This window comes from Eschscholzia californica, unplaced genomic scaffold (assembly GCF_041429995.1).
Source record: "Eschscholzia californica isolate CP2 unplaced genomic scaffold, dmEscCali1.0.p SCAF_3, whole genome shotgun sequence".
NCBI classification, from domain to species: domain Eukaryota; kingdom Viridiplantae; phylum Streptophyta; class Magnoliopsida; order Ranunculales; family Papaveraceae; genus Eschscholzia; species Eschscholzia californica.
This window is the reverse complement of record NW_028238420.1, coordinates 58,118,576-58,227,050: the sequence shown is the minus strand read 5'-3', so window position 1 is coordinate 58,227,050 and position 108,475 is coordinate 58,118,576. Positions and strand designations below refer to the sequence as shown.

Here is a 108,475-nt window from a genome sequence, read left to right as displayed (position 1 = left end):
ATTGAAGGTCCTGTCCTTCAAGCTGGTTCAAAAACCTATCAGATCTCTATGGAATCATTGCTTATTGGACATGACGATTGGGTATATTCAGTGGAGTGGAGACCACCCTCAAGTTCATGGCGTGATGATACCTATCAATCACAAAGAATCTTATCTGCATCTATTGACAAGAAAATGATCATCTGGGAACCTGAAAGGACTACTGGAATCTGGATGGATGTTGTTACTGTTGGTGAATCTCAGTGTGCTTTAGGGTTTTATGGGGGCCATTGGAGTCCATTTGGGGATTCAATTCTTGCTCATGGATATGGAGGATCCTTCCATCTATGGAAAAATGTTGGCGTAGACTTTGATGACTGGCTACCTCTAAATGTTCCATCTGGTCACTTTTCGACCGTCACAGATATTGCCTGGGCTCATTCTGGGGATTATCTGTTATCAGTTAGTCATGATCAGGTAATATATCTTCTCAGAGTACTACTTAATTAATGAAGTATAAAAAAAAATCTTGCAAGTCTCGTGTTTCTGCTGTGCGGAGAAAGTTTTATTATTCCATGAATTGATTTTCAGTACAAATTCAGAAACTAAATGGAGTCTTAAGTTCTGGATTCACAACAAAAGTCTTGTTAGGTGTGTTTCAAACTTTCAGTTCTCTGGGGCCTCTTTGTTCTTGGTACATGAGCCATTGTGAAATTAACCTGGACACGAGAAATAGTGATACAAACCCTGGCTTCACAAACTTGGTATTTTCTAATCGAGCTCGACCCATTTTAAATTTCAATTGCTACTCTTCTCAATGTTCACAGTTGATCCGGGATCTTTGTGGTGGGTATATCTGCCAGTCTAGTGTTAGCTGGTATATGCCAATCTGCTGATTTGGATGTTTAGCCTAAACCTTGATCTATAAGTGATTCCGAATAATATAATTAATGAGAGGAAAACATGAGAACTAAGGTATGCTTAGTTGTAAAAATGTGAAAATGTGGCTGTTTTCTTCAATATTCTTGAAACTCGTAAGAGGTTTATTTTGACCAGGTATGCGATGCAAAACTTCCATTCTCCTTCAGCTTGACGTACAACAACCATTAAGATCAACTTATGGAATTTGAGAAAGGAAATCAGTTCTAAAAACTTGTATCTTGATAATTTTCAAAAAAAAAAAAACTTGTATCTTGATAAGATGTTGTTATTTGTGCAGAAGCGCTAGACTGACCTCCCTGAAAATTGAACTCGAGAATAATTTTTATTTGAACGGAACTGGTAACAAGTGATGGATTTGTATTTGTTGCAGCTAATGGCTTATCAATAAACCTAAATATCAGAGTTGCAGGTTATTTAAAAAAAACAAAACTAAAACCAATGATATTTTCAAGAGTGAAGTTATAGATTTTGTAAAATTCTAAAACTCTGAAATAAATTAAATGGCCATGTTGGTTCCTGGTTTATTGTTCAACCCCAAAATAAGCTTGTATTTGCATCATAAAATTCTGTGTTTGATAAGTTTTATATGATATTAAGTTCCTGTTAGTTTCATTAAGCTGAAGGGACTCGCTAACTTTAGCATATTGAACTAGCGCAGACTACTCGAATTTTCGCACCGTGGAAAACGGAAACTGGTTCAAGCAGTTCTTATTCGTGGCATGAAATAGCTCGCCCTCAAGTTCATGGTCATGATATTAACTGTGTTACACTCATTCAAGGAAAGGGTAACCAACGTTTTATCAGTGGAGCGGACGAAAAAGTGGCTCGAGTTTTTGAGGCTCCTTTGTCATTTTTGAGAACACTGAATCATGCTGCTTTCCAAAAATCTAGTTTTACCAACGATGTTCAAGAAGAAGTTCAAGTTTTGGGTGCAAATATGTCCGCTCTTGGCCTCTCACAGAAACCCATTTATCTGCAGGGTGAGTATGAGTCATTATGCGTGTGTTTGTGTATTTTTATTTTTGATTGACGAACGAACTGGTTGACGTTACAGCTTGACTTTCTCATGTGTGAAAATCACATTTAGACCAAAACTGTGCAGGAAGTTCGTATTTTGTTCTATTTTTATTTTAATTCGGTGTTACTTGGAAGGCTCATTGCTTACTTAGTTCGGGGTACATAACTCTGTACACTGTTTTCTTTTGTGGTGTGCTTCGTGCATAATTCTATCATATGCTACTGTGGGTGTACTACACTTTGGACTCTTCCTACACAGTTATCTATTTAGTGATGCATATGCAATATATGCTCTTTCTGCGCCCAAATAATTCCCTCTTTATAAATTGTAAAATCCTAACCATTGTAAAATCTTGAGATAACAGCTACTAGTTAATCAAATATATTCTTAATAAAAACGGGTAAACAAACACTGAGGTTTTAGTATGCCAAATTACTCCAGATGTTGGCATTCTATCGACTCAGTCAACCCAGATCCCAGATCCCAGAATCCAGATCCTGTAAACGAGTTATTGAATTGCGTCAGTGGAGAAACAAAGTTCCATTCCTGTATTTATGTGTTGACAGTGCACAATAACGACAAAAGGCTGTGGATGTTAGTATGCCAAATTACTCAAGAGGTTGGCATTGTATCGACTCAGTCAACCAAGAATCCAGATCCCGTCAACGAGTTATTTAATTGCTTCAGTGGAGAAACAAAGTTCGATTCCTTTGTTTACGTGTTGACAGTGCACAATAACGAGAAAAGGAGCATGAAAAAAAATACATGTATTGCATGCATATTTCTTTTGTTTTTATAAAAGCTTGTTTAGGTATTTGACTCCCTCCTCTTTGCCTAAGGTCTTCTTCCTCTCATAAGCTGATGCAGCTTTCTCTTAACTCCATATTTACAACTCTTTGTGTAGTTTTGATTCTAGCAATACTTTTAATTCTCTTACCTGGATGCATATTACTATATTGGTAAAACTGGAAATGCATGAATTACTGATGCTGCAATTTCGTTTACAACGATTAAGTTTCTTTGATCTATTCATACATTTGCATCCATTGTCGTGTTCGGAAGATTGAGATTGATATAATGAATGTGACTTGTTTTTGCAGCTCGGAGTGAGGTGCCGGAGAAATCCGGTAATGGTGCTATTGACAGCCTAGAAAATTTTCCAGAAGCTCTTCCAACTGTTTTTACGGAACCTCCAATTGAAGATCGACTTTCATGGCATACACTGTGGCCGGAGTCACACAAGCTGTATGGTCATGGAAACGAACTATTTTCTTTATGCTCTGATCACGAGGGGAAAATTGTTGCTTCAGCATGTAAGGTATATGGTTCTGGTCCTTGTGTTCTTTCGCTTGTGTTTCCTCAATTTCTTGAGTAGCAAAAATTTCCTAGTAGAAGATCATATGGCATGCAAATTTTGTTACGTGAACTCCATGCAGCTAATATTTTTCTTTGGACAATTTGATTTTATTAAAAGTGAAAAGGATTTCAAAGAAATCAGGGTCCTATAAAAGGTGGCCCACATCGCTAAGTCAGTCTGCACAGAAAGCCAAAATTATATTGTTTTCATGAAAGCTTCCCAGTTCAAGTGAAGTCTAAAAATGAAAGATTCCTGGCCCAGTTCAGTTGTCTGCTCCATGTAGCTAATATAAATTACGGTTCTATAAGACGTCCAAAAATATTAAATATGCAAATGTGCTGATTTTCGCATCTTGTTATGTTAATCTTTGGTTAATAGCAGCTTAAATTTGATTTCAATTACATGTTTCTGCATTTATGCTGATCCCCTTCAAACTGAGATTCATTGATGGACTCGGCGGTGGTGGTGATGATACTTCTATTTCTTAGGTCCCTAGATCAAAACAACTTAAGTCAACTCAATTTTCTGCAAAAATTTGTGTCTACCAGTATCCATTATGAGGTCCATGGGCATGCGGCATGCCTTCAGCTAACACAGGGATGTGGTGTAGCATAATTTCAAAAAATGTATATTCCGTACTGAATTTATTGACGTGTCAGGTATTGTTGGATTATCAACCGATGAAAAATATGTCGATTGATTATCATCAAATACCCAGAGATAATCTCACTAGTTATGCATCGATCCGTTATGGTTCCTTAACATATTAGTTTTACAATGAGATTCCGTGTTCTTGTTCTTAGAGCAGAAACCTGAAAAGACTGAAAAAACAATGATCAATATATAACTTCTTCACTCCTTATATTACGCAGTCTCAATCCGCAGCTGTCGCCGATATATGGCTATGGCAAGTGGGGTCATGGAAGGCAGTTGGTCGCTTGCATTCTCATACCCTTACAGTGACACAGATGGAGTTCTCTCATGATGACTCTTTGCTTTTGTCTGTTTCGAGGGATCGTCAGTTCTCTGTCTTCTCCATTAAAAGAACAGGTATAACACTCTTAAACACTGATTTAGCGTGGGAGCCACCTCAAGGAACTGTTCCCATTTTGGTACAGGATACTTTTCATGTCCCATTCCTTTTGATTTCCATTTACTAGTTTTCAATTTATATGGTGGAGCTTGATTAAAGATCTCAGTGAACTACAAACCTCTGATCTTATTCTATGATATAACCAGATGGAGTGGACGAAGTCATCTGTGATCTTGTGGCGAAAGGGGAAGCACATAAGAGAATAATATGGACATGTTCATGGAATCCATGTGGTCATGAATTTGCGACAGGTTCAAGAGACAAGACTGTAAAGATATGGGGTGTTGTAGAAGTAGAGAAAGGTTCTTATTCGGTTAAGCACCTCTTGACTTTACCACAGTTCAAAAGTAGTGTAACTGCTCTATCTTGGTTGGGTTTGAATGATAATGGGGCGAGCGATGATGGGCTTCTCGCAGTTGGAATGGAGAGTGGACTCATCGAAATCTGGTCTCTTTCAAAGAAAGTAATGGACGCTGGTGCTTCTGTAGGTCCTTCTCAGTTCAGTGCTTCTCTTCTAGTGCAGCTCGATCCGTTCATCTGTCATGTTTCTATGGTGCACCGCTTGGCATGGAGAAGAAACAATTCTCAGGAGGAGAGAGACAATAATAATAGTTCCAGGAGGACAATACAGCTTGCTTCTTGTGGAGCTGATCATACCGTGAGAGTGTTTGAGATGGAGTACTGATTAATCTAGAATTATGTACGAGGTTTGCGATATTTGTCAGTATAATTTTGCCATAAAATTTAGGGCGCAAGTGTCTAAATTATGTTTGAAGGTAGCAACATTTTCTTAATTTTCTTGAGAAGTCTCACTTTTGTAACAGTGACCGTTCGAGTCAAACAAACGAAAATTGAGATTCGGTGTTTACTTCATCTCTAGATCTGATGCATTAACGAGTTATAGGTATTGTTTCTTCTGACATTTCTTGTATTTTGTTATATTTAACAGGGAAATATTGTTTGAAGTTTCTTGTGACTTGATGTTTTAAGATTCCGTTAGTTTTTTCAGCTTTAGATGTGGCTTGTTGATAGTGTGGTTGGTGGTAATATTGAATCGCTGTTAGTCGATTTGAAGGGCAATGAACACCTCTATGTCTAACGGTTCTTCAATGATTTATTTTTCTCAAATTCGGAGGTGTTAAAATGATAGACAATCGTTTGAATGTTGATGCCCATAATGTCCTAGAGACCTAGACTATCATTTTTGTATTTTCTACATATCTTATATATTTCCATACTTAGTAGACAAATAGTAGATTAGGAATACCCATTAAAATTAACTTGAATGATATGAAAAAAGAATTAAGTTTTGGGTTGAATTAGTGTAACGAATGGATCGACTAGCCAGGCTGACTAGCATTGGGTTGGACTTGATAAGTATCCCCCCAAAAAAAAGAAAGCCAGTAGTAGGTTGAATAGGGTTTCAATCAATGTGAAATGTGGTACATAACATCATAGCATATCATTTCACATTTTATATGTAGAAAGTATTGTTTTTTTTAACTATATACATGGTTAGTATGTTTTAAATAATGGATATTCTTGTGTAGGTACATGGAACCATGAAATCAAAAAGAAGATGATTGTTCCAAATCTTTAGTATACCTTGAGAATAATGTTAAATTATGATTATCTTTTTTGGTGGTCAAATTCAATCGTAGGAGATCATACTGTATTCTAATATTTATTATCAGATTTTTCGATATCAATGATATTTACTATTAGATTTCTATCCCAATATCATTGAAGTCTATAAATACAGGCCACCGATGGCAGAATGAAAAGTTCATTCTCATTTTTTTTCTCTCGGTCTTTTGTATCTAGACTATATGTTTCTTCAGCGACCCATATTTGTGTATTCGTGTTGGGTAAGTTGGTATCAGACTTGAGATCTTCACTAAAGCCTAAGACATGAGAGTAATCAAAGGCTTATTTTGACAAGATTCTCAGGTAACACAACACAGTTGAGGTCCTAGAAGATATATTATTTGGCAAATAAATTTTACGTTTTGCTGGGTGGTGGGTGGTTTGGTATTTCTTATACTAATTTTCACTTTCACAAATATCTTCGCATATCCTATGTTTATCATTTACACTAAGAAAAAGTGTCATTATTTAGTCTTTAGTCATCTCAATCACCATATTAGATTTTTTTATATTATAGAAAAAGTGTCATTATACATGCATTTTATTTCCAAAAAAAAATATATTCACTCTTCCATTTGGTCCCTTCCTCAACCATCTGTTTGATGTGACAACATATCAATGGAGCACGTACTCTCACTATTCTCTCTCCATTTGCTCCACGTTCAAATAATATGTTGCTACATCAGACTAAGGCCGAGGGAATCAAATTGAGGTATGAATAGAATTTTTCATATATAAATGAAGATTTCGTTACGTAAATTTAAGGTAATATATTCAATAGTATGAAATGTTTGACATTTCATCAACTTTTACGAGTCCCTCAGACATCTTCTCCATGAAATTGTTCGTCGTGTAGCAATAGAAGTAATGAACCTCTTTCTAGCATTGACCCTTTCTAAAGAAGAATAAATCTTCTTCCCTCTGTTTGGGTATTGGTAAAGTATGCTTCTCTTATGTCTTTATGTTGTTCTATTTTACGTCACACCCACAACGACATTGAGATTTGTATGTTAAAACCATTAAGCATACATTACCTATAGACAAATAGCGGGAAGGAGATTTAATCTTCTTTATAATGTTTCAATACTAAGAAGAGTTTTATCACTTCTGTTGCTACACGATGACCAATTTGGTTGGGAAAGAAAAAGAATGAGAACTTGGTACTAGTAATAGTAGATAATATGTCAAATATTTGATATTATTAAATAAATTGCCTACAAATTTTTAGGTAGCAAAATCTTCATTTATCGTTCATATTTATAATTTAAGAAGTGTAGTTGCATGATACCTTAGTTGTCTGTCAATTTAATCCTGAGTAAGTTGTACCCGAAGTTGATCGCTTCTTAGGCATGTCGATGTCGATCTCTTTTTGCTGCACAAAAAGGATTTGGATTGGTAGGAAGAGTAGATAAAGAATTTATAATGGTAAGACATCTAAGCGTGAATAGTAGTATATAATTTACTCAAATGTCAGCTACTTAAATCTTGTTGAGTTGGTTCTTTTTGTATTTCGATTCCACGAAGGTGATTGTGTTTGTGGCTTACCAATATAATTACTTGTTCTTCCTTTACCTGATGAACTACCTAACCTCTTCCTTTCAGGTTGGTCTAGCTCTTCCATGCACAATCTCCAGACTGTTGAAGATCCTGCTTTCAAACTTCAAATGCTATGGAAGTTGTGAAAGGGATGTCCGTTTCTGCGACTACATATTTTTGTTTCTTGCTTATACACAAACAGATTGGCGTAGCCTTTCAATCTCACTTCAGACCAACTGAATCATTATCTGTGAATGAGTAGGAAGATCAAATAATACAAAATCGAAACACATGTTTTATTATCGCAATTCCAAGATAATGTTTCCTCGTGTATTACGGGAGCTTACCAGCCGTTCCATATCATTGATGACTTCGCGATGGCATATAATGGAGTTGTTAAATCGATGTTAGTAGCTTCTTCAGTTACAAATTCATTACTCGTTCGTCGTAATATTCATAAGTCAAGAAATTCAATCTACTACTATCGTGGTATTTGATTTTCTTTCAATCGTATTTCAAAATAAGCATATGAATCTGAGATCTAGATTGACTCCAGGTCGAATTTTAGAATGTTGTTTTTCTTTGATTTGTGCCTCTCAATAGTCAGACTGATCAGAATCAGCCTAGTCAGATTCAAACAAGTCAAACTCAGTCAGCTTCCGAGGAGCCAAACTCAAGCAAGTCACTTCCGTACAAGTCAGACTCATGCTAGTCAGATTTAGACAGACCACTGGAGATGTGATATTAGTCTAATAGTTTGTTTTGAGAACCAAACCACCATACAAATGACCTAAAGCTTGTACAGTAGAAAACCATAAACTGCACCATACAAAAGCTGTTGTTTTATCATATTATACAATTGGGTAATGGAGTTTTGACATCAAATTACATTTTCATTAGAGCTGATGAATGCTTAAAAGAATGATTAGAAGAAATGACGACTAATGCTCTTCTATGTTACATTAAGAGTACAACAAACTTCACAAATCGTTTGGTTTTAGTACTTAATCTTTAGAAACTATATATCATATGAATATATCCAAATCCTACTTAAATCGTAATCGTCGTGTTACCATCTACATGTCCAGTTTCATTTACTTGTTTACACATGCAGTCTGGCATCGGAAATGTGTAGACAGAACTGCTTGGTTTCCTCATTTCGTAACCCTTTTGATCACTGTGACTAAGCATTTCGTGCATCTGTCGCTTGAAATTCTCCCACCTGGACAAAGATTTAGAGGTCAAACTTTTATTCTCTGTAATATGCTTTAGTATTGGCAAAAACAATTAGAATTCCATGAACACTAATTAGATAAGAGTTTTGTCAAACATCTTGGTGTGTGCACAGGGATTGACATTGACAACAAAAGAATGATTAATAAATGCGAAACTTATCCAGGAGAAAGAAACACAGGTCTGACTCGCCTGAAGTACTAATCAAGCGGTTGTTTTTTTCTGTGAGATTATTTTCATGGTCAAATATGAGATCTGATTCGAAGTATGAATTGACTCTGGTCAGATTTTATAATGTTTTGTTATTGATCATTATGTCTGACGCATCTGAATGGCTGATTAGGATTTCAATCAGACGACTTAAATTAGATGAGAAAAAACAAAACCACCTAAATTCGCTTTGTTGAGAATCAGCATCTGATGAAAGCCGCTTTTAACAGCTTTCTCTGAGTTCCCTAACTAGAATTTGCTTTTAAAAGACAGTTTCTTGTTAAACAAGTACTTCCTTGTTTTGCTTTATATTATTTTATTTTATTTTATTACTTCACTGAACAACAATCAAATGAATAATCATAAGAAATACCTGATATTTGGGCTATCAAATAATAAGGCTAGTTTCCTTTTATCAGGTCTGACTGTCTTTGCGTGCCCTCCATATAGGTAACGTCGATGACCCATTAGGAAATGCGGAAAGTTTCCTCCTTGAGTTGTGACAAAAACTTCACTATGAAGGCATACAGTGTAGTCCAGGGCAGCCAACCGCGATGAGTGACCCTACATAAAGAAACAAACAAAACCTAAACATCTTTCTGTCTTTCGATTGTCCTTGACTCCTCGCTCAAATGATTTCTACTTGTATCAAATATCAAGACCATATACATCATAGAGTTAAGCACTCTATTTTTTCATGTACCCTCAAATGCAATCGACGGGTACGACATAGATCAGTTGGCCTTTGAGAACACTAGGTAATATATGTTATTCAAATATTTTTTGGGTGCGCCACAATGCCATGTGTCCCGTCCAACGGTTCAATTATAATGTGACTCCGCTGCTTGAGGAATGGTACCTTAAATGGAGCAAGTTCCAATTGTGAGGCTAGAGTTTCCTTCGTTTCTAACAACGGAAACAACTGTCGCAGTGGTGCCATATATTTTTCTGCTCGATAAATTTTTCCAGCAGCAACATAAACTGAGGTAGTATTGTCGAAACCCATGCCTCTAAGCATCATTCCAACCTGCAAAAAGAAGTGACAGTTCAAGACACATCAAACATCACAAAGAACATTTCAGTACAAAGAGTTCAAGAAAAGCATCATCTTCACCACTTCAAATATCTAGCAAATTAGATATGAAACTGGACAGATTGAAAACAAACCTCCAATGGGGTTAATGGGCATTTCCCGTCCATACGAATTGCGCCTGGTTTTATTATTCGACCAGCTTTTCTAAATTTACCCCTCCAACCTTTTTCTCTTGCAATGTCCAATTCACGTTTTTCTTCCTTGCCACCATCATATGTACAGCAAGAAAAAGCTACCATATCCTTAATTGGGAAAAAATTAACCTTTAGAAACAGTATGAAACTCCAAAATCTTCCACAGGGGACACAAATGCACAATAAAATCAGAAATGTAAAGAGCCTGGTGTACCTCTTCAAATCGAAGATGAACGGAAACATACTTGCCACCACTCATGGAACTATTCCTAAGCATCCGATCAACCATACTTTCTGCAAGTGATCTTATAGGTTGTGAAAACCTTAATGCCTCATAATTGGTCAAGCATCTAAGGCTTTGAATATTTGATGGAACTGCGTGAGCCAGCCTATTGCCAAAGGGAGCTATTCTCACAGCCCTGCACCATGCAAGTAAAGAAAATCACAAACAGTTGGCCTAATCCGTGATTACAAGTCGGTTAGGATTTTAACCATGGGTAAAACACAAAAGTTGAAAAAAGAGAGACCAAAATATTTTACGAAACGGTATATTTTTTCATTGGACAAAGCAATACTTCTTGGATGATATAATTATGTTCTAAATCAGGGAAGTGTATGTTTCTGCAATGAAAAATCTTAAAGATGCACTATGATACCATAACAGGTCTGCAAAATTTATGGCAACACTCCAGTAAGAACGCCAAGTAGGCAAAACCATAGATATTAGAGGGGAAATGTTCTTTAGTCACATACCCCAATTGCAATAGCTTCGGAAGGACCTTCTGCAAATAATATTTTGGAGTTGACCAGGCTTTAACTCGTAAGTTCACTATATTGCTTATATTGTTATCAAAGCGCTGAAGCACATCTTCTGGAAGCTCTTTAATTACTTGAACATTATGCTTGAGAGCATAAATGAAGAAGTCCTCATCAAATATATCCCCGAACTTGCTGCCGACAAGAAGCAAAACTTTATCAACATTTGCAGTTGATGACAACAGGTATGCCTTAAAGAAGAATAATAGTTTATACTTTACACCAAGGTATAAAATTATAGTTTGTATATAATTTTGGATTTGCTTGGATCCAGAACGATTCTGTGTGGATATTTTTAGTTAATGTGTAAATAATTACAAATTCTTGGAAATGTTAGGAATGTGTTTTAAATGATATGAACACTAAGGAAATATCTGTTAGAAGTTAGGAAAGAATAAATATTAAATTGAAAGGCATGTTTCCAAGTTTCTAATAACAATCTTGGTACGTATAACTTATAAGTGAAAATTGAGATCGATTTCATAATAACTATTTGATCATAAAGTAAATAGTATTATGTCAACCCCTAAAAAATGAGTTGGAATCAACAACGTTCTAGTATTCATCGAGGTATATTAATATATTCCCTTTCATTAGATCGAAACATGTTAGCCAAAATTTTAGAGTTCTGTAGACTTTTTTTATTTCGGTTACTTCACCATCCATGTCTGAAAATTGTATCAGCTTAAACAAGCATAAAACGATTTTGGTCTTAAACTTACTATCTGCATCTATCGAAAAGAAAATATTTTCATCAAAATATGTAGATTTTTTACTTCCATGGTTTAAACTAGTGAGGATAACATGATGAAGTTGATACTACTAACTGAACATACAGGTGAAGGTAGAATCACATGAACCGGAAGTGTCAATCAACCAATACCCACCTGTTATCACGCCAAACGCTATTCAAATGAAACATTGGAATGACAAGAGTAGCATTCAGCAGCCCTGCCACAGCCACTGCATCACCTATCTGTATTAAAAACAAAATTAAGAAATATGTTTTCTTTCATAATAGTCACAATTCAATTTAAAAGGAGTTTCTACTTTCATGTACAATTCCAATACTAGTTTATAATTACGTGCTAGTATGACCAAGGTGCCAAAATCAGAAAGGAAAACATATTTCTTTATTTCCGTATATCCAATAAGTGTGCGCAAAAATGAAACATACTGATATTCGTTGTTGATTCAAACCACCATTTGCTTCAATTATAAGAAAACCATTAGAGCTTGACAAATCCGATAATCCTATACGCAAGGGGGAAAGAAATATATTAGCTGCGCAACTTTGTAAAACAAAGAGGAGACAATGACGAAATACTTGGAAGATCACTATTGAACCTAAATGAAAAATTTACGAATAAAACCCAAACTACCAAAATCATTTATCAGTCTACTGTGGCCATATGGAATGCTTAGTTATGTAGTACTGCACTCAAGCTCATTTGCAAAAAATGTATTACAGGCTGTTGCTTATGAAGTACGGTAGCAGAAGAATTTGTTTTTTGAAACTTCACCGTGGGGAAGTGGGAAGAGTACTAACACCCAAAAAGAGTTGAGGAAACTAGGAAAGACAACCTATTTCAATATCGTAAAATTGGTTGGATACGCTTAGTCAATTTCAGGTGGATAAACCCATAATAGTATGCATCAAATCAACAACAATAACCTATCTAAACATGTCATGTGAAGATCAAACCTGCTAAAGAAGTACTCCTATTAGCACAAGGAATCCAAGTTTGATGCAATTTTGGGTGCCAAGCTGTCATCAACTGCAACATTTGCAAGCTTTAATTTGTTTATGATTCATATGCGCGAAAAAACTTGTAAAAAAAAAAGAAAGTGCAACCATAACATTGTAAAGTGGGTGCATTGGACACAGAGATCCATAATTTATAAAAGATTCATTTAGGAAGATTTGGATCAAAGCTCACTTCCCATTCTCTTCAGATAATGAGGGGGGTAAAAATTGCATCTAGTTCATCAAGATCAAGAATAAGAAGTTCTTATACTCATATAAAGATCAATAATTGAGCATGAAAAATGTGAAGAAAGATTTATACCTCATTGGAGGTATGATTGCTGCTATCAATTTGCATAAAAGGCAAGAGCTTTTCGAAAACCTCTGGACTTCGATATCTTGAACCAGGCAAAGGATGTTTATCGAAAATGAACTTTGACCCAGGTAAATTAACATTGAAACTAATTGAATCCATATATAATAACATCCCAGAAATATAAAAAATTGGAGCAAAAAGTAAAACACCACGTCTTCTAAAAATAGCTGAAAGAAGAATATACACAATTCGTTCAACAAAATTCTCTAAATTTGGTTGTGAACTACTAATTCTATTACTACTTAGATAAAATGATCTCTTACTCCTTCCATGTTTAAATCTAGGTGAAACTGAAGGTGATGATGGAGGAGTTGTCAGAATTGTTCCTACTGATACTGATGATGCTGATGGAGAAGTAGATTTTCCATTACCGAGTCTACTAAACCCGTGCATTATTAATTTCTAGGGTTTCTTCTTCGTAACCAAACTACACGTATTTCTTTAACTAATAGTACTATCAGAACAAACCCTAGAAACTAAATTGATCATTTCTTGATGATCTTGCTGCTTCCACAAACAGAGTTATTGATAGAAGAATCAATACTACTTCCATTAATTAGAATGTCAAAATCAAACATCTGATACTAGAGAACTAATTAAAGAATCAAGAACTTCAAAATTGTAGTCTTAATTGGGGGAAGTAAAAGTGTTTTGACTGTGTTCTTTTTAGGAGAAAAAGTAGAGAAAGAGAGTATCTTTTTAGAGAGAGAAAGTCTCTGCCTGTGTTCTCTTTAGAGAGAGAAAGAGAGAGGGAATTGATTGGGAGCGTTGGGAAAATGGATTTTTGGAACTAAATTCTTGCCAGCTGGGTTTTCACTTATCAGTCAGTCCTTTTACTACTCCCATTACTACTACTACTTAAAAGTCAATTAGTTTGTACTTAAGGATGATATTTTACTTTCGTGTACCCCGGTTAAATGCCGTTCGATTAGATTAGGAAAAATTGGGAGTAAGTAAATCTAACGGTTGTGATGCTAGGTATGATGATGGGACAATGATACTCCAGAGGAGGATAATATGGATTTTTGTAACAACCCAGTATTTTCTGGAGGCACGTGCAACCGACAATTGTTCTATTCCTATTCGTCTCGTGGATCGGCCAATCCTAATTCTAGCATGGGATTCCTGGTAAAGTAATTTATAGGCACCACATATTTATAGTTATCTGAAGAGATTTTATAGGCGCGCCATATTCTTTTGTGGTTAAAAGGAAGAGGTGTGTAAATTTTAGTGAGAAAATATTTAGGAAGACATAAAGCTCAAAGAAGTACGAGAGAGGTTTTGAAGAGTTTCGAAGATATTTCAAAAGAAATTTTAGAAGAGTTTTGAAGATATCAATTGGGTACAGTATAATGTCGAAGTTTAATCGGATCGGCTTGGAAATTAACTCAAGGGAAAATCTATAGGCAGGAAGCGGTAAATGGTGTTGGTAATTTGACCTTTGAAGCTCTAATGGAGTTTTAAAGACACCTTGTAAATTCGTCTAAAATCTTCACTATTATGACAATGTTCCTTTAGAAATCTTCACTATTCTACAATACAATTCTTGTGGAAGTCAGGTAAATGTAAATATATTTGATCGTTGTTGTTCTATTGATATCCTGTATGAAGGAGCTTGTTTGTGATTCTCTTCTGTAATGACTTCTTTATATCCTACAACTGCTTTGCACTTCATTGCGTAATTGTGGACCACAACACCACGATCGCATGGTTAATTAGGTGTTGAATCACCGTAGTTGTTATCAAACAATTTCATTTCTAAGTAAATGGAAATGATGGTTCAACAAAAAAAAAAGTAAATGGAAATGATGAAACACAAAGCAAAAAATGTATCCGAGCATACTTAAAAACAATTTGACCTTTTTAAACGTTAGATCACCTAAAACTATAACCATCAATTTTGTTCCTAAACAAAAAAAAATAACCATCAATTTTGTCAGAATATCATCTACCTCCACCGCAAATATAAATGTACGAATTTTTACAATAATAACCTTTGTCTCAATGAATTTAAAGCTCAAAACCCCAAATGCCCTAATGACTTTATCAAAAAATAAAATAAAAATGGGGTGGAATCAAATTGAAGATAATATTTGAAACAAACATACATCCTAACCGCCAATTCTCCTAGTATTTAATCCTATCTTAAGCAGTGGCGTATTCAGGATTTACTTTCAGCGGGGTCTAAATTATTACTACGTCCAATCGTCCATCCGGAAATAATAAGTAAATTTATATTCAAACAAATGTAGAATCAAATAAAGTATATGCATAAATTAGAGAAAAAATAATCTACAATCTTGTCCTTGTGGTTTTATATCACATTCGAAGAAGTGAGAAATAATATAAAGTTGAATTAGTGGTGACTAGGGGTGGGGATCGGGCAGGTTCGGTCGGGCTCGGACTCTTGTTTCGCGAGCTCAGGCGGATCGGGCTAGAAAATAAAATGTCTGGTCGGACTATCGGGCAATTCGGGGCAGACAAAATTGAGTATATACGTGTCCTCGGTCCGGTTCTGCCCGAAAACTCGTTCGGACTCTTACGGGCTCGGCGGGACGGGTCACGACCTTTTTGACTAAAAAAATAAAAATAAAACTTAATTACAAAAAAAAATAAATTACACCAAATAATAAAAATTAATTATAAACAAAAATTATAAACAAAAATTACAAAAAAAAATACATCAAAACATTTACACCAAAAAAATACTGAAAAAGAAATTACATAAATAAACAGGAAACAAAAGTTAAATAAAAAAAAGGAAATTGTATTTCCCAAATCTTCAACCCCAATCAACTGCAAACAAAAAAATTGGTTAACACCAACACATAGATCTACTTCAGATAAGTTTTATCATCACCATGAGAAAGACTACACATCAAATCTGCATAAACTTGAGTGAAAATCAATCACCAAACTCTAAATAAAAATGAATTTAAAATATAAAAAACCTTAATTTTTTGTTGAATCTTCATCATCAAATAGTCCTGAAAACTTCTTCAAAAAATCCCAATTTATTGTTCAAACCCTAATGTCTTGTTGAAAGCCCATGGCAAGAATCTTTACCATCTCTGCGAGTAGAACCAAAAGATTCAAAATCCTCCAAAATCCACATCACATCAGATAACATATTCAAATACTCATCAAACAGATCCTAACTTGGTCGATTGACGAAACCGAGAAGATGTAGTGGTCGATTAATGAAGATTGAAGTCTTAGGATTTGACGGTTCGTAAAGAAAGAAATAATAACGGTGGTGGCGTGGTGGTATGGTGGTCTGGTGGAGTGGTGGCCGGCGGAGGACAGTGGAGGAAGATGGAACGGTGGAGGAAGTTTAGGATTTTTAATGGGTTTGAGAATTTATTGAGAAGATATAATGGGTTTAGGGTTAATTAGACGGGGGGGGGGGGGGGGGGGGGGTAGTTGTCGGGCGGGTAGCGGACTCTAATCGGGCGGGTGTAACGAGTCGGGACTCGGGTAAAGGGTCTTGCCCGAGTCCCGCCCACGCCCGCCCAAAATAATGGGTCGGGTATGACCGACTCGGGTTTCGAATTTCGGGTGCCAAACGGTCTGGGCTGATAGGGCCGAATCTCGGGTTCCCGAACCATTTTCCCACCCCTAGTGGTGACTAAATTGTTGAAGTCTCTCAATCTTGTTGGTAATTTTGTATTGAGAGAGAAAAAATAATTAAATTTAATAGAGATGCGGAATTTTTATGATTTTAATAATTTTTGTAAGCAGTTATGATTTATGGAATAATTTTATGTTGAAAAAAGAAACCATGGAACTGAGATGTTTTATTATGATACATTATTTTATGAAAGTTGAGGGAGGGGGGGGGGGGGGGGGGGGGGGGGTGGCTATAGTCCTAACATAAATCCGTCACTGATCTTAAGCCCTTAGCATTTGTTGGAAGTAATTTCAAAGAAAAAATTACAGAAATCTTCAGTTAGAGCGTTGTTTTATTTACTTCTTGAAATCTTATATTTAAGTTTGAGTAGGAGAGTTTAGATTTATGTGAAAATAATGACGAAATAAAATCAAATTCACTTACAAAGTTATACTTCTCAAACAGATATATATTTGCAAGTAGAAATCTATGCTAGCACACCTTGACTAGAAATTCTGGCTCCTCCCCTTATTTGATGTCATCTCACGTTATTTCTTCTCTCGATTTTGACAAGTGAGAGGTTGGTTGAGCGTTCCACCTTGAAATGATAGCCTACTGTCCAAATCTTGCGTTATAGCGACACACCGTTGAATAAGAAACGGTCAAGACAAACGTGTCACCTTTATATTTAAAACTGTGATATTGAAGTTTATGTTAACAATATTAACCTCTTGGCAACCATACTAGTCAAGTCGTACTAATCTTGAAATTTATGTCAACAATATCAACTATTTAGACAACCATGTTTTAGAATGAGAAGACATCTTTTTTTTTTTTTTTTGTTGAACTGAATGAGAAGACATCTTAATTCAAAAAACAAGATTATACCGTTGTAAGCCAGGCTGGCATGAAAAAGACGCGTTTTGTTTTGCAAAAAAAAAAGAAGGCGCGTTTTGTTTGGCGCGTGGGATAGGATAGGGAATCAGGCAGTGGGGAAACACTACACAAGAAGATATTCGATCGATCTGCCTGACCTGGGGTATCATTCTAGGGTTTTAGACACTTGCAATCTTCAATGTCATTATCTAGGGTTACTACGTACCCATAGACATCAATCAGTTCATCTAATTTTACTTCATCTTCTCCTCTTCTTTGTTTTCGTCCGATGAAATTTCGGTTCACGTTTTCTAGGGTTTGATTGTACGAATACTTCTATTAAGGAGAATTTATCATTATGTTGCTTTTCCTCCTACTCTTCAAGTTCTGATGGAGATTATCGGACAGGTAAGATCCATGAAACTTTCTTTATTTGTATATTCATATAAATTTTGTACGCTCATACATAAATCTTGATTTGTTCATATATAAAACTTGCTTATTCATATATAGATCTTGGTTGTTCTTGAGGATGACGAAATTTTTCTAAAGTTTTCATGTCCTCTTGTCTTCCATCATGTTCTTGTTGCATTTCCACAGTTATGATCTCTGACCTTCTTAGTGGATATATGTCTTTGTTGCCACTGGTTTGTTATTATCTCAATTAGTGTGCCCTAATGGGAAAGATCCCAAATCTATGATTTTACTGAAAGTCACAATAGAAGGCATTGATTAATACATAGTAGTCTATATGACATTGAAATTGTTTTTGCTTGTCTATACTCGATATTTGATTCTGTAATTCAATTTCCTAACACTCATAATAGAGTGTTCGAAGCAAACAACCACACGAGATGGAACAAATCGAGTAAGATAGTGGTCCTGTCGTATTTCCCTGACAAGGAATTGATGGGAATACTCGCAATCCTGAGTTGGTTATGTAAATTTACTTGATAGCATGAGCAAAATTCATTAGATGCTTTTCAACTCTAATTATAACCCAAAAGCAATATCTCAAAACTGACCCCAGTCGGCAATACCTACATATGCTTGCTAGCATGAACAAATTATTCGAAATTTGCATTTTGTAGCTGTTACTCTTGTCAAACTGATATATAATAATGATGTCATTTGCGTTTTCCAACTGTTGCTTTTATAAATGCTTTTTAGCTCTAATTAGAACACTAACACACGACTAAACCCAAGTTAGCTATATATACATACATATGCTTGCTAGTACGAGTACATAATAGAGTGTGGAAAGCAAAGAAAAAATAGAAAACACAAGATGGAACAAATCGAGAAGGATAGTGGTCCTTTCTATTCCCTTACATGGTACATCATAATTTTCTCAAGTACCAGACTGCAACGGTCTTGAAAGGGAAGTGATGGGACTAGATTTATTTCGATATCTAGTTGGTAATACACGACTGAACCCAAGTCGACAATATAAACATACATATGCTTGCTAGTATAAATACATAATAAAATGAGAAAAACAAGTAAAGAAAACACGAGATGGAACAAATCAAGAGGGATACTGGTCCTTTCATATTCACTTACGTGGTACATCATATTTTACTCGAGTACCAGACTGTGACGGTTTTGAAAGGGAAGTGATGGGACTAGATTTATTGTGATCTCTAGTTGGTAATACATGACCGAACCAAAGTCAGCGATATATATATGTATATATATATATACATATGCTTGTTAGTATGAATACATAATAAAGTGGGAAAAGCAAGAAAAGAAAACACGAGATGGTACAAATCGAGAAGGATACTGGTCCTTTCATATTCCCTTACATGGTACATCATAATTTACTCAAGTACCAGACTATGACGGTTTTGGAAGGGAAGTGATAGGACTGGATTTATTGCAATCTCTAGTTGGTAATATAAATTTATGCGAGCATGAACAAAAGGCAACATGAAAACATGACTGAACCCAAGTCGGCGGTATATACAGACATATGCTTGCTAGTTTGGATACATAATAAAGTCGGAAAAGCAAAAAAAAAAAAAGAGAACACAAGATGGAATAATTCGAGAAGGATGGTGGTCTTTTCATATTTCCTTGGTACATCATAATTTTCTCAAGTACCAGACTGTAACGGTCTTAAAAGGGAAGTGGTGAGACTGTAACTCATAATGCGGGGATGAATACATAATAGTGTGGAAATCAAACAAATACACAAGATGGAACAAATTGAGAAGGATAATATTCTTGCTTATTTCCTTACATGGTGGTACATCATAATTTGCTTAAGTACCAACATGTAACAAGGAAGTGACAGGAAGGATTACTCGCAATCTTGAGTTCGTTTTATAAATTTACTTGATAGCTTAAACGAAAGTTATTAGATGAAACTTTTAGAACCGAAAGTTCTATCTCAGATTTGAACCCAAGTCGGCGATACATACATATGCTTGCTAGCATGAACAAAGTATTCCAAGTTTGCATTTTGCAGTTGTTACTCTCATCGACCTGATATAGTAATTAATGATGCCATTTTACAACTGTTGCTTTTATAGATGCTCTTTAGCTCTACTTAGAACACTAAGACACGACCGAGCCCAAGTCGACGATATAGATATGCTTGCTAGTATGAATACATAATAGAGTGAGGAAAGCAAAAAAGAAAACACAAAATGGAACAAAGTAAAGGATAATGGCCCTTTCTTCCCTTACATGGTACATCATTATTTGCTTGAGTACCAAAATGTAACTGTCTTAAAAGTCAGTAGATGTTTCTTAGCTCTAATTAGTACTTGAAAGCATTGTGTCAAAACTGAAACTAAGTCGGAGATGCATACAGAATTAGATATAAATACTTACTTGCAAGAATTAACCAAGTATTCGAGTCCAATCCGGTTTGCATCTTGCAACGATTGTTACTATTAATCTGATGTCGTAAATAATGATGCCCACTTTCTTGAAACTCGAAATGAAGGTATTAATACATAATAGTCAATAGGGTGTTCAAATTTGCATAGCACAGTGACACTGTAACTGTTCCTGCATCTCTATACACAAGATGGAATTCTATAATGTTATGTTCATACATAACTGTTGGTTTGTTCATATATAAAACTTGCTTGTTCATACATAAGTCTTGGTTCTTCTTGAGGATGATTTTCACAGTTTAAATTTTTAAAGTTTTCATGTCTTCTCGTCTTCCATTATATTCTTGTAATCTTGTTACGTTTTCTTGGTCCTCTGACCTTCTTCATGGATATAATCTTTTGTTGCCATTGGTTTGTTATTATCCTATTATTATGTCCTGTTGGGATTCGGGAAAGATTCAAAATTTATAATTTTACTGAAACTTACAATGGAAGGCATTATTTAATACATAGTAGTCGATATGACACTGAAATTATTCTTGCTTGTCTATTCTCGAGATGGGATTCTATACTTCAATTTCCTGGCAAATCGAGAAGGATAGTTATCCTTCCTTATTCCCTTACATGGTACACCATAATTTGCTCAAGTATCAGACTGCTGTAACGGTCTTAAATGGGAAGTGATGGGACTGTAACTCATAACGAGGGCATAGATACATAATATAGTATTGAAAGCAAACAAAAACTCATATTTCCTTACATGGCAGTACATTATAATTTGCTCAAGTGTACCGGACTGCAATAAGGAAGTGGCAGGATTACTTGCAATCCTGAGTTGGTTATATTAAATTTACACGATAGCATGATCTGAAGTCATCAAACATTTTTCAGCTCTAATTAGAAACCAAAAGCAAAACCTTAAAACTTAACCCAAGTTGGCGATACATACATCTGCTTGCTTGCATGAACAAAGTTTTTGAAGTTTGCCTTTTGCATGCACCTGTTACTCTTATTGATCTGATATAGTAAATAATGAAGCCATTTTCATTTTGCAACTGTGGCAGGCTTTTATAGATCTTTTTAGCTCTAATTACAACCCTAAAACACGACTGAACTCAAGTCGACGATATATATATATATATATATATATATATACATATGCTTGCTAGTATGAATACATAATAGAGTGTTGAAAGCAAAAAAGAAAACACACGGTGGAACAAATCGAGAAGTATAATGGTCCTTTCGTCTTCCATTACATGGTACATAATAATCTGCTCAAGTACCAGATTGTAATGGTCTTTAAAGGGAAGTGATGGGGCTGGATTAATTGCAATCTCTAGTTTACAACTTTAATTGCGAGAATGAACAAAAGTCAGTAGATGTTTCTTAGCTCTAATTAAAACTCGAAGGCACTATCTCAAAACTAAACCCACGTCGGTGATATATACATACATATGTTTGCTAGCGTGAATCGAGTATTTCAATTCAATTCATTTTGCATTTTTCCGTTGTTCTTCGTATCAATCTGATATAGTAAATAATGATGTCATTTGCGTATTGCAGTTGTTGCTTTTATAGATGCTTTTTAGCTCTAACTAGAACCCAAAAGAACACTATCTCCACTCTCCAGACTTAACCCAAGTTGGGAATATATACATACAAATGCTTACCTGTATGAACTAAGTATTCGAGTTCAATCTAGTTTGCATTTGTTGCTCGTATCAATCTGATATAGTAAAGAAAAATATTATTTGCATTTTGCAGTTGTTGCTCTTGTTGATCTGATATAGTAAATAGTGATGTCAATTTGCAGTTTACAACTCTTTCTTTTCAGCTCTTATTAATACCTGAGAGCATTATCTTCAAACTGAACCCAAGTCAGCGATACATACATACACATATTTACATTACATGCATAGCATTAACCAAGTATTTGAGTTAAATCCATTTGCATTTTGCAACTTTTGCTTTAATTGAATTGATTTGATATCATAGATAATGGTGCACATTTTCCTGGTTTTGCCCTTAAATGTAAAACAAGATTCTCGTTTGACGCAAATTTTTCACTCAAACATACTCCATTCATGGCGGTCTTTGATTAATCTATCGAATGTGAGATTTTGGCAAAGAGAACTTTTCTCTTGTGTTAAGAAGAGCACCCTTGCAGGTATGGACATGATTAACTTCTCTTGACTTCTAGCCTTTATTGGCCCTGCAGCAGGGTTGATAATCAAACAGGGTAATATTGTCTTTTTAGTACAAACTTTGACGTGTGCATTTTGATGGTGTGGTTACTTTTCAGTACAAAATTAACAATGCATAAGATCAACCAACACACTACATATGCTTACTAGCATGAACAAAGTATTCGAGTTCAATCTAGTTTGCGTTTTTCAGTTATTGCTCTTATCAATCTGATTTAGTAAATAATAAATAATAGAAGTTTGTATTTTGCAACTATTGCTTTTATTGATGTTTTTCAACTCTTTTAGAACCCAAAAACGTATATCAAAACTGAGCCAAAGTCGATGATATATACATACATATGCTTGCTAGTATGTGCAAAGTATTCATGTTCATTCAAGTTACATTTCCATATTTGCTCTTATTGATCTGATATCGTAAATATTGATACTAGTGGTCATTCTGCAGTTGTTATTTTTTATAGATGTTTTTTCAGCTCTAATTAGAACCCGATAGCACTAGCTCTAAACTGAACCCAAGCCGACGATACATAGTTAATTACATATAAATACAAGGATTAACCAAGTATTTGAGTTCAATCCCGTTTTGTATTTTTCGACTGTTGCTCTTATTCAGCTGACAACATAATTTGTAAAAAAATGATGCCCACTCTCCTGAATTCGCAATTAAGCCATTAATACATATTAGTCCATGTGTTGTTCTAGTTAGCATAGCAAAGTGACTTGCTTGACTACACTCGAGATGGGGTTGTATAGTTCACTTCCCTTACCCTCACAATGAATGCATAATAGAGTGTGGAAAGAAAAAAAAAACAAGAGGGAACAAATCGTGATAGATGGTGGCCCTATCATATTCCCTTACATTGTGGTATATTATAATGTGCTAAAGTACCAGACCGTAACAAGGAAATGATGGGACTCTATTACTTGCAATTCCGAGTTGCTTATATAAATTATCTTGCGAGCATGAACACAAGTTATTAAATGATTTTCAGGTCTAATTAGAACCTGAGAGCATTATCTCGGAACTGAACCCAGGTGGCGATATGTACATACATATACTTGCTAGTATTAACAAACTATACGAGTTCAATCCAGTTTGCGTTTTGCAGCTATTGCTCTTATGTCTTATCTTTCTGATTTACGCATACTTATACTATCTAGCACGAATAAACTATACGAGTTCAATCTTGTTTGCATTTTGCAGCTATTGCTCTTATCATTCTGATATAGTAAACAATTTTGCCAGTTTGCATGTTGCGACTGTTCTTTTGTAGATGAATTTCAGTTATAATCAGAATCTGAAAGCTCTATCTCAAAATTGAACCAAGTCGGGGATATACATATTTGTATTTATATACATGTGTTTTTCAACATGAAGAAAGTATTGGAGTTCAATATTGTTTGCATTTTGCAACTGTCGCTTTTGTAAATGCTTTCCAGCTGTAATTAGAACCGACTAAGTCACGATACATACATAAATACATACATACACACATATATTATGTCTGCCAGCATTAACCAAGTATATATGTTAATTCCTGTTTTTCTTATTGACTTTTTTATCTTAATGATGCCCACTTTCTTGGGTTTTCCCTGAATGTATAGCAAGATTCTAGTTTTTCACTCTGTAACAGACTCGATTTGCCGGTCTTTGATTAATATATGAAAGGTGAGATTCCGCCAAAGAAGCAAAGACAACATAATCCTGTATTTCTGTATTCCGAAGAGTACCCATGAAGGTGTGAACATGATTTGCTTCTCTGATTCCACACAGGCTGGAAATCAACCATGATAATCTTTTCAGTACAAACTTCGATGGGTGCATTTCGATGGGGTGGTTTTGTTTTTAAAATTGTGAATGTATAAGATCAGCAACGCAACTGGGGTACTTGCGTTGACCTCAAAACGGGATTGTCACTTTGTGGGGTTGTCAAAAGACGAAATAGAAGTTGAAAGTTTTGATTTACATGTCCTGAAATTTCCACCTTGTCAAAAGACGGATCAAAATTGAAATGAATGAATTCTGCTTGCTCTGGAGTTAAATGGAGTGGTTATACCCTCCAAGTTAGGATGAATGTGCATGAAGTTTGTTCAGAAGAGGTTAGAAACACTAGTCTATCTCCCTTATTGTTGTGGATATATTAACAGAAAAAGTCCAGGTTTTCTTCAATTATGCCTCCCTTATTGCAGTGGATATATTAACAGAAAGAGCCTGAAATTTTCTCAGGAAGGGATCACTTATGCTCGCGATTTAATTATTAAGATCGGAATGACTGTTCTCTACTGAGTTTTTGTCAAGATCTTTGAGCTCAAATTAGATATTAGATTTTCTTCAATTTTGCCTCCCTTAGATATATTAACAATAAGAGCCTGAAATTTTCTCAGAAAGGGATTACTTGTGCTCGCAATTTAATTATTAAGATCGGAATGACTGTTTTCTACCGAGTTTATGTCAAGATCTTGAAGCTGACTATTGAGGACAGAAAGTAGCACGTTATTGAACTAAAACTTACTGAAAATATAAATTCTTGTTGAAAACTATTTTAACTGCAGGAGGTGCATTTGCCCTTCGGAGGGTGCATATGTTTGGCTAGTTTTTATTTGCTAGGTTAAAGAGTTGAGTTGGCGTTAAAATCTACCCACTGGTGATCGTCTGCTAGATCTTCCACTGGACAATGGTATTATATCTTAATAAAAACTTTTGAAGATAGCTGCTTATAATTAGATTTTACAAACTTTTCTTCATCTGTTTACCGATTTAGTGATAGAAAAGAGGGCGGAAAGTTAAAATAGGTCATCCCTGTCATCGAAAATGAGGTTTTTTTTTGCTAGGACGAAGATAACATCAAAAGATTACTAAGATGGCTGAAAATAACATACTGAACAACATACAAGTATTGCCACATGCGACAAAAGTTAATTCATTGTGGAAAATTTTGTGTATGGCCTCAACCCTCAGTGATCCTGTGATTTCCTTGCCTAAATGTGCTTTTGTTATTTTTACATATCGTAATGCTTGAACGCGTAGATAATTCTTACGTTTAGAATCACATAAATGATTATATATCACATAAATGATTATATATCACACTAGCTTAAATCTTATTGCTTTGTTTTATATTTTTATTTGTGTCTGCAATCAACACCTGATTTTGTTGTCATGTAATTATGCAAGTTTTGCGGTATCATATTTCGTTTGTAAAATGAGTTGCTGGTTTCTCGTCTTCAATCTGTGTTGCAAATTTCTGTGAAAGGGTTTGGTATTTCTATTGTTCTAACTCTATTGGGGTCAGTCTTGAACATGAGATTGACCATATATAAATAAACTCCCCTCTTTGTCCAGACAAATGATGTAATTCATATTTCACTCCTTGTAAACCCTTCTGAATGGCTCATTGTAACAAGTATGTATATAATGTTATTGTTAGAGACTTACTTTCATTTATAGTGTTTCCTTTCGGAGAAAACTAACCTTTTTTCTATAGTAATTTCCCCAGGAAATTTTTCGAAGAGCTACTTAAAGTCTTGAACACCCCTTTTGCTAGGAGCCTAGGACGGTAATCTCTCTCTCTCTCTCTCCCTCTCTCTCTCTCTCTCTATATATATATATATATATGTATATATACACACACACACACACTAGGGTATAGACCGTGTGCGTGGGGGACGGTTTTTTCTATAATCATGCGAGTGAATAAAGATTGAAATAAAAAGTGTTATTTTCCAAATAGCCCCAACTTTGTGAACTGTTTCTTGTCTAGTCTCTTATTTTATCAAAAATACTCAGATGACCCCCTTTAATTTTTTTTATGTTTAAAGGTTGCCGGCCGAAAAATTGGTCAGTCGGCGACCTTCGCCGGTGAAGACGATGAGGTGGCGAGAAGGTTAGGTGGCAGAGAGAGGTGATGAGATGGATGAGAGAGAAATGATGACTGGTTAACGGTGTTATAGAGAGAAAGGGGTTATCTGAGTATTTTTGATAAAGTAGAGGGCTAGGCAGGAAACCGATCACAAAGTTGAGGATTATTTGGGAAATAACCCAAATAAAAATATGTATGGACAAGGATACGATTAGAGGGGAAGAAGAGTTCCCTTAATGGAGAAATTCAAGGAAGTTGGTAGTCGCTCAGACTTCACAAATGTCAATAGGGAAGTTCTATAGGGCTCTCCCATTTTTGTTAAAAGGCCTCTCCATGAATTAATTGACTTAAAAAAACCCACTTTAAGGGTGTATATCACCCTCATTAACAATCTACATAACTCAATCCTAAATCCCTTCAAAATTCAAATCCTTTAACATTCTTCTTCCACTTTGGTGATCTTTCAAAAAACTAAACCTAGGGTTTGATAAGATGAGAGATGAGGGAGGAAGGGATGAAGATGAAAAGAGGGAGAGGGAAAGAGAACGAGAGAATGAGGTAGAGATGAAGATGAAAATAGCGGTAGTGACAGAGGTGATAGATTTTACAGAGAGAGAGAAGATAAACTGAAGAAGAAGATGAAACAAAGCTATTGGTGCTACTAATCCAATTTTCAGTGGGATCAGGCCGAATTATGCAATATTTACGGATGGAGCCCACCGTTAAATGTTGCATAATTTGGCCCGAGCTCACTGTAAAATGTTACATAATTCGGCTCGAGCTCATAAAAAATTGGTCCAGCAGCTACTGGTTACTGGCCCAATCTTTGGTCGGCTCTACTCGAATTATGCCACATTTACGGCTCGGTATTTGCCACCAATAGCTTTTCAGTCTGGTGCGACCGGAAATCTAACTTGGGGGTTTCTTCCTTTCTTGATTTTCACCCGCTTCCAGACGAAATGCTTCCAAATAAGGTCTGCAAATCTTCTTCCTTGTGTTGCTAACCAGTAGATTTAAGCATTTAATAGTTTCAAAAAATCGAAAAAAAAAAACTAAACCTGGGGCTATGAGGAAAGATGAAAGAGGAAGAGATAAAGATGAAAAGAGAGAACAAGAAAGAGAACGTAAGAGAATGAGGGAGAGATGAAGATGAAAATGACGGTAGTGATAGAGGTGATAGATTTTACAGAGGTTATGAGGAAGATGAAAGAGGGGTGGGCCTTTTGATCGGTGAAGGGATTTTTCTTGGTTTGAATAATTTTGACCTAAACGGCGTTAACTTTACTGTTAGGTTAAACTAGAGAAAGACAAAGTGCCTTTTTCTGGAAGGGTCCTTCTAGCGAAAACAGAAGATTGGGGGCGCTTTTAAAAGAGGGGCCCTTTTAATGGGGCCCCTGTAAAATCTCCCTAAAATATAGTACTACACCTTCAAATCCTTAGCGGCACAAGGGCCAATAGGAAGATACGTTGGGGTTGTTAAAGAGTTCATATTATATGTTTTACGTGAGAATAGCCATACATGGGAAAATGGTGATCCAGTAATGAATAATGTAATGTCTAGGTTTACTTCATTAATTCATTGTCAGTTGGTTTGGAATTTGGTGACAACAAACTTAACGTAACGTAATTTAGTAACCAAGATAATAACATCTGAGTTTTCTAAACTCATTGTGTTTGTTCCATCCAACTCAATCTTTAATATGAAAGCAAAGCTTCTTTCTACTTGATCTTGGTCTCATAGATCCCTAACAAAACCATGCCTCACAGCTTTGAGGCATTTAGGCTATAGGTCGGAAAAGTGATGAAATTTTGAAATTTGGTTAACCAAACCTATTTTGTTTTGTTTAACCATTTAGGCAAACATAATCAAAAGTAGGTGAATGATGGGGTTAAGGAAAATTGGATATAATGGTTATCATTGACGATGAATTTACTAATGTATAAGAACTTCAACAACATAAAGATTTATAAGTCTGAGCAAACTTGTTTGGTTGTCTATTCATAGTCCTACAAGAAGATAATTTCTTTCAAATTTTAAAATGTCCATACGTCGGTAGCTAGCCGCCATTAAATAAACATTTTGCTTTCCGAAAACAATTGTTTGCCCGACAATTTTAACTTCTTTCGCTCATGTTTCTCCTTTTTTATCAGTTTTATGCTGCCATTGTATTTCCTCTTTTTTAAATCTCTGTTTTCTTTAGATTTAATTAATTAGGTTTTTTAATACGAAAATAGTATGTGTTGAATATAGGATATATTCTCTCAATATATCATATATACATAATATAGAATATATTCTCTCAATATGGGATATATATTGAATATATTGATATATATGATATATGGGATATTGTTGAATATAGGATATATTCTCTCAATATAGCATATATACATAATATAGAATATATTCTCTTAATATGGGATATATATTGAATATATGATATATGGGATATACTAAATACGTTATATAATATATTCTATATATGTAACTATTGTAATTATATAAGGGGAAGAACATCTCCTATTGTATACACAAGAATTATTAAAAGAAAAGAGTTTATCTCAATCTATTATTAATTTGTATTAGTTTCTACTTGGTATCAGAGCAGGTTCGGTAATTGAACCTGGTTATTTCGAATTGAATTGAATTGAATTCCGTTGCGAATCTTGAAATTGAAAGCTCAATGGGTTCCAATGATGATGCAACAATGGTACTATCAAACCCTCACGTTGTTCATAACCACATAGATGCACCCTTTCCATTAGGTAATACCCTGAATGAGAATAATTACACCCTTTGGTCAAAGGTCATGAAGATGCGTATTAATGGTCGGAAGATGTGGGGGTATATTAGTGGCACTAAAGCGAAACCTGCAGAAGGAAGTGAAGAATATGAAAATTGGTACTCGGAGAATGATAAGGTGAAGGGATGGTTGTGTGACTCAATGTCCACAACACTAATGAACAGGTATGTTTGTTTGGAAACTGCGAAAGAAGTTTGGGACTCTCTTGAAGCTATGTATACAGACACATCTGATGAAACTCAAATCTTTGAGTTACATAGGAAGTGTTTCTCAACAAAACAAGCTGGTCGATCTATTGCGACCTATTATGATGAATTAGCAGCAATTTTTCAAGAAATTGACCAACGCAACAATGTGAAAGGAAAAAGTGCTGAGTCTATCGCCATCTTACAACAATATGTAGGACGTCTTAGAGTTCACATGTTCCTTTCTGGATTAGATAGTATGTATGATCAGGTGCGTGGTAAGATTCTTCGAAAAGACCCTCCACTTACTTTGGAACAGTCTTATCAGACAGTACGAAGGGTGTCAGTTCACAAACAGGTGATGGGAACCCAAACACTTGTAACTGAGTCTTCAGTTATGGCAGTCAACTATCAAAAGGGACAACCTCAAGGTTCCTGGAATTCTCACAAAGAGGCTAGACCCTTACGCCTTGATCTTGAGTGTACCCACTGTGGAGAGAAGGGGCACACAAAACAGAAGTGTTATGAAGTCATTGGGTATCCGGAATGGTGGGATTTTACAAAACGACCTAGGAAAAACATATCTGCGAAGAAGGATTATGCTATAATTCCTCCATCAGTGAATGTTGCCCAGTCAGGTATGAAAATTGAAGGTAGTGTTTTATCTGTAAATTCTTTGAATAATACTTGGTTAATTGATACTGGTGCATCGGATCACATGGTAAATGACACTAGCATATTATCATCCATTATACCTTCAACCCAAACCTCTATATACACAGCTAATGGTGGTTCCTCTCCTGTAATTGGGGAAGGTTCCACTGACATATCTGAAAATCTGACATTAAACTCTGTCCTCATTGTTCCCGTGCTAGAGTATAATATCCTATCAGTCAGTAGGATCACTGCTGCACTTGCATGTACTGTGACGTTTTGGCCTCAATTCTGTATTTTTCAGGACATAGTGACGCGGCAGGTTCTTGGTTGTGGTGTTAGAAAGGGCAATCTCTACTATTTGGACCTGTCTAGTAGTGGAGAGCAGAGGATTCATCAGGTGAATAAAGTTGGAGGAATTGAAGAAGCAAAAGCTAATGTTTGGTTATGGCATCGGCGATTGGGTCATCTCTCCTTCGGATATCTTCAGAAATTAAATTCATCGTTATTTTCGAAGTGTAGTGTTTCAGAATTTAAGTGTGATATTTGTGAACTTGCTAAAAGTCACCGTATTACATATTCTCCAAGTTTCAATAAAAGTTCAGAACCTTTTAGTATTATTCACTCTGATGTATGGGGTCCTGCACGTATTCCTACTTTGTCTGGAGCTCGTTACTTTGTGACTTTTATCGATGAGTGTACTCGTATGACGTGGGTATTGCTACTCACTCATAAAAGTGAAGTCTTTGAAGTATTTAAAGTATTTTTTCAGATGGTTTTGACCCAATTCCAAAGGAGGATACAAGTGTATCAATCTGATAACGGAGGAGAATTTACTAGTAATGACATGGCGAAGTTCCTGATAAATAATGGCATTCGACATCAAACTTCTAACGCTTATACCCCACAACAAAATGGGTTAGCTGAACGAATGAATAGACAACTGTTAGAAGTTGTTCGTGCGTCTCTTTTCGGAATGAATATGCCATTAAATTATTGGGGAGAGGCGTTAAAATCTGCTGCCTATGTGATAAACCGCACACCATCTAGGGTCATTGAATTTCAGACCCCTTTCAAAAAACTCCATGACCTTATCACCATCCCTGCAATGCCAAACCTAGAACCACGTGTTTTTGGGTGTGTTGTCTTTGTTCATATACCTAAACATCAACGAGGAAAATTAGATCATTGTGCTCGAAAGTGTGTGTTTCTTGGATATGCTGATTTTCAAAAGGGTTATCGTTGTTATGACCCTGAGGAGGGGAAAGTATATATCTCATTACACGTTTCGTTTCGAGAATTAGATGTATATTTTATGGGATCTTCCCTTCAGGGGGAGAAACAAAATGATAGTGAAGGAAAGTTCCCCATTATTGGGGATATATTTCAGGAACTAGAGGATTTGACAAGTAATTTCAATAGGCCTAGTAATCTAGGTGATGATGGAAAGGGGAGTGAAACAGAGCAGATTATAGGGGGGATCAAGGTAGTGAAGATGAATTTAATGAGAATGGAGAGGATCAGACAACAGGGGGAGATCAAGCTGAAGTAGTAGAAGTTGCCTGTGACTCCAACTTTCTAACACCATCTACCGAAGACATGCCTCCGAATGTCGAACCTCAGGTATTACTTGATCCTATCACTGTTAATGATGTTCAACCTAGACGTTCAGAAAGATCTACTAAAGGTATTCCAAAATTTACTTATGAACCAGATATTAATTCTAAAGCCAAATACCCAATTTCTGATTATGTGTCCACCAATAGGTTGTCTAAGTCATTTACATGCACCATGAATCAATTATCCTCTGTATCTATTCCTAGTAATTTGCAGGAAGCATTATCAGATCCACGATGGAAGAAAGCTATGAATGAAGAGATGAATGCATTACAGAAGAATTCCACTTGGGAACTTGTTGATAAACCCCACGGATATCGTATTGTTGGGTGTCGTTGGATCTTTACAGTAAAGACGAATCCAGATGGAAGTGTTGACAGGTACAAAGCCAGACTTGTTGCCAAAGGGTATACCCAGACGTATGGTGTGGATTATGAGGAGACCTTCGCCCCGGTGGCAAAGATAAACACTATTCGTGTACTCATTTCTCTTCCAGCCAATCAAGGTTGGCCATTACAACAGTTTGACGTGAAGAATGCATTTCTCAATGGAGACTTAGAAGAAGAAGTATACATGGAGTTACCACCTGGAGTCACGAATTCTGAAGTAGGAAAAGTATGCAAATTAAAGAAGGCATTGTACGGGTTAAAACAGTCACCACGAGCTTGGTTTGGACGGTTTACAAAGAGCATGAAGGCATTTGGATATAAACAAAGTAATTCTGATCATACTTTGTTTATAAAACAAAAGTTAGGCAAACTTACTGCTCTTATTGTTTATGTTGATGATATGGTTGTTACTGGAAATGACTCAGTGGAAATGGAGGCTCTGAAAAACTATTTGTCGCAGGAATTTGAGATGAAGGATTTGGGGCAGTTAAAATACTTCTTAGGCATTGAAGTTGCAAGATCAAGTCAAGGTATTTTCATGTCCCAACGAAAGTATATATTAGATCTTCTTGTTGAAACTGGGATGTTTGATTGCAAACCGGTAGATACACCGATTGAAGCAAATCATCACTTGGGAATATTTTCAAATCAAGTTCCATGTGACAAAGGAAGGTACGAACGCTTAGTGGGGAGACTAATTTACCTTTCTCATACTAGACCGGATATTGCATATTCCATTAGCGTCGTGAGTCAATTCATGCATAATCCAAGTGAAGAACATATGAAGGCAGTCTTTCGAATACTAAGGTACTTGAAGAAATCTCCGGGAAAAGGTCTCTTATTCCGGAAAGGTAGTGATATGGAAGTAATGGGATACACCGATGCAGATTGGGCAGGAGATATAACAGACAGGAGGTCAACCTCTGGATATTTTACGTTTGTATGTGGGAATATGGTAACATTTAGAGCTAAGAAGCAAAAAGTTGTTGCTAAATCAAGTGCAGAATCTGAGTTACGGGGTATGGCTCAAGGGGTGTGTGAATTACTATGGATACGAAATATATTGAAGGATCTTGGATTTAAGCTTGTGAAAGCAATGGATCTGCACTGTGACAATAAAGCGGCAATTATGATTGCACATAATCCAATTCAACATGACCGTATGAAACATGTTGAAGTGGATCGGTTCTTTATCAGAGAAAATATTGACAAAGGGTGCATATGTCTTCCATTCGTAAAATCAGAAGATCAACTTGCAGATATTCTTACAAAAGGAGTTTGCGGACGAATATTTAACAAAGCGATTGACAAGTTGGGCATGATTGACATCTATGCTCCATCTTGAGGGGGAGTGTTGAATATAGGATATATTCTCTCAATATATCATATATACATAATATAGAATATATTCTCTCAATATGGGATATATATTGAATATATTGATATATATGATATATGGGATATTGTTGAATATAGGATATATTCTCTCAATATAGCATATATACATAATATAGAATATATTCTCTTAATATGGGATATATATTGAATATATGATATATATGATATATGGGATATACTAAATACGTTATATAATATATTCTATATATGTAACTTTTGTAATTATATAAGGGGAAGAACATCTCCTATTGTATACACAAGAATTATTAAAAGAAAAGAGTTTATCTCAATCTATTATTAATTTGTATTAGTTTCTACTGTATTTTTATTCTTAATTGGTTATTGTATTTAACTTTTGATTTGATGTATTCAGTGATAAACTAGTCATATTAATAAGATGTTCTTTTTAGTTTTTTTTTTTTTTTTTTGATGAGAGAGATGTTCTTTTTAGTTGGTAACTCGACTGACTCCTCCAATTATATATAGACGAATTTTGTTAGACTATGCTCTTTCCTATAAATACCAACAAAAACTCTTCAAATACATAAATTTATTTCTTCATATTCATCAATGATAATGTCTTCTTCCATTACTTTAGGTATCTCCGGCAATGCCCACACGAATAAATCATTCAAAACGGCAAAAGGTCGAAGACTTAATTCGTTCGGAGACTCACTCTCATTCTCATCATATTCATCTATATCTTCACATTCGTCTTCGTTACGATCATATTTCTCTCCATCTCCCGATAACTCATCAACTCCTCCACGAAATTATGGAATTCCATTCTCATGGGAAGAATATCCTGGAATTCCGAAGAATCGTTCACAAAAACATAGGCGAGATTCATCTCTAACTAAACTTCCATCACCTCCCCCCTCAAAAAAAATCAATCCGAGAAAATTCATAGCAATTCAAAAGAAATTAGTTAGTAGCAAAAAAAACTTGGCACGAGATCCCTTCGTCAACGCATTAATGAAGTGTTCCAAGAATGTGGGTGGTAACGATAGTGATTATAAGGAAGGTATTGTCAATAATAACACGAAGAAGAAAGTTTCTAAATGGTGGTTAGGATTTATTGATTTATCTATTCCATGTAAATCTTGTCTGAGTTTTGGAATCAAAAGTTATGGTTCAGAGATCGCTTGTTGGAACAACAGCTAAATATGATCAATTGAATCGATGATTTGGATGGTAAAATATGCGATTACTTTAAGTTATAGTTTTATTAAGGTTATATATGTTGGATTATTTCATGCTCGACTCCATTCATTTTCCATATGAAATTGGGGCAATCTAAATTAAAGAATTGTAAGGTTGTGAGTTATTATATCATTAAGTAGAGATCTATGTAATTTAGGTATTGCGGGCACTTAAAAGGAGTTCCCATGGAAGTTCATTTTGTTATCAAGTAAATTAATCCATATTTTGGTCATAATATTAGACATAATAAGCAAAAAAAAATGTTGCCTTTTTGAAATAACAAAAAGTATAATGTATATTATGTATAATTGTGATACTTGTAAAATAAGGTGAAAGTTTAGAGTTATTTGTAAAGTACTAACGAAGTTAAAAAGGACTGAAAAGTTTGAATGGTGTCACACTGGACAATCTAAGACCATAAACAACGAGGTGTCTAACCGTCCAACACAGATGTCTGGTCCAGGCTTCAGACTGGAATCAGTTCGAGAGTATAATTGCTCTCTTGAACTGGGATGTCCGATGAAAGTGCGTCTACAGACTCTAGTCAATGGCTCAAACAGAACACGTACTAGCAATGTGGTGCGCCTTTAGAGGCACCCTTTTGTGTTTTAGATACAATATTTTATGTCACGTTTGAGGATAAAGGATGGTGACACAATGCATGACGAAATGCTAAACTAAGCAAACACCCACAAAAGAAAACAAGAAAATTATTGTTCCTTAACTTTGTAATTCAAGAAATCCCCCACCATAAAAAAAATAAAAATTTGTCAAGATAAAAACAAATGAAAAAGGAAGATAGTGAATGCTTTCAAGCACAATAACCTAACAATGCTACTTGGGCTCCACCTTCCCCCTTCCCTCTCTATATATCACACCAATAACATCTATCCCTTCTCATCCAAGACTTGTGCACTAAACCCAAGCACGTAAAAAAATCCCAATGAGTTGAAGAGAAAAAGTAGTAGTAATTAGATCAATCTAGAGAAAGAGTGTTCTTAATTATATGCTTGATTTGTATAAAGTAATAAATCCACTTGAACTTCAAGTCTATCAAGTTTGAGTAATAAATCCAGGCCACATCACCTGGTCGGGATTCAGCTCGGAGACTGGTCGGACATACCATCATTTTTGTTTTTAAAATATCAATGATACTTTACCTGACTGACCGCGACAGATTGAGTTGGCTAGCTAGCCAAGATGGGTCGAGTATCTAGAGAGAAAGTTACTCGCCCACCCTGACCAACCAACTTTTCCCCTCGCCCCTCGCTCGCTCAATCCGGTGGAGTAACACTGTTTCCAAAAATCAAGGGCACAACCTTGAGTTGTATAGTAACATTATAGACTACTCTAAAGGATGAACTAATTTCAGTAAATTCAAAATATTGGGACCTATTAAAACCCTTGAAGGAACCATGAAGAGGGTCCTAACCTATACTAGTAGTAGTTCTGCCATTTCTGGCAACAGATAGTGGAAAAACATATAGCATAAAAATGTGTTATATATGGATAAGAACTATGATTGATAGGGCAAACTTATGTCATCAAGATCATCTAATGAAAGAAAAACTTCATCTAAGCCAGATAGTTCTGTCCCACCATCATCATGATTGTCATCATTTTCACCATGAAAGCAGCTCCCTTGTGAACAACCACCATTTGATTGTTCAAACACTCTGCAAAGAACCCACTTACTCGTCGATTCCTGAAATGAAAACAGTTGAAGACATTAAATTCAATCTTGCATGAAATATACATACATACATACATATATATACACCTTATTAGTAAGGGGCTAGACCTAGTATACGCATATAGTAATCCAAGCTAGTAAAGACTACTTACTAGGGTTTCTGGGTTTAAACCTGATCTTCTTGTACTTCTACTGTTATTCATGCTGGAAGTAGAAGTAGAAGTAGTAGTAGTAGTAGTAGTAGTATAGCAATGGGAATCGAGTAAACGATATTCGTGCATAATCCAGTTAGTTTTGATGCCTTGAGCCATGTAGAAAACAAGATATTTTTTCACACCAATCAGTTTCTTAGTACCCTGTGCCTGTGGTATTAGTATTTGTTCTTCGTGTTCATCAACATCCATAGCCGTCCAATACCCACTACCCGAAACTCTATTCGAAGTCCTTCTACTGAAGAAATACCATTTATTACTTTCTCCTTCCAATGCCTTGCCTAACAAAATACATATATATTACAAATTTATCAACAAACCAATACATAAACACGTATTTTTTTTTAAACAGTAAGATTCGAACCCTGATATCCCCATGGAGAGACGCGTAAGTGTGTGTGTGTGTTTGTGCATATGTAAATGGGTATATATATGTATATATATATATATATATATATATATATATATATATATATATATATATATATATATATATATAGAGAGAGAGAGAGAGAGAGAGAGAGAGAGAGAGAGAGAGAGAGAGAGAGGGATTCATTTACCACAAAGATCCCAAGGGTCATAAGGAGAGAGAGTAAGATCAGGGATGATATCAGGTACACAAGGTAAGTGCGACTCCTTACGATAGAGGAAATGAAGGATAAGTTCTTTATCAGTTGGATTGAATCGAAAACCGGGAGGTAAGCTCACCACATTCTTGTTATTATCGTCGCTAGAGCTGCTCATGTTTATGCTTCTCTCTCCCAAGTTTAGTATGGAAGAAGAAGAATGAGTGTGGTATGGAAGGATGAATGACTTAGTATTTAGTGCATGTGTTTGTTATTATTTATACAAGGGAGGAGGGGGTTTGCAGAAGGTGGAAAGAAAGAGAGGAGGAGGAGGAGAAAGCATTTACATAAAATATCAGCCTCCCTTGTGTGCGCGCGTGCAAGAGAGAGAAAGAAAGAAAGAAATGGATAATAGAGGAAGAGAGGGGAGTTATGTGAGTCAATAAAAGGTGAGAATATGACTTATGGAAGACTTAAAGGAGTGTTTTGATCATAATTTCATTTGCCAATATATTGGAGGTAGCACCCATTTTATAAGTTCGGTAACTTTTCTATTTATATCTCATTTACTACCAAAATCCCATTTGAGAAAACTTAATTTAGCTATAAACTCAGGAGCTCGACGAGAGAAACGCACTGATAGGTAGATCTACTATATCATATGAGTGCCGATATTTTAGACCTTTCACCAAAAATTTCCAAAAGATGCTCCTTGCAAAAGATGTTGACTGCATTATTTACATAAAAGTGGGCCTCAGTGCACCGGGGGCCACCGAGCCAAGTGCTTGTGCACCACCGCCACAACCACACTCTTACACACGGTTCTGCATGAGACTCATCAAGCTTTGATTAGACTAAACTTTCGTCTAGCTAGACCTGCTTAGGCCCAGTGATATGATAGTCCCGCATCGCTTGGGAGAACATCCAGAGCCGGATTATAAGTGCATGCTTAAACTTAGTAAGTGTCGAGGTATTTATAGTAGCCTTGTGTAGTACAAAACTGAACTCAAGTGCCAGAAGCGGAGAATTGATAACTGCAACCTCTTGGGTTGTAATAGATGGTATTAGAACCGATGACACTCGCCATCAAGGTGAGTGATCGAAATTATGCCACGTCGTTAGGGAGAATACTCAGATCTAGGGGTATAGGTGTGTGCTCAAACTTGGAAAGTGTCGAGGCCTTTCAGGTGAGCTCGTGTAGCCTTCGCCGAAACCAAAAACCTATACATGCTGAGTCTGGGTTTGGATGTCAAAAGGTAGGATAATATTCATAATTGCTATGACTTGAAATGTTACAAGTGAGATGATAGGTCTAGTAGATCGGATGAAAGTGAACTTGATCAAAAGAAAAGACCAAAAACACTTGGAACTTCAAAGAAAAACAGGGTTGAAGACCACTCACTTCTATGGTAACCTGAACTCCCGAGGTTCATGGACAGGACTGCAAGATGTCGAAAGGGAAAATTTACATGCACTGCAAGTTTTTGTCATGTACACCATGGTGTGACCAAATATTCCTCTTGTTCATGTCTTATTGAGGTGTGAGTAACAAAAAAGTACGGCGACATAAAATTTCCTTGTTGAAAAGAAAAAGTCGACATAGTTCATAATGCTGTTGGGCCTACCACCTCCAATGGCAACGGAAGTCTTAAAAGGTGCCGAATATTCTCAAGTCCAAACCATTTTTAACTAAAAAGATAGGTTTTCAAGAAAAAGAGAAACTAAAAAGATTGGTTTCTCACACCATCGCGCTCTTGGAGCATGTTTGGTGTGAGGAAGTAGAATGCAATTACTAGAAATAACGAATATGTAATATGTATCGTAGGAATCACATTACCTTATTTTTAGTGTTTGGCTTGGCAATGAAGTAGGAATCCAATTCGAATTATATCACAACTTAGTATTTGGAACCTACTGGAATGAGAACCAAAGTTTTAGTACTACCCCCATTAAGCCTGATCAAAATTATACAAAAACAGAAAAAGTCAACTTTGGCATTATCGTAATGCCCTGTGCCCAAAATGCAGGCACCTGAGCCGTCCTGGCAGCTCACGCGCTAAACTAAAAATCGGCAAAGCCTCCTTTATCGATGGGCTGACGACACCTGTAAGAAAAACTGTCGTAAGTCATAACACTCATTTAAAAAACATTCTAACCATGTGGAACAGTGGAAGCTAACCAACTTAAAGTTAACAAAAGAACCGGGTGGGTCGATGATCAAACCACCACAAAGCTATAGAAGAGTCCAATAGAGTTTTATATAGTCCATACATACAGGAACTTACAACCATCTTGTCAACAGTGAGCATAAACAGGTGACTCACAGAAATTCTCTTATATAAGTCTAGATGCTACTTATATAGGATTACTTTCTGTACTCTTCAGTCAATAGTACAACTTAAGGTAGTATTAGGGATAATCCTAAAAAGGATTCAAAAGAACCAAAAATAGGTGGCATACTCCACAAGACAATGTTAAGAAGGATTCGGACACAAATACTTGCATCCATTTTCAGATAGCTTGGGATGTCTTACTGCTTACTATGTAAATTGTCTACACCGGATGTAAGGGTCGAGAGCTCTTTCACTACCAATTTTTTGTGTTTATGGTTGGATGGCTTACCCCAACCGTCTAGGTATCCATTTGGGGGCTCTTGTACATAATTTCTTTTAAGATATTCATTCAAAGATCCAAAAATAAATAATCAGATAGTTATGAGATACTACTAATCACTTAAATGGGCATTTAAAGTAAAATGTTGTGCAAATGTCTTGTGTATACTTGCCCGAAATCGTGTTAGGTCCATATAAAGTTACTCTAGAGCCTAGTTTAGTGCCATTTCTCTATAATTTAACAACGGTTGAACAGAAGTACAATACTTAAGGACAAAATAAAAGCAGGGTTTATCATAGTTTTAGCAGTAGTATTTGATCGAACACTTGCAAGTGGAAATATCGTGAACTTATAAATGGTCATATATTGGCCCGGGTGGCTGGACGAAAACTTGCAAGTGAATAAATTTAAAATTTCCAAAGAAAAAATACATGTAGAAATCGAGTTTCAGATACCTGGTAAAGGAAGATCTCATATTGTAGACCTTGGATCGTCTCAGTGTGAGCCCCACAGATAAAGTGGTCGCTGAAATTGTCCGTCCTACGTTTATGCTAGAAGCACAATATGAATAAAAGATATTTGGGTTCATTGTGGTTCTTCTTTGACAACTTTGAGACCCAAACATCTAATCTCTTTGTTTTTCTTTCAAATTTAACTGCGTTGCCCTCCAGAAGAGCACATCGGTCTGAAATGGTAATCTTCTTCTCTCTCATATTATTTACTTCGATTTCTTTCCATTATAAGGCCACATTTTCTTTTCTGGTGGATCATAAAATATGAACTGGCTCAATTCTGAACTCCGTTTCCAAATTTATCTTCACAACCCCAGATAGGATCACTGACTTCTTAGGGAAGATAGAAGGAGACAGAAAAAGCAAAGCTGCTGTCCATTTGGAATTTATCCCTCATCACCACCAGATACTTCACCACTTCTAGTATTCAACTCGTCCATTGAAGAAGAAGAAGCGTCACTTTCGTCATCAGCATCATCACCATCTTGCAGAGGCAACAACTGAAGACCTTCAACTTCTTCTCGGAAGCAACTATCAATACTGATGTCATTACCAGTTTTCTTGTAGAAACCTTTGCTTCTATTTCGAAAGCCTTCTTCCATCATGCTCGCATATCTTTCTCTGACTCCTACTAATGGGTGCTTGTACTGTAGTTCCTGACGGCTATAAGCTTCTCTAAGAATAACAGTCTGAGTGTTGCACTTTCGAGAAATGTAGAAAATGCCAGGATGGCGTTCAAACACCTTAGTGAACTTCTGGGGTAAACCTAATCGTTTACGGAGGTTGCTCACATTCTTACGTTCCGTCTTCTTCTGTAAGGTGAGGTTAAGAAGCTCGTGGAATACACCTACGATCCTCTTTTCTGCCACATCAGTACGAGGATCAAGATGAGATGCATCTTCGTATGGAGATGTGTAGGGAAGCTTCTGCCACTCTTCCAACCACTTCATACATTTCCTCTTCAAACCAAAACCTCTAGTGAACCCAATTGGAAACCCCAACCCATCTTCGGGGAGAAATCCTGCTTGACCTCCTGTTACTCCTTTATCTCTTTCATAAGTCGAGGCAATATTCTTCTGCAATGTTGAAATAGCTAGCTGAGGATCCCAGAATGAGAGTTTCAAGCCAATGCGATTATCAGGGAGGCAAATGAACGAAAATAGTTGTGGGTATCGAGGAATTAAAGAGTCTTGGTAGTCATATGGCAAACCCATGTCCCATTTCAACTGTTCAACAGTTTGCAGAGGTAAGGTCCTATCTTGGGTTAGCATCAATAGTTTTTGAAGCCGTCCGACAAGCTCCATCTCACTCTTCTGAAGGATGTTGACTTCCTCTTGACGGAGCTTGGATGCTTCATCAGTCAAGCAGAACCAGGGTGTACTATTGCCTCCTCTTTCAGTCATCTTAAATTCATGGAAGATGGTTGGGTATCTCCTGATAAAAGTGGAGAACTTCAGATCATCAGGAAGACCAAGTTGCCGACGATACTTAGAGAGATGGTAAATGGGGAGGCATTGATTAAGATGTGAAGATATGATGGAAACAAGCAGGCATGTTGGTTTAAGATCTGCCTCCCGTGCCACCACAGAATCCAGTGCCTTGTCCTTGACCCATTTAAGCTTTATATTCACAAGATAACGACATTGAAAAAGTTGCACCCCAGTGCTTCTTACTCTCATCACCAAGAAACGAAAGAATATCATCCCGATGATGTATTTTATGAAACAAGTTATAAATGAATCGGAATATTTATAGCACTTAAGATATAGTTTTTTGTACCAAGTTAAGCTAAATGAAACGCATGTCTCACCTCAACAGAAGGCAAACGAATACGAGGAACTAATTGTTGCCCTCAAACCGGGGAACCTGTTCATAGTAGTTGTCATGGGGGATGTGTTACCTGCCAAGTTGATGAGTTAGGTTACAACTTTCACTGAAAACAAAAGGTAGCAAAACTAGAAAGGAACAACTAATTTGGTGTTGACATACAAACTAAGTTGGTGTTTATTTTTTTTCTCATTATATGTGTTTGACTCGTCAGATCATGAATCGGAATCTTATGCTCAAATGGAACAAAAGTCAGTCATTCAGACAAGTCAAATATTACAAGTCTGACAAAAACACATTCTAAAATCTGAGTCGACTAAATTCAGAACTTGAGTCAGATTTTAGATGACTTAAGGTTGTGTTTGTTTTTCTTTTTGCCGCTCAATCTAAATCCGCTGAATCTGAATTGCCTAAACTGTATTGGCTGAATTCTTTTATAAATTTAATTTAATGTTTGTTTTTTTATCTGAATTATTATACTGTGAAATGAAATTTTTTAGTCCCTCTCTTATCTGTTCAATCTTCAACCTACCAATTTCCCCTCTCCCACACATTGAATCAAACAGATCTTGAGCAACCTTACATCTTTCAATGAGCAACCTTACATCTGTCAATGAGCAACCCTAAATCTCTCTAAAACAGTTGTTGAGCAACCGTAAATCTCTCAAAAAAACAAACTTTGCATACCCATCAACCAAAAGTGATCCAAGATACATCTTTGTGAAACATTTTGTCAAACAGTTCACGAGCAACGTCAAAAACTCCATTAATCAAGAATCAGTCAATTGATGAAATACAAATTTGAATTAAGAAGAAATTACCTATGTAGGAATGAAGTCGTTTTGCTTATTTCATCATCCAAAACTTCTTCGATTTCGCTTGAGATAGAAATAAAAAAAAAAACCCGGGTTTTCTACATAGTCACTGATGATGAACCAGTAATGAGAAAAACACAAACCCTCCCTAAATCATTCATATTCACGATCAAAGGCTGATGCCACAAGATACCTCTTCAATTTCTGACTCAAATGATGAAATGAATGTAACTTATTTCAACCTTTGATAACTCGAGCTTATCACATATATAATTTATCAAGTGCCAAATGTAACGAAAAAAAAACATATGAGTATTCAAATCTATAGGCTATAGTGGAGCAGAGTTTTGAAATTTATATCAAATTTGGACAACCGTATTCAAATCTATAGGCTATAGTGGAGCAGAGTTTTGAAATTTATATCAAATTTGGACAACCATGTGTTGACTATTCTTTCGAAGACTAAAAATATGAAAATAAAAATCTAAACTATGAATATAAAAATCTATAGGGGATGTACAAATACATTGGTACACAATTGGTCAAGGATCCAAAAAGGAATACCTTATTTTGAGTAAGATTCTTGACAAATTATAAATGAGTAGGAGGTCCAATGTGTCTATGGTGCATCCCAATCTAAAAAGTGCAATGGAAACTGTGTCGTATTTATTTATCACCCCAAATACCCTTATTTCAATTATATGCCACTCATCTTTCACTCTCTTAACAACTTTCCACTTTTTTTTTTTGGTTGAAAGTGTGTCGTAAAGAGAGATCCATTATCTCTCTGCTTCTCTCTTTCTAACTCACTCACACTCCAGATGAAGGAGATTTAAGGTTCATAGATCTGAAGTCCTTTGGATATAGGATTCACAAATACATAAATCTATGAGGGAGAAATAAGACAAGAGTACTTGCGTTCTAGTTTGTTTGGAGTTTGGATAGTACCTAGAACCAAGGGCGGAGCTATGCAGACCATCCCTGGCTGCAGCCAGGGATGGATTTTTGAATGGGTAAGCAAGATGCTTAAAACTTTAAGAACAGCCAAATGTAAGACAGATGCTCATAACTTTCATCTGGAATTGAATGGCTCAATTGGTTTGTTATCTTCTCTAAATTATGTACTAGTGTAAGGTCTGGAGTTTGAGTCTCCTAATGCTTATCTTTTTCGATCCTATTAATGTCATGTTTTCTGCTCGTTTTGGAGAGAGAGAGGGAGGCAAAGACTGAGTATTGCAACCATATTACATCTACACTATAGCGAACTAAAAAGACATGTATGTTTCAATTACATAAATGCCATTTACAATATTCTCCCATCCCAAATCTTGATCATAAAATGATGATATTCCAATTATTTTAACCCATAGACAAACAATGAGAGTAAACTAACACTAAAACTTAGTATCGAGTGTCGTTACCGAGGATGCAATATGGTCATTGATACCTCATTGACACTCCATGCTGCAGGTTTATTTATCGCATGTTCTTCACTCTCACTAGAAGAGGCAGTAGATACTTCCTTTCTTGTTTTGACAAAAAATGCAGGTTTTGCAGGCAATGCCAATGACAAAGAGTAGCTATTGAGCATCAGAACAACCGACCCCATTGTAGGCCTATCAGATATGTCTTCTTGAACACATAATAAACCAATGTGGATGCATCTCATCATTTCGTTCGTCGAACAATTATCCCTCAAAAATGGATCTAAAATTTCTAAAGTTGTTCCATTCTTCCAATGTCTCCATGCCTGCAAGAATTTCTCGACTAATTAATCATTTAACTTGGTTCGCCGTATCACAAGAAAGAGAGTAACTAGTGACAATGCTATTTGTACTTACGTAGCTTGGAAGATCTTGCGCAACTTCTGATTCATAAAAAGAACTATTCTTCTTCCCTGTAAGGATCTCTAGAACCAAAACACCAAAACTAAACACGTCTGATTTCAAAGAGAATTGTCCGTGCATTGCATACTCAGGAGACATATACCCACTAATCAAAACATCAAATGAAAATGAAGCTCTATGAGTACATGAAATTACTTCTATGAAAAAAAACAATCAGCTGATGACTCGAATACTTACTATGTTCCAACAATTCTATTTGTATTTGCTTGAGATTGATCTGCCACAAAGAGTCTAGCCATGCCAAAATCTGAAATTTTAGGGTTCATATCTAAATCTAGTAATATGTTGGCCGCTTTAAGATCTCGATGAATAATTGTAAGTCGAGAATCCTCATGAAGATAAAGAAGACCTCTTGCTATCCCTCCTATAATCTTGTACCGTCTCACCCAATCCAAGTATGTACGTTTAATTGGATCTACAATTGCATCCCGGTACCAACCAACATACCAAGTTAGCCGTTTATATATATATACTCAAACCGCATGTGATAGTTGTCAATATATGATCTAGTATAAAAGAATTTCAAAAGTAGATACGGAAAAGAGGAGCCAAACCGAATATGAATTGGTCGAGGCTAGCATTTGGCAAGAATTCATAGATGAGTGCTTTCTCTTCTCCATCAAAACAAAAACCTAGAAGCCTGACAAGGTTCCTGTGCTGAAGTTTAGCTAGTAAAGTGACTTCATTCTTAAATTCTTTTTCACCTTGACCAGAATTTGCAGAGAGACGCTTCACTGCTATTTCTTGCCCATCTAAAAGTTTACCCTAAAAATGACAAAAGATGTTAACTTTGAATGCCGCCACCACGGCACCACCAATCTAAAGTTGTACTAAATGTTACATCAACAAAGTTAATACCTTGTACACAGAACCAAACCCGCCCTCCCCAAGTTTATAAGCTTCGGAAAAATCGTCTGTAGCTGCCCTTATTATACTGAAATTGAATTGCAAGGATTCTGCACTTTGGATTTCATCGACATCTTCAAAAACATAACAACAAAAAAGATGTCAATGACGCAATGAAATGATTTCCAATTCGAAAAGTAAATCCTTAAGTACTAAGATATAAAATTGTGTAGTATCAAACGAGATGATATAGATAATTGAAATTCTATGGTGTAGCTACTGACCTTCGCGTTTCCTTTTCATCTTCTTTCTTTTGAGACAAAAGCACCAAAAGCCCATGATGGCTAGTAGTCCAACTACCGACGGAACGACTATGTAAACAACAAGTTTTGATGTATTTTTTCCACTTGCTGCAAGAATAAGAACCAATTTCCTTTACGAATATCGCGGTCCAATGGGTAGATATGTAGTACTAGTGAATTGTAATTTAAACAATAAGATATGTAGGACTTACCATCTGTTATTGTGGTGTTTGTCGTGGATACTGGCGGTGGTGCAGCAATAGATGGAGGTGGTGCTGAAGTAAGCTTAGCTTGGAAGAAAGGATACGACTCGTATCTAAAATTACAACTCGGACGAACAACTCTTCCACCTTGCTTTCCATCACAACAACTAGGTAATTGAGCGATCGCCCCACGGAGACACCTATCGCAATCACTCAATGATATATCTAATGTGCATTGTACTAGTCCATATGCCTTACTAAAGGGTGTAACATTTGTTTCTCTAGTAGCAAAGTAATTAGAAGAGGTACTAGATACAGCTTCCTTCACAAGACCATCAAACAAATCACCTAATATACGATTAAACTGATCCGGGTTGGTGACATTATTTTGATTCCAGAGATAAACCGCTGGTGCATCTTGCATTATAGAGAAATAATATTGATCCGAGTACCTTAACATACATTCATCATACAATATAATGGCTCTTTTCGAGTTTGGACATCTATTACTACTTTTAATATCTTCAACTGCTTTTGAAACACAATCTTTGCATACTTGTGAAGTAACATCACCTCTACACTGGAAAGACCCATAAACAGCATCGGAGTTACGGCCGCCAACCGTGTAATTGTAGTATCCATTTCGGATGACTGTATTGTTGCTAGATGAAGATAGAGAAGGGAGAAGAAGGTTGAGGTTAGCTGCAAAAGTACTATTTGCAGTGTAGTTACCTCCTAAACAGAAGCGATAATAATAAGTCGGCGAAGTTTGTGCACTAGTGCTGCATAGGCTATTGAATCCTATGATCAAAATGGTTAAAAGGAACAAAAACATATCTAAATGACCCATTTTCTCTTATTTCCTTTTCTATAATCAAGAACTCATTATGTCCATCTGTATGTGAAAGTATGAATCTAAATGTCGGGTTTTAAGAGTTTATATGAATTTGGACTCTTTATGCTAAGTCAATGATAGAGCATGTAGGGAGAATTATATGTATATTTGAGACACCAAGATTGAACAAATCAAAGTTTTTCTTTTTAAAAGAAAAGAACCCACTAGAAAAAATATTTTCATATTTCAATAATGTAACAGATTTTGACAGGAATAGATTGTTAGGGAAATGCGTGTTGACTGTTGACTTGTGTGGATGAAGGGGTTTACCGTTTACTTCTATAACTCAAAAGAAGGAAATATATTCAAATGTTTTTTTTTGTTTGAGAAATCGACTACGTTAGTCATTACAAGGCATTGATGCGTCATTAAGATGTGATAACCACGATAACCGCCTACGTGAAATCAATAACTAAGGAGGCCTAAAGCTGACAATAAAGAGCCTAAAACCCGACAACATCTATTTCATTTAGTGCCTAAATTACATGAGATAAATTTTAGTGATAAACTGCTTCCATCGAGACTCGATCTGAAGACCTCATGGGCTTAAGAGGGATGTCCTACCACTACACCAAAGGGTGGTGGACAATATATTCAAATGTTATCTCTATTGTCCCCAACCTAGTCCACAACCAAAAAAGTAGAAATCTCGGTGCCACTTAAAGCACCCGACCTTTGTGCTATTAGTAGGTGGTTTATAGTTTGATTAGGGTCAATGAACAGTGACCCGAACATTTTATAAGTACCTAGATTTTAAGCGTATTTTTTATCTTTTCTTTCGAAAGTTTAGAAAATAATCAACAAATGTTCTTCCCACTCAATTTTCTGTGGAAAAAAAAAATCTCTAATGAGTATATAAACATTACCTAACCCATTTCCAATGGAACATCATTTTAAAAATTTACCTGCCAACTATACCCTTTTAGACGATCCGTCTTTATTCCGACGTCACAATGGGTTAGTTCTCTACGTCATTTTCGCTCATTCAGATATTAGTTTTTCTGTCTCGGTCATTTATGCAGCATCCTCGCTCCATTCATATGGATGAAAACACTCAGGTCCTTCGTTACTTGGGAACTGTCGATTCTGGGATTCCTTTTACTAAATTCCTGACCCTTTCCCGTTTCAGTAGCTTAGATTGAGTGATGTAGACGCATCGGAATTAAAATAAGAACAATAAAATAAACGAAGAACTGTAAAGAAAACGATAAATAAACTAAAACTTAATTAACTTCAATGGTTTTTCTCTTCAATGTGAATATCAAAATAGACTAGACCTCCTTTTATAGGATAATAGACTTTCCTAGATAGACTCAAACTAGGATTCCTAAATATTAAAGATACTTAACACATAGAAACTCCTGAATAATAGAAATACCAACATAAGGTAATTTCTAATCCTAAACTAATTAGGACCACTAACGTGGCCGACTAGGGCAAGGGCGCGTGGGTTTGCGGCCTTGACCCGTATGCGCCTGCATCAGCTCCCCTTTCCCCAGAAGGTTCGTCCCGAACCGTTTCGATGAAGGAAACAATGTGAGCCACCCGTATACTCTGAATTCCGCCATGGCGATCCATAATTCCCACTTCGAACGAAATTTGCAGACAATCGGTAGAAGACAATGATGGACTAACAAACCCAATATAATCCGGACCCCTTGACACGACGAGATTCGTAAAATCCACAGTAGTGAAGAAACATCCAACAAATTGTGACATCGGCCGTCATCTTTTAGTGGGATGAAGAAGATTGCACATACCAAAATATCCTCTTTGAAAAATCGGACCTCCAAAATCATCCTCCAATATATCACGATTTCGTGTTCACCGGAAGCTAAAAAGTGAACTGGTGGTGAGATACTTTTCTTTTTCTTCACATTACTCTTTTCTGTTAATGTAGCAAGTATCCCATTGATTTTTCTAAGGAGCATTTTCTCGAACACGTTAGAGACACCAATTAATATTCCCATGTTTGGCCTCCCGTGTGGTAAGGTGAAGCTCCATCCACCTCCTTTCATTAATTCCCTGTTTCTCAAGTAAAGACTTTCATGTGATGAAGCCATTGAAGATGATGATGATTCTCTGCCAATTACTTTGTATGTAGGCATCTTTGTAATAGTTTCAGTTGATTTTTCCCTCCTCTCCACTGAATTTAAAATTGACTTCTTAGTAATATACTGTGATGAAGAAATTGTTGATGGAGAAGATAACAATACATAACTATCATTGGCATCAGTGTTAGTAATGAGATCTTTGAGCAGGAAACGTTTCGTCTTCATCCAGTAATCTTCAGACGACGATGATGTTGATAGATTGCTTTCATGATGAATTTGATTGAATTTAAACTGTCTACCAGAGAAGATTTCAGTAGGGTAAATATGAAATACAAAAGCTAATTCAAAGTCAACATCGCAAGTGGGATGATTTCCAGTCTTTGTGTTATGATCACTCGATGAAGGATCATAACGAAATTCTTCATTATCTGCTAACGTCTCAAGCCAAATTAGTTGATTATCTGCATATAGTTGAGCTCCCCAATACCTGTTATCTTGTGAAATTTGGCCTTTAAACCTCGTAAAAGTGGTAGCATTATCAAGTTGTGATCGTTTATTTGAAGACCATGGAGTACTACTATTATTTGAATACGAAATAGGTTTCTCCCATGATAATGAATGAAGGTTTGTTTGATCATGGGGAGTCGAAACTGTCAAAGCTCCTGGATCCCAAATAAAATCAAAATTATCTTCTTCTATTGCTGGGGAATATTCATCTTCATCTTCTTCAGTTTCAACTTCGTTGTGATCTTCATGTTTAATATCAATGGAATCATCCTCTGTTAGTACTTCTTTATAGTTTGAATCATCTTTTTCAACTTCTTGTTCTTCTTCTTCTTTAACTACAACTTCTTTGTAATCAACTTCGTCAACTTGTTCAAACTCTTCTTTTTCTTCTTTTATTACTTCTTCATGGTTAATGGAAATAAGAAGTTGTGAATAATAATAGTACGGTGGTGGTGGTGGTGGTGGTGTTGACGGTTGGTATGGACAAGGAGATGGTTGTTGTTGTCGCTGTTGCTGTTGTTGTCGTTGTTGCTGTTGCTGTCGTTTTTGATGTTGTTGTTGTTGTCGTTGTTGCTGTCGATGTTGATGTTGTTGTTGCTGTTGCAGTTGCTGTCGTCGTTGTTCCATCAGTGGTGTCGAAGATGGTATAAGAGGTTGTGAATATGGTGGTGGTGTATAATAAGAAGATGGAGGTGATGGTGAATATGGTGGTGAGTACGGTGGTGGTGTATAAGAGTACGGAGGTGATGTGAGACATAATTGATGCGGTAAAATTTTATGATTCGAAACAAGGATGTCGTCTCCCGAAATGTCATATGAATCATAAAATTTGGTCAGACATTGATGTTTCATATCTTGACTAGGATTTAGATTTGATGAAGGAAAATTACTTCCTTCTTCCTCCTCCGCCATTGACTGAATTTTGTTCCTTTTTCCCTGAACTTCTCATTCAATGTCATCGATCTTAGTGATTGAAGTAACTTCGGAGAACTGTCTTCTCAATTCAATTTTTGTTTCTGCACATGACAAACATTCATCGAGAGGAAGAAAACCATACCTGAAAATACTTTTCAATGTATCCCAATCATCAATGATCGATTTTCCTTGATCAACAAGTCTCCATTGTAGGGCATTATATTGTTCATAGATTCTTTCAGACATATGTTGCTCAACCAAAAAAACCTTATCTTCGTCGGGAACGTCTTGATTTCTGAACCAATCTTCCATTTGTTGAATCCAGAAATGTATATGAAATTGACCTTCGAAGAGTGGAATTTTAGAAATTTGATGAATTTTTCTTTCATCTTCTCGATCAATATAAAATTGAGTTGAATCTCGAATAGGATCCCAAGATAAACGTGGAAAAAATTTCCAACATTCAAGAGGAGATGTATCCATAGATTTTTTTTTTTTTTTTTGTAAAAAAAATCCAGAATGTTGATGGCTCTGAATACCACTTGATGTAGACGCAGCGGAATTAAAATAAGAACAATAAAATAAACGAAGAACTGTAAAGAAAACGATAAATAAACTAAAACTTAATTAACTTCAATGTGAATATCAAACGGTTAATTCCGTTTTGGCCCCCAATTTGTGACCAACTCACCGTTTTAGCCCCCATAAGTGTCTGGGAGTTCGTTTTGACCCCAAAAATACTTTTTGGTCAACTATTACATCATCAAGTTCTGGCCAGATATTTTGTATTCCCAGTCTACCCCTCTCACCAAATTAAAAACTACCCCTCTCACCAAATTAAAAATTAATACGTGTCAAATCAACTAACCTAGTTATTATCACCCTATTTCATTCCCCAAGACACTTTCTTTTTCTCTCTCTCATTAATTTCCATTTCTTTCTATCTCTCCCATTAATTTCTAGGTCTTTCTCTCTCCCCATTTCTCTCAATCTGATCCACCATTGAAGAAAGCTTTTTTCTCTTTACATTTCTCTCTCTCTACAGTAAAGTTTTTTCTCTTCACGTTTCTCTCTCTAGAGTTCAGTGTCCACTATCGCTATTAGTTATGGATCCGACACAGTTTTCGGGAAGAAGCTATAGTTAAAGATTTTTTCTTCACAAAAAGGTGAAAACTTTAAGCCACTTACTCCATGGAGAGAGGGTTTTATTGTGGGATTTTGAATAATACCTATCAGGTTGTTGGGGGATTAATTCAAATAAGGCAACTCAAATTGAAACAGGTTTAGGAACATTTCCATGTTGAGTTTTGTGGGGGAGATTCTCATGTGTGGGTTGATTTCTTGTGGGGTTAATTTATCTTCATCTTTCAGATTATCAATTTGAGGTTTGCATTGAGGTGAATCATAGTCTAATAGTACTGTGATTTGTTGGGGTGGAAATGAAATTGAAGGTTCATATTTCTTTTGAATCAATGTTGTTGGTTCTAATTTCATATGTGGATTTGACAACAAAGAACTTATTTATGATATGTTGGGGACCTGGTTGGTGTGTAAACCCTAAAACTCTATTAATGGATATTCCAGGTTTGTGTACTAAATCTTTATGTACTTGTGGTATTTATCTTGATTCACCACCACAATCATCACCCGCCATCGAATTTGATAATTAGAATACAAGGATTATTAACTTTCGCCATTGTTGACTCAGTTGGAGTTCTATCTGGTATATGCATAAAGATGGAATATGTTGTAGTGATCAGCAAAGCAGTAGTCCTTCGTCAAAACACGCATACAAAGCTGAAGAATTTATCATTGAAATTGTTGATGCGGCTAATGGCTTCGTCGAAACACAAGACTTATTTTTTTCTTCAATGTCGGATTAAGGAGAAAAGTATACAGAGAGAAAGAACCAGAAACTAATACCAAAGTGTAAAAGGTAGAGAGAGAAAGAAATGGAAATTAATGGGAAAGAGAAAAATGTCTTGGGGAGTGAAATAGGGTAATAATAACTAGTTGGTTGATTTGACCCGTATTGATTTTTAATTTGGTGAGAGGGGTAGACTGGGAATACAAAATATCTGGTCAGAACTTGATGATGTAATAGCTGACCAAAAAGTATTTTTGGGGCCAAAACGAACTCCCGGACACTTATGGGGGCCAAAACGGTGAGTTGGTCACAAATTGGGGGCCAAAACGGAATTAACCCAATATCAAAATAGACTAGACCTCCTTTTATAGGATAATAAACTTTCCTAGTAGACTCAAACTAGGATTCCTAAATATTAAAGATACTTAAAACATAGAAACTCCTAAATAATAGAAATACCAACATAAGGTAATTTCTAATCTTAAACTAACTAGGACCACTAACGTGGCCGACTAGGGCAAGGGCGCGTGGGTTTGCGGCCTTGACCCGTATGCGCCTGCATCATTGAGCCTGTTATCATATTACCCATCGCTCCACCATTGGTTTCTTTACCATGCATGTTTCGTGCTAGTCAGTTGTCTAGGTATTCGAAGAAACAACCGCAGTTTCATGGTTTTCTGCTTCAGCGGAGTATCGCACTCAAGCTTCATTAATTGTCCAGCTCCAATGGTTGAAATATCTTTTTCACAATATCCACATTTTCAATCGAAAGCCTTTTAGGTTATTCGGTGACAATAAGACAGTTACACCCACGGCTGCCAATCTGGTTTTTTTCTAGCGAACTAAGCATATCGAACATGATTGTCATTTTGTCCGGGAAAAATTTAACTCTAGTCTGTTATGACTCATCATCTTCAATTGGAAGAGTTTTACAACTTCTAAATTCTTGTATCTCTAATGTTTGTAGAGTCTTTCTTGTATTCAGTAATTAATACCCCATTGATACTCTCCTCAGAAGAGGCAGAAGTATTGATAAAATATGTAGGTGAAGAAGGTAATGCCAATGACATAGAGTAGCTATTGAGCATTAGAACAACCGACGACATCATAGGTCTGTTAGATATGTCTTCTGGAACACACGATGACCCAACGTGAATGCATCTCATTACTCCGTTCGTCAAACAACTTTCCCTCAAGGTTGGGTCTAAAATATGGAGAGCTGTTCCATTCTTCCATTGTCTCCACTCCTGCAAGAAAATCTCATTCGTGTAAGGTTGGAGTAAAATGTTCATACTTACATAGCTTAGAAGATCTTGTGCGCCTCCTGAAATTTTAGGGGTTCATATCAACATCAAGTAAAATGTTGCTTGCTTTGAGATCTCGATGAATAATCTTAAGTAGGGGATCTTCGTGAAGATAAAGAAGACCTCTTGCTATCTCTCGTATAATCTTGCAAGAAAACAAGACCTAAAGGTAAATGATGATGTCTAAATGGGTATCACACATTAGTGATCAAATTGATCTTGCATTGATCGACAGACCAAGACTTTGCGGCAGCTCATCGCTTCTTAGATGGGAGACATGTGTCTATGTTTGAGACGGAGAGGACAAGCCCACGTGATATGATTCTTGTGTCAGTAACGAACTAACGATTTTCTGGTACAGTCGTGATTTTCTCTGTACACTACTTGTATTTGGCGAACCAAGCTTTGAGGTCCCGAGGTCGTCATTTTCGACCTCTCAATTCTGGTTCTAGAGCTTAGGACTTAGGAGTTGGATAACACAGATTCACCATGTTCTTTGCCTCTCAGCCAGAGCAAAGTTTAAATGTCCGAGGATACTCATGGCCGGCATCCCTCCAGTCTTTTCGGTACGACTTAGGTTGTAGACTCGGGGTTAGATTCACTCCTCCATCAACTGTATCGAGGACTTATTCTCGTTTTGTTGACCTATGTTATTTAAGTCAATGATTTGACTTTTTGATTGGTTAAGGCTGACTGATATTTAGTTGGACAGTTATAGTTCTATATATAATTTTTTGCTTGTCCCATGAGTCTTCATTTTTCTTCTATTCAACTTTTCAATAACATTTTCTTGAATGGGCTTCTACCATCACCTTGCTTAATCCCAAAACTAGGCCCAAATGAGACCTTCTTGTGTGGCCAATGTTTGTCCATCCAACAATCGATGATGAGTGATTTTCCTCTCACACACAAACCCATTGGATTAGGAAAGACCGAAAGACCATTTCCTTTTTTTTTTGTTGAAAAGATTAGGAAAGACTATTTCAATTTGATAGGTAAGAAACATCGACACTACACCATTACATTTTCTTTTTGTTGAACATCACCACACCATTACATTTGATAAAATCTCAGTGGTGCAGTCCACTCTTTGTCTCTCTTCATGACCATCAACAACTCTCTGCAAGGTCTTTGGATTTTACTAGGGCTTAAACTAGTTGCTTTGTTTTAGGAGACAACAATTCTGAAGTTGTATAATATCTTTGAAAATCATTTTCACACCTAGATGTCCAAACAAACCAAAGATAAAGACTTATTATCACTGGTATAAGTGAAAATGTATAGGTGATAACATGACGTTCAACTAATTCTTTAACAACTTGCCCTATTAAGTTGGGAAGTTAGTTCCAGACTTCCAGATGTAAATGAACCTATAATGTGGTTAACTCTCTTTATTTGTTTGAAAGTGGTTAAGAGCATCTCCAATGCAAAACTTAAAAAAAATCTATTTGACTTATGTGTTGAGTCTCAATTGAGATTTTATTTCTTATGTGGCTAACTTGAGTGTCTCCAATTCAAGTCCTTCTCCAATGCAACCCTCTAAAAAACTTTAATAGATACACATGTCATACATACATTTAATAGGAAAAAGTGGTTGAGAAAGAAAGGGGTTCTATTGGTCCAAAAATTAAATTTGATGACTAGGACACTTAAAACTCTCAAAAGAGATCTCAAAAATAGAGTTTCTAGTTGAGACATCTTAAAACTTAATGCTTCCACATCATCTTAAGATCTCAATTAAGTTCCGCATTGGAGATATTTTTTCTCAAAAAAAACTCTAAAGTCCTAGGTGACACTTAAGATTTTAAGATCGAGTCTTGCCTTGGAGATGCTCTAAGTATCTTGAGATGTCTTATAGCGCGGAACGATTATTTTAACAAAGTGTGGGCATGTTTTTTTTTTTTTTTTTTGAAAGGAGTGTGGGCATGACTTGGGATGTCTTCTTTGTGATAGATCTTAGAGTGTCATTCAAAATTTTGAAGGTATAATTTCATTAATTTATTTCATCCAAAAAAAATTTCATTAATTTAGACCATTGACATTTTTATTTATATATAGGATGATGCCATATGATTGAGTAATACTCAAGTATTCCCCTTTTACCAAGTACTCAAAGCTCTTTTTTAAACAAAAAAGAAAAAAAATGTACTCAAAGCTTCTTCCACCCTATATAGCCGCCCCATATATTGTGATAGGCGCCCGATTTTAAAATAAAGTAGTTGTAACTTTGGCTTGTGTATGGCGCGTAGAGCAATAAAATGGGGCGTCTACAGAACCACCCTTCCTTCCATGGAGAAGAGATAAGAATGAGTGGAGAGAGGGAGAGTGCACGCTTCTTCACACTTGGGTCCCACTTCATGCAATGAAAGACGTTTTTGTCTTTGATGACCGACACGTGGCACCGCAGCTGTCACTCTTTTCTACCTCTACGTTTCTCTCTCTCTCTCTAGACTTCTCTATCTCTCTCCCTTCTAAACCTGTGCCCCACACTCATACGTCGAAATCATCATTACCTCTTCGGCTATCTCGCTCATCTGATCAACAGGTAAAAAGCCCTAAAAAAGATCATCTCTATCCCTTTCCCTCTCTCTGTGGCTCGCTTCGCTTCGTTCAATTTAGGGTTTCCTTTGTGTTTATTTCGATCGATTTTCACTTCCTCTGCTTTCATTTGTCTCTGTATTTCTGTTCTAGAATCTGGTAATTATCTTTGCTTTCTGCTTCTTCTTCGTCTGTATTTCATTCATTTATGTCTTCATGTCTTTATTTTTCTTCATGATGATTTCTTAGTTCTATGGCTATTACTTAAAATTTGCTCAGTGTTGCAATATCATCAGCTTAATGTTTTGAATTTGAAGGTTCTTATGAAATCATCTCATTTTTGGACGAGTTCTAGGGATCAATGGTGTTGTTTGTCCACTAATTGTGATAAATGGTGTAGTTTTGAACTGGAATACCTCATTTGATGTTTTGAGAACTGAAGAAACATTTATGTGGTTAAATGCTTTTTAATGGCGGTTAGTTATCTGTATGGTTGGTGTAGTTTAGGGTTTTCTCAGGTTTATCAGTACTAACAAACATATTATACATAAAGAAGTTTCTTTCTTTGGTTGTTAGAGCTACGAGTTTGTTGTTATTCAGAAAATTTTGTAAGTGCTCTGTCTTCACTCTCTGTGTTGCTTTTAATGTGTTTGTCTTTATCTTTATGTTAATGGCAGATAACAAAAATTGGATTATTGAAAGTTTTTATTGTAAAAGATTTGCAATGGTAAGAGAAGGATCAAAGACAGAGGATTTGGACTTATGTTTTCAAAAGCTTATGGTACTTGGTGGTGGTAGTAAAATGAACCATTGGAAAGATCTTCCAATGGAGCTTCTTTTGCGAATACTTTCAAATGTTGATGATCAGACAATTATTGTGGCTTCCGGTGTCTGTACTGGATGGAGAGATGCCATTTGTTTGGGGCTCACCCATCTCACTCTTTCTTGGTAAATAGCTACTTGCTCTCATCTTTTCATTCATTCAGTTATCTCATGACTCATCCGTAGTAGTAGCCAAATATTTAAACAGATTATGTCGCTGAGTTATGTGGATTGTTGTAGACTTGAAAGAAACAAGATTTAAATGTGGTGGGGTGATATTCGATAAAATTAATGTTTACACATCTTCTGCATGGACCAAGGAAAGAACCCTAGGACTCCACCTTCCGTAACTCTCTCCCAAAACCGTAACCAAAACCGTTAAATGAGATACCGTCGCACTAGTGGCAACCCTTTTGTAATTTTTGGGTTGCAGGCTGGGTTGAATATTGATCCATATTTGATACTTTCAACACTTCCTCTGTCCCTGGAGGTCGCGGGTTCGATCCTTAGAGAAGGTGGAATTTCTGGATTTTTGAACTTGGGGTTATTAGGGCATAAATAATGTAGATGGGCTTTAGGCCATAGTTAGTTGGGCTTTAGGCCATAGTTTAGATGGGCTTTAGGCCATAGTTTAGATGGGCTTTAGGCCTGTTCTTGTTTGATTTGGCAGCTACCGTACTTACCACATCCTTGATGTATCAACGCCTTGTAATGACACTATCGTACATCGTAGTCAGATTATCGAAAAAAAAAACACTTCCTCGGTTCCAGTTTGAAGTTTTCAATGAAAAAAACTGGTCGCATTATATACCCTGTATATAAAGGTAATAACTGATCATTATTGCACCTAATATATTCCAGTGGTGACTACTCTTTTGTAATCCCTTGAGAACAAAGTGATGAATGTCTTTAGGTCAATTACATCCTGTCATTTAGCATCACGTTCGGATAAATTACCAACTTCGCGGATTCACAACTGACTACCAGTTAAGGGCCACACAGGATATAGAAAATCTGGTGATAGCCTTCCCCACAGGGCCAGCAACCTTGTCCCTGATTCTTTTTGTACTTTACGTTGTCGTTGGTCTTACTGTTGGTTACAGTATGTAACGGTTGATTTTTGTTTACCTTCTAAATGGGAGACGTATAAAATAAAATTTCCCCTCTTTTATACGCTTATGTTGTAATATGGGCACCCCATGGATGTCTTCCCTGTCTATAACTCTATATTACTTGCAGTATTGTATAACCAGTTTATCTCATGCACCCTTCATCAGATACTTTTTCAGCATATTGTCAAATTCTCTTTTTTCTAATCCATGAAGGAGTTTCTCTCTTTGTGGTTGGTGTAAGAAGTCAAAGTTGATCACTATGGCTTGTGAAGAACATAAGTTCAACGCTAATAACTGTCGTTGATGTAAAGTTGTGCAATTTATTATTTGAATATTTCATAAGCGCATCGACATGAATTCCAGTTTTTTCTTTTTTTTCTGGATCATGCTTTTGCTAAATGATTTCTAACTTCGAACTAAGCTATCAGAAATTCCTTCAGAAAATATATGTATTTTACATAAACAAATACGGTTATGACATATGCAAGTTGCTTTTGAAATGAATTGGTGTATCATAGCATTCATGCTGCATTCAGATGTTATTAATCTATCTTTATTCTGTTTTTAATACAATCCCAAACTAGTAATCTGATCCTTATGTTGTATTGACAGTCACAAAATTGACTTGCTTTTGCAGGTGCAAAGAGAGCATGAACAACCTTGTGCTGTCACTGGCTCCCAAGTTCACAAAATTGCAAGTTCTATCCTTGCGTCAGAAGAAGCCACAACTCCAGGATAATGCAGTTGAGGCTATTGCTGAGTGGTGTCATGATCTTCAGGACTTGGATCTTAGCAAAAGCCTCAAGCTTAGTGATAATTCCTTGTATGCATTAGCCCATGGCTGTCCTCAGCTTATAAAACTTAACATCAGCGGGTGTTCAGCCTTCAGTGATACTGCTCTTGCATATCTAACCGGCTTCTGCAGGAATTTGAAAATCTTAAATCTTTGTGGCTGTGTAGGAACTGCATCTGACAAAGCCTTGCAGGTATGGCAGAATTGCTTGGTTCATTTTCTCCTTTGATTGATCAGGAAACCAAAATTCAATTGGTTTTATGTTATATCTACAGGCTATTGCCTGTAACTGTAATCAGATGCAATCCTTGAACCTGGGCTGGTGTGAGGATGTCACAGATGCAGGAGTCACAAGTTTAGCATCTGGATGCCCAGATCTAAGGGCATTAGACTTGTGTGGTTGTGTTCTTATAACAGGTAAATCTTTTGGATGACTTGTTGTTTGTACAATATGGAAGTATCAAGTATATTGAAAGCTCTAATTGTGGAATTTCAATAAATATATCTGGAGAGCATATAATTTCTTGTGATCCATGGAAGCTTGTTTCTCAAGTTCCACCAGTGTTTTTCGACAATTTCTGCTAGCTTTTAAAACTCATAGTTATGATACTCAAGCATATTCACGTGTTCCGTGTTTGTGAGGTGTGAGACAAATTGTTTATTTTTGAATCGTCTCTTAAATGTGTTTATATTGACAGTCCAATGACTCGGACCAAGTGATAGAGTTTCATGTGTAGTTCCTTACTCCTTATATGGAAGATTAAAAAGTTAACTGTTAATTCGGACTCTCCACTAGTGTTAGATTGGATTGGCTGGCTAATTTCTTTCATTTCATCGGTTTTTATGAGTTCGATGTCTTTTCGCTTACTTTTGTCTTCAAACTACCACTAAGATTTTGAGAGTTGGACTTCATATTAGAGAATGAGTTTTTACCGGACGTCTCTGCGACTCTGACAGTATGCTATACAATAATTCGGAATCTATCAGATTGCGGTTGTGTTAGTTGCTATAACTTTTAATCCATTGTGTATCTTATAGTTCGCCACGCCAAACTCCGCAATGTAAACTGCTGATATATGATACCAGTTCCGAGATCCGTACGAGCCACTAATGTACTATTTTCTAGATAATTACATTTTCAGGTGACTTCCTCGAACAAAAACCTTGTCATAATTATGTGTTAAACACTACTGCTGATTTCTAGGCCTTTTCGGTCTTTAACAGGGTTTCATGGGGTCTGTCTTGTTTTGTAGTTGAAGTGACCCTGCCCTAATACCACCAACCCCAATATTCTTGATTTAGGTACACTACCTGGGCTCAGTAGGTCCTTTTTTTATACATGTTACAGTATTTAATCTAGGGAAAGCATTAAAATGAGATTATGGGTTCCCAACCTTACATTTCCACAATTTACATTTTTATATGAAATGTTCTAATTTTTTCAGACGAGAGCGTGATTGCTTTGGCAACTAGGTGCATCCATTTGAGATCTCTTGGACTATATTACTGCCAGAACATCACCGACAAGGCTATGTACTCTCTAGCCAACAGTCGGGTAAAGCGTGGCGGAAACCATCATAACATGTGGGAGTCTGTAAAAAACAAAAGGTGCAAGAGCGAGGATGAAGGTCTGGAGAAGCTAAATATCAGCCAGTGCACGGCTCTCACTCCTCCAGCTGTTCAGGCTGTTTGTGACTCATTTCCTTCTCTTCATACCTGTGCTGGTCGACATTCCCTCATCATAAGCGGCTGCCTCAACTTAACATCTGTTCACTGTGTATGCGCTCTTGAAGCACATCGATCCACCTCCCGCTATCTGCCTCATCCTCCTGCACACTGAGCTGATCAAGTTTCGGCTTATCTGAAAAAGAGAGGGAATTTCATGATTTGGGAGGGTAAACTCTTATGGTTTTGTACATATGGATGCTGTTTTTGTGCAAGGTACATCTGGTTTCTGCTTCTATATATAAATATGTTTATTTCGGCTGTCTTATGTTGTTAGCAGTTGAGTAATAAAAATTCTTCGGACATTGAAGAGTGTTTTAATAGTGGGTGTTGTGCGTGAAATGCAGCAGACAGAGACAATGTGTTGAACAAAACCGAGCAAGTAATGAGCTCATCTTGTTGTTTTCTGACATTTATGAACAAGAAATGATATAAAGTATATGTTTAGTTTTAAGGTTCAGAGGTATTAGCTGTGTTCAAGGTCTGATACGTGCTTTAACTATATTTGTTTCTTGGTTCAGTTCTTTTCCTTCACTGTTCTATTTCTCATGGCTTCCTTTCTAGTTTTAAGGTGGAGTTTGTAGAAGTGAGATCTTATTAGTTGGTCCGGCTCAAACTCCGAAATTTAAAGTTTTGAATTAGTATACAGATGTGGAGCATTGAGTTTCTGTGCTTGTACTCATCTCCGAAATTTTGGACGTTTGTCTTGTTTTTCTTTTCTAACTTTTTAGGGCACTGAAGCTTGAGTTATGATGACGAACGTGATGCATTGGTGTAATTTGGGTTACATACTTCCATGATTCAAACTTCGTGACATTCTTGGAAGAAAATTCAGTTTTTCAAAAGTATGTACAAGACAAATATCCAAAATTGTACCATTATTGGGTGGACATGAGCAAATGAAAAAGTTAATGGTTTTAAGGTGTGCTCTTAACTATTATGATTTTCTTTTTCTAAATGTAAAATTTAATTATACTCCATACCACCCAAAGATAAACTAGGGTATATCCTCGTGCTCCAGGGTACGGACACAAAAGTGACGAAGTTCTAACCCTAATTTTATCCGACTTTTCATATTTAATGTCATTATATTCTGGATACTCTAATTTATTGGTATTATTTTCGTTTGTTTCTTTTTCTTAAATTAGTTATTATTTTATTGAGAGAGATTTTAATTTCTTTTTTTAATCTTTGAAATATTCTTTGTTTTATTTTCTTATATTAGTTGTTTTAAATTTTGAGAAGGGATTCTAAACGATATCCTTTATTAAAAAATGATGTTTGTTTTTATTATATATTCTAGGACACTTGTATCAATCATATGCTACGAAAGTTATAGTTATATTTTATTGAGAGAGAAAGATTTTTATTAGTTATTATTTTTTTTTGTTTCTTTATCTCTTGAATTCGTTATTATTTTATTGAAAAAGAGAGAGAGATTTTAAATTTTTTTTTAACTCTTGAAATTTATTTTGTTTCTTTTTTTCTTAAATTAGTTATTTTATTTCTAAGAAGGAAACGATTATTGTTTTTTAAATAGGTAACTTTATTTCTACGAAGGACTATATTTTAAATTTTGAGAAGGGCTTTTGGACAATATTCTTTATTAAAAAAGGATGTTTGTCCCAGTCATGGTTTTTCCCTTCTGTTTTATTATGTAGAAGTGAGAAAGGCACATTTGTTGGGACGTTGTCCTCAAAGGCAAAACACATATATTTTCTCAAGACAACGCCGAGTGAAATTGCTTATCAGTAATTGCCTCGTTGTGTTCATTTCGATAACGGAGACCAAACATAACAAGTTGATTCATGAAGGGTTTTGGCCCCCTCGTCCTTTTATTCATGGTAAGAACGAAAATTTTAATGAAAAACAAAGGAGAATGTACCAATACAAAAAAAAAAAATAGCAAAAAGAAACAACTAAATGTAAACATAATCTTAACTTAATTTGTAATGTGGTGATTCACCTAAATAAACTAGGGGCATCTAAACAAAAACAAATAAAAATAAACTAGGGGCAGAAAGAATAATCTTCGAAAAATAATTGTTTTAGTCAATAAGATTTGATCTAGGAGATATCTTCATTTGATGTAAATTTTTTACTTTTTACCCCATGATCTCCTTCTCTCTTCCTCTGATGATCGGATCTATCAATCTAATTTTTTTTTATCATTAATCAAATCATCTAATCATCATCTTAAACCAAAATTCAGAATGGATTAACACAACATGAAAACAATTAATAAATTGTAAATTTCATTAACCATTGTCATCTACCTCTAGAATGGGAATAACAAAAGATAAAAATGACCTACCCAAAATCACATTTTTAAAATTGAGTTTTGTGTTGGAGATGCTGTTAGAACATCTCCAATGCAAAACTGAGAAGAAACTCAATTTTTTTATGTGTCAAGGTTCAATTGAGTTTCTCTTTCCTAAATGTCAATGTTAAGATCCTCAATTCAAATGACATATCCATTGCAATACTCTAAAAACTTAAAAATAACTTAGGTGTCATTTTTTAGATGGGTAGATTTGTTTTTAATATTGAGTGACCAATTGAGATCCTAAAAACAATCTCAAATATTGAATTTCTTCTTTAAATATCTCAACATTAAGTGATGTCACATCATTTCGAGATTCAAATTGAGTGTTGCGTTAGAGAGAGTTTATTTTATAAAAAACTGGTCATTTTGAGCTTTTCTATTTGAGTGTTGCATTGGAGATGCTCTTAGAAAGGAGTTTAGGGTTCGGATCCCTAGAAAATTTTTGTTTAGGTTTATAAAAGTTCCTTCTAAATTCTTTTAAGATCTTCTACAATTTAGTTTTTTAAAATTAGAAGCCGTGTAATAACCAACCCAAATAAAAAAGTCACTGGCAGTTTTGTGAAAAATATTCCTCCTCGAATTTTATTCATTATCCTTTTTTTTTTTTTTTTTTTTTTTTTTTAAAAGATTTATTGGTTAGATTTACCTAAAAATTTTCAAACCAAAAGTCAATTTTAAAACATTAATTTTGTCCCAAAAATAACAATAAAATAAAACATTATATTTCTTTCCTCGTTGTCTAAAAGGTCTAACATCTCTCTAAAACCAACATAAAATCCAAACAAGAACGAAGAAGAAGAAAAAACCACCAACTCAAAAAGTAAAACCACCACTGAAAGCTTCAATTCTGCTCGAATCATCTCTCTCTTTCTTTTCTTGACAGGTAACCCCCCCTTCTAATCCCTCTCTCTCTCTTCGGATTTATCGCCTCTCTCTCTCTCTGTTTGGATGTATACATCTGTTTCATTATAAACCCATTTATGAGATTTTAGTTTCATGATTCTTTTTCACTTGTAATTGAATCATCGATAGATAATCTAATGCCCCTTAGATGTTTTTCCCTCAAAAATCAAAGTCAGTTTCTTAGAGTAGTCATGATCTTTGTTATGTGTTTTGTCAATTACTAATTGTATGCCCTTATAATTTCAATTCTTATTGATTTTAAGTGTTAATTGTGTGTTGCTGATTGTGAGTTTCTTGTATTAGTCAATCGGTGTTAGGGCAAAATTCTGTAAGATAAGATTTTAATTTTTAGGGTTAAGTAAGAGACTTGTGGGAGACAAGTATTTGATTTTGTATTTGCTTATGTTTTTCTTTTGTGTATTACATTCTTGATTGTTTTGGGTATTGGAGCAAGCTTGTTTTGAGGAATTACTTAACTTATTGTAGATTTTTCATGTTATTAGGGCGAAAAAAGGAAGTGGAAGCAAGGGAAGGGGGTTCAATGGCTAACACAGCAGCAGCATGTGTAGAAAGGGCAACTAGTGACATGCTTATTGGTCCTGATTGGGCAATAAACATTGAGATATGCGACATTATCAACATGGATCCTGGGTATTCTTCTTGAATTTAGTTTTGTTTTCCCCTATTTTGGTGGTTATCTTGCTGTAATAAGTTATAGAATAACTTCTTATAGATATTAGGGCATTCCACCTTGACATGCAGAGGTAATTAATATGTTTTCCATGGAGGCCTTAGATCGCTATTTGTGTACACGTACACTTCAAGGGATTGGAAAAAAAGCGGATTTTGTTGATTTGTTGTTTTTTGTCGTGACGTTGCATTACCTCTGTAATCATGTCTTTCCAAGGTTTAAAGTGATCCACCACGTATATATCATTTGTCGTTTCTACGATGATTACTGGAGTATGTTAGCTAGTTTTAGTAAGCTAGCTGTTTCCCGTGTACTCCTTGTGTTACTTATATTGGTATTAGTCTGTTTTACCGTACCCCGTCCAATTCATAGTTGAATCTTAGCAGCTCAATAGCTATTTCTAGACACGTTTTTACCTTTAAACGACACTGACAATTTATCTTTGTGGGAAAACAAAATGCCACAAGGGGTTTTCTTTGTAGTGAATACCTTATTACCTGCATTATTGGACCATTGGTAAAACAGATAATCTTTGTTTCTGACATCAAACGTAATCTACATTCTTGTATGAACTTCTCGTAAGGCCATTAAATTTCAATTCTACGCACCACGATGTATGTAATATAACTGTAATATTTTGCTTTCCAGACGGACTAAAATCTATACTGTATTTAAAATTTGATACCTTGGGTTTGTTTTCCTTTTCCTCATGGAGGCACTATTGATCTTAAACTGAAGGCAGCAACTTCAGAAGCAAAACTGATCAGTTTTGTCAGGGCTTAGTAAGACCAACACCTTAGGATGTGTTACTGTGGAGGCTATTGCGCCTCCAAACTGCCAACCCCCGGAGTGAGGCAACTCTAGGAAGGCGTGCCCATTGCCACAAAAATCGCGCCTTGTTAATGTTGTGAATATGTATTTCCTTCAAAATTGTTTGGAGAATGTTTTTAGCTATTTACTGATTTTGTGCTTCCCCTATGAATTAAGACACCATTGATATGGTTAACTACTTCCAAGTCCTTTCACTCGGTACCTCAGCTGGCACTTTATTTCTTTGATTTGAGTATGTTATATGTATCTTTTTATCCTTTCTCACTAAATCTCAATCTGTTAATTTATGTGATTAAATTGGTTCGTAATTCTAGGCAAGCAAAGGATGCCTTGAAGATTCTCAAGAAGCGCCTTGGGAATAAAAGTTCCCACATACAACTTCTTTCTCTATTTGTGAGTATGACATGATCAGTTAATTTAGAATTAGAGAGACCTATATGCATATGCCAAATGCTTGGAATTTTCATGTAAATTAGAGCTTACAGCGTTTTTATGCACTTTTTTTTTTTTGGTTATGACGTGGTTCTGAAAATTGATGGTTTAGGTGTTGGAGACCCTTAGTAAGAATTGTGGAGACCATGTGTTTCAGCAGATAGTTGAGCGTGATATATTACATGACATGGTCAAAATAGTGAAGAAGAAGGTCAGTAGCTTTTCTATGTTTATTACATTCTTCTTGTGCTTCAATAACGCTACTGTACTTCCTCTGTTGATATTTATACATTCCAATTTTGCAGCCAGACTTGAATGTCAGGGAAAAAATATTGATTCTGGTAGATACATGGCAAGAAGCTTTAGGTGGACCAACAGGAAGATTTCCTCAGTACTATGCTGCGTATTATGAATTGAAGGTACTCGTCATCTATTCGTGGTGCTCTCATGTTGGAATTATTTTTCCAAGGATAAACTGATAAAGCTGTGTTTGTGAATGCTATGAAAATTTCATATCTTCCTCCAGGAAGATTTTTGTTGTAGAAGATTTTCTATAACTAGGAGTTCTTATTTTTTTATTTTTTAACAAGAACAAGAATTTGAGACATACTTACATTTGGTATGTTGATTCTTTTTAATGATCTATAGTCAGCTGGAGTAGATTTCCCACCTCGCGCAGAGAACAGTGTACCCTTGTTTACTCCACCCCAAACTCAGCCAATTGTTCGTGCTGCTCCAGTATATAACGATCAAACAGTTGGGGCCTCTCTACAGGCTGATGCTTCGGGTCTCAGGTACTCTTTTGCTTTTGGATAAAGGTCTCGGACTCTCGTCTACAATTGTTGTTGTGGGACCTTAGCTGTTGATGCTGTAACTCATATTTTTTGAAGCCTTACGCTTCCATCAAGTAATCATACTTTGCCCGAAAAGACCCATTTAAACTGGAGAGTTGAATTTGGAAATGATTGGCATCTTTGTAATGAGGTGTCTAACAGGGAAACCTTGAAAACTTAGAAGTGGGCTATTGCAATTTATAAGTTTCCACTAAATACTTGTGTACTTATCTTTTTCATAATCCTCTAAGGGTAATTGTCTTAGTATGGTAAGCATAGGTGTTGCTTTTGTCTGGGTGGAACTCATAATAACTAGAGGTGGTTGAGCCTAATTTATCTGGAGTGTACTTTGATGAAAAAATTCCATATTTTCTTCGCTATGTCACAATCTAAAAACAGGTGACATTTCATGCTCTCTTCTGCGTGAGGGACTCATGACTTGCTTGAAAATCTTTTTTAAGCTGCTTCATATATGCTCGCACACTCCCTATTGGATTCTTTTTTTCTAAAGTAACCTTGTTGTGGTGCCGATTTGATGTGAACTGTTTAACTGAAGCTTCAGTAGAGGCTTAAGCCGTTAAAATATTACTGGAACTCAAAGAATCCTTGAAATAATTAAAGTAAAACTGAACTGAAGTTCTGATCATTACTGTTTCATAAGATTTGGTTTAGGTTGGATTCTTTTACAAATTTGCAGGACACATGTTTCTTTTCAAAATTCAACCTTTTAAGTCGGCTATAGTTAATTCCATCTCTAGAAGATCAGAGTTACTTTCCCATGATTTCTTCTGTAGTTGGTAACTTGGTATCAGAATAAAGAGTCCGTTTGATCGGTGTATGAATTTTTTACTTAACGACAGTTCGGAAGAAATTCAGAATGCTCGGGGTTTAGCCGATGTCTTGATGGAAATGCTGGGTGCTTTGAATCCTCGTAGTTCAGAGGTAATATCATCTTTTGTATTGCTCCAGATGAGCCATAACTTGATCAAATCCAGATAATTTAAATAGATACATTTAATTGTTCTTCTTATGATTAAACTTGAATCAGGCACTTGCATTTCTTGTACTGAACCTTTAAAGAAATAGGCTTTCTTATCTGACTTTAAGGTTTGGAAGTCGTGCTATTGTAGAAAGTCTTTTAGTTCGTGGGGGTTGTGCATTGTTTTCAATACGAACTTCAACATGAACCCAGAACCCATAGATGAAAGAGATGGTTCTGTCTCAACAAAAAATAAAAAATGAAAATTAGTGAGCAGAAACATGTCTTTCTTCAAAACACGATATAGCAAGTCAGACATCATAGTGATGGAGATTTGTTAGCATAAGATTCGTGATTTGTGAGTAGAACTATGGAAAGAGGAGTTTTAGCTATAAATGTGGAGTCAAACGGTGATAGTGCGTTATCCAATTTTTGATCTTCCTATATTGTGCTTGTTTTGATCAGGGTGTAAAGCAAGAACTTATAGTTGACCTTGTTGACCAATGTCGTGCATATCAAAAGCGCGTCATGGTTCTAGTGAATAATACTTCGTAAGAATATCATCCAACTCTTTTCTTATAAATTTCCAGTCAATTAAAGTTCTTGACAATGACACTGGTGACTGCTTTATTCTTGTAAACAGAGACGAGGGACTTCTGTTTCAGGGGTTAGCATTGAATGATGACTTGCAGCGTGTGCTTCAGAGGCATGATGACATAGCCAACGGAACAATCAGTGCCGATGTTGGAATTGGTATAGCAAAGGAGACTCCAGTTGCATCTCTTGTGAATGTCAACCATGAGGACGACGAGTCAGATGATGATTTTGCTCAACTGGCTCACAGGTCATTATCAGTTGATACTATATTTTCCTTCCCATTTCAGTTTTTTGTTCTTTATCCTGGTAGATTTGTCTTTATGGTTGCCCTTTCTATAGGTTCTGTTATAGAAAATGAAATTCCAAATTTGTGAAGTTAGCTTTTAAAAAGGAGCTTAATTGGTGGTATATCATACAACAAAATTCATGCTTGTAGAACAATTCTTTCGAAAGTTTAGCTCAGTTATCCTGTATTCATATTACTGCAGGTCGTCAAAAGACAATTCCGAGGGTCTATCATCAAATTCTACTAATGCTAAGAAAAGAGAAGTCCATGTTAGCCCACTTCTCCCCCCACCTCCCTCTTCAAGGAGGCCTGTTAGTGCAGATCCTATAGATTATCTTAGTGGAGATCTGTACAGCTCTGAAAGACCCTCCAAGCCAGACCAAGCAGCGCTCAATTTTCCTGTGGTTGCAGACGACATAAATTCCAAATCCCCATCAATGGGAACTCAAACCTTCTCATTCTCTTCACCTTATGGGAATGATTCAGTTTCAACGCCTGTGTTTTCTGGGGGAGCCAAATATGATGAACCAGTTCAACTACAAACTGCAAAATCCACCGAGCAACAACTGCCTGCCGCTCCATGGGAGGTCCGTGCGCCTGTTATATCCATACCACCCCCACCGGCCAAGTATAATCAGAGACAGCAATTCTTCGAGGAGAATGAGAACCCTTTCGCTTCTTATGGTAAGAGTGGATCTGAAGGATTTTCCAGTGACAGTCTTGTAGACCAGACTCAAAATCTCTCTCTTAATCAAGCAAATAACAACAGGAACAGCAACACTCAGGGTTCATCGCCCCTGACGAAGAAAAATTCAAATCCGGAGGATATTCTATTCAAGGATCTGGTTGATTTCGCAAAAACCAAGTCTTCTTCTCCGTCAACCTCCAAACCAGGTAATAAATCATACTGAGTGGGATGCTAGTTTTTATAGTTGAATTTCAGGACATACTGTTGAATAAATAGAGAGCGGCCGTGTCGGTGTGTTTTGTATTTAAAGTTTAAACAAAAGTTGGATCATGTGGGCATGTTAGTTAAGATTATAAAGTTTGTGAAATTTACTGAAGTTTGAGATGTTTCATTTAGTTAACAGGGGTATTATTGTTATTATTATTGAAAGTCAAAGCAGAAGCATTTGTGGATTTGAGTAAACCGACCTTAATCGGGTGGGGATTTCAGCAACAATAAAAACCTTGTGTGGGTTGAACTCAAGGAAAACTAGTTTATTGCAGGCTTTCTATATTTTCTGAAGAAGATTTGATGCTGAGACTCTAACCCGAAATCACATCTTTCTAAAACAATTGGATACATGTTGATAGGGTTTAATAAATTCGTAAAGGTCTTCAAACTTTTGATTTGTTTTTCAAACTTTTGATTCGTGAAGGCCTCGTTTTTTTTTTTTGTTTTTGATGAAAACCTTTGCGTTGGTAAATCTATTTTGACTGTGATCGGTTGAAGGCACCTCTGTTGGCTGGTGATTTATAAACACCATTTATAGGTTTTTATCATCCACTTCTTTTCTTCCCAACTTGAGATTGCCATTCTTTTAATTAAAACTTGAGAGTTGGTCCTTTTTTATCAAAACTTGAAATAGTCATGTTTCTGGTCGCTTCGATTTAGAGAGAGAGAGAGAGAGAGAGAGAGAGGCAGATAACTATTGATATTGTGGGATGGAAGGAGAAAGAAGACTATGAATGGGAAAGAGGGGGTTATGGTCTTCTATGTACATTCTTCTTTCTCCCGGACGAAAGAAAATGGCATATGCCGGCCAAAAAATGAGGGTCAAGAAGAGTATGTCCAAGGTCTGGACTGGAGTAGCTAAAAAGTCACAACCATACTTTTGCGGTAATAAAAATTCTCCCCTTTGATGCATAAACCCCATCTTACATATCACATTTTCCTTTCACATATCTTATACAACTTATTATGTTCTTCACACTCTATATAATCCAGTTGTTCATTATCAGAATTGTAATTAACATTTTTTACTTTTTGTTTGTCAAAATCTGATGCCAACATACAGATGAACAACTAGCACTGCGTCTTTCAACAAAAATAATGTTGTGTACAATGTCTTTCAAAATAGTCATCATATGGTAATATATATATATATATATATATATACACGTTTAATGTTAAAGACTTGAAATGAGGAGACTATTTGGAGTAATTAACACATCCTTGTTTATATAAACTCGATTTTCCTGTCACATATATCTTGGGTGCATCCCGACACTACTATTACTCATAGATGACAATTCAATTTAGAACTACTAGAGGGAGGAATACAAGAGATGACCCCACCCCTTTATTCATCCCCTCAAATTGAAAAACACAAAAAACATATTAACATCATCTATTCATCTTGACCTAAAAAAAGAAGGAAATAAAGATTTTAGAGGAGAGAAGAACCACAGAAGGGGCAGTATTTGAAATCAGAATCAACACCACGAGCACCACGAGCACAATAACGGCAACGAACTTGTTGAGGAGCTACAGAATCATCATCATCATCATCATCATCATTACTAAGAAGGTGAGTATGAGGAGGAGTGAAGTAGAGAGAACAATTGTTGCAGTAATTGATAGGTTGTTTACCAGACCAACGCCATACAGGAACAAAAAACAATTTCAATACTTTTTCGTATTCAACCAAATCAACTTTCGATGATCCACAATTTATACATCTACCTACTTCTCTCTTCAATACTTGCCTTACTTGCTGCCCTATCCCTCCTGCCAAAAAGAAAAACATCTCCCCTTCCTTCTCTCTCTTCAATACTAGTATCAAATTTCTAGGGTTTTTTTTTTCTCTTTTTATTCCCTGGCTCAAAAATGTGCAGTGAGTGATGCTTTCCTTTTCTTATAGTGATGGGAAATAGTTTTTTGTTGGGGACTCTGGGCCAAGATAGTTTTCTAGACAGTTCTGGAGATTTCTTTAAGATAGCTCGGTAGGTTGGTCTTCAAAAATGATTACGGGGATATCTCACTGTTTTTCTTTTTTTTTGTTGAAAGAAAAAGAGGTATTTTTGAAATTTAACAATCTAAAAGCCTACTGAGAAAATACTATATTACCCATTGTCTATTTGAAGGAGTACACCAGAGAGTGTACGGAGGAGTCCCCCTATCAGCTCCAGTTGGTTTTGCCCTTCGGTTTTGTTGATTGATTAATGTTTGAGTCATTGAATTTATTCGTTATAGTCTTATAGAGTTTGCATCATAGACTGACGTTTCATTATGTCCACCACTTACTATTGTCAATTTGATCGTTTGAGTTCAAAAATGCATAATGATATTTACATATTTCATAGCTTCGTTAAAACATTCATTTGTCACCGACTCACCGTTATAATGAGAATCAACAACTTAAAATGAAGTAGTTTAGTGTGTTTATAGTTGATTTCACTAGTTGAAAATTACAGTATGTTTTAGCAGATGCAGTTGTCAAAAGAAAATATGTTGATTGAAAGTCAAGTAATAGAGGGTGTTATACTAATATATTGTAGTATCCATCTCAACAATCACCAAGATAATTTTAGTTAAGGTTTACTTCTTAATTAAGTACCTAATCACTGCGTGGGGCGTTGTAATTCCTGAACGAAATTGTTTGTTCATCCTGGAATAGTGCTAAAGAAAACTCCATTTTCATCCTAGAATAATCTAAAGAGAACTCCAATTGATCTCGCAAATTGGAAGAAGGAAGTGATCGATCAAGACCAAAGTAACCAATATGCTTGTTAACCAACTTCCTCCCCCCTTCGTCTCTCCCCCCTTTCTTCTCCAAAAGGTTAAGAAGATGAAAAAAAAACTAAAACTAAAACCATATCTTGGCCGAAAAGGGCGATCATCTCTCAAGGCTCCCAACATAAGCCAAATATTGGATCACGATAGATCTCACTGATTCGTGGCATCAAATATGTGGCTTATGCACCACTCAGGATCTCGAATGACTTCCTAAATATAGACACGTATTGCCCAGACGTCTTACACTGAAAATTCAGACAGAGAAGTTCACGACGGACTTGTTCAATATGTTAAAAAACACATCAGATTCACGGACTAGAGGTCCGACCCTATAAGACGGAGACCCAATACTATGTGATCCTTCTTGTTTCAACTGGTATTTTGATCGTATCAAACAAGCACCCTTTTGACTTGGAAGTAGTTTTAGAAAGAGTGGGTTACCCTTCCCACTTTAGGGATACCTATAACCTATCTCTCCTAGTTTGTACTTAGTTTGCACAGGTTTGCATAGATCTGCGTAGATTTAGAGAGGTTTGAATTGGTGTGTGTATGTGTGCGCGCGCACCAATGTTTACATTAGAAGCCTAAGCCTCGAAAAACATTGAACATCAAGTCCAAACCTAGAAAATATTGATCATGGAGCCTACATTTAAAAAGATATTAATGTCTTTTTAACCAAGACTAAAAATTTGAATTTCGGACCAATTTATGTAAAATGCGCCAAGATCACAATGTTAGTAGATACATTCCACACACACTTAAAAGACTACCCACAGCTTGAATCAAATTATTTCTCCGAATGATTAATAACGACGAAATTAGAGAGTAGCAGGCCCCCTAGCTTGCTTCGTGTCCCTATGGTGCCTATTCTTTACTGAGCAAATCATAAAAGACTTCTGGTTTTCTGCAGCTTGATATGCAAAGCTCCTGCATTAGAAATAAAAAGGCGTTCATTACACTTCACTTCTTAGGGTTTCAGTTAGACAGTGAAACCATAGATGCCACGGTGATACCATTTCAAGCCCAGGGGTGGTGTGAAGGTGATTTGGTGCACAAGAATCACATTCCGAGCGAGAATGCTACTCCTCAAGGGGGAATCTCAAACCCAAGTGGGCGGGTGAGCTTGTGATTTCATTTCCAATGGAATCTTTTACCAAATCGTTTATCGAAAAAGTCAATCTCCAACTGTCCTATTCTTAACCATATATACAATATAGTAAGATATTGGGGACTACTAGAAATTACACCATGGTGTTTCTATTCCTAATAGTGGTCGTATTTCTTTTCCACGAGCCAAACATGGCGTCGCGGTTTAATACTTTTTTTTTATGTTTTCATTAGTTAACTTTTGGTACCTAACACTACAGGTGGTTTGATAATGATAAATTGAGCCACATCCCAACAGCAAAGATCGGAATCAATAGGTAATTTCAATGATGTTTGTAAGAGGTAGTTTCCAAATTGAGATAGGTTCCAATTTATGGCTTGTGGCGGTTTGGAATCCTAGAGGCGGTTTGGAAACACAATGGTGAGGCGGTTTAGTTTGGTAGGCGGTTTGGTTGCTAAAATTGGAATTGGTTTCCAAATTATTCCCCCACCGGCTTATATTATAATATATAAATAGGGGGTCTTGAGTTCAATCCAAGACACACCAACACAAGCAACAACAACTCTTCTTTAGAGAGAGCTAAAGAGAGAGAGCAAGTGAGAGAGAAATTTTGACTTTTGTATGGCGGTTTGGGTTGTGGCAGTTTCTAAATTGGAATTGGTTTCCAAAATTTGGTTCCCCGCTTATATTATAATATAAATAGGGGGTCTTGGGTCCAAATCTAATCAATCAATCATCAACACCAACACAAGCAACAACAACTCTTCTTTAGAGAGAGCTAAAGAGAGAGAGCAAGAGTGAGAGAAATTTTTCATAGTTTTTTAAGCGGTGTTAAATTTCTCGGTCGTCGAAGATTTAGTATAGAAGGTTATTACTATACGGTACCATTTTGGGACGAACTTGCGGGTTGTGTTAGTCGTCTTCATCTATCCTTCAATAAAGATTTCTTGTTCGCCCGAGGACGTAGGCTTTAAAGCCGAACCTCGTTAAATTCTGTTCGCATATTTGATTTTGACTTAGTTTTTCGATTAATCTTCATAATCGGATCAATTTCTAGGATAGGTTCGATAGCTTCCGCGACTTTCAGTTATAACAATTGGTATCAGAGCCTTGTTGAGATTGAACGAAGAGAAGATGGGATCGAGAAGTGGTACGGTCAAAGCAGGGAAATATGAGATAGAGAAGTTCAATGGGAAAAACGATTTTTCTTATTGGCGGATGCAGATGAAGAATCTGTTAATCTCGCAGAAATTACACAAGACGTTGACGGGAAAGAAACCAGGAGATATGTCAGATGAGGATTGGGAGGAGTTAGATCTCGAAGCACGGGCTACCATTATGTTGTGTCTTGAGAGGGACGTGGCGTTCCTAGTAGACGGAGAAACAACGGCGGCGGGTGTGTGGTTAAAGCTAGAAAGCAGTTTCATGACGAAAACTTTAACGAATCGGGTCTACTTAAAATCCAAATTATTCACATGTAGAATGGAAGAGGGTTCTTCTATTCAGGAGTATGTGAATAGGTTTGACAGGATTATCTCAGATTTGAAGGATATTGATGTTAAGGTTGAGGATGAGGACCAAGCCCTCATATTGTTACTTTCATTACCTAAATCCTATGAGAACCTTGTTCAAACTTTGATGCTTGTTGGTGATAGTCTAACCATGGAAGAGACGAGAAATTCGCTATTAGCGGATGACCTTCGTAAGGTTGCTACTAGCAGTATGGCGTCGGGTGGAGTAGACAAGGATCAAGCACAAGGGTTGTTTGTAACGAGGGGGAGGAGTAATGAAAGGGGAAAGGGAAAGGGCGGGAAATCTAGATCCAAATCTAGAGGCTCTTTCAAGAAAACGTGCTTTAGTTGTGGTGAGCTTGGCCACTTTAAAGCGGCTTGTTCAAAGAGAAAGTTGAAGCAAAAGAACGAAGGCTACAAGGAGAAAAAAGAGATGCAAGAGGCGGGATATGTGTCAGAAGAGGCGGATGAATGTTTCTCGGTGACAGAGGTGTCTGAGAAGATCTTCGATAAGTGGATGCTTGATTCAGGGGCGTCACACCATATGTGCCCAAATAGGGAGTGGTTTACTACCTATAGGAGTATAGATGGTGGTACAGTTATACTGGGTGATGATAGTATATGTAAAACTGTGGGACTCGGAACAATACGGATCAAGATGCACGATGGAGTGGTGAGAACATTGACGGACGTAAGACACATACCCGATTTGCGGAAAAATCTAATTTCCCTTGGTGTGTTGGAGCGGAACGGCTGTAAGATAATTATAGAGAATGGCTCCATAAAAGTCGTTAAGGGTTCTTTGGTGGTAATGAGAGGTACTCGTTACGGTAATTTATACAAACTCTTGGGGACAACAATTACGGGAGATGTAGCAGTAGGAATCAGTGGAAGGGATCCAACGGCTAGTACGAGGCTTTGGCATATGCGCCTTGGGCATATGTCAGAAAAGGGTCTATCTTTGATGTGCGGGAAAGGCTTGTTGAAGGACATGAAGAAGCCTTGCATGGAGTTTTGTGAGCATTGTGTGTTCGGGAAGGCACACAGGGTGACGTTCTCTACAAGCAAGCACAGGAGCAAAGAGGTGTTAGACTACGTACACACCGATGTCTGGGGACCGGCAAAGTTACCTTCCAAGGGTGGTTCCAGGTATTTTGTTACATTCGTTGATGATCATTCGAGATTTGTCTGGCTTTATTTTCTGAAGCATAAGAATGAGGTATTCAACACATTCCTGGTGTGGAAAGCAATGGTTGAGAACAAAACTGGTCGAAAGCTGAAGACGTTAAGGTCTGATAATGGGACCGAGTACACGGATGGGGCATTCAAGGAGTTTTGTAATCAGGAAGGCATTGTGAGGCACTGGACAGTAGTAAACACACCTCAGCAGAATGGAGTCGCAGTGAGATTGAACCGTACACTACTTGAGAAGGCTAGATGTATGCGCTCCAATTCGGGACTAGGCGTAGAATGGTGGGCAGAATCTGTTGCTACAGCTTGTTATATTGTGAACAGGTCTCCACATTCTTCTTTAGATGGCGGCATACCTTACGAGGTGTGGTCAGGTGAACATGCAGATTACGGGAGACTTAAGGTTTTCGGTTGTACGGCCTATTACCATGTTAAAGGTAACAAACTTGACAATAGAGCAAAGAAGGCAATTTTCTTAGGATATGCTACAGGAGTCAAAGGTTATCGGTTATGGTGTACGGAAGACAAGAAGTTTGTAATCAGCAGAGATGTGGTGTTTGATGAGTCATCTATTGTAGCTATGGCGAAAGCTACGGTGCCTAGTTGTGGTGATGTTGGGTCTACTAAAGCTCAAGTAGTGGAAGTAGAAATCGAAGACCAACGGGTTTCTAGGAATCATGATCAGGTGGAGCATCAGGATAATACTCAGGATGAGGAAATTGATGAACCCGATCATGAGGAGGTTCAAGGGGAAAGTACACAAGTTTTACAACAACAACAGCAGGATGTTTCGGTACACACTAGGCCGAAACGGTTATATAAGCCGGTACAGAGGTTAGGGTCAGACAAACCTCTTAGGCATTACGGGCAGGCAAATGTGGTTGAATATGCACTCTCGGTGGAAGACGACGAGCCGGTCACCTTCAAACAAGCTATTACCGCGGCGGAAAGAGAGAGTTGGTTGGTTGCTATGCAAGCAGAGATGGAGTCTCTCCACAAGAACAAGACATGGGAGGTTGTCCCATTGCCCGAAGGTAAGTCTGTTATTGGTTGTAAATGGGTGTACAAAAAGAAAGAGGATTCTTCCGAAATCAAGGGTACAAGGTATAAGGCAAGACTAGTGGCCAAGGGTTATGCACAGAAAGAAGGGGTCGACTATAATGAGATTTTCTCACCGGTCGTGAAACATACTTCTATTCGGGTGCTATTGAGTATTGTTGCTCACAGGGATCTTGAGCTGGAACAACTCGATGTTAAAACCGCCTTCTTGCACGGAGATTTGGAAGAAGAAATTTATATGGCTCAACCTGAGGGATACAAGGTTGAGGGCAAAGAAAATCAAGTATGTCGTTTGAGGAAATCTCTTTACGGATTGAAACAATCCCCTCGCCAATGGTACAAACGATTTGATTTTTTCATGCTAAAGCATGGTTTTCGCAGAAGTGACTATGATTGTTGTGTATACATCAAGAAGCTTCGCGAAGGTGACTTTATTTATCTCCTTTTGTATGTGGATGACATGCTTATTGCTTCTCGAAGCATGGTGGAGATAAATAAGTTGAAATCTCAACTCAGTCAAGAGTTTGAGATGAAAGACATGGGCGCTGCAAAGAAGATACTGGGAATGGAGATTAAGAGAGAGCGGTCAAGTAAGAAACTGTACTTGAATCAGAAAGGTTACATCGAACGAGTAGTTTCTCGGTTCGGGATGCAGAATGCGAAGGCGGTGTCAACACCTTTGGCACCACACTTCAGGCTCTCGGGAAAACAATCTCCCACTACTACGGTGGAGAAGGATCATATGGATCGTGTACCGTATGCTAGTGCAGTTGGCAGTTTGATGTACGCTATGGTGTGTACTCGTCCAGATATTTCACAGGCGGTCAGTGTGGTTAGCAGGTTTATGGCAAACCCGGGGAAGACACATTGGGAAGCTGTGAAGTGGGTCTTGAGGTACTTGAAGGGTACCGTTGATACGGGTTTGTGCTTTAGTGGAGACACATGTCAGGTAAGCGGTTATGTTGACTCGGACTATGCTGGCGATCTAGATAGAAGACGATCTACTACTGGTTATGTATTTAGGGTACATGGTGCTCCAGTTAGTTGGCGATCGATGTTACAATCTACAGTTGTGTTATCTACTACGGAGGCCGAGTATATGGCTATGGCCGAGGGTGTGAAGGAAGCATTGTGGTTGTGGGGTCTTCTGGATGATCTAGGGATTAAGCAAGAGTGCGTGGATGTATGGTGTGATAGTCAAAGTGCGATCCACTTGGCGAAGAATCAGGTTCACCATGCTCGCACTAAGCATATCGATGTCAGGTATCACTTTGTACGAGATGTCATAGAGGAAGGTGATGTTTCTCTCATGAAGGTACACACAGATGAGAATCCCGCGGACATGTTAACTAAAGTGGTGACGTGTAGCAAGTTTCAGCATTGTCTGGAATTGCTGCAAATCGGCTCGTGTTAAGTTGCCCGAAAGGGCGTAATGGCGACAAGGTAATCTCTATGTGAAGGGTTGGTAGAACTACGGTAGGCTTGATCCTGTAAAAGGGTACGTAGGCAACCATGGTCATATGGTGCAGTCAGATGAAGTTACAAGAAGCAGATATATCTTACAAGGAGTATCCTGGTGTTCGTCCAAAATTTGAAGAGTATCAAATTGTGTACGAGGTGGAGAATTGTAAGAGGTAGTTTCCAAATTGAGATAGGTTCCAATTTATGGCTTGTGGCGGTTTGGAATCCTAGAGGCGGTTTGGAAACACAATGGTGAGGCGGTTTAGTTTGGTAGGCGGTTTGGTTGCTAAAATTGGAAATGGTTTCCAAATTATTCTGGTTGCTAAAATTGGAATTGGTTTCCAAATTATTCCCCCACCGGCTTATATTATAATATATAAATAGGGGGTCTTGAGTTCAATCCAAGACACACCAACACAAGCAACAACAACTCTTCTTTAGAGAGAGCTAAAGAGAGAAAGCAAGTGAGAGAGAAATTTTTTGTTCATAGTTTTGAGCGGTGTTTAATTTCTCGGTTGTCGAAGATCTAGTATAGAAGGTTAAATTCTATACGGTACCATCTTGGGACGAACTTGCGGGTTGTGTTAGTCGTCTTCATCTATCCTTCAATAAAGATTTCTTGTTCGCCCGAGGACGTAGGCTTTAAAGCCGAACCTCGTTAAATTCTGTTCGCATATTTGATTTTGACTTAGTTTTTCGATTAATCTTCATAATCGGATCAATTTCTAGGATAGGTTCGATAGCTTCCGCGACTTTCAGTTATAACAATGTTTGTTCTTTTTGACAATCGTAACCACAAGTAATAAAAATCATACAAAGTAAAGAGCACTGAATTGTAACAATTTACCTGCAAAGCGAAAGATATATGAATTAAAGTTGATTCGGACCACGGTTTCCCAATAAACTGCAAGCCAATGGGCATCCCCATCTTGTCATACCCAACCTATTAAAATTAAATTCAATAGTTATACCAATGCGAGTTTATTCGTCAATAAAAATATTATCGTTACTGTTCAAGTAATACCCGATAAAAATCAAGTAGAAGAGCTTCTAACCGGAACAGTTATTGCAGGCAACCCTAGAAAATTTCCTGCTATCGAGTAGCGTACAAGTGCCGCTGAAACAAAAACAGAATAGTTGAAATTTCTGCACCCTTGGCTATATCAACATTGATTCTATAGGTGGTATAAGAAAGGGTTTCACATGTCAAATACAAATTTATAAACCTAGAATCGTGTCGGAAATACCTCCATTTATGTAGTCAAATTCACCATATTTCATAGCCGTATTTGTAATTGGATAAGCTGTGACCCTGTCAAAGACAAGGATAGTGAAAACCTAAGTTTCAGATGGTCCTAAATACTAAAGGGTTGATTTCTTCTTATGGTTATCTTCAGAGGAGGTCATCAATGTCAGCGAAATTGATATCCAAATAGAAGTTTAGGAAATACCCTGTCATAGGTGACACGATAACATCTGCATGCTTAAAAATTTTGTTGTGAATTTTCATCATGCGGTTCCTGCAGGAATTTTGCAAAATATAATTAGAAACTTTACATGCAAAGAATTCGTTGTCATATTTGTTAAACTTGCAAGTATTTAAATCGAACGAGGAAAGGTAAAATTCAACTAAAAAATTAAAAATTCATAAGAGGGATTACGAGATACCTAATCCGTTGGGCGTTCAAATAATCTCTGCTACTAAAAGAACCGTATACACGAAGGGCTACCCTTGCATCCCAACCTATCTCTGTAGTATTACTAATAAAAATGAAGGTTTTATAAGCCATAATCCCACAAGCTCTAACGAATATATGACGATTTCAGAGGCATATAAATAACATACTATTTCTCCGGAAGAGACTTCAATGAAGTGGTACACTCGGCACCAATTGTTATATAATGTGCGAGCCGCATATTTTCAATATCTGGTATGGTCACATCTACAGTCTTAATGAAACATACAACGATAAGGGCACGTTAGGGAATTCACATTTTTATCGTTAAATCGACATTTCAAAAAATAACGGACGTCAATCGGAAAACAAAAATTGATATATATATATATATATAATATATATATATATATATATATATATATTTAACTACCTTCCACCCATAATTGTTGCGAAGCATGTCTAAGGCTTCATAGCAGCAGTTTTTAATCTCGTCTGTGCAATCATCAAACCACTAATGTCCACACAAACACCCAAGAAAAATCAAAATGGTAAGCGTCGAGTTTGTAAAATAAAAATAAGACAATTAGAAAAACATTGTATCAACGAAAATGGAAGTTAATACTAGGGTTTGAAGATTTATTACGAACCTCTCCATACTTCGCCATCTTAACATTGGAAATTGAGTTTCTGAACTTCAGCCGTGGGAAATCAACTTTAGGCTGATAATCAGTGACAAAAACATTGTAGTAAGTAAATCATTGAGTATCATGTATAAGAGTAGGATTGTAAATAACTTCACGGCACAAGTTTCCGTTCTATGCGGATTGCGTCGATATGTTTCAAGATTAGCATCACATTCGTTTTAATTTGGTTTATGTGCATCCAAACGAACATTTTGTGTGAAGCTTTTCACCGCATAGTTTTGAGATTCATTACTAGGTTAGATTCTTGTTATTTCATTGAGAATATATGATTTAATACGATGAATTAGTACTCACCTCGAAAGAAGTTAGCGGATTTGAAGGAGAGTGTCCACTTATAGCTGCGTAACTGAAAGAAAACAAAAATTCTCTACAGAATTGGCCTATGAGCTTGAATGGAGCAAAAAAACAGGCAATCATGGAAGTTTTTTTAAGAAAATGGAAGACAGAAAATTACTAACACAATAAAAGCGTCTTCGACTGTGGCAGCTAGAACCCCAACCATTCCAACTGTCCAGTTCAGAGGAATAACTCTAAACATCAAAGAAAAACGAATTTAGAACCTGTGCCGTGTTCATCTTTTATATCGTATAAAAATATGCAGTTTTACATAATATATTGTTCCAACTTTCTTAGTTACCCGGAATGAGAAACACGACCAAAACCTGGTTTGAAACCAACAACACCACAAAGAGCAGCAGGCATACGAACAGAACCTAAATAGCATGCCGATGTGAGAGAGTAGTATTGCTACCTTCTACCCATGAATGAAAAGATACTAGATAAACTTTTCGATGAAGTTAAAGAACTAGTAATAACCTCCTCCATCAACACCAAGGGCAGCAGGACATAATCCAGCTGAGACTAATGAGGCAGATCCACTCGAAGAGCCTCCAGATATCTTGTTTACATCGTAAGGATTCCTTGCAGCCCTAAGCGAAGAAACGAGATACAATAAAACTTTTTAGTATCATATTGCACATGTTATGTTTTGAACTTTTCCAGATCAATAAGACAGAAATGAGACGTAAAATAAATGGGCATAACAAACCACTATTTACCCGTAATGAGGATTAATCCCACTAGTTCCAGCCCCAAGTTCATGCATATTGCTTTTCCCAACAAGTATGGCACCACAAGATCTTAGGTGCTTGACACAGCATGCATCCTCTGTACAAGGTCTCAATTTGTGCATCCACTTTGTGCCTCCTAGAAAAAGCATGAAAACAACTCAAAAATTAAGCTTGTTTAGACATAAAAAAAAAAAACAATAGTTAAGTTTAATAAGCCCAAGCAATATAGTGAATACCTGTAGTTGGATAAGGCATACAATCTATTTCATCTTTAATAGCAATAGGGACTCCATCAAGAATTGATATTGGCCTGCCTGCATATAGTAATAGAGAGTAACAATGACATAGCTAGAACATATTTTGCGTTCATAAATTATATGGATCAGATTCTCATATATTAGCATATAATCATAGCACGCGCGTATACTGTGGCCTATTTAACTTGCATATACTCGATTAACTGAACTATATTCATCACAGTCATATGAGATGATTATTTGGTAATAATATGTAACTAAACTATAAATTTTGTCCTTATATAATAGACAAATACCTTGTTCATATCGAAGAGTTGATTCGGTTGCTTGCTTTATAATATCCTCCGAATTGTAGTCGATAAAGAATGACATTTGCAAGGTAGGGCTAGAAGATTCGCGGATAGAAGCAAGAAAACGCTTTGCTACCTGCACAAATGCATATTTAAGCTCCCACAAAGTGCAAATGATAAATTAAGCAAATAAGAACTAAAAGACAAATTTGAAACAGAATTTGAGAATGAATTTAACGTGTCAATCAACTCCATAAGTAAGGCGAAATTTGGACGAGATATACATCAAGAGAGAAAACCATTTGGAAACAAGATATACACTAGTGGCAAAATGTTTTACCATCAAAGGAGTTGTTTCTCCCGACATATAGGAATTTGAATAATCTTGTATTGTCCAACGTCGAAAACTAGGCTTGGCATTAAGCTTTGCTTCTTGACATAAAGGCAAGCATTCAACAACTTGATGAACTTGTTCAAGAGGAGTCAAATCAGGTTCAATGGATTTAACTTCTTGCTCTTTGAGGTCTGTAATTAATGGTCCGCACAATTAAGATAGTAGAAGTAGTATAACTAATGGAAAATTTATATAATGTTATAAGCCACTTCATGAACATCATAACCACAATGCAGTAACAGAGAGAGGAACTAAGCCGGAACCATACCAATTAAAACTAGCTAGTTTAGAGCCCGATCTTAGTAACATGTAGAAACATTAATCACGCCTATCGCATATATGGAAATTCAGTGGTCTAACTCTTTTTCTATGAGAAATTAACCTACCTTGCCAAGGATATGAGGGCACATAAACGGGTGGATCGTCTAACTTCGCAAATGAGACAAGCTGCAAAAAAGTTGAATAGAATTGTAAGGAAGTCATATGATGCTTGAGGTGACTTTAACTGCAAAATGTCAAATTTTCTTTGGATAAAAAGCGTATAAAATCATAATTTAGACACTGGAAAAGATCACTTTAATTGCTTACATAAGCTGCAATGTACATTAAGGTGCAATTAGTGGCCTCTATCTTATAGCCAATAAAGTTTCGAGTTGGAAGACAAAACCCGTACGTTCCATGAATCAAGAAGTTCTTACCTTGTGAATTAAATTGCCCCTCTTCAACATATACACTACCATATCACCAAAACCGGTCATCTCCAAAAGCCATGTGAAAATCTTGATTACTACCCCAACCATGCGAGGAGCTATGTGAACGTGAACACTTTCACAAGTCAATAATCGTGAAATTATCAAAATACGAATACAAAATTATTTAATACGCCTCTTATAAGTGTTATAAGAGCAAATTTGAGAGGGACTGTGTGAAGGAAGGAGGCGCCTATAACACTTACCGGAAAGGCCCTTACCTATTATTGTTATTACTATCATTGTTATTACTATTAATAATGAAGATATTAAATTATTTTTACAGTAGGTTATATCATAGGTATGTGTAGTTCTAAATGTATAAGACAATTCGTTTTTGGGAAATGATAAAGTTACAAAATATTTTGATAAAAAAAGGTTCCCAGCTGATGTGGCGGGTGTAGTTTCAAACTTTGACCAAATCTAGGCCGTTGAGAGATGAAAATCACAACCACATCTGCTGGGAACCTTTTTTTGTCAAAATCTTTTTTGATTCTAGCATTTTTTTTTTTTTTTTATTACAAAATGATTTTCCTAGCCTTTGACAAATTTTTTGGTGATGACTTGAATAGAATCCTAGACATAAAAAAAAAATTGTTACTTATAGAGAGACTTTTACAAAATTAAAAATCATAATCCACCACCACTTAATTTCGAACACAAAAATTTAATTATGGGAACAGAAATTCATTTTTCTCCGAACAGTAAGATTCGACCCCTTAATTTCTCAGATACACATATTACCACATAACCAAAATGGGTTTAGTAAAACAAAAGTTATCTACATATATCAATTATGAATCAACCAAGGCGATCTTAACTAAATTGAGTACTCCATAAAGATCAAATTTTTGATTGATTTCCTCAATGAATTTTTCATACTCATAACTTATATAAAAAAAAAATATATATATATATATATATATAAAGGAAATTAAGTTGATGGGAATTGATGATGAGTTGAAAAATGAGACCTTTAACATGGGCAGGTAAGTAAATGACATCACTGTTAGGGGTGAGATCAATTTCTTCAACTGGTTTGTAAACCACACCTTCATCTTTGAAAAATACCATCTCCCTGGATACTTACATACAATACAATTCTAGAGAGAGAAATAAGAAAGAAGAAAGAAGAAAGAAGAGGGGAGTAAATAACAAGGAAACGTGAAAAGGGTATATATATATAAATGAATGGAAAGAGGTGGTGGTGGCGGAGAAGACGAGAAAGATCTTATTTAATGTTAACTCCCTCTTTTAAGTGATTAATATGAGTTGGTGACGGGTAGAGTTTAGAGTTTAGAGAGAGAGAGAGAGAGAGTTTATTATAGAGTTTAGAGAGAGAGAGAGAGAGATTAATGAGGGTGAGAAGGAAGGTCCACGCGAGTAAATCAAAAAGCTGATGGTTGAGTTAGTGAAAAGTGACTAGTAGTAAGTAAGGAGTACTACTTTTCTTTGTTTTCCCCAAAACTTAAACCGTTTTATTACGCCTTCCTAAGTCCCGTGTAGTAGTTCAACAAAAAAAAAAAAAAAGTCCCGTGTAGTAGTACTAAATGCCTGACAGAATTACCCCTTCCTTCTCATTAAAAGTTTGGTCCCTCTTTCTAGAAGGTTAACTTCCAAAATGGTCCTTAACTTAACCCTCATTTTTGTCTCACATATTAGACTCTAAAAGTATAGAGAAGAGTGGGGTGGTCACATTTCTCCATTCGGTCTTACTAGAAGCAAAGAGATGCCACTCTTCCTCTTTCGTTGTTCGTATCTAAAACGAGGAAAGAAAGCAAGCAGGAGGAAGGCGATGGGGGGAACTTCTATCTCCTCTAAGTTAGATTTGGAGAATAGAGAGAAAGGGAGTACCCCTCCTTCAATGTGTTTGAATAAATGATTGAAAAAATAGTAGTATTATCTTCCGCCAATGGACTTTTATAGATTCAATTATGAGGAGATGGATATCCTCACCAGAAGAGATAAGATATAAAGACAAAGAAAGATAAGTGAGAGAGAAAGCAAGAGGAAAGAGAGGAAAATGGTGAATTGGTCACACCCTCTCTTCTTTATTCATACGAATTCGTTATTTTTGTGGCAAAAGAAACGTAGTTAAGTTTTTTTAAGAAACATGATGCCAGGGAGTCGTAGTGGACAATCCAAAAGGTCCAAAATGGTAAAACAATCACACCAAAAGAGCCATTCTAAAACCCTTAGAGCATCTCCAATGTAAAACTAAAAAAAAAAAACCTCTAATTGACTTATGTGTTGAGTCTCAATTGAGATTCTCTTTCTTATGTGGCTAACTTGAGTGTCTCTAATTCAAGTCATTCTCCAATGCAACACTCTAAAAAAACTCTAATATATATACATGGCACACATACATTTAATAGGAAAAAGTAGTTGAGAAATAAAGACTTCCTATTATTGGTTCTAAAATTAAATTTGTGGTGACTAGGACACTTAGATACTCACAAGAGATCTCAAAAATAATTTTTTTTTTTGAGATTTCTTAAAACTTAAGTTGCCACATCATCTTAAGATCTCAACAGAATTTTGCATTGGAGAGGTTTTTTCTCAAAAAAAAAAACCGTAAAATCCTAGGTGACACTTAGGATTTTAAGATTGAGTCTTGCATTGGAGATGCTCTTAAAATAGCTTTCTAAGAACGAAAAACTATTTAAAGTAGCTTTCTAAGAACAAGAAAATATTTATACAGCCCCAGATACGAGAATTGTACAATAAATATCACTTCGTAAAACGCATAATTTTTTTTCTTATCCGTTAGTATTTGTTGCTTTTGTGATTATAAGTATATTGAAAACAATCTAATTAAAGCAATGTAATTGTGCAACAATTAAGGAGGCATTTAGTATAGTTGGATTCTTTTAATAACATGCTCTTTCCCGATCCCCAGATTTCCATTAAAAGTTTAGAATTTGGAACTTGGAAGTGCATTGATGATAACTTCGTTCCTTGATATGATAGATGCCTCACGACCTACTCTCTTCCCATGGTCAAAATGGGACAGGTAGAAACTAATTTTTTGTAGCACATTACCCACCTAAAAACATCACGTTCGAATTCCTTCTTCTATAAGTGTCGACTAGAATTCCTTCTTCTATAAGTGTCGACTAAAATCCAATGGAAAGTCTACCACTTAATTGCTCAAGTGGTTGAAAGTACTGACATAAATTCCAAAATTCTGGAGGTACTAGTTTTGATACGTTGGAGAGGTGGAGTTCATAGTTTATTGAACCTGGGTTACTAAAGGTAAATAAGGTAATCAAATGAGTTTTAAGTCATTTATTTAGTTAAGATTTAGGTCAGCGGTTCAGTTGGACATTAGGCCTATTTGTTTCAAAGACACTTTCCACAGGGAAAAAAATTCAATCTAATAGCATCTCTGATGCAAAAAAGAGAAAATTCGAGCCATAAAGACTTAATCCATCAAGATTGATTTACCCACACATTTATTTTTTAACCCAAATGTAAAATTTTCGACCATTAGTCTTCATATCCACCTCGTGTCCAAACACAATTTCCAACCACCGACACCATAATTTTCGACCACCCCCACCATTTTATTCTCTCTTACTCTATGGCTCTCTAAAACCTCCCATGCGATCTCAGATTTGATGGGTCAATCTTCTTCTAGCTCATTGAGTTAAAGAAGATTGACGAAGGGGGAAAGTTCACTCGTCTTCTTTAGCACAGTAGGACAACAAATCTGATACCCTACTACGACCATGCATGAAAAAGAAGTAAGCGCTTTGTTTTCTTCGAGTTGAAGAAGATTAACCCCAACAAATCTGAAATCTACTGGAATTTTTAGAGAGAGAAAGAGAGGGGAAATATAAGAAAAAGAGAGAGGATAAGAAGAGAGTGAAAAAATGTTAGTAGTGGTCGGAATTTATTGGCGGAGATGAGATAAAGTCTAAGGGCTACAAAACAATTGGATTTTATTTATTTTTTTGTTGAGAAACAATTGGATTTTTTTAGGCTACAAAATAAATGTTGTCATATTATCTTAAGACCCAAATTAAATTTTACGTTCGAGAGAAAATGTTTAACTCTAAAAATCATAAATAACACTTACAATTATTTTTCAAAATTGAATCTTGCAGTGGAGATGTTCTAAGTGTCATCCCAAGTTCCATCAGAACAACTAGAAGACTAGAAACAAAAGCAGAGAAGTTAAAATAGAAGTACTCAAGAATAATTGGGACATTAAAGTTTATAAGCAAATTTAACCAAAACCGAATATAAAATTTCCAGAGTTAGTCTTATATTTACTCTTCTTAGCCGATACTGGGGGTTCCCTGTGTTATCGCCTCCTAATAAAACAAGGGACATTCAAGTCTTTTTCACCGCGTGAAAAGACAAAAAAAAAAATACTGTCTTATTCGACATTTTCGTTTACCACTATTTATTTTTTTTGCCCCTGCAATATTATGCAAGTGGGGACATTGAGAGGGAGAGTTTGTACTGTGTTTGTTACATTAACCGTTTTTGCCGAGAGTCAGTACATGTCAGGCGGATCCTTCATCCTTTCATAAGTTACTTTGTTTAGCATAAAGCCATAAAGTTATGTGTTCTATTCTCATCCACCACCACCATTTCAATCTTCATTTCCTTTTCTTCCCCTCTTTCCCCTTTCTAAAAAACAAATAATAATATTATGGCCATCCCTTGTTATTACTAGGGGAAGAGGATGGGGATTTAAGAGGGGTTAGGTAGTGTGGTGCCCGCATAATTTAAGGGTTGGATTGGGACTTTTGTCCCTCCCATCCAACCATATCATTCCCCCGCCAACTATACGAACATTAATATTACACGAGCGTATGTCGCGTTATAACTAATGAAAGAAGTCTCTTTGTTGCCTCAAGGCCCGAGGGTCGGGCATGGCTAGTCATACACCAAGATGTCTCAAGCATAATTACTAGCTTGGCTCTAATATGGTATTACCACAAAATTCTATTGTAACCACAAGATTGATGGTAAAAAAGGAGTTTATAAGATAAAACTTACACAGGATAGACTTTGGTTATTATGTACAATGTTTTAAACCTAGATCGGGCTGAAATATTATAGCTACCCTAATTTTGACAGACCAAAAAGAAGACGATTATAATAAGATCAAGTTGAAATAATGATTTACAGCAAAAGAAGCAAGTCACATGAAAATGATTTGAAAGGAAAACTCACCTTGCAAAAAGTGTTATCTTTGGGGTGGCATATTCACAGGATAGAACAGAAACTAATCTTCCTACTTCTGAGTAGCTCTAAATGGCAGACAGCGGTATCCATGAACCCTAGGGCTTCTGACAAATCTCTAGAACATTGCAAAAATCTGGGATGGACCAAATGATCCCTGTGACACAATTGAAGATTGAGACTCGTCGATATGCCCCTGCAACATTTCAGAAGCCTGACTCTGATCAATATGATCATGAAAAATAGCCGAGCTCTGGGACTGATCAAAATGTGTCAAATTGTGGGACTGATGATCACCAACTCCCTGCCATCAATTAGAATTATTGTTTACGCACATTATCATATTAGTTGACACAAAGTCCGAAAAACAAACTACAATCATGTATTTTACGGTTTAGAACCCTTACCTTAGGACATGTACGCGTATAATGCCCTGCTTCCTTACATGTACCACAGGTTCTTTTCTTCTTATGTGCCTGCTCCGTGCTAAATTTCATTCTAGATGATATAGGACGACTTTTTAGTTTCACTCGTGGAGGATCAACCAAAGTTGTATTAAGGTCCATCATCCATATACTATCATTTTGTTCATCGATATTTTCTCCGTGGACAACACTACTCCCCACATTTTCAGGAACTACAGCAGCAACTGTAGGAACGCTAATGAGATCAAGTTTTCTAATACCCTCTTGTAGAATGTTAATTGAAACATTAATTCGTTCGGTGGAGGTTTTTCCAAGGTCGACAAACCTTTTGGTGGCATCTTTAAGGGTGCAGATGTTGTTCGAGCAAAGGTCATTGTTGCTCCACGAACCAACATAATACTTACAACTCATTGTCCATCGCTTTAGGATGCATTCTGGTGGAATCTCAAATACATCTACTACTTGAAATACTTTAAGCACGTGCCGACACAGAATTCCCTCAAATTCAAACATTTGGCAGCTGCAGCTTGCAATATTATTACGTGGGTTAAACGTAACGATGTTCATTCCATCCTCCTCGCCCTTGTATTTCCCTACCAAATACTTACATATATGATCCTCCTCCCCCATCTTTCGTGCAGTACAACCAGAACTTTCAACGAATTCATGTTTAAAAGTTGCAAACATATTCCTCGTGTAAATTCTTGCTGCTTGTTCTTCAATGGGATTTTTTGACGTCAAAACTGCTTCTGAGGATATTGTCAAGAAATCTTCATTAGCTTCCTCTTCACTACGTTGTTTTAAGGCTCTGTCATATTGGGGAAGAAACTCGCTAAATGGTGTTCCCCCATCCAAAAACCCATCAAAATAGGGTACCTCTCCCTCAGCTTTGTGTGTGGTAGTCATGCCACCAAAGAATGTATCCCGCAGATATAGAGGTACCCAGTGGTGCCGGTGATTGTATAACCAACTTAACCACTTATTGTCTTTCAAGTTGTACTTCACAAGAAGCACTTCCCAACCCAACTCAAATTCTTTCGATGTTCGACTGTTATGGATGCACTTTTTGTACTCCGACTGAAAATCTTTGTGCATGTTAAAAACATGGCTCAAATTTTCCACTTCATCTTTCTCAATGTACCACATGCAAAATCGATGTCTTGTTTCTGGGAAGACCTTTTCGACTGCAAACTTTATGGCCTTATCTTGGTTGGTTATTATAGAAGTAGGTTGCTTATTTGACATGGCTCTCAGCCAGGTTCCGAATAACCATATATAAGATTCCACAGTTTCATCTGCCAAAAGCCCGCATCCGAACAATACAGGGTCCTTGTGATGATTCACTCCTGTAAAACACACAAATGGGAAAAGAAACTTGTTTCTTCGACAAACGGAATCAAATATCAATACATCTCCAAATTTTCTGTACGCCTCTCTTGCTTGCGCGTCTGCCCAAAATATACTTCTCATAGATCGGTTTTCACCAGACTCAAGTGCGTAAAAGAATCCAGGATGAGCTGCTTGCATTCCCTGAAAGTATTCCAGAAGACTATAACATTCAACTCTGATGTTATTCCTTTTTTCTTTTTTCATTTCGTTCTCACAGTCTTGTTCATCATTTTCAAGAATGTCGTTTGCTCCATTGGCTACTTCTGTAAGTAAATCTATTATTTTAGATGGTCCAATTCCACACTTGTAAAGGGCTTCAACCATTGACTTGGTAGTATTTGTCATTTTCTTGTGTGACCGAAGTTTGTCAGTTTTAGCAGGATCAACGAGATCATGATTGTGGTCGTCTTGTAACCGATCAACAACCCATTTTCCATGTTTTCTTTTAATAAACATACATGCTCGACAATCTAACCTTGTCTCTTGTCGCGGTCTTACAACCTTGCCTTCATATCTTTTGTCTTTTGTTGAACGGAGACCTTGATTTGCACACACAAACAACCGAGAAATCATACTATGATCAATTCTTGAGCGCTCAATACGACTTTTCCTAATACTAAATCCTTTTTCCTTCGCATAAGCATTATAATATTCATATGCCTCATCCTGGGAAGAAAATTGCAAGCCGATAAATGGTTCAGACCCAAGCTCGAAAGTAGATGTCTTAGTCTCTTCCTTTCTTCTGGATTCTGCTGTATTAGCATCTACATTTTGAGATTCTTCCATATCACTGCATTCCTTTTCACTAATTGCAGCGTCATCCACATCTTCTTGCAAACCAGCATTAGCTTCTGGTGCTTGATTACTACTACGAGATATCACCATATTGGATTCGAGAACATTTTTATGGAGACTTTCATTTTCCATATTAATGCACTATCAAGAAAGCAAGATAATCATCAGTCATATGGGAGAAGACATAAGAAAGGGAGATGTTTAAAAATTGTATACAATATCACGGTCATTCTTGGAGCTGCAAACGTTGACTTATGTAAAACCGGCATTAATTGAAAAGAAAATAGTTCCTAACCTGGGTTTTATAGAGAGCCTCAAGAATTGATTCTGTTGAGTTCTCCATGTTCTGATGTGATTGAAGCTCGCAAGCTTTGGATTCAAGTTCATGATTGTGCTCTTTATTAAACCGGTGGACAACCCATTTTCCTGATCGTCTTTTAATGATCATAGCAGCTCGGCAGTCAACTCTTGTAACTCGGCGATGTCGTACAACTTTGCCTTCATACCGTTTATCTTTCAGGGAACGAACCCCTTGTTTTACACATACATACTTCCTAGAGATCAAACTGTGATCAACCCTCGAGCGTTCTACGTGACTCTTCCGAATACCAAATCCATTTTCCTTAGCATATGCTTTATAATACTCATATGCTTCACCCTCTGAGCCAAATTCCAACCCTACGAATGGTTCAGACCCATGTTTTGTTAAGAATGCATTTTCATACTCCCTTCCACTGGTTTCAGCAGAATCGAAGGCTCCTTCAATAGATTCTTGGCCATCTACAGAAGGTAGAGATTCTCGAATTCTTTCACCATAATCCACCTCCCCAGCATCTAATATTTCTCGATCAAGGCTGATGGTACCTTCCATATTAATACACTACCAAAAAAAATTAAGAAAATAAATAAGTGACGGTATACTAATCAATGGCAAATTGGCAATATAGGGAAAGTTAATCATTAAGATAGATCAGACAAAAAGAGAGTTAAGTGGAGGGCTTGTTACCGATGCCAATATAGAGGATTCTTGAACTTTCAATAAAATTACGATTAGAACATATAAGACAAAAAGATGCTAAATTGAGGCTTTCTATTAAATATTGTTAAATACTTCTTGTCTAAGTTGTAGATAACTCTCAACCATTAGTCACAAAACATGAAAAAAAAAACCTTATGTATTGTTATATATGTATATATATAGGTGTGTCTATGTAAAAGAGGCAGCTGCTACACTTCAGAGGAATTTCGTTAGTTCAGCATGCTCCTGTTTCATAACCAACAATTTTGTAGATTTCAACCTGCACCATTTTGGTCTACTTAAATATTCAACTTGCACATAAATCTCTTTTTATCCCGTTAATGTTTACCTAGAAACCCACAATGTCCAGAGACACTTTGTAAGTTCAGCATGCTCATATTTCGTAACCAACAATATTGTAGATTGCAACCTGCACCATTTTGGTCTGCCTAAATATTCAACTTGCACATAAATCTCTTTTTATCCGGTTAATGTTTATCTAGAAACCCACAATGTCCAGAGACACTTTGTAAGTTCACCATGCTCATCTTCGTAACCAACAATATTGTAGATTGCAACCTGCACCATTTTGGTCTGCCTAAAGATTCAACTTGCACCTAAATCTCTTTTTATCCGGTTAATGTTTATGTAGAAACCCACAATGTCCAAATCAACTTTCTGATTGTCTTCACATACTCCCAGTCTCAGATCTTCTCAGTAGTACTGTGATCTACTTTTGAGTGTTGGTCTGAGTGTCTGACAAGCCAGCAATCACGACATCATTAATTTCTTCTTCAGCGGTTCAGCCATTCTGTTAAAGATAATTTCTTTTTTTACTGGAAAGGATAGTAATGAGTAAATAAAATAAACTTAGGCCACTAGATACGAACAACTAAACAAAATAAACGTTGGCATTAAATTGTTATAGTTGCTTAACGTTGTCGAATTATATCTATCCAAGTTTGATCATGAATTGCAAAGTCATATGCCACCGACTCCTCCATAAAAAGCCTCTAGCCAACCCACCTAGTTCGTAACCTACCAGTTGTCAGCTCATCCTGGCCAATATTCACATTCTAAACAGTGTAATCAAATAGCAACTTTGCCTTTGCGAGTTATTCTTGCTCATCAATCTCTACTCGTCCTTGCAAGGAACTTTTTCAATCTTGACTAATTTAATATGCACATTTATTATGCCTTATTGCCTTCATCCTACTAATCTGAAAGTTACTCTAATCCTCCACATTTTTAACTTTAATGCCTCCAACACTGATTTCATTAACTAAAGATCATCAAATTTACATATTTCAAGGCACTTCTCCTTCTCATGAAAAATAGTTCATATACAGATATCAGGATATGGACCATGGGTATCTCGTGGATGAAAGCACAACCTCAAGACATACGATTATTTCCACTTGATGGCAAACTTACTGAGCTTGAGCATCGCTTGGGAGAGTGTCCGGAGCTTACACTATTAGTTTGTGCTCGAGCTAAGTAAGTGTCAAAACCCTCTAGGTGGGCTCATGGAGCTTTGGCCAGGGAAAAACCGTGTACATGTTGGGTCTGGGTATTAAACTACATCATGTATGAATCGAACATCATCAGACCTAGCTAGAAGATTCATTTTCAGATAAACTTTCCATATAAAGCACTCAAAAAACTAACACCCAAAATTCTGAAATCTTAATAAAAGAAGGCTAACTCACCCGCTGGGAAGACGGAATCCGCCATGTCTGAGTTATAGGTGGTTGTGAGAGAAGACATGGTGGATCACTAGTCACTGGTAAATGAAACTCACTATGTGAGGATTCCATTTCCAACAATCTTCCAGAACCAGAACCCACATTTTGAACTGGAAGAGAAATTGGGGAAGCAATTCGAAAAGGAGACCATGGAGGAGACGATGATGATGAAGGAGCATAAAAATTGTACGGAGGAGGAGACCTTGAACCCGATGAATTTTGCATTCCAAGTCGATTTTATGACCACCCAAATTTCTAAATTCTGAAGAAAGAATCAACCAAAACCAAAATGATTTGATCCCCAAATTTCATACTGAAAATTTATTCAAACAAATATCAGATGAAGTTGAATTTAAATTAGAAATTATACTAACTAACCTTAGATTACTTTTCCAAAGCTCATCAAATGAATCCCCTTTAAAAACCAATAAATTAGGGATTATACAAACTAGATAGCTGAATTAGGGTTGGCGAACGACCATAATGGACAAAACCTTTGCGAAAAATAATTAGAAATTGAATAAATGTATGGTTATGAGAAGTAGAGATTGAAATTAATTTAGGGTTTAAGATAGGAAGGTAAAGAATATTACCATTGTAGTTCTGACTGAACTTCCGAAAGGGGAGAAATGAGTGTTGTTTGAAAACAAAAAAATAGTTTTGGCAAGTATTCCTATGTTTCCCGCAGTTTGAGGCTTTGAGCTGCCCGCAAGAGATGGAGAACGACGCCTCGAGATAACCATGTGATTTGGATAAGATAATTTGGGGTCTATAGTTTATGCAGGGGGATACAAATAAAATCAATTAGGCTTCCACATATCATTGTAGTGGGGGATTCGTGGCGACGAGTGATATATCTCCAATCCCGAAGGTGAATAGTGTGTCGGTAATATCATATCAGACACCATCTTACTCATTCGAGAGGTCAACTCTATTTGTTTTTCATTTTGTGCTCGTGATTGTGACGAAGTAGCTCATCAATTCCCTCATTTTGCTATTATTGATAAGGTCATATGGGTATAGTTCGGAAATAAGCCTCCTTGTAGCGTGAATACTCTCATTAAGAGGTTTGAAACTAATGGAATCTAATTTGCAAAGAAAAAAGAATTAATATTTATATGATTTAAGGACCAAAATAAAAGAATTTATTCAATAATAAGTGACATATTTGTTTTGTAGATTTATATTGTAAGATGTTTTCTCATCTCCAACTCCACCGTCAACTGCCATGACCACAATCACCCATTTTTACGGCTTTACCAACCATCAAAATAGAAGCACAGTTTAAAAAGTTCATTTGTTTGGTGGAGGAAGTTGGCATTCATGAAGTTGCCGCATAGAAATTGAAGAAGTCATACTTATGGAGGAAGTTGATATTCATGAGTTTGACTACATAAAAAAAATGTATATAACAACATTTTAAGTGAAGACTGTGTTTTTAAATTAAAATCGTTTCTCATCATTTTTCAGCTACCCAAATTTTAGGCCAACGGTCATGACAGTGAACATTTTTGCCTGATAAATAGTCATAACGATGATCATTTTCGGCCACTTGAACTCAAAATATTTATAAATTTGTAAAGCTTTCACTGATCTCAAAAGAAGAATGCATGTGAAAGTAATGCAATCATAAAATTAAATGATTACGACATTTCGATAAGTGAAAACCAATAAATACTTCTCTTCGATCTTAGTACACATTTTTTGTTCTTTGAATTCAGGACACAAACAACATCATCTAGTTGATGATTTATGGATTATTTTCCATCCGAATAACACTCTTGCTTCTAGAGAACAATTTACTAAACCCATTCCGACTTTTCTCAGGATTGACAGAGTGATTTAAAGATGACACTGATGAAGAAGATGATGATGATGGAGGAGACTCACCATTGCTTGGATTCATATTTGTCGAAGGACCAGAACCATCATCAGCTTCTCCAATTGTTCTAGAATAATGGGTTGTCTCAGTTTTGGGAAAATAAGCATCGTTCGAATGCATTCTCCAATATTCTCCACCACTTTTGTTAGAAATCGGTGTTTCTACTAGCTCAAGCGGCTTTTGAGTGGAATCAATCATGAAGTCTTCTAGTGTTGCTAGTGATCTCAGCTGCTGCCCAAGGGAAGCTATTGTCTTCTGACATTCAGCTAGTTTCCCAGCAGCCGTCGCCAGTCCCTTCTCCTGCCAGTATACAAAACAAAGTTTTTTAAGCAGATGCCAAGGAGTAATAAAATAAGGTGGTGTTTGTTTAATTTCATTGTCTGAATCTGACTCAAATGGACCCCAAAATCTGAGACCCCTATGAGTCAGACAGAAACAAAATTTGTGAAATCCGACTTGAGTCAATTAGGAGCTCGAGTCAGATTTCATACATGACTTGGGAAAAAGCAACTACTACCTAAGATTAAAATAAACACATACTCACGCTGACAACTCAAAAAAGTAAAAAAATAAACACCTACTTGACCACCCACTCTGCATTTTCGATTTTTTCAATACCGCAAACAAGGATTTCTATGAAAACTTGTAATCTTTAAAGCTAACTAAACCTGCTTTATCTTCAACTCTCCATTTGAATTTGCAGATCGCCTTTGCTCCGTTTCACGTTTCGTTTTAGATAGTTCATCCTCTAATAAGTGACACTTGGTCATAATTTCCACTGATAATGTGCGTTCATCCTCAATGTCCCTCTCCTGCGAATCCAACTTAACACGAAGTGCCCTAACCTGGGCTTCCGTCGCTACAACTTGGGATTCTAGTTCTTCTCTCCTTGAATTCACGGACTCCAATTCCACCTCGGCAGCCTGCTTTGATGCAGTTGCAAGATCCAACTGCCTTTGGATCTCCACTAATTTCTCCCCAGTTTCTTTCAGCTGGTTTTGTGATATCTCAAGATGATGTTGACTCTCAGATAAAACCATCTCCAGTTCTGATTTCTCTATTTCTATTTTCTCTAACTTCTCTTCGAGTATGGATGTCCTATGAATCATGGCTTCAAGGTCTGCTTTTAATTGATCGTGCCTCTCATCATCATTATGTCGGTCGTCGAGAGGGATAGCTCCTCCCAGTACAATGTTATCAGTTTCCTGCATTTCTGCAAGCCTTTCCATTTCAAGAAAATCATCCATGAGAGTAATATCCATGGTAGACACAGTAGCAAGGTTTCTTTCAGTAGCAGCCTTGTCGTTGTTCTTGAACTGATCAAGCTCCGCAATCAGAGCAGAAGCCCATGTACCTGAGCATCTTGGATCACAATCGTTTACCTCAACATGATTATCGCTCATCTTGTAAGGTGGATAAGCATCCAGTGTGAGTGACCGTTCTCCACCATCGGATTGGCTATCTGTGAATGATTCAACATAAATTGAGGAAGAGGATCTTTGGTCGTTATTATAGCCCTTGCGAGCAGCGGATCTAAGTCTTCGACACTCAGCTTCAAGCTTGGCCACTTTCTTTATGCTCTCCAAATGTTGTTTGCTGGCTGTTTCAGCTGCTTGTACACTCAGATCTCTCTCCAGAGTCGTAATCTCAATATCTTCAGCTCGAGTAAGAAGCTCAAGCTTGAGGGTAGAAATTTCTTTCTCCGCAGATTTTAGTTTCGGCTCGAGATCAAGTTTGAGATCGCTAATAGAAGTATCAGTTTCAGCTTTTGCAGCTTCTACTTTTGTTAGGAGCTCGGAAATCTGGCCCTCGAGTTTGAGTTTGGTGGACTCCCATTCATGGGTTTTCTTGACGATGGCTTCATGGATCTTCTGCTCTTGGCCCTCTCGTGCTTGACGGAGCTGCCTGACACATTCCTTCAGGGCCCCATCTAGATGATCGACTCGATCTTCGAGGATGGAATTCTTTTCTGCTGCAACTTCAAGCTGTTGCTTCATGATTGCCACTTCATTTTCTGCTTTCTCCCAGCCTAAATTTAGAGATTCACAAAGAAGAATGAGATTCGTCTCACAAATTTAATCTATATTTCTGAAATAAAGCATGTAAAAATCGCTTATAATTACAAGAAACCAAAATCCAAACAAATCCACGGTAGTGACAACCTTCTTTTCATGGCAGAATACTTCATGCAATTACAAGAGCTCCCAACAATAACACGTAAAACAAATAAACCAAATTCTGCAACTGCAAGAAACTTTCAATACCTTAGGGCAAGAATTTTTAATAAGTTAACGCAGAACATGTTCAATCACGTTCAAACACACAAATCCCTAGAAAGCTAAACATGTGTGATTTTGGTCAGAAAAAGGCTATGCAAAATGATTGTCCTTAACAAACAAGCATCTCATTTTCCTCACTCTTAGTAAGCAGCCTTGAACTTTCTTACTCAAAAGGATTACGCAAGAAAAGTCGACAAACGTTGAATCTAGAAATAATTCGATACGAAAATGAATCATCTTGGTCACTAACTCACTTATAAAAGAATAATATCAAATCCTGTGAGTCAGGGGCAAGCAATTGGTTATTCCGTTTGGTAGCTGTATACATATTAGCTAGATAACAGTCATATATTAGCTGTCTGATTGTTTCCTACTTATATAGATACCTAAGATATATTCCTAGATATGTTTCCTACGTTTGAACTTTTATAAGACCAAGCAACGCGATCAAATACCTGCGATAGCTTCTTCTGCGACTTTACTGTGCTGCTTTACTAAACCCTCTTTCGCACTGATGTTCAACAGAGCAGCAGATAGTTTCTCTGTCAGACTCTTCATATTGTCATTGACTTCTTCACCATTCACTGAAGATTTAGACATGACCTCTGGGGAATTAGACATGGCCTCAGGGGATTTATCCATGATCTCCAATGACTTCGATGTGACCTCTGGGGATTGAGTATTGTGAACAGGAGATGCCTTTGACTGATCCTGCTCCATTTACCAGGAAAAAGATGCACCGGTCACCAATATTTATTAAGATAAAAACACGTCATCTATGCATAGAAAAAAAAAAGGAACAGAAAGTATAAATAGAGATAAAAAATTTTAGCTTTATCTGATTATGATAAAATTGGGGTTAGGAAGTCTCTGGATCAGATTTATAAGATCACCACAACTTTCATTCTACAGACCAAGTATCTAAGTAGACCATGTACCTAAGTTGTTGAATCTCCCAAGTAGCTCGAACTTGCTAATAGGTCGAGCCTGAGACCGTGTTTGGTGAACTTAACTCAAGCTGATCCCTTTCCCTTTAGCAAAGGGTTTTAGAGAAAAAATGAGAGAGGAAGAAGAAGAAGAAGAATTATAAGAATCTTACACGCATATAAATGTATAAAATTACAAATAATGGCTAAATCTCCCCCGAGTGACTCCCCGGCTTAGGGCTCCCCCCCACCAAAGTTGAGACCAGTCACAAACTACTTAATGATCTACCCTTATTCAAGTTCGAGTTGTTTTGCGCTAATTCGCTATAAAAGCAACTAGTCGTCACTTCCTTCACTAATTGGTGGATTAACAGAATCTTGGTTGTCATTACTTCTATATAATTGGAACTAAACATATGAATGCACTTAAGATATATGAACTCTAACTTCACAGTAAGACATACAAGCCCTTCTCTCTCGCATGAACTAGCTCCTGTTGGACGAAAGAAGAGCTCAAAAGATGCATTGGCAATAGTTACAGAAGGACAAATTAGGAAACAAGATCAATACGTCCGAAAAGAATAATCAGAGAACAAACAGAGTGAATTAGCAGTTAGACCCAATCGTCAAGAGAGCCAATCAAATAACTGAATATGGGTATTCAGATACTAGGAGAGTCAAGTCAGATACCTACCTGGTCATCAGAGTATCTTTCAGAAAGAGAAGATATTGATTCTGAACTTTCTGTTTCGCCACCAGGACTCTTCTCTGAAGATTTCTTCCTCCATAGCCAACTCCGTCGATCCATTTTGCAATATACTTTTAATCAAGAATCACACACAAATCTCACCTGCAACATACATTTCAAAAACTCTGACCACGGGAAGCCCTAAATAACTAAAATGTAAAACAGAAAGTCAAGAAATCGAAATACATAAACAACCATACATGTCCTTAAATTTGAATTCAAAAAATCAAATAGTACAAAAAGGGAAAAAATTGTTAAAATGCATGTCAAAACCTAGGTTTGGTGTATGAAAAGGGCATTCAGCTGTTTAACAGAAAACTCATCTGAATCTCTAAGCTTTGCTACAAATCACCCAAAACCCATCCAAACCTCAAAAACTCATAACTATCCTTTCAATAAGAGACCTGCCCTAAATCTGAATCTCCTAAAATCCAACAAATAAAATAAAGATATCAGAAGATCCCAACTCATAAAAATCAAAACCCACATCAATAAACCCCCAAATATTCCTTACCCATGGAAGCAAAATAGTCAAACCCTTCACTTAGCTACAAACAATAATTCCACAGATCAAATAAACAAACTAGAAACTAACTTGGTGATAAAGATCAAGATACCTTTGACTGGAGTCTAAACCAACAATGGAAGATCAGAAGGAACCCCAATAAAACAATAGAAATCACAGATCACATAAACACTTCAAACATTTGATGAATCTGACTAGAAATGGAAATAAAGAAGAGTATCAAGTATGGGTTTTTTTTTTCTTCAAGTACTGTAGTAAGTATTTTTTTCAAAATGAAAGGAGGGAAGAAAAGAAGGGTAAGAAGAAAATGTGAAGGTAGGAAGATGTGGAGAAGATGAGATCCCACTTTTCAGCTTCCTTCCTTTTTTTCACTCTTTTGGGTTTAGTTTTGAAATGGAGGAGCTAAAACTCTTATTCCCGCGTGAACTTTGAGGTGAAGTTTCAATATACAAATCAAAAGTATTTGTAGAGAAACTCTCTCTCTCTCTCTCCTCTTTCTCTCTCTACTCTTTGTCTCTCTAGTCTTAATCTGGCTCTGGGCATTTACTAATGCAATGATTCTTTGGTTACTTCAAGAGTGGCCTCTAGATTAATGAAGCTTGAAAAGTTGAAAGAGAGTACTGGATATATTTCATCAAAAAAAAAAAAAAAGTACTGGATATTTATTGATTCACCCGGTGACTATAATCGACCGTTGATAAATAATTGTGGATCTCGACGATGATGCACTTCAGATATATAGGACCCGCTGGATGGAAATGACTGAGTTTATTTCGTCTTTCACTCCGTATCATTAAATTTTGGGTAATTCATTTCGACCCCTAATTTTTAACTAGATTTGTTTTCAATCCTTCCATTTTTCGTTCCCATAATTTGATATTGATGCTCAAATATTTAGTGATATCTTGAGGTAGGCTTGGTTGTATTTAAGACATGACAGGGATGAGGCTCTTGAGATGATTGTGGCGACCTTTCGATTATGGGTTTGAGTGGCGGACCTCTTCGTGCTTGGCAGTCATGTTGTCTTGACACGAGGTGATCTGTTGGGTTTTCGATCATTTCTTGACTTATTGATGCTAGTCAATTGATGACCATTTTTTGGATCGTCAAGATGAAAGAGGAAGAATAAGTAATTTTAGCACAAGAGGTGAAGTGTTGTCCAAAATAATAACAATCAATTTAGCGTCCCTACCTTGCCGTTACATCAATGGTTGCTTGTCTGAAAATTCAGATACTCATAAAAATTTTGAAAAATAGACAGGTGCTAATAGAACCACCCGCTTACAACATTTTTTCAAGTGCCCTACTGTCCTTACCATCACTAGGTGTGTCTTTTGGTTGGATCAAACGTTATTTTTTTCTAATCGATAAACTTTTAGTCTTTGACAATGTTTCTCTCCCCTAGGTCATAAGGAACAAAAGTGTCCCTCTTGTAAATTTTTTTTGATGAGAAGTCCCCCTCTTGTAGTTGCTCTACTATTTGAGACATCTTATTTATTCATTTGATGTACATATAAGCGTCAAAATTCAACTCATGTGTCATGAGGCACATAATAAAATACAAATTATTGAATTAGAAATATCATAATCAAAATAATTAGTGAATGAAATCAAATCTTAACTCATTAAAAATAAATAAAAAGAATTTATGATTTAACCATTTCTTTTTTCTTTAAGAAAAGAATTTATGACTAAACCATTTGCACCATAATTAGGTTAAAATATGATTTGTGCCGGCAACAAGTAACGGTTGGAAACTTTCTTAATCCAAGAATTCAACGACTCTCTCTCTCTCCTCTTTTATTTTACTCTCTCGAAACTCCTCTTTTCATCAGTTCTTGATATTCCAGTCTTCTCTCTACTTCACTTCTCCGTTTTCCCCGTCTTCATCGCCGTCGCCGCTAACTCTTTATCTGACGGAGAAGACATCCGATGTTTCTACATGATCGTAATGGTACTCGTAATCACGATCTTCACTCTGACTCACTCAGAGATGTCAATTACAGGTTTCAAAATCCCTCTTTTTTTTTCGATTTGATTTTAGATCCTTCAATTAAGAGTTAGTATTAACTTTTCATTGGTTAAATTTAGGGTTTACTTTTAGCTCTTGCTTAATTCATGAATTGTGTAATTTCATCTAGATTTGGAACTATATTGGCTAACCCCCTTTCTTTTTTAAAATGATTTAATCCCGATTAGTTTATTTCCTAATTAATATTGTTCAAATTTCATCAAGTTTGTAAATTTGATATGGTAGATAGAGTTTTATATGCAGATTAAGTTTGGGTTGTTCAATATGAACTTGACCCACAGTCAATTGATTAATCATACATATAAATTCAATGATTAGTACCATAATTCAATTGAGTGTTCTTGTTCTTGAACTCATTAATCCTTTTAGTGAAATCAAGGATACCCAATATACTTGATTTGTTCTATCATACTTACACTTATTTGAGTGTGAAATCTCGGTTACTGGTTTAGTGAATTTCGGGTGTGATTTAGTGAACGATTAGGTAATTTTAACTAAAGAATAGTTGATAATAGTAATGGATCAGTCTATAGTTTAATGACTATATCACTATTCTGATGTAAATAACACGAAAATATAGTTCCATCTAATTAAACCCTGTTAGTGAGTCGGAGAAAATTAATTCGATTTGAAGCTTGAACTACTTCGATTATAACTCATATCTCCAATTGGATACCGACACTAGGAAATGAAGCTAGTCGTGTTTGTTTGCCTTCTGTCAATAGATTATTTCTGAGCTCCCATTGTTGTTCATTTGTTCTATGTATTTTCCAATGAAGTTCAGAACCTTGTCTCTGGGTATGGATCGAGAAGTTCAATTGAAGTTCTTTGATAAATGATATGATCATAGAGACAAAGGGGAATTCAGGAAAATACTCCTCAACGATAATACGATATAATCAAGTTTAGGCCATTAGGGTATTCAACTTCAAATCTTAAGAAACAATAGATTCCTGTTATTCTCAGTTTCTCACACTGTTGTCTATGTTGGAATTACGAATAAATGCTACCTTTAATGGAGCTCCTGCAACCTAACGAGGTCCCAACAACTAGTAAAAGATTCAATGAAAACCTAAAGATCTATTTTAAGAAGCATCAATAGGTAGTTGTGCAGATGAAAATTAGTTATATAAAGAAGGATTTTAGTACAATAAAAATTTGTGTTTATGATGCAGATGTGGCTCTTGTGCTTACGAATTAAACTTAAGGTCGTCCAACCGAAACACCTCAACCATTGGTTCTAAGTACGGGAAATCCATGAAGAAAGGGATCATATCATTTTTCTCCATCGACGAGAGCAGATTTACACAAATGGATGAATTTACCTGCATACCTTACTTTATTTCAAAACACTCTTGGGGCTTATTCAGGCCGAAAACCAAGCTTCTTTGCCGTAAATGTGGAAATCACGTGGGTAATGCCTACGACGAGAAAACTCCCAGGGATCACCTTGAATTTGATGGCGAGGATTCAAGCTCAAGTAACGGGAAATCAGTTCGAAAGAAATATGATATTAGAATTCGAGCCTTACAACCCTCCTCCGAAGAACATGGTGTTCCGCTTATCATGTGATGTACTTCGGTGAGTTTTCTTGGGTACTCGTGTTCTATCTGGTGCACCACTCTTAACCAGTGCCCAAGCATGTGAAGAGTGTTCGAGTGTTTTGTTTACTATACAATTTCTCATTATCTCTCATACTTGTGCAAAATGTAGTCTTTCACCGTTTGTTTCAGTGCGTTTTTTGTTGGTTGGGTCAAATATATGAAATATGTTAAAGATCGTCATCGTGGATCAACTGGAGCTGGACAGGTGATTTAACGGACTTATATCATTTACTATGATGAGTAACTCTTACATTGAAGAATGTTTGAATATGCAAAAATGCATGAGCAAAGCAAACAATACAAAGTCATAAGGTTCGGCAATTGCCATGTGTGACTATTCTAGTTTTCTGCACCGATAATTTATATATTTTAGTTTTCGTTACTAATAATGAGCAAATGTATATATTATAAAGCACGGAGAACTGAATGTCTTTTTTTTGTTGGCCTGGAGTGTAATTCAGATGGTCTATTTCTCACACTGTAAAGTTCATAAGTACTAGTGTCAAACTGGTTATTGGAAAGAACTTTCAGAATATAAAGACGACCAATCTGGTTATTAGTCAGGAAAATACGAAAAGTTCATTTTTGGGCCCCCTCGAGATGAATCTAAGATCTCAACCAAGTTTTTTCTAAATCTTGGTCCTAAACCTAGGTTTTTCTAGTAGTATGTGACTAAAGAATGGTCTGCTAGAAATTTATTCTAATATCAAAATGAATCTCAATGCTTCGCTTTTTTATCTACATTCTTATGTCACATTTCAAAAATCAAGTTCCAACACTTGAGTCATAATCGGAAATGCGATTTTGAGGAAGTGTATGTTTGTTGGAGGCCTTAAAGTGTAATCATTTTCAACCTCTTTACTTTAAAAAACCCTTCAAAATAAAAATCTACTTTCTTAGAAGCAAGAGAGAAATGTTTGGCAGCTGCTTTGGAGAAACAAAAACAATTTCCACGTAACAAAGTTCTTTGGTGAGAAATTTTTTCTCTTCTTTTTTGTTTTCCCCAAGTGTCACCACCTTATCTTCTCTCCACTCTGACAAAGTTCCCGACAACCTTCCACTGTCGACGATCTCAAATTTTTAGTTTTCTTCATCCTCTCTCATCACCACCACGGACCGACACCACCACCACCTGTGGTCTCTCTCCTCATCTTCGCTCTCCTCTCTCTCTCTTAGACTCTCTTTTCTAGCTCCCCTTCGCCAACAAGAAGTGAAGCCGACCATCACCTCTTTTTGCCCCGCACCAGTGATAGTGTAAGGAGGAATAAGAAGATTAGAGTTTTTCTCGGGGGGAAATCAAATTTGTCCACATACCGCTTTTTGGCCGGCACCAGTGGTAGTGGAAGGAGGAATAAGAAGATTAGAGTTTTTCTTTGGGGGGGAATCAGATTTGTCCACACAAAATATGTCCTTAAACTAGCTGTTTGAAGATCGTTCGAAATGAAAAATAGATTTAGTCCAAGTATATAGACCTTTACGGATTAAAAAAAGGCTCAAAAACACATAATCAGAGAAAGGGGCATGTTCGTATCTCCAACAATAAACGAGGAATTAATTTATCATATCTACATTTAAGGATCCAAATATAATTTTATTTTATTAATTAGAATACTAATCAATAATATTATTTGTTTACCAGAATAATAAATCATAATATTATTTTATTAATGTGGTTTATCTTAATTTTCATTACCTTCTTGGTGGAAGGACTCCCGTTAATTGAGCAAATGGTTTAAAAGGAGCACCCAATTTAAATTTAATGTGGTTTATCTTTAAGGTTGGTATATATAAATGATGAAGTTGGTTAAGAGATTTGTTTGTTTAGGGTTGCTTTTTGCAAGAAGACAAGTTTCAGGAGCTAAATGTTAAATGGTGAAATCTTATAATGTTGGAACCAAACTAATTAAATGGCTCTTTCAACAAAAAAAAAAAAAAAAAAGAAAAACTAATTAAATGGCCACGTGGGAAGAAGATTTAAAGTGTTGATGACATCAGCATGACGCCATTACCCACTAAGGGTTTCCAATTCTTTGGTGTTTATAAAATATGAATTTAGAAAGTTTCTAAAATTCTTTGGATTGCGTGGGCCTTAATTTAAGGAGAAAGGTTGGTTTGGCACATTCTCCCATTGGAAGTTGAATATATTTTAGAAACCCCCCACTATATAAATTCAATTCATGTTCTCTCGGTTTGTTTCACAAGACTACTTGGAGAGGTTTTGAGAAAGAGAGAGCTATCTATTCTAGGGAGAATAAGAAAAGGAAGACAAAGAAGTAATGGACAAGATATTCAACTATGTTGTATTGGGCATAGAGGAGTTCCTTTTCAGTGAGATTGATTGAATTTTATCTGTTTCAATCTCACAGAAACAGGAAATTCCTCTTTGTCCAATACTATATAGATGAATATCTTCCTCCATACAAATACTACAAATTAGAAGTAATCGGCGAAGATTGTTCTTTATTGAAAAAATTATGGAAGGTAAGGAAATTTTGATATTTACATATGAATATGATGCTTCAATCTTTGGTAAAAAAATTTTTCTATTGTGAATTTGTGTTTCTTTTATTTACTACTTTTTAGGTCTACAACCATAGCTAACATGTTCATTGGGTTTTAACACGTTCAGATATGAAATCTAATTTAGAGAATATAGTTACATAAATTTCAGTATTGTTTTATTTTTGTCTGACTCGCTAAATAATGTGTAGTAGGACTTTATTTTACTTCTTTGATCAATTAACATAGGGTTAAATAATAGGTCTATTTTTTTTTTCTTCTGTTGTGAATTTGTGTTTCTTTTATAATTACATAGAACAAGTGGTATGTTTTTCTTTTCTTTTATAATTACAGAAAGTTGGTCTTGTCCATTACTACCGCATAGGAACGATCTTTGATCAATCTCACTGCAAAGGAACTCCTCTATGCCCAATACAAAGAAACACCATATTTAGCAATAACAAAATTGGTGTTTCTTTGAATTGAAAATAAAAAAAATAGGTCAATTCAAAGAAACACCAATTAACATAGGGTTAAATAATAGGGTTAAATAATAGGTCAATTCAGTGGTATGTTTCATAAATAAACGAATTAACATAGGGTTAAATATATCATCAAAAAAAAAACATAGGGTTAAATAACTTGACACTACTGCAAAGGAACGATCTGTTGTGAAAGAAACACCAATTAAAAGAAACACCATAAAAGAAACTTGACACTACTGCAAAGGAACGATCTGTTGTGAAACTAAAAAAAAATTACAAAAAATTAGTGTTTCTTTGAATTGAATTAAAAACGGTTTATTTATGACATTGATCATGATTCACAAATTTTTAGCATTTTGATTATATAGTTGAAGAGTATTGGGTTATGATTTTGTTATTGCTAAATATGGTGTTTGAATTAGGGTTCTTCAATGGTACGATCTTTGATTTATGTTGCTTTTATAAGAATACGATGAATAACCATTTCAAATTCATAGGATACACGTGGAAGAATATTAGTATTTGGTCCATTATTATGTTATTAAATTAGAGTTATTTGAGAAATAATCTTTTTTTTTAATTGTTCAGCGTGTACCTTGAACACTTGATCACTAAGATGGAAGATTATAAGTGTTACCACTTCAACCCATAGTTGTTGACAATAGGAATGTTGAATGTGGGATAAATTGACGAGAATGGAATGTTGAAAGTGGGATGAAATGTTGTGTGAAGTTAATCATTGCTCTTTAGAATTTGTTATTTTTGGACTGGAAAAAAAATTCTTTGTATAATCTTATAGAGTTGAAACTTCTAGTGATTATTTGGCTCTCTCCCTCCCTCCTAGCATCTCTTTTCTAGCTCCCCTTCGCCAACCCTCTTTTCTAGCTCCCCCTCGCCAATAGGAAGCCCAAATCTAGGGAGAGGCTGAGCTTTTCACGGGTACCCGAATCCGTTAGAGCCCGCGAG

The 108,475-nt window shown here is 36.3% G+C and overlaps 13 protein-coding genes across 33 annotated transcripts in view; 5 read left to right on the top strand and 8 right to left on the bottom strand.

Moving 5' to 3' along the window:
- The window catches only part of LOC147552440 (elongator complex protein 2-like), a 10,698-nt gene extending 5,335 nt beyond the window's left edge, over window positions 1-5,363 (top strand). For both annotated transcript variants that reach the window (XM_086666246.1, XM_086666247.1), the window contains exons 7-11: window positions 1-456; window positions 1,580-1,901; window positions 3,040-3,257; window positions 4,169-4,346; window positions 4,536-5,363. The exon at window positions 1-456 is cut by the window's left edge and continues 213 nt beyond it. In XM_086666246.1, the coding sequence (XP_086522372.1) occupies window positions 1-456; window positions 1,580-1,901; window positions 3,040-3,257; window positions 4,169-4,346; window positions 4,536-5,074 (1,713 nt within the window). In that variant the 3' untranslated portion in view covers window positions 5,075-5,363. The remainder of the gene's footprint in view (window positions 457-1,579; window positions 1,902-3,039; window positions 3,258-4,168; window positions 4,347-4,535) is intronic.
- A 3,036-nt stretch (window positions 5,364-8,399) lies between these two features.
- On the bottom strand, window positions 8,400-14,258 carry LOC147552439 (O-fucosyltransferase family protein). The gene is made up of 10 exons (XM_086666238.1): window positions 13,128-14,258; window positions 12,764-12,836; window positions 12,236-12,312; window positions 11,946-12,034; window positions 10,996-11,193; window positions 10,457-10,661; window positions 10,183-10,350; window positions 9,875-10,042; window positions 9,389-9,579; window positions 8,400-8,794 (listed from the first exon to the last, which is right to left on the bottom strand). The coding sequence occupies exons 1-10, from the start codon at window positions 13,572-13,574 to the stop codon at window positions 8,623-8,625; spliced, it is 1,788 nt and encodes a 595-aa protein (XP_086522364.1). The 5' UTR covers window positions 13,575-14,258; the 3' UTR covers window positions 8,400-8,622.
- A 3,432-nt stretch (window positions 14,259-17,690) lies between these two features.
- LOC147552438 (uncharacterized) lies at window positions 17,691-30,853 on the top strand. Of its 7 annotated transcripts, XM_086666239.1 has the most exons (5): window positions 17,691-18,075; window positions 24,361-25,404; window positions 26,212-26,283; window positions 29,191-30,228; window positions 30,534-30,853. In XM_086666239.1, exons 4-5 carry the CDS (start codon window positions 29,271-29,273, stop codon window positions 30,569-30,571), a joined length of 996 nt encoding a protein of 331 aa, XP_086522365.1. In that variant the 5' UTR covers window positions 17,691-18,075; window positions 24,361-25,404; window positions 26,212-26,283; window positions 29,191-29,270; the 3' UTR covers window positions 30,572-30,853. The 7 variants fall into 7 exon arrangements, 6 of the variants coding, with proteins under 6 accessions (XP_086522365.1, XP_086522366.1, XP_086522370.1 ...); XM_086666240.1 differs by lacking the exon at window positions 24,361-25,404 and having other exon boundaries at window positions 17,747-18,075; window positions 29,196-30,228; XM_086666244.1 differs by lacking the exon at window positions 24,361-25,404 and having other exon boundaries at window positions 17,758-18,075; window positions 29,191-30,213.
- A 4,678-nt stretch (window positions 30,854-35,531) lies between these two features.
- Window positions 35,532-37,567, bottom strand: LOC147552437 (NAC domain-containing protein 104-like). Of its 3 annotated transcripts, none has more exons than XM_086666237.1 (4): window positions 37,302-37,567; window positions 36,682-37,022; window positions 36,436-36,541; window positions 35,532-36,129 (listed from the first exon to the last, which is right to left on the bottom strand). In XM_086666237.1, exons 1-4 carry the CDS (start codon window positions 37,483-37,485, stop codon window positions 36,062-36,064), a joined length of 699 nt encoding a protein of 232 aa, XP_086522363.1. In that variant the 5' UTR covers window positions 37,486-37,567; the 3' UTR covers window positions 35,532-36,061. The 3 variants fall into 3 exon arrangements, 2 of the variants coding, with proteins under 2 accessions (XP_086522363.1, XP_086522362.1); XR_015236972.1 differs by having other exon boundaries at window positions 36,012-36,129; window positions 36,702-37,022; XM_086666236.1 differs by lacking the exon at window positions 35,532-36,129 and having other exon boundaries at window positions 36,309-36,541.
- A 1,529-nt stretch (window positions 37,568-39,096) lies between these two features.
- LOC147552436 (Ubiquitin carboxyl-terminal hydrolase family protein) lies at window positions 39,097-44,355 on the bottom strand. 6 transcript variants are annotated; one of them, XM_086666229.1, is made up of 5 exons: window positions 44,302-44,355; window positions 43,565-44,055; window positions 42,865-43,278; window positions 40,376-42,365; window positions 39,097-39,411 (listed from the first exon to the last, which is right to left on the bottom strand). In XM_086666229.1, the coding sequence occupies exon 4, from the start codon at window positions 42,133-42,135 to the stop codon at window positions 40,819-40,821; it is 1,317 nt and encodes a 438-aa protein (XP_086522355.1). In that variant the 5' UTR covers window positions 42,136-42,365; window positions 42,865-43,278; window positions 43,565-44,055; window positions 44,302-44,355; the 3' UTR covers window positions 39,097-39,411; window positions 40,376-40,818. The 6 variants fall into 6 exon arrangements, with proteins under 6 accessions (XP_086522355.1, XP_086522361.1, XP_086522357.1 ...); XM_086666235.1 differs by lacking the exon at window positions 44,302-44,355 and having other exon boundaries at window positions 40,376-41,866; window positions 42,243-42,332; window positions 43,081-43,278; window positions 43,639-43,712; XM_086666231.1 differs by lacking the exon at window positions 44,302-44,355 and having other exon boundaries at window positions 40,376-42,332; window positions 43,081-43,278; window positions 43,565-44,029.
- Window positions 44,302-47,347, bottom strand: LOC147552435 (cysteine-rich receptor-like protein kinase 25). The gene is made up of 7 exons (XM_086666228.1): window positions 46,342-47,347; window positions 46,112-46,237; window positions 45,840-45,961; window positions 45,536-45,746; window positions 45,159-45,396; window positions 44,916-45,066; window positions 44,302-44,824 (listed from the first exon to the last, which is right to left on the bottom strand). The coding sequence occupies exons 1-7, from the start codon at window positions 47,180-47,182 to the stop codon at window positions 44,492-44,494; spliced, it is 2,022 nt and encodes a 673-aa protein (XP_086522354.1). The 5' UTR covers window positions 47,183-47,347; the 3' UTR covers window positions 44,302-44,491.
- Window positions 47,348-55,920: 8,573 nt separating this feature from the next.
- Window positions 55,921-61,318, top strand: LOC147552434 (F-box protein SKP2A-like). Of its 2 annotated transcripts, none has more exons than XM_086669448.1 (5): window positions 55,921-56,419; window positions 57,090-57,360; window positions 58,984-59,332; window positions 59,415-59,556; window positions 60,585-61,318. In XM_086669448.1, the coding sequence occupies exons 2-5, from the start codon at window positions 57,137-57,139 to the stop codon at window positions 60,977-60,979; spliced, it is 1,110 nt and encodes a 369-aa protein (XP_086525574.1). In that variant the 5' UTR covers window positions 55,921-56,419; window positions 57,090-57,136; the 3' UTR covers window positions 60,980-61,318. The 2 variants fall into 2 exon arrangements, with proteins under 2 accessions (XP_086525574.1, XP_086525573.1); XM_086669447.1 differs by having other exon boundaries at window positions 56,333-56,571.
- Window positions 61,319-63,783: 2,465 nt separating this feature from the next.
- On the top strand, window positions 63,784-69,825 carry LOC147552433 (Target of Myb protein 1). Of its 3 annotated transcripts, none has more exons than XM_086667293.1 (10): window positions 63,784-64,073; window positions 64,597-64,744; window positions 65,930-66,008; window positions 66,160-66,258; window positions 66,353-66,466; window positions 66,696-66,841; window positions 67,741-67,822; window positions 68,325-68,410; window positions 68,503-68,703; window positions 68,945-69,825. In XM_086667293.1, exons 2-10 carry the CDS (start codon window positions 64,635-64,637, stop codon window positions 69,651-69,653), a joined length of 1,626 nt encoding a protein of 541 aa, XP_086523419.1. In that variant the 5' UTR covers window positions 63,784-64,073; window positions 64,597-64,634; the 3' UTR covers window positions 69,654-69,825. The 3 variants fall into 3 exon arrangements, with proteins under 3 accessions (XP_086523419.1, XP_086523420.1, XP_086523418.1); XM_086667294.1 differs by having other exon boundaries at window positions 63,788-64,073; window positions 64,580-64,744; XM_086667292.1 differs by lacking the exon at window positions 63,784-64,073 and adding an exon at window positions 64,141-64,264 and having other exon boundaries at window positions 64,580-64,744.
- Window positions 69,826-70,900: 1,075 nt separating this feature from the next.
- LOC147552432 (zinc-ribbon domain protein) lies at window positions 70,901-71,840 on the bottom strand. The gene has a single exon (XM_086669581.1). It carries the CDS (start codon window positions 71,493-71,495, stop codon window positions 71,136-71,138), a length of 360 nt encoding a protein of 119 aa, XP_086525707.1. The 5' UTR covers window positions 71,496-71,840; the 3' UTR covers window positions 70,901-71,135.
- A 1,312-nt stretch (window positions 71,841-73,152) lies between these two features.
- On the bottom strand, window positions 73,153-85,472 carry LOC147552431 (fatty acid amide hydrolase-like). Its single transcript, XM_086665137.1, has 20 exons — window positions 84,932-85,472; window positions 83,907-84,016; window positions 83,595-83,655; window positions 83,155-83,339; window positions 82,821-82,950; window positions 82,504-82,581; window positions 82,256-82,403; window positions 82,014-82,126; window positions 81,835-81,910; window positions 81,656-81,727; window positions 81,492-81,543; window positions 81,141-81,212; window positions 80,924-81,004; window positions 80,661-80,764; window positions 80,483-80,575; window positions 80,266-80,334; window positions 80,062-80,126; window positions 79,870-79,931; window positions 79,662-79,757; window positions 73,153-73,411 (listed from the first exon to the last, which is right to left on the bottom strand). The coding sequence occupies exons 1-20, from the start codon at window positions 85,029-85,031 to the stop codon at window positions 73,349-73,351; spliced, it is 1,830 nt and encodes a 609-aa protein (XP_086521263.1). The 5' UTR covers window positions 85,032-85,472; the 3' UTR covers window positions 73,153-73,348.
- Window positions 85,473-88,933: 3,461 nt separating this feature from the next.
- LOC147552430 (protein FAR1-RELATED SEQUENCE 7-like) lies at window positions 88,934-95,389 on the bottom strand. 3 transcript variants are annotated; one of them, XM_086665132.1, is made up of 6 exons: window positions 95,122-95,389; window positions 94,907-95,022; window positions 94,493-94,790; window positions 92,061-92,645; window positions 89,564-91,906; window positions 88,934-89,460 (listed from the first exon to the last, which is right to left on the bottom strand). In XM_086665132.1, the coding sequence occupies exons 3-6, from the start codon at window positions 94,751-94,753 to the stop codon at window positions 89,275-89,277; spliced, it is 3,375 nt and encodes a 1,124-aa protein (XP_086521258.1). In that variant the 5' UTR covers window positions 94,754-94,790; window positions 94,907-95,022; window positions 95,122-95,389; the 3' UTR covers window positions 88,934-89,274. The 3 variants fall into 3 exon arrangements, with proteins under 3 accessions (XP_086521258.1, XP_086521259.1, XP_086521260.1); XM_086665133.1 differs by having other exon boundaries at window positions 94,907-94,943; window positions 95,122-95,354; XM_086665134.1 differs by lacking the exons at window positions 94,493-94,790; window positions 94,907-95,022; window positions 95,122-95,389 and adding an exon at window positions 93,133-93,594.
- Window positions 95,390-96,160: 771 nt separating this feature from the next.
- LOC147552429 (filament-like plant protein) lies at window positions 96,161-101,643 on the bottom strand. Of its 2 annotated transcripts, XM_086665136.1 has the most exons (6): window positions 100,981-101,490; window positions 100,637-100,787; window positions 100,310-100,465; window positions 99,145-99,400; window positions 97,079-98,439; window positions 96,161-96,710 (listed from the first exon to the last, which is right to left on the bottom strand). In XM_086665136.1, the coding sequence occupies exons 3-6, from the start codon at window positions 100,421-100,423 to the stop codon at window positions 96,279-96,281; spliced, it is 2,163 nt and encodes a 720-aa protein (XP_086521262.1). In that variant the 5' UTR covers window positions 100,424-100,465; window positions 100,637-100,787; window positions 100,981-101,490; the 3' UTR covers window positions 96,161-96,278. The 2 variants fall into 2 exon arrangements, with proteins under 2 accessions (XP_086521262.1, XP_086521261.1); XM_086665135.1 differs by lacking the exon at window positions 100,637-100,787 and having other exon boundaries at window positions 100,981-101,643.
- Window positions 101,644-102,681: 1,038 nt separating this feature from the next.
- On the top strand, window positions 102,682-104,911 carry LOC147552428 (uncharacterized protein At4g08330, chloroplastic). Its single transcript, XM_086672222.1, has 2 exons — window positions 102,682-102,895; window positions 104,097-104,911. Exons 1-2 carry the CDS (start codon window positions 102,822-102,824, stop codon window positions 104,491-104,493), a joined length of 471 nt encoding a protein of 156 aa, XP_086528348.1. The 5' UTR covers window positions 102,682-102,821; the 3' UTR covers window positions 104,494-104,911.
- Window positions 104,912-108,475: the final 3,564 nt, after the last annotated feature.

Excerpts from the sequence above, each read along its gene's own strand:
- LOC147552439 (XM_086666238.1), bottom strand. The coding sequence starts at position 13,574 with ATGCACGGGTTTAGTAGACTCGGTAATGGAAAATCTACTTCTCCATCA. Across the intron at positions 9,580-9,874 it reads TGGAACTTGCTCCATTTAAG|GGTCACTCATCGCGGTTGGC; the intron begins GTACCATTCCTC and ends TTCTTTATGTAG. Across the intron at positions 8,795-9,388 it reads TTTGATAGCCCAAATATCAG|GTGGGAGAATTTCAAGCGAC; the intron begins GTATTTCTTATG and ends ATCTTTGTCCAG.
- LOC147552438 (XM_086666239.1), top strand. The coding sequence starts at position 29,271 with ATGGGTTCCAATGATGATGCAACAATGGTACTATCAAACCCTCACGTT. Across the intron at positions 30,229-30,533 it reads GTCAGGTATGAAAATTGAAG|GACATAGTGACGCGGCAGGT; the intron begins GTAGTGTTTTAT and ends TGTATTTTTCAG.
- LOC147552437 (XM_086666236.1), bottom strand. The coding sequence starts at position 37,485 with ATGAGCAGCTCTAGCGACGATAATAACAAGAATGTGGTGAGCTTACCT. Across the intron at positions 37,023-37,301 it reads TGACCCTTGGGATCTTTGTG|GCAAGGCATTGGAAGGAGAA; the intron begins GTAAATGAATCC and ends GTATTTTGTTAG. Across the intron at positions 36,542-36,681 it reads GTTTAAACCCAGAAACCCTA|GAATCGACGAGTAAGTGGGT; the intron begins GTAAGTAGTCTT and ends TTTTCATTTCAG.
- LOC147552436 (XM_086666229.1), bottom strand. The coding sequence starts at position 42,135 with ATGATATTCTTTCGTTTCTTGGTGATGAGAGTAAGAAGCACTGGGGTG.
- LOC147552435 (XM_086666228.1), bottom strand. The coding sequence starts at position 47,182 with ATGGGTCATTTAGATATGTTTTTGTTCCTTTTAACCATTTTGATCATA. Across the intron at positions 45,067-45,158 it reads AATAGAATTGTTGGAACATA|TGGGTATATGTCTCCTGAGT; the intron begins GTAAGTATTCGA and ends TGTTTTGATTAG. Across the intron at positions 44,825-44,915 it reads CGCAAGATCTTCCAAGCTAC|GCATGGAGACATTGGAAGAA; the intron begins GTAAGTACAAAT and ends AAATTCTTGCAG.
- LOC147552434 (XM_086669448.1), top strand. The coding sequence starts at position 57,137 with ATGGTAAGAGAAGGATCAAAGACAGAGGATTTGGACTTATGTTTTCAA. Across the intron at positions 59,333-59,414 it reads CATCTGACAAAGCCTTGCAG|GCTATTGCCTGTAACTGTAA; the intron begins GTATGGCAGAAT and ends TTATATCTACAG. Across the intron at positions 59,557-60,584 it reads TGGTTGTGTTCTTATAACAG|ACGAGAGCGTGATTGCTTTG; the intron begins GTAAATCTTTTG and ends TAATTTTTTCAG.
- LOC147552433 (XM_086667292.1), top strand. The coding sequence starts at position 64,242 with ATGTTTTTCCCTCAAAAATCAAA. Across the intron at positions 66,009-66,159 it reads TACAACTTCTTTCTCTATTT|GTGTTGGAGACCCTTAGTAA; the intron begins GTGAGTATGACA and ends TTGATGGTTTAG. Across the intron at positions 66,467-66,695 it reads CTGCGTATTATGAATTGAAG|TCAGCTGGAGTAGATTTCCC; the intron begins GTACTCGTCATC and ends AATGATCTATAG.
- LOC147552432 (XM_086669581.1), bottom strand. The coding sequence starts at position 71,495 with ATGTTTTTCTTTTTGGCAGGAGGGATAGGGCAGCAAGTAAGGCAAGTA.
- LOC147552431 (XM_086665137.1), bottom strand. The coding sequence starts at position 85,031 with ATGGTATTTTTCAAAGATGAAGGTGTGGTTTACAAACCAGTTGAAGAA. Across the intron at positions 83,656-83,906 it reads GGGGCAATTTAATTCACAAG|CTTGTCTCATTTGCGAAGTT; the intron begins GTAAGAACTTCT and ends ACTTTTTTGCAG. Across the intron at positions 79,758-79,869 it reads TGCCTGCAATAACTGTTCCG|GTTGGGTATGACAAGATGGG; the intron begins GTTAGAAGCTCT and ends TAATTTTAATAG.
- LOC147552430 (XM_086665132.1), bottom strand. The coding sequence starts at position 94,753 with ATGCAAAATTCATCGGGTTCAAGGTCTCCTCCTCCGTACAATTTTTAT. Across the intron at positions 92,646-94,492 it reads GGATTCCGTCTTCCCAGCGG|TGTATTAATATGGAAGGTAC; the intron begins GTGAGTTAGCCT and ends TTTTTTTGGTAG. Across the intron at positions 91,907-92,060 it reads AGGCTCTCTATAAAACCCAG|TGCATTAATATGGAAAATGA; the intron begins GTTAGGAACTAT and ends CTTTCTTGATAG.
- LOC147552429 (XM_086665135.1), bottom strand. The coding sequence starts at position 100,423 with ATGGATCGACGGAGTTGGCTATGGAGGAAGAAATCTTCAGAGAAGAGT. Across the intron at positions 98,440-99,144 it reads CGCAGAAGAAGCTATCGCAG|GCTGGGAGAAAGCAGAAAAT; the intron begins GTATTTGATCGC and ends CTCTAAATTTAG. Across the intron at positions 96,711-97,078 it reads GAGAGTTGAAGATAAAGCAG|GAGAAGGGACTGGCGACGGC; the intron begins GTTTAGTTAGCT and ends GTATACTGGCAG.
- LOC147552428 (XM_086672222.1), top strand. The coding sequence starts at position 102,822 with ATGTTTCTACATGATCGTAATGGTACTCGTAATCACGATCTTCACTCT. Across the intron at positions 102,896-104,096 it reads CTCAGAGATGTCAATTACAG|ATGTGGCTCTTGTGCTTACG; the intron begins GTTTCAAAATCC and ends TTTATGATGCAG.